This window comes from Anolis sagrei, chromosome 2 (genome assembly GCF_037176765.1).
Source record: "Anolis sagrei isolate rAnoSag1 chromosome 2, rAnoSag1.mat, whole genome shotgun sequence".
Classification (NCBI taxonomy): Eukaryota; Metazoa; Chordata; class Lepidosauria; order Squamata; family Dactyloidae; genus Anolis; species Anolis sagrei.
In genome coordinates this window covers 195,529,510-195,671,366 of record NC_090022.1, presented here as the reverse complement: position 1 = coordinate 195,671,366, position 141,857 = coordinate 195,529,510, and the positions used below count along the sequence as shown (strand labels likewise).

At 40.7% G+C, this 141,857-nt stretch overlaps 6 protein-coding genes across 6 annotated transcripts; 2 read left to right on the top strand and 4 right to left on the bottom strand.

The window, feature by feature from the left end:
• Positions 1 to 26,417: 26,417 nt before the first annotated feature.
• LOC137096208 (M1-specific T cell receptor beta chain-like) lies at positions 26,418 to 96,125 on the bottom strand. Its single transcript, XM_067464845.1, has 9 exons — positions 95,957 to 96,125; positions 95,177 to 95,543; positions 81,619 to 81,761; positions 55,042 to 55,200; positions 44,337 to 44,486; positions 34,219 to 34,554; positions 31,640 to 31,669; positions 28,948 to 29,054; positions 26,418 to 26,564 (listed from the first exon to the last, which is right to left on the bottom strand). Exons 1-9 carry the CDS (start codon positions 95,997 to 95,999, stop codon positions 26,553 to 26,555), a joined length of 1,347 nt encoding a protein of 448 aa, XP_067320946.1. The 5' UTR covers positions 96,000 to 96,125; the 3' UTR covers positions 26,418 to 26,552.
• On the bottom strand, positions 61,447 to 65,764 carry LOC132767571 (anionic trypsin-like). Its single transcript, XM_060762679.2, has 5 exons — positions 65,669 to 65,764; positions 65,124 to 65,283; positions 63,874 to 64,127; positions 63,108 to 63,244; positions 61,447 to 61,704 (listed from the first exon to the last, which is right to left on the bottom strand). The coding sequence occupies exons 1-5, from the start codon at positions 65,706 to 65,708 to the stop codon at positions 61,555 to 61,557; spliced, it is 741 nt and encodes a 246-aa protein (XP_060618662.2). The 5' UTR covers positions 65,709 to 65,764; the 3' UTR covers positions 61,447 to 61,554.
• On the bottom strand, positions 70,426 to 78,316 carry LOC137096121 (cationic trypsin-3-like). Its single transcript, XM_067464320.1, has 5 exons — positions 78,257 to 78,316; positions 75,949 to 76,105; positions 74,401 to 74,654; positions 72,717 to 72,853; positions 70,426 to 70,624 (listed from the first exon to the last, which is right to left on the bottom strand). Exons 1-5 carry the CDS (start codon positions 78,294 to 78,296, stop codon positions 70,475 to 70,477), a joined length of 738 nt encoding a protein of 245 aa, XP_067320421.1. The 5' UTR covers positions 78,297 to 78,316; the 3' UTR covers positions 70,426 to 70,474.
• A 3,134-nt stretch (positions 96,126 to 99,259) lies between the features above and the next one.
• LOC132767572 (uncharacterized) lies at positions 99,260 to 118,252 on the bottom strand. The gene is made up of 6 exons (XM_067464844.1): positions 118,115 to 118,252; positions 116,992 to 117,303; positions 108,124 to 108,333; positions 100,194 to 100,236; positions 99,831 to 99,907; positions 99,260 to 99,742 (listed from the first exon to the last, which is right to left on the bottom strand). The coding sequence occupies exons 1-6, from the start codon at positions 118,221 to 118,223 to the stop codon at positions 99,300 to 99,302; spliced, it is 1,194 nt and encodes a 397-aa protein (XP_067320945.1). The 5' UTR covers positions 118,224 to 118,252; the 3' UTR covers positions 99,260 to 99,299.
• LOC132767570 (trypsin-like) lies at positions 110,912 to 114,289 on the top strand. The gene is made up of 5 exons (XM_060762678.2): positions 110,912 to 110,970; positions 112,200 to 112,365; positions 112,702 to 112,955; positions 113,292 to 113,428; positions 114,057 to 114,289. The coding sequence occupies exons 1-5, from the start codon at positions 110,931 to 110,933 to the stop codon at positions 114,204 to 114,206; spliced, it is 747 nt and encodes a 248-aa protein (XP_060618661.1). The 5' UTR covers positions 110,912 to 110,930; the 3' UTR covers positions 114,207 to 114,289.
• A 1,561-nt stretch (positions 118,253 to 119,813) lies between the features above and the next one.
• Positions 119,814 to 132,754, top strand: LOC132765444 (trypsin-like). Its single transcript, XM_067464319.1, has 6 exons — positions 119,814 to 119,928; positions 121,808 to 121,969; positions 126,019 to 126,214; positions 126,574 to 126,806; positions 129,659 to 129,795; positions 131,704 to 132,754. The coding sequence occupies exons 2-6, from the start codon at positions 121,894 to 121,896 to the stop codon at positions 131,851 to 131,853; spliced, it is 792 nt and encodes a 263-aa protein (XP_067320420.1). The 5' UTR covers positions 119,814 to 119,928; positions 121,808 to 121,893; the 3' UTR covers positions 131,854 to 132,754.
• The last annotated feature ends 9,103 nt before the right edge of the window (positions 132,755 to 141,857 follow it).

Sequence of the window (141,857 nt, the reverse complement as noted above, 5' to 3'; positions counted from 1 at the left end):
CAGGCCAAGATCCCATGTGATTGAGTCCTCCCCCTCTCTCTGTCTTTCTCTCTATCTCTTTCAATCTCATAAAATTTTACAAGGCCTTTTGTGTTACTCTAAAAGCATCCTATCATGCAGAAAGGTAAACAGTTAAAACCTGTGGTTGTTCTTGATGAGGTGGAGACACAGGGGCTCTACCATTTCCTCGCTCTTCCCTTTTCTACTGATATCACCAAAATACCCTTTGTTGTTTTTAATCTGTCTGGTCCCTCCAGATATTTGGGCCTCCAACTCCCAGAATACCCTGGCCAGCTTGTTCAATTGCCAGACATTCTGGGAGCTGTAGTCCAAAACACCTTGGGAGGGGGCACAGGTCATATATCAGTTGGAAATGACTTGAAGATGCACAGAAACACAACAAAATGGGTGTGTATGAAGCTTCTTAGTCCCAGTTGTTTTCATTTGAAAAGAATTGTGGTTTCTCAATAGGGTTATTTATTTATTTACCATATTTATATACCACCCCTCTCAGCCCACAGCGACTCAGAGCGGTTAACAATTGGCAACAATGTGATGCCTCAACAATTATAACAAGTAGAACAATCATAAAATATTGTTAAAAATACTGTTAAAAACATTAGCATACAATATAAGAATATAAAAAAACGTACAAAGCCTTAAATACATTATTGTGAGCATCTGAGAAGACTGAGAGGGGATAGAGAAGGCTGAGAGGGGATATGATAGCCATGTATAAATATGTGAGAGGAAGCCACAGGGAGGAGGGAGCAAGCTTGTTTTCTGCTTCCCTGGAGACTAGGACGCGGAACAATGGCTTCAAACTACAAGAGAGGAGATTCCATCTGAACATGAGGAAGAACTTCCTGACTGTGAGAGCCGTTCAGCAGTGGAACTCTCTGCCCCGGAGTGTGGAGGAGGCTCCTTCTTTGGAAGCTTTTAAACAGAGGCTGGATGGTCATCTGTCAGGGGTGATTTGAATGCAATATTCCTGCTTCTTGGCAGGGGGTTGGACTGGATGGCCCATGAGGTCTCTTCCAACTCTTTGATTCTATGATTCTATGATTCTATGATCTCCATGTCAAGTCATTATTCAATTGCGTTGTCAAGTGATTCCATGATTTTGTATAACTATGCCATATTTGGGAAGGCCTGCTCAAAAAGCCAGGTTTTCACCTTTCTTCGAAAAGTCAGGAGGGAGGGGGACGATCTCATATCCCTAGGCAGGGCGTTTCACAGTCGAGGGGCCACCACTGAGAAGGCCCTGTCTCTCATCCCTGCCAAACACATCTGCAAGGAAGGTGGGACTGAGAGCAGGGCCTCCCCAGAAGATCTTAACATCCTAGATGGTTCATAAGGGGAGATACGTTCAGATAGTTAAGAAATAGAAATAGTTTAGGGTTGCCAGGTCTCAGGGTCTGGCCTCTCCTTTTCGTGTCTTAGGGTGGTGGTTCTCAACCTGTGATTCCCCAGATTTTTTGGCCTTCAACTACCAGAAATCCAACAGCTGGTAAATTGGCTGGGATTTCTGAAATTTGTAGGCCAAAACACCTGGGGACCCACAGGTTGAGAACCACTGTCTTAGGGCATGGTGGAAGCATCTCAGGACAAAAGCACTGCTTTGCAATGCCTTGATACTTAATGCATCATTTTTCACAACATCACCAGGACTGGCTTCTTGTGACAACCAAAGGAATCATTCCTCATGTCTCAGTTTTTGGCCCTGAAATCTCAGATCTCACACTGACTGACAGTTATCTTCAATCCACCCACTCCACAGTTAGAACTCTCTTGAGCATCCTGACACATTGCTCAATTATTCTTACTCTCCCAGCATTTACTCTTGCATGCTTCTTCCTTGTCTTATCACATATATCATTCCTGAAATAGAATAATAGTGAGTATTAAGCCTTGAGATAAAGAGGCAGGGGTGGGAGGAATTTTGGCTCTGTGCATCTAAGAGAGACTCCTGCAAACAGAATCCATGCCAGGCTTTCCTCACTGGCGGGAACGTCTGCAGGATCAGTGGGAAACTCTAAGGCTATTCCGTCCCTTCTGGGCAAAGATCTGCAGGCCAGCTGGGTGTGTTCATTAACAGCGGCTGGCACTATGCATACCTGAATGCCCAGTCGCAGCAGATTAATACAAAAGCTCCAAGAGTCAGAAGACTCATAGCAGGATTGCTCCAACTGCAAAAGAGGGGGAAACCCTATGTAAACACTGCAGTCCTGGCTCAGAAACAGAAACCTACGGTTCAGGGATGGAATAGGGGGGAGGGCGCGGAATGAATGTGCCTCTGTGAGATTTACAAAAGCTTTCAAACCTCAGAGAGACAAATATATTAATCCACAAATTCTCTGGTTTCCCATGCCTTTGCCTTCAGTCCCTAACTAATCCAACCCCCCACTATTTATCGAAGTATAGGACAAACATCCACTTTTAACTTGCTTCCCAAATCTTTCCAGGCTGCTGTGCCTTTATTCTCACTCTGGCTCTGCTAGGTCTGGAATGCCAGCCACGTCCTGAACACCCATCGCTATACATTACGGTTGTCTCTTGCTGGAAAGGAGGTCCCACTCCTTTCATACACTGATCTTTCACATACCCTCACTTCTCTGCCTATTTTTGGTGTGTCAGAAGGGGAAAAGGACAAACAATGTAAAAATACAGTATTGCAGGGAAGTGGAAAATGCCGCAGAAGCAGGACCATCACCTTTGGTGGCAGTCCCTGTGTGCCAAGTTTGGTTCAATTCCATCGTTGGTGGAGTTCAGAATGCTCTTCGATTGTAGGTGAACTATAAATCCCAGCAACTACAACTCCCAAATGACAAAATCAATAGCCCCACCCCAACCCCACCAGTATTCAAATTTGAACGTAATGGGTATTGTGCCAAATTTGGTCCAGTGAATAAAAATACATCTTGCATATCAGATATTTACATTACGATTTGTAACAGTAGCAAAATTGCAGTTATGAAGTAGCAACAAAAATAATTTTATAGTGGGGGGGGGGGTTACATGAAGAACTATATAAGGGGTCACGGCATTAGGAAGGTTGAGAATCACTGTTCTAGATTATAACACAGGTTCTGGGTTACATGTTCTTTATCCAAAATGCTTGGGACCAGAAATATTTTGGGATTTATTTTGGGTTTTGATAACATAAACTTACTATAGAAGCATATGCCTATCAGCCAGAGGCCAGGTAAATAGCAGCTGCCCTAATAATCCCATTGTGAGCGTGCCTGAATAGCAAAACAGAAATAAATGAGAGGGCAGGTAATCTGCCTCATCAGCTACCCCTGCAGATTTAAATAAAAACCCCATAAATGTATACATTTGGCCACTAAAATGGAAATCGCAAGCAAGGTGGAGTCAGGTAAAAGAAACAAATCTTCCCTGGATGTATTTTGGAATATGCTTCAATGTGGTCTGAAGGAGAATTGTAATGTTTTTGTTTAGTTGTGCAAGGTTTACCAGATCTAGTTGATTCATTTCACATAGGTATTTTGTTAATTCTGGGTAAAATGTCTGCTGGAACATGTTAAATTGCTTTATCTCCCCATGGCAAAAGGAACCTATCCCTATTTTTAATGCCTCTGGTAAAAACAAATCTGTCAAAGTAAAGTCTAGGAACATATCTATGTCATTTACTATGATATATCTGTGTTATTACTGTTTTATATTTAAGGAAAAAGCATCACTATGCATTTGCAGGTGAATAAACTTACCTTCCTGCTAGAAAAAAAACTTAACCACTTGATCCCCATTGTTAGAGACATGTAAGTAGATTTTTTCCTTAGTAAACTGACAACATTAATCCAGGGAAGTATAATCCAAAACATACTATAAAAAACAGTAATTGAAAAAAAAGTATCCACACATGGTGGCAAGGTTAGAAATTTAGAGATTAAATCACATGAGTAATGCAGAGTAATGTACATGTGGCCTATAAACTTAACTGCTTTATAATTTGCTTTTACACTGGGTTTTAAAAGCATAAAATGAAAACAAAAGAGAACTAAGAAGAGGAATATCATTTGTAAAATACTTGTATTGAAAAATTCAACAAGGGAAACCCCACAAAGAAATCCATGCTCTCATCCATTAAACAAAGAGTCACAAGGCATCGTAAACAATGAAAGACATTTAATGCTAGAATGAATCAAATCCAGGTTCTTGTGCAAATATATACTCACCTTTGAACTACAAGTAATTGCAGCAGCCTTGAGAAATTTTAGGATACTAACTTAAGTGTACAACATTGGCTGTAGAGAATGAGTGACAATCCTAAAGCAATCCAGAACATGCATGAGTACTCTTAGATGTCAGCATCAATATCGTTCACACAAATATCTTTTTTCCCATGTGTTGTTTCTTTGCTATGACCACATAAAATATACATTGCTTTTTCTTGTGTTACTGTAGTGAGAATTTGCAAATTTCTGAAGTTATTCTGATCTTTTGTACATCTTTGTTTCCATATACATTGTGACAGGGATTTGTTGTTATGGACTGTCTTTAAGTCATTTCCAACTTTTGGTGACCTTAAGGCAAATCTATCACAGGATTTTTTTGGTGCTGAGAGTGTGTGACTTGCCTAAGGTCACCCACTGGGTTTCCATGGTCTACCAAGAATTTGACCTTGGTCTACTGGTTCATAGCCAAATCCTCAGCCGATCCATCCACCTCATCAGACAGGGCTTGGGAAGTGTCCTAGAATGCTTCTCCGCTAGTTCATCAACAGATGGACACACCGCACATCCCATGACATTGCTGGAGTTCCAGTGGAGGCTTTGCCCACAAATGGAGTGGAAGCATCATATGACACTTCCCTCCCAACACAGGAGCCTGCCTGTGTTTTCCTGGCTCCAATAGAGCCAGCACGGATCCTCACCATGAGTGTGATGCTTTCCACGTATGATGGGGAAGCGTCACTGTGAGGGAGCAGTACACAGGACGCCGCTGCCTTTCTTTTCTTTGGCAAAGCAGGACGCTTTGCCTGGCCTTTGTGATAAGGTGATAAGTATATGCTGGACCTTACTACAAAGCAGGAACTCATACACACTATAAAGTATGACATTATTATTATTCCTCTTTAATAGCCATGTTTTTGTCCTACATGGCTATAGACTTTAGGAAGGGACATTTAGAATTGTCAGATAGAGCTCCTCTGGGGCTGATCTATACTGCTCCGTATCCCAAGATCTGATCCCAGATTATCCTCTTATCTCAGATTATCTGGCAGTGTAGACTCATATATGTGATCAGATCCTGGGAAATCTGTGATCAGATCCTGGGAAATAGGACAGTGTAGATGCAGCCTGGGACCTCTGAGCAGACTACAAATTCCTGGTTTCCATGGGATGGAACCATGGCAATTAAAGTGGAATAATAGCAATATAGTTGTGTAGTGTGTATGGATCCCAGATTTTGCTTGCGATTCTTATTGTTTTGGACCACAGTTTTCGGAATTCTCCAGTCAACATGGCCATGCTGCCTAGAAAAGGTTTAGTATGGGAGACTAGGCCCTGAAAATCCTTTCCAAATTTTCAATAAACTGCAGTTGTCTATTTTCTCTGGTCACAATTGGCTGCTGTACGTGTACAGAACTTTGGGCTTGAGGGGCCTTTGGTTTGATCTATCATTGCTCTCCTTATGTTCAACATGGCATAGGGCATTCAACCACTGAACTGGCAACTAGAAAAAAGGAAGAAGAAGAATACTGGTCTTTAGACTGCCATTTTTAGCTTTAGTACTAGATGGTTTATTTTATTTTATTTGCTTTATTTCTATACCGCATTTTTCAGCCTAATTCGGCGACTCAATGTGGTTTCATTAGGATGTGCTTTAATTCTGATTAGTCTGTAAACCAGCTGTGGATGCTTTGCTCTGAAAAGTTTATGCTGGAGATGGGCAACATTTAAACAGAAACAGTTGGCATTCCATATCCATGGATTTTGCATCCATGAATTCAACCATCCACTGCTTTGAAATGTCTCTTTTTTAAAACCCCAAATAATAATAATACTCTTTATGTATACCCTGCCACAATCTCGCCGAAGTGATTCTGGGCAGCTCACAAAAGCACTCCAAGTGCCACACATAGAATAAACACATAAGCATATAAACAATGACAACATTCATTGCAAATGCAAAGATAATTCTGTGATTTTCTATAAGGGACACCATAATTCTGTGATTTTCTATAAGGGACACCATGGTGTATAATGGGATTTGAGCATACACAGATTTCAGTATCTATGGCATGTATGGACAAACTCAGACCAAGAGGCTGGCTCTTTTCTCAGGCCCTCCTTTCTCACCATCCCATCCTTCCTTTTGTTCTTCCTTCTTTTTTTCCTTCCCCCTTCCTTTTCTTCTTTCCTGCCTTCCTTCCTTTTTATCATTCCTTCTCTCTTTCCTTATTCCTTACCTTCCTCCTTTCCTTCCCTCTTTCTCCTTCCATCCTTCACTTCCAATATTTCATACTTCCTTCCTTCCCTCTTTCCTGCCTCTCTCCCTCTTTCTCTTTCACTTTCTCTTTCCTTCCTTCCTTCTCTTCATCCCTTCCTTCCTTCCTCCTTGCCTTCCTTCCATCCTTCCCTTCTACCGTTTCATCCTTTCCTCCTTCTTTCTTTTTTGTCTTTCCTTCCTTCCCTCTTTCCTCCCTCCTTCCTTCTCTCCCTCTTTCTCCTTCCATCCTTCCATCCTTCTTTTCCTTCCTTTTGTCCTTCCTTCCTTCTCTCTTTCCTTCCTCCTTCCTTCCATCATCCTAGTAGGGAGTGCTAGCATGCAGCCCCCAAGTTAGGCCACTTCCACACAGCTGAATAAAACCCGACATTTTCTGGAATATATGGCAGTGTGGACTCAAATAACCAAATTCAAAGCAGAAATTGTGGAATTTTCTGTCTTGATATTCTGGGTTATATGGCTGTGTGGAAGGGCCCTTAGAAGGTTTGCCCATGCCTGATCTATGGGAGATTTTGGAATCGAACCCCAGTAGAGATCAAAGGTCCACTGTACATACATTTGCTTTAATCCATGGAAGGAAAGAATGAGGACTGGGTTGAGCATTTTAAGGAAACTGTTTAGTTCACCTCTCCTTCAGCTGCAAAACTAGAACCTCTTTTACTAGGAAAATCTATGTGGAATGTAATTACCTTTCTTGAATATATGTAAGGATTTTATGATGAAGCTGATCAGAAGCAATTCACAGACTGGATGATTTTTGACCTTGTGCTATATTAGAGGATTCAATGCCAAAACAGTTTCTAAGGAGGGAAATTAAACACATTCAAAGATTAATTATGTTTTTAATTTTTTTAATGTAAAAGGTTCACAGAGAAGGTAAAATGAATAAAAAAGTGTCATCTAGTTGGAAAACAGAAGCAAGCTTTGCAAGCGGAAATATAATGTCTCATTTAATGCCTAACATATTATAACAAGGTGGAATATCAATTTGCAGAAGAAGCTCTGCTGTATACTGTACTCGCTTACCTGAAATACTCAGACAGTTTTATGTATACAACGAGTAAAACAAAATACTAAAATGCCATAATACAGAGGGATGGCTGAATAAGGAAAAAGTCCCTGTGGTGGAGTCTCCAATGTGATTCTGACTGTGGCATTCAGCTCTTTTCCATAGACCCCCTCTCCAGAGAAAACCTTTTCAAGCTATGGTGTGTTCAACATGCTAATGTTAATGTACAGTTTGTTATCACTGTAATCGCTTTGATGTATCCTGTGCAATCCTGGGATTTGATGAAGTGCCCAGAATTTCCACCCAGAGAGGTTGACAAATATTGTTCTTGTTAAAAGCAGGCAACTTGACTTCAATGGATGGCTACCTCATGAATGAGAGACCTCCAAGGCTGCATCCACACATTAGAATTAATGTAGTCTCACATCAGTTTAATAACCATGGCTCAATGCTAAGGAATCCTTGGTAGTTTTATAAGGTTTTTAGCTTTCTCTGCTGGTGCCACAGCAACTACAAATCCCAGGATTCCATAGCATTGAATCACAGCAGTTAAAGTGGTGACAAACTAGATTAATTCTACAGTGTAGATACTCAAGCCACTCTATCATTAATAGTACTGCTTAGATCATGCAACCTTCTGGCAACCATTGCCTTCTTAATTAAGCCTATCTATCTGGAAAGTGGTCTTCCTCTTACCTAGCACCATTGTCTTTTCTAATGATCCGTGTCTTCCCATCACAATATGGCCAGAGTATGACAGTCCCAGTTTAGTCATAGAATCATAGAATCATTGAGTTGGAAGAGACCTCATGGGCCATCCATTCCAACCCCTGCCAAGAAGCAGGAAAATCACATTTAAAGCACCCCCAACAGATAGCCATCCATCCTCTGTTTAAAAGCCTCCAAAGAAGGAGCCTCCACCACATTCTGAGGCAGAGGGTCCTACTTGGCTTTTAGAGAGATCGAGAGAATGTGACATACCTCACCAGGCTCCAAATCCAAAGCTTCCCTAGGATGGAGCCACGGTGTTTAAAATACAGTGTAGCTACATTTCAAGTCAGAGCTTGAATTGTACAGCCTTGCACATGTTATTGGAGTATAATTTCCAACAGCCTTATCCAGCATAATCAATGGTAGAGAAAGCTGGAAGTTCCAGTCCAATAACATATGGAGGGTGTCATGATTTCCATGTCTGCTTGATAGGCTTAGGCTGTTGAGTTTTGCAATCCAAGAACTGGAGGATTCTCTTTGCTCAATCAGATCCAATTATTAGTGCAACTTGAGTAAAGTCTAGAGAGCTAGTGTGGTGCAGTGATAGGATGTTGGACTAGGATACTGCGACATCAGGGTCTGAATCCCCACTTGGCCATGGTTACCCGCTGGGAAGGCAATATGCCATATCTCCTCTGAATAAGGACTTCATCCTATGGCAGGGGGAATAATCTTATTACCATAGCATTTTATTCTATTCTGTTTATAAGAAAAATGGATAAGTCATTCATCCTCATTACATGCAACCTACTTTTGTCTGTTTCTACAGTAATCCTCTATGTCCCTGCCCATATCTTTCTTCTTCTTTTAATAAAAAAACTTCAGAATCACAGAAGTCCAAAATCTAGGTCTAAAATATATCACCAGTTCATTACAGCAAACTGGTAATATTCAAACTTATTGCACAGTCCACTGGAATCACAGATTGTGGCAACTCCACCGGTTCCTGAAGAGGGATATGGGAAACCCGCTGCCCCACATTGCCTGACTCACTAATAACCCCATCCCATGAGGGGAAGCATCAGCCACCCAGGTTCCCCCTATTGTTGTTGGTGCAACATGGTAAGCTTCCCGTGTTGCCACCACGGCATATGCCAGGTTTGCTGTAGTTTAGCCATGGAGCCCCATCGGAAGTACTATTACATCATGGGATGGGAGCCAACAAGCTCTGTGGATAAACTATCACTGAACTGGTGTATGCTGCCAAGAAAAAAAGCTCTATTTGATGAGGTTGTAAGTGCAAGAGGATTAATGACCCCCAAAAAAGGAGCATCGAGGCACATTCTGAGACCATCCACAGTCATTGCAAAAATCTAACCAGGGACTCCGACAGTTCCCATCCCAAGTTAAAATAAATGTCCTTAGTCTACTCTGCACAAATCAGGAGCTCTGTAGATTAGGCATCCTCAAACTGTGGCCCTCCAGCTGTTTGGGCCTTCAACTCCCAGAATTCCTGACAATTGAACAAGCTCGTTAGGAGTTGGAAGCCCAAACAGCTGGAGGGCCACAGTTTGAGGATGCCTGCTGTAGATAATTGCTCCCCAACTTCAAAACCTCTGTTTCTACACACTTCAAAAACAGTTTAAAGATGGAGTCCCACAGAAGTCGTTTTCGGTCATATAATGGGCTCCATCTTTAAACTGTTTTTGAAGTGTGTAGAACCCGGGAAGGGGGGGGGGACCCTGCATCTGTCCTAAGTGTTACCAAAATAACATTGTTATCTTGAATTAAACATAGCACCATCTATCTGCTTCTTATATTATTCTTACACTATTTTCTTTTTTCAAAAACTGTTCAACAGTCTTAACAGAAAGATAGAAGAGTAGAACACATTATATTAAAAACCCACTAGTGAAATAATCCAACACAATCACAATTCAGAGTAAGAAAAACACAGTTGGTATTGACTTGAAGCATTACAGCAAGAGTAAAGCAAATGAATAAAAATGTTAACTCACCATGTTTTCATTGATACAAAACCTCTTCTGTAGTCTGCACTCTCAATTGGTTTTAGGTCAGGATACATACAGTACTCCAGATGTTATTGAGCCATAGGCTGCAGCGTTTCACAGATGAAAACTGGGACCTATGTTGCCAAACAACAATAAAGTGTAGTCAATATGCCAGATTTGAATCAGAAGGAAAAACTGGGAAGATGCTACAGCAGTTTGCTTTTGCCAGAGCCCATTAGGAAGAGCAGATGCACACCCTTCTTCTCTCCTGGGATCTCATTGAGTTAACAGTGCAAGCTACTTTTGAACTTTGAACTCAGTTAGCAGCAACTGAAGTAAGCTGAGGGGAAAAGCAGGAGGAGGAAAGAGAAACAGGGACATTTTAAGCACAGCTGACAGAGTGGGGTAGCAGAAAATGTCGAAACTGCCCCTGTTGCACTGTTGTTTCTATGCAGCCTTCATCAGCATCAGCAATAGTGATGACTGTTAGGAGTTAGAGTCTGGCAACATCACGAGTGCTGCATGATTCCTGACTCTGCTTTAGGGCATAGTTTTAAATAAAACAACCTCTTCAAAAAAAAAAAAGAAAAGAATTTATCAGAGGCAATTACCCCAAGATCAGGACTGTCCCAAGTGGATAATTAGACAATTAACTCTGGAGCTGTCAGTTGGCCAGGAAAAAAAATTGCCTGGTTTCTTTTTGTGCTTTTAATGACAGCTCAGTGTGCAGAAATCATGAGCCAAAGCTTTTCATGTGGGGAGAGAAATTCAACCACTGGCTAACATCTGCGCACTTGCTTGATAAAGTGACATTTGCAGCAGAGGGTCCAGCAGGTAGCATCCAACTCAGAGCATGTGTATAAGACAGTGCTGGGTCGGCACTGGAGTCCAGGGGACCACCGTGCCCTATTTTGGGCTCCTCCAGAATCCAGAAGGCCACAGTGTGTCTTTGTGACCACATTTATGTCCACAGGAAGAGGCAACACATCACTTCTAGTCATCTTTTAGGCCATTTGGTGGGATGTATCTGTTCTGAGGTGTCGAGCACCTTGAAAATACATTTTTCAGCCAGGCTCAGGGGATTGGGATCCTATGAATGTTTTACTTCTACTAAAAATATAGTCTTTCCAGCAAAATGTATAGTGCCAGATTCTTTCTGTCCATGGACTGGACACTTTCCATTCTTGTCAAAGGATATAGCTTTGTAGATGCTGAAAGGGTCTGTGGATGCATCTGTACAGTAGAGTTAATACATCTTGCCATGGCTTAATACTATGGAATCACGAGAGTAATAGTTTTTATAAGCCTCCTCTGCCAAAGAATTCTGATGCATCCCCAAACTACAACTCCCATGATTCAGTAGAATTGACCCATAGCCGTCAAAGTGGCACCAAACTGCATTAAATCTACAATGTAGACTAGATACACCCTGAGAACCTGAGATGTACCCCTGCCCATCCTTATGTGTCTTTTCCTTCATGCAGAAACTTACCAGATGTCACCATGGCTTCTCACATTTGACAGTGCTTAGCATGCTGTAAATAATAATTCCATGTCACCTCATATGACATGTGTCAGTGGCATCCCTTGCCATGTCCTCAAGAAATTGGGATTAATTGCTCAATAAACAAGTTCTGTTTGACATATTAAAACGGCCCATCATGTTATCCTTTAATTCATATTGATGTGACATCATTGCATTGCAGTGCCCTGAAGAATTTTGAATGTATCACTCACTCTTATGGTATCAGGAGCAATTTGGGGACATTTGAGTCAATACTGTATTTAATTTGGACCTTTCCCTCACAGCAAAAATATCGCAACTCTATTTCCATCACCCTGAGCTGAGTAAAAATTAAATTAAGTAGCTCATTGGCATTGTCAATAACACTAAAACCAATCATTAGGAACATTACTACCCCCTCAAAGAATCCAGGAAGGAAGTCTCTACTTGCTACCAGGTAACCCCTCCTTCCTAGTTTTAAAAAGCTATTCACCTACAATAGTAGGCACAACTGGGATAGGAAGGCATAGACAAGACCTTGCCACAAACCGAGATGTCAGGTTTATCAAGACAGCATTGTCTAATAATGTTACCCTTCACATCACAATTATTTTCAGTTGTTCACCATCTAATGTAATATATGCCATACTTGTCAGCAAAACCCTCACCACCCAGCCCCCTCTGTATTGGAAAACAAGGCTATGCAGGGGATAAATAGCCACAAACTGGATATTAGAAATGCATTGCCCCAAAGTCAGTTGCAGAACACATCAGTCTTCCTGGACATTCTATTTTGGACCTCTAAGCAGCAGTCCTTGAACCAAAACATGACAAATTTGCTACCGAGCACAATTCAAAGTGCTGACTTTGCCTATAAAGCCCTAAACTATTCTGGCCCAGCTTACCTGTCCGAACGTATCTCCTCCTAGGAACCATCTAGGAGCTTATGATCGTCTGGGGAGGCCCTGCTCTCGGTCCCGCCTGCTTCGCAAGTGTGATTGGCAGAAACAAAGGACAGGGACTTCTCAGTGGCGGCTCCCCAGCTATGGAACTCCATCCCCAGAGATATTAGATGGGCCTCCTCCCTCCTGAGTTTCCAAAAAAAAAAGTAAAGACCTGGCTCTTTGAGCAAGCTTTTAAGAAAGCAGCGGAATAGATAACATGGAACTATGAACAATGAACATGGCCAGACGATGTTACTGGATAATGTTTTTAACAAGATGACACCAATGATTATATGCTTTAACAGTTTTTATTTGTTATTTATCGTGTCAGGCAACCAAACAGTTGTATTACATTTTCAACAGAACAAACAAACATACAAAAACACAGAGTTTGCAAGCTTGGTAGTTGATCAAATGTCCTTTGACCAGTATCTGGCCACTTGGAGTGCTTCTGGTGTTGCTGCAAGAAGGTCCTCCATTGTGCATGTAGCAGGGCTCAGGTTGCATTGCAGCAGGTGGTCAGTAGTTTGCTCTTCTCCACACTCGCATGTCATGGATTCCACTTTGTAGCCCCATTTCTGAAGGTTGCCTCTGTATCTCGTGGTGCCAGAGCGCAGTCAGTTCAGCACCTTCCAATTCACCCAGTCTTCTGTGTGCCCAGGGGGGAGTCTCTCATTTGGTATCAGCCATTGATGGAGGTTCTGGGTTTGAACCTGCCACTTTTGGACTCTTGCTTGCTCGGGTGTTCCATCAAGTGTCTCTGTAGATCTTAGAAAACTATTTCTTGATTTAAGTCGTTGACTTAAGTGCTGGCTGATACCCAAACAGGGGATGAGCTGGAGATGTCACTGTCAATAAAGCCATGGTCACTGCCAGTAGTTTCTGTGTTTACATTTTGCACCGGCTTCATAGTCTACAATCCTAGCACACTCATGTGCACTGTGTATATATATAGCTCTTGGTAACAGTTCGACATCTGATGAAGAGGACTGTAGTCCCAGAAAGCTCATGATACGGTAAATGTAGTAGGCTTCAAGTCATAAGAGCTTAACATATATAGCTCCTTAGAAATTAAAAAAGTCATAAAATGCGCATGAGAATTGAGTATTTTTCTGCAACCTCAGGCACATTCACCAGGGGTCACTGTAAGAGAGGAAAATGAATGCAGTGAAGAGGAAATGACAGGTGCCACTGACAAGGAGGGGGGATTTTAAACTCAGCTGCAATAACTCAAAGAGAAGATTTCTTGGGAAGCATGTGGTGCATTACAGCTTTGGTTTGGTTTGCAGTAGGTATCTCAGGTGTGTAAATTATCAACTTTTTTCTATCTACACACATTTTATTCCTATTTGTATGAGTCTGAACTATAGTATTTTAGCTACTGTTTATTTAATTTAATTTATTTATATCCTACCTTTTTCTCAAAGCAAGATTCAGGTTGATTTACTATGCAATAAATTGTGAGTGTTTTGGGGGCATCCAGTGGAGTGTGTATAGTATATAAACCAAGCCAGGAATTAGGGTTTTAAATGTATTTGATAGTAAAACAAACCAGTTCTCTCCCAGTCATTGCAGTATGTGGGTAATAATATAGAGTAGCTTGTAGTGCAAGCTACAGGTGTTCATATTTTGTCTTCTACACATTATTGAAGCATGGTAATCCTATCTCCTTTATTACGAGACTCACCAGATTATGGATCTACCTTATAAGATGCCTGTAGAATAACTGAAATAATGTGTGCACATTACTTGGATGCTAGCTTTCCTGGAACTCCCTTCCTGGCAATATTAGATCAGCCTCCTCCTTCCTGTCCTTCAAAAGGATGGTAAAGACCTGGCTGTGGGACCAAGCCTTTGGGGCAGTACAATGAGGCAAAATTGTGTCCTGAGATGGTTTTTAAGGAACTTTTAATGTGGATATAAGTGATTTTAATGTTTGTATATATTTATGGTTTTATGTCCCAGTATTGAATGTTTGCCGTATATATGTTGTGCTCCTCCCTGAGTCCCCTGCCGGGTGAGAAGGGTGGAATGTAAATGTTTCAAATAAATAGTTGCCCATGAGTGGTACCCAAAATGACAGGTGATAATATATAAAATTCTGTTGTATTTGTCCCTTAAAATAAGTGTGGAGATTTTGTGTCAGTACCGCAGTGGTGCAGTGGGTTAAAGTGCTGAACTGCTGAGCTTGTTGACTGAAAGGTTGCAGGTTCTAATCCGGGGAGCGGTGTGAGCTCCCACTGTCAGCCCCAGCTTCTGCCAACCTAGCAGGTCAAAAACATGCAAATGTGAGTAGATAAATAAGTACTGCTCTGGCGGGAAAGTAAAGGCACTCATTGCAGTCATGCTGGCCATATGACCTTGGAGGTATCTACAGACAACGCCAGCTCTTCGGCTTAGAAATGGAGATGAGCACCACACCCCAGAGTCGGACACAACTGGACTTAATGTCAGGGGAAAACCTTTACCTTACCCACATATCAACTACCACTAAACAAGTTCTACATTAATTTAGGACCAAGACCAGGGTAGAGGCATTCAGACATTACTCCTTGCCACATGGGTTTAGATTTGGGAAAGGGTTTTTTTTTTTTTTGGTGGCAGGGACAGAAGTGACAACCAGCTCGCTAGAGGAAAAGCTCAGCAAACCACCACCACCACCACATATGAACAGATTGGTAAACAAAGGCGATCAATGAGAAAGAGTTCACCTGGCTTTCTTATATCAGTGTTGTGTGGGTGCAGTCAGACTGAAAATTCAAGACAAAGTGGAGACAGATGGTTCTTTCTAAGAATGTCAGCATGGAATGTGATGTACCTGCTAACTCCTTTGCCTTGCTCCTGTCAAACAGGGTTTAAAAGAATCAACAAAGCCTGCAAAACCTCTTTGACATACAGAGTGCCTCGGGTGAAATTAAAGTTATGGTCTACCTCAGAGGTGCACAATATAGCCCACCAGACGTTTTGGGCCCCATCTACATTGACATATAATCCAGTTTCTGAATCCAGATTATCTGCTTTGAGCTGGATTGTATTTATTTATTTATTTACAACATTTATATCCTACCCTTCTCATCCCGAATGGGACTCAGAGTGGCTTAGAAGTTATATGTACATACAATATATTATATTATTAGCATTGCACAATATTAATAATATATTACTATATTGTACTATACCACCATACTGCAATATTATTAGTAATATTACATGTAATATAAATATTATGTATTTTATGGCAGTGCAGACTCACATAATCCAGTTCAAAGCAGATAATCTGGATTCAGAAACTGGATTATATAGATCCAGCCTTGGACTTTATCTCCTAGAATTTTGGATCACTGGACGCTGTCTGGTGCTTCTGGGAATTGGAGTCCCAAACACCTGGAGGGCCACAGTTTGTGCACTATTGGTCTATCTAGTCTAGTGTCCTGTCCCTAGGTACCTGCAGGACAGTCCCAAAGAGGGCAAGGAGGCAAGAGCTGCTTTCCCAGTATCTAGTAATCAAAGGTATGCTGTCCCTGAACAGCGATAATAGAATCATGGAATCACAGAGTTAGAAGAGACCTTGTGGGCCATCCAATCCAACCCTCTGCCAAGAAGCAGGAAAATTGCTTTCAAAGCACCCTCGACAGATGGCCATTCAGCCTCTGTTTAAAAGTCTCCAAAAAAGGAGCCTCCACCACACTCCATGGCAGAGAGTTCCACTGCTGAACAGCTCTCACATTTGGGAAGTCATTCAGCTATCTTGGCTGCTCTGATTATCATTATCAATAGCATCTGTTGTCTATTTCTAGTCCGGAAAAAGGGGATAATCCCCTTGGCTAGAACACTTGTCAATGTATCAGATTATACTTGGACATTGTGGGAGATATTCCAAATTGGCTTTTAGGCTCTGTGGGTGTACTTTTCTTTCTTCTTTGATGATCAGCAAAAAGTCTATGATCAAAGCTGATTTTAAAAATAGCCACCACATATAAGAGAGACTTAGTTGTAGCAAATTATAATTTAGTTATAGTGAATTATAATTAAGGAGACAATCCTTCCCCCACTAAAGTCAATTGCAAAACTTCAGTTGCTGCTTCTAGAGGTCGGTTGCACTCTCCAAGCACAGGATTTGTTATGCATTCTTCAATAAGCATTACTGCTTGGAAAGCTCTTTAATTATGTGAGGGAAATAAAGTAGGATATTCTAATTCAGAGGAGCCCCCGGTGGCACAATGGGTGAAACTGCTGAGCTACTGAACTTGTTGATCGAAAAGTTGCAGGTTCGAATCCAGGGAGCGGCATGAGCTCCGGCTGTCAGCCCAAGCTTCTGTCAACCTAGCAGTTCTAAAACATGCAAATGTGAGTAGATCAATAGGTACCACTCCGGCTGGAAGGTAACGACGCTCCATGCAGTCATGCCGGCCACATGACCTTGGAGGTGTCTACAGACAACACCAGCTCTTCGGCTTAGAAATGGAGATGAGCATCAACACCCAGAGTCTGACACAACTGGACTTAATGTCAGGGAAAAAACCTTTACCTTTATCTTTATTCTAATGCAGAATGGCAAGCAATTAATTGTTAAATCCAAAATGAAAGATCTGTAAGTGATCAATCATTAACATTATATATTACTATGTGAAAATGTTAATTTGTTTCTTCAGCACTGATGAGGGGCAGGAGTGTTGTATTTTCCTTTTCCTTTTTCATGGATCCAGCTCTACCCCAGGATGGCACCAAATTTGCACTTAAAGTGTCATTTGGAACAAATTTGGACTCCCCATGTGAAATACTGGATACATTTTGAGCAAGGGAAGCCACAAGGTTTCTAAAAATATATATAGAAAGGTTTTCACTGGTTTTCTCAAATCTTGTAAAACTATTGTGATGGAATCTATCCCAAAGGGAGCTAACATGTAGTCTCTGATATATTTTTTTTGATGAGTTACAGGCAATGGTCAGTCTCCAGCTATCCACCAGAGCCCACAGTCAGTGGTGCAGGACATTGGCAGCACCACTTCTCTGGATTGTTCTCTGGAAGGATATTCCAACCCCAACCTCTACTGGTACAGGCTAATCCCAGGAGGAGCAATCGAACTCCTTTCCTATTCAATAAGCAAGGGATCCGCAACAGATGCTGGACTGACCCACATCAAAGGGATACGGCCCACTGATGGCAGCTTCAACCTGGAAATTGACAGCCTCACTACCAGCGACACTGGGACCTATTACTGCGCCTGGAGTCACACACTGTACCAAGGGAGTGCAGCACCCTAACAAAAACCTTCCCTCTCTTTCTCCTTGAAAGTGAAGGAGCCCCACTTGCCTGCTGAGAGGCACCAAGCAGACCACAGGCCCAGGGTGCCTCCTTTGTGGCCTCAGTTGCCTTTCTTTCCAGTAAACACAAAGGGAACAGAAGCCACACGGGAGACTTCCTGGATGTATCAGGCAATACAGCTGAACCTCAGTGTGCACTTTTGTCCTCTCAGACTATCTGCAAGAGCCACTGTTTGGAACACCTTTATAGGTGTCCACAATCAAACTGCCATAAAACTGTGCAAGCTTGTAAGAATGTGTCCTCTTGCATACTCTAACAAAACCTTTTCCTTAATGTGTTTATTCTGACATTTTAAGCTGTCCTTCAGGAATGTAGGTACGAGAGCAGTGTACAAATATAATTTGTTATTTATTATGTACTTGTATTCTGCCCTTCTCACCCTGCAGGGGACTCAGGGTGGATTACAATGTACACATACATGGCAAACATTCAGTGCCATAGACACACAACATATATAGACAGACACACAGAGGCTATTTAACATTCCTGCTTCGTGAGGGTATTCTGGCCACCAGAGGAACTGTTGCTTCACCATCCATTTGTGACACTGATGAAGTACTTCCTCATTATTTTGCATGCTTGCTGGAGATTTTATGGCATCATAAATTAGTACCCGTATAAGTAGTACCTAAATGTCCTTATTGACAGATACAACTGTCTTTCGGTCTGCAAAGATCAACAGCAAGCTAGCAATGGTCGGAAGCTCACTCTGATCCGGGCTGGCTTCGAACTCATGACCTTTTGGTCAGTAGTGATCTTACTGCAACTGACTCCCAGTCAGCTGCGCCATAATCCATGTGCCTTTAAGTCATTTCTGACCCAACGGTGACTCCTGGCATAATTTATTCAAAAGAGCTTTGCCTTTGCCTTCCTCTGAGGTTGTGAGTGTGTGATTGGCCCAAGGCACACAGTGGGTTTCGTGACAGAGTAGGGATTTGAATCCTGGTGTCCCAGTGCTCAAACCACTACACCAGGAGTTCTCAAACTTTTTAAACAGAGGGCCAGGTCACAGTCCCTCAAATTGTTGGAGGGCTGGATTATAATTTGAAAAAAATATGAATGAATTCCTATGCACACTGCACATATCTTATTTGTAGTGCAAAAACACTTTAAACAATACAATAATTGAAATGAAGAACAATTTTAACAAATATAAGCATATTAGTATTTCAGCGGAAAGTGTAGGCCTGCTTTTGGCTGGTGAGATAGGATTGTTGTTGTTGTTGTGTGCTTTCAAGTCATTTCAGACTTAGGCAGGACCTTAGCAAGGGCCGGGTAAATGACCTTGGAGGGCCGTATCCGGCCCTTGGACCGTAGTTTGAGGACCCCTGCACTACACCATTCTGGCTCTCTCCCACAAAATAACGCTATGTAACAAAATTCGAAAAATGTTCTTTTCTTGCTTTTGAAGTGTTATTTCCTGTTTAATTGTGCAGTATTTACTTTGAAAGTAGTAGCTATACTCCAGAAACTTCATTTTTGTGGCTGCCACAAACTATGTGGAATTGGTTGAGACTATCGACCTCAACAAACAAGGGTAAACCTGTGGCTGCAAGATGGGAGGTTTCCCATTTTCTAAAACCAATCTCTGCATTGGATAGAAAGTGTTCAAGAGGGGGCTATAGGAGAGACATACACAAATGAATTTACAATGCATGCATGAAGAAGGGTGCATATTATCAGCATAAGTGATGTGCAATTTCTCAAGTCGCTCCTGACCCGGAAAAAAAAATCAGCATTGAATCTGGAGAGAAAAATTAGTCTGAGGAAGTGGCGGAGAAACATCGGGAATATTCTAGCACATTTTCAGAAGGAACTCCCTCCAGAGGTTTGGTACTAATCTTCTGGCAAGAAAATCTGGAAGGGAAATACTAATTCAACATAAATCGCAGGGTGAGAGAGATACACACGCTGAAAAGGCCTTTTCAGTATACAAATTGCTTTATTACTCAATCAAGAACCACTAGATGGCCCCCTGTCCCTTTTAGATGGAACAACACACCTTTGTACAGATTGCTGGGAGATCACTTTAACTTCAGCAGCAATATTTCAAAAGTTTATTGTTGCTGTTTTTGTTATGTGCCTTCAAGTCATTCCCAATATAATGACCCTACTGTGAAGCTATCAGGCTTTTCTGAGGCAGAGGGCCCTTCCAGACAGGCACTTAATCCGTGGGATTAAAAACCCTGGTACCTTAAGAAGAGTCCTCACACAGAGCCACATGTCCCAGCAAATGGTCCCATGGCATCCAGAAAGGTTTGGTTAATGGGGATTGAAGGGAACTGCAAAAGGTATGGGACATTTGCTGAGATGTGCTGCACCTCATAAACACTGATTCGGATATAACAAAGTGCACACAAGCAGATTTTCTGTCATCGTCTCTCCTCACCCTCCTGGTGCTCCTAAGTTTGCTCTCTTGAACCCTGATTCCTTTTGGGGTCACTTGCCTGCCATCCTGATGCCCACTGTGTGCATTCAAGCTCTGTTTAATTTCAGAAAAAAATGAGAACAAAGGAATGGTTGGAGAGAGTTTTAATGGGAATTGCTTTCCTCTAATGCTTCAATTTGGCTCCATCTGTTTACATCCCACATCAGCTGTTTCAGGATTATAAAATGAGGATATGTGCTACACCAACGTATTGCAAAGAACTCTCTTGGTGTTTTGATTGCAGGGTTATACAGTGCTCCGTAGTGTGCATTTTTTGACCAAACATGGAATTTAAGTGAACCCTTTTATCTTGCATTTCTCATGCCATCTTGTGATCTAGCACACATTTTCTGTGTGCATCATCTAGGCATCTTTTGTCCCACTTTCTTCCAGAATTTAAGGCCTGTGTAGAAGGGGCTGGAAAATGTCTAAATTGCCCAGGAATGTCCCATGTATTTCCATGGCTAAGCGAGGTCACCAGCGTTGTAGTTCAAACCACTATGCTCAGAAGTAGAAGTAGAAAATTAACCCTCAAGTATCATGGCATTTCTAAACTGAAATTCAGTACCAAACAGGGAAGACAGCAGTCTTCCTTTCTTATATGAAGTTGGCTGAACCTGATGCGAAGTTCCAGGTTTAGGTCTTACCTCAGGGAAGTGGACAACTAAAATTAAGTAATTGTTAACACACACACACACACACACACACACCTGCAACTTGAAATATTTCTTGCATGAGGACAAACCTGGATTGTAGCTACCCACCAGTAAGGATGCCGCCTCCCCCCATGAAATTTTCCTTCAGTCTTTACATTACTAGCATTGCATAGAATGAGACATTGAAAAAATGTCTTCTGCTTGCTTTGTTTAAATCCCCTTGGTCACTTTTCTTGCCTCTTTTCCTATGTGCCTTCAAGTCATTTTCTTGGAAATGAGTTTGAAGGTACATATCAGCAACATTTCTTTTTTTATACATAGAATATTTTATTGAGGGATGTGGTGGGGCCTCTCCACCTATTTCTACTTTATAAACATCTTAGACTTTGAATAAATTTTTGATTAGGGTCCAATCTATCTTTCCTGATATAGGTCTCTGTCTATTTCTTAGAGATTGTGTTAGACTGTCCATATTCATGATATCCAACATTTTGAGTGTCCAGTCTTCCAATGTTGGGATTTCTTTCAACTCCCAGTTTTTGGTATATATTAATCTGGCAGTGGTAGCCATGTGGAAGAATAAAGTATCCTCCTTCTTGTCTATGTCAACATCCGTTATACCCAGAAGGTAGTATTCAGGCTTCATCTCCATTTTCAGCCCCGGGATCTTCTGTGTTGTTTCATGGATCCTCATCCAGAATTTGCTGGCCTCCTTATGTGACCACCATAGGTGGAAGAATATTCTTATATTTGTTTTGCACTTCCAGCATTTGTCAGATAAAGTCTTATAACATTTTGACAATTTGTTTGGTGTGATGTACCACTGATACATCATCTTAATTGAGTTTTCACATAGATCGTACGAATTTGTGTATTTTATTTTGTCATTCCATATTTTTCTCCAATCTGTATATCTTACATTATGTCCAATATTTGCTGCCCACTTGTTCATACAGTCTTTTATTTGGTCCTTCTCGGTTGACCATGTTAAGAGAGCTTTATATATTTTGGTGATCACTTTCTTTCCTATAATCATTATCTTATCCCATAATTTGTCTCCTTCCTTGAATCCTAGTTTCTTGTCCTTATTAAAGGCTTCATTCAGCTGTCTGTATTGGAACCATGAAAAGTTTCCATATAATTTTCTGATTTCTTCCTGGGTTTTCAGTATGTAGCAGTTATTTTGTTTCAAGATCTCCTTGTATCTGGGCCACTTTTCCACCCTAGCTCTCTTCTCTGGATCACTTCGAGGGGGATACCCAAAAGGGGGGGGGGGGTCTTTTGATAAAATTTGGATTTATATTTCTCCCAGATCTTTATCGAAGAAGATCTTGTGAAATGGTTGCTGAAACCTTTCTCAATTTTCCTCTTCTCATACCATATGTATGTCTTCCAGCGCTGCAGAGATCAAATCCTTCTTTAACGCTGCTAAGTTTGGACCATTCTCTTATCCACAACAATCTGCATGCCTCGTGGTATAGTTGTAAGTCTGGGAGTCCGAGGCCCCCTCTCTTTCTGTCATCTATTGGGTTAACAAATTTTATACAGGATTTCTTCCCTGCCCATAAAAATTTAGATATTTCTGTATTCCAATTCTTGAATGTTTTGAATTCCTGGTGATTGGTATAGATTGAAATAGAAATAATAATTGCCAATGTTGATTTCTAAATACTCAACTGACATCTAAAATTACTTTGATGCTACAAGTCTAGAGAAGGAAGAAAAATTCATTAGGGAGGACATAATTCCTATTTTAGAGCACACCCCTTCCATCCCACTTACTATAGAGCTAACAATACATTTGGGCTTATAGTGAAGATTATTGACAAATCAGATTTGGAATGCTCTAAAGTGCTGTAGATGTGGCTGCTTGTCAGAATCCATATCTTTAGGAAGCTACTTACCTATTCTGACATATCGAAGCATGGAGTTGAAAGAGACCACAAGAGGCCGTCTTAATCTAACCTGCTGCCATGCAGGACTACACAATGAAAGCACTCCCAACATATGGCCATAGAGGTGGGCAACTTGATGAGCCCCATAATTTGCCCTTTGCAGCACTGTTCATAATAGGGGAAGCTGGAAAGCCAACACAATCAAGATTGCTTAGCCTTTCTGTGCCATTGTATACATTTGTTGGAGCTCCCAGTGGCGCAATGGGTTAAACCCCTGTGCCAGCAGGACACAAGGGTCCGACAGGTCGCAGCATCGAATCCGGGGAGAAGCGGATGAGCTCCCTCTATCAGCTCCAGCTCCTCATGCGGGGACATGAGAGAAGCCTCCCACAAGGATGATAAAAACATCAAATCATCTGGGCATCCCCTGGGCAACGTCCTTGCAGACGGCCAATTCTCTCACACCAGAAGTGACTTGCAGTTTCTCAAGTCACTCCTGACACGACAAAAACAAACAAACATTTGTTTTCTTGGACTTCTTTTCAACTCCACAGTCTATGATCTGGTCTCCTACAGCATTTTTCTTTCTGAAAGCAGGCTGAAAGAACAGATTGAAATGGATCTCAATACACTGTATAAAGCAAGAATAGCTGGGATTTCACAGCAACAATCTTCTTGAGCCACTTGTATTTAGCCAATTGTTTTTTCTAAGCCTTGAGACCTACATAAATAGGGTTTCTTAAAGTTATTTCACAAGCACTGTGTTCAAGGTATCTAGGACTGGCCTCTTTGCCTAGAAGGTATTAATCACTTTTTACAGAAAGGAGAACTTCAGGATGTTCAGTCAATAATTTGTTTTCTAACGACATCTAAAAGTTTGATGCATTCCCCTTGCCCTTGACTTGGTGAGTCAATCCCCTCCAAACTACCCTAGATGTTATATGTCACACGCAAAAAAGCAAAGGGTGAAGAAACTGACCAGCACACACCAAGCATTTGCTTCATATCCTCAAGACTGCAACTTGAATTCACCCAGCAAAATGGATGGGCAATAAATAACTGTGTTGCAATGGCTGCAGATTTTCTACCATCCAGATTACTGAGAATATGGGCTCTTGTGAACCATTTGTAAACAAGTCACTGTAGCCCATCCTGGCTACTTATTTCTCTGGGGACCAACCAGGAAAACAACAGCAGAGCACTTGGAAAAGCAGCACTGAATTGTGGTCTAAAGACAGAAGTATGGAGATTATGTAAGTTTATTATGACTACTGTCACAAACTAGGGCAACTCCTAGTTGCACTTTCCCAATGCATTTTTCTTTAGATATTTCATTACTATTCACCCCTTCTTTAGCAAAGGGCCCCATTCAGTGATAAAGGGTTATTTTGGAGTTATCTTATTGATTTTTTGTTGACTCAAGTTCTTGTTCCACTTCGTTTCTCAAAACAGGGCAACAATGACGTACAACAATCCTCCCCCCACCCAACAAACTTTCCGTCTGAAAGGTGGTACACTGGCCACAACCGGTGCACCTGTGACATTGAGCAAAGGCTTTGAGCTGAGACTATGTGATAGCATCAGGCCCTGAAACCACAGCTGGAGGTGAGATATGTACACACGGTGCTATTTCTAGACAAGCAAGAAGGGTGAGCGAACCTCAAAGCACCACACCGTAATGAAATGCACACTGTGGTAACCACTGCTCAGAGAAACGGTTGCACAAATGTCAAACCACATCCTGTTATGTTCCAAAGGCCCTTCTTGCTTCTTTGCTTAATGGTTGAGAGAGGGTGACTTGCCCAAAGTCACCCAGTACATTCATATAGCTGAGTGGGGATTTGAACACTGCATATGGCCCTTCCACGCTGCCCTGTGTCCCAGAATATGAAGGTAGAAAATCCCACATTATGTGAGTGTGGATTCAGATAACCCAGTTCAAAGTAGAGATTGTGGGAATTTCTACCTTGAAATTCTGGGATATAGGGCTGTATTGAAGGGCCCCCAGTCTGATATCCAGCCCACTATACCATTCCAGCTCAGTGCACAGCACCAGGAATGCTTTTGGCAAGGAGGAGCATCCATTCTCCACTCTGCCATTTGAGATTGTAGAGTCAGGCACAGCCATGTTAGAGAAAAGAATCAGGGCTCAGATATTTGAAATTGGCATCTTTCTCCATCCTAGTGATGAAAACCTGCATATGATACATATAATACTAAAATACAAACATAACTCGCTTTTCATGAAAGATGTTTCCTTTAGAAGATTAGGGACCCTTCTACACTGCCATATAATCCATATTAACAAAGCAGATAATCCTCATTATCTGCTTTGAACTGGATTATTATCATTATCTGCTTTTGAACCAGCCTGAGTCTACACTGCCATATAATCCAGTTCAAAGTCGATGATCTGGTTTTTACATGGCAGTATAGAAGGGGCATAGGATGCTCAGGCTTTTGCTCAAGAAAGTAAGTCTTATTTAACCGCAAACTGGTCTTCAGTAGTAGCAAGGAGTAAAACAATCTCCCTTGACTACCTTTATGCAAAGATAAGTATCTTATAAAAAGTGATTCCGGCCATGAAAGCCGTCGACAATAATCTTATAAAAACATTGTTAATATTGCTTTACCTTTTTTTGTGTAACACATAGTAAAGTGTAAAATTAAAACACAGGATACTCTACAAAAATGTTCTGTCACTTTATTAAAATAGGCCATGGCAAAGAATCAGGTAAAAATACAAGATGTACCAGTGAAAGCTATACATGTTTACAAGATGTAGTCCTATGGAACTCACTGGATTTTGTAGGATACACTTCTAAGCTGTCCAGCCCTCCTTTGGAAAATCAAAGTTTCAATATTAGGCTGATTTAAGGGAAAGTAATCCCACTGAATGCAAATGTTCCTAGAGCTCTGTCCACCCCACCGCCCAATGCATGCACTTTCTGGAGTGGGTGTCCAGATGTCCTTTTGGGACTGGCCCGGGAGAACACCGGCACACTCTACCCCCCCCCCTCCCAAAAAGCCCTAAGAAAAGCCCTTTTAAAAAGAAAAGTACTTACCCAGCCTCCATTGAAGAGCTGCCACAGCTTTTCAATGGAGGCCGGGTAAGTACTTTTCTTTTTAAAAGAGATTTTTATGGCTTTTGGGGAGAGGGTTAGAATTCCCTCTCCCCAAAAGCCCTACAACCATGGGAATACTGTCTGGATTGCAATATTCTGCAGTCCAGACATCAGAAGTAGAGGGTTTATCCTGTGTCTTCCAAGAAGGCACGGAATAAACCCACCATCACATTAATTCACCACAAACTAGGGTTTTAAAATGGCAAGTTTAAATATACTCATTGCCCAAAAAATGGTAATTAAAACTTGGGAGGTGGGGGAGAGAGCAGAAAACTCTACAAAATGTGCTGTGGTCTTGCTACAATATGACAATTATGACAAATTATTACTAACTCAAAGCAGGTATTTTTATTTCAAAGCAAGAGAGCCAAGATGCTGCTGTAAATGCCACAAGGCAAGAATGTATATTTTTATCTTCCTTCCTGGAATTCATTCAATTCAGGTAAGATGTTCTCTTGCAAAGGTCTTCTAGGGCACCACCTGTCAAAAAACAAGAAAGAAATTGCAATAGACTGTCAATTCTGGGCTAAAGATGCCTCATCTGAAAACTATCTTCCCACAGAAAACCTCCTGCAAAAGGATGCAAAAGATGGAGCTTCTATGCCTTTATTAGTTGAAAAATGGAGCAAATCTTAGCAAATAGGGTTTCCAAGGATTAGGGCTGTCTTGGACTTCAGCTCTTAGAAATTGCAGCCAATTTGCCCAATAGTCAGAAATTCTGGGAGTGAAGTCCAAATCCGGAAGACGAACATTTGGGAAACACACACACAATGCAACTCAGCTAAAAACAGAGATACTTTGCATTAAAGAGTACACAGAAACAACTAATGGGTCAAGGGAAAGTGATGTAGTCCTTCCAAACTAACAACTTTCCCCCTAGGAAATTAGTTAATTCCAGAACTGACAAGAAAACTAAAGAGTTTTTCTGACACTTTTCTTGCATAGCAACTTTGCACATGGAAACCAACAAACAAACTTTTTATAGTATTGAACCTTGTTTTTTTTTTTTTTTGGTTTGGGTCTTTTGTTTTGTTTTGTTTTGTTTTTGGTATCAGAAGTAACTTGAGAAACTGCAAGTCACTTCTGGTATGAGAATTGGCTGGGTGCAAGGACGTTGCCCAGGAGATGCCCAGATATTTTTCCATCCTTTGGGAGGTTTCTCTAATGTCTCTGCATGAGAAGCTGGAGCTGACAGATGGGAGCTCTCCAGATTCAAACCGCCGACCTTTCAATCAGTAGTCCTGCTGGCACAAGGGTTTAATCCTTTGGCCAACACAATGTATGGTATGGTAATGCCTGGTAAGATGACCAAATTGAGAAAAATAAAAAGAAGTCAATTTCCACTTTGAAATGATGGGTAGAAGAGGGGCTTATAGCCTGCACGGCTTGGAAGAAGCCACGCTTGTTGAAAAGTCTGAATCTCCATAAAAAAGGAGATCTCCTTCTCCTTTTCCACACTTGGCCACCTTATCACCACTGAGTTGATGGCTCCAGATGAGGGACTGAGGTTGATTTTAGGAAAAGCTGGTATGGTTCATTTTCCCACACAGGCTACTTCACTCATTCAAAAAGTAGTTGAGTGTTGTTAAAGCAAATTACATACATAGGTGAACTGGGCTTTAATTTATTATATTAGGTGCATGGATTTTGTGAAGTAAGAACAAATATAGAATGGTATAGATGGGGTAAGCAAGGGAATATGTATGAGCAATGAATGCCTTACTGCATATATTGTCTAGTTCTGACTTTACTTTCTCTGTCTGGAAAAAAGTACAATGGGGAAGAAAGCAGCTGTGTAACCTTTTTGCAGTTAAGTAAACACTGGAAAAGTGTAATCAATTTTGTAGTAGAGCCAAGTCTTGCAGCGAGGTCAAAGCTCCAGGACTTCTTGCTTAGCCAAGTTAGGCCGGATCGACACTGCTATATAATCCAGTATCTGTCTGCCTTGAACTGGATTATATTAATATAAACTGACATATAATCCAGTTCAAAGCATATAATCTGGGATCAGAAACTGGATTATATGGCAGTGTAGATGAGGCCTCATATAAGATTATCTGCCACTACTCTTAGGGCTAGGAATGGATTTTCCCCCACCAATGATTCATTGTGAGCGTTTTCTGGTCTCATACGGAGAGAAAGCTTGGTATTGAATGAACAACCAACCGAAAATTCTTAAACAATATGTTTGTTGACTTGTTACCTTTACATTCCACTTCTTCTCCAAAGAGCTGGTATAGAACTGCTAAGCAATCTATACCCACCATGGCTCCTTCTACACCGGCACATAAAATCCAGATTATTGTCTTTGAACTGGATTACATGGCAGTGTGGACTCATATAAACCAGTTCAAAGCAGATGATGTGGATTTTCTGCTTTGATTATCTGGATTATATGGCAGCGTAGAAGGAAACTGAGTAATTTCTCTCATATAATCCAGTTCAAAGCAGATAATCTGGATTTTATATGGCAATGTAGATAAGGACTAAGGCACTGCATTACCATATAATCCAGTTTCCAATTCTGATATATGGCAATGTAGACAATTATAATCCAGTTCAAATCAGATAATCTGGGATTAGATATTGGATTATATAGCAGTGTAGATCCAGCCTAAGTATGCTATAGCTATAAATCAGAGATGAGCAAGTGTGACCATCCAGATGTTATTGGATCGCAACTCCCATCATTCCTAACACCCATAGCTAATGTTGCATAGTGCTGGGGTTTACAATTTGACACCATCTGGAGATGCCCACCCCTTTAAAAATGGGAGGTCCATGACAACATGGCACATACACTGCAGTTTCATAAGACATCAGTTGACTCAGGACATTTAAAAAATCCAGCACTAACCAGTACCTTTTTCCGTAGTTTCAGCCCCATCACAAATGCCCCATACAAGGTACTCTTGAAAATGAGAATAATGTATACTAGCTTCCCAAGGTTGGCTCTTCTGAGATATGTCTCTGCAAAGGAAAGTTCAGAAATGCATTCAGACAATCACAAGGCAAGATACATTTTGGAGGAAGGGGAAAAGGCATAGCTTCCTCCCTCTTCTTCTGTTGTTTCTATAACCATTTTAGCTATAACATGAGTAAGTGAGTAAAAAGGATGTTTTAAACAAAGCTGAAAACAGGCATATGAAATAAATACTTTTGTATTGCTACCTATTGTTCAGTTTTTACAATATCACACCTAGAATAGCTTACACATGTGTACAAAGAGGGGTGTTTTTATCAACCAACTTCATCTGGTCTTTGTTTGATAATATATGATTACTATCATCCTTTCATCATGCTTAAGTGATCCCAGGATGGGGGTTCCTCATTTAGCCAGTAGGACTATAAACACAACAGGGTGCTTTAATTAAACACATCCACATTTGTCGTATCTACAGTTCTCTGGGGTTTATGTCTCTTTAACAATAGGGTTTCTTTTTTAATGGAGGCGTACAAACACATCTAGACAAAACCCCTTGGTGTCTAACATAAAGCTTGAGGCATGAAAAATTGTCCATGGCTTGCTCCGGTTGATTTCTCATTTGAAATGCACAAATGGGATATTTGGTTAGGTATAAAAATTACACAGAGCATCAAGCCACCAACATAAAGAATAATTGGGCTGTGTGAGCTATGAGACACATACACAAGACATTCATATATTTCAATATGGCGCTTTACCCATATGAGTTATACCTATGATTTCACCTACCTGCATCTGACACAATATGTCTTTTTAAAGGATTTTCCAGGTCCTTCAGGCAAATGTAAGGTATATTTCCACTAGAAATTACCCCAGACTTGCATTGGAGAACCCAGCAAATTCCTAGAGAAGTTGGACTTTTCTTGGCCCTGCAGGCCAACTGCATGGTAACTACTGGCACAAGTCATTCATTTCAATTAGACTATCTATTACACTACTAGCCGTCCCCTGCCACGCGTTGCTGTGGCCCAGTCTGGTGATCTGGACAATAAAGTAATGAGAAAGTGTTGATTTCTAATATATGTGATGTTTTTATGCTTGTGAGTAAACAGTATTTCTTGCTGTTTCTTTGTCAGTGCTGACGTGGAGATTGTCTGGTTAGCTTACTCTGGAACATGCAACATATAATTTTTCTTCTTTAGGAGTCCCTTTCAAATCTATGATACTATATCTCTCTGTGTGTGAATCATATATATCTATCTTTATCTATGGCTGGATGGCTCTTTGTCAGGAGGGCTTTGATTATGTTTTCTTGCCCCGGTGAAGGGAGTTGGACTGGATGGCCTTAAGTATTTTCTGTTGCTCATGGGGGTTCTGTGTGCGAAGTTTGCCCAATTCTGTTGTTGGTGGGGTTCAGAATGCTCTTTGATTGTAGGTGAACTATACATCCCAGTAACTACAACTCCCAAATGTCAGGGTCTATTTCCCCTAAACTGTGTTCATATTTGGGCATTTGGAATATTCATGCCAAGTTTGGTCCAGATCCATCATTGTTTGAGTCCAAAGTGCTCTCGGGATGTAGGTGAACTACAACTCCCAAATTCAATGCTGACCAAACCCGTCTACTGTTTTCTGTTGGTCTTGGAAATCCCGTATGCCAAATTTGGTTCAATTCCATTGTTAGTGGAGTTCAGAATGCCCTTTGATTGTAAGTGAACTATAAATCCCAGCAACTACAACTTCCAAATGACAAAATCAATTTTTTGAGTGATAGTCACTCATTGGGTTGTTAGGCATATTCTGCCCAAATTTGGTGTCAATTCATCCAGTGGTTTTTGAGTTCTGTTAATCCCACAAATGGACATTACATTTTTATTTATATAGATGTAATCATATTTGGGGGGAAAATTCTGTTTCTGGTTTGAAAGTGTTATTCCTGTTTAAAGTGCAGCACTTTTGAAAGTAGTTGTTATACTCCAGAAACTTAATTTTTGGTGGCTGCCACAAACTATGTTAAATTGGTTGAGATTTGATGAGATATTCATTGAAAAACTATAGCAAAATGTGGTGAAGGATGTCCCACAAAAACAAAGTTTTTGCAGTTTAATAAACTTTTTGTATGTTTTTAGGATAGAACCAATTCAGAAATGACATTTATAACCCAGGAACAAAAATAGTGTTACATAGTGTTATCTGAGGTTTCCTGTTTTCATCACAAATTCAAGACTCCTTGTGGATATGGGGTCACATAAACTCAGAGGCTAAAAAACTGTCAAGATCCAATGAAGCAGCAGGACCTACAGGTGTGACTCTGCAGACCAAGCATATGGGGGAGGCAGCTGGCTCCAGGATTGGGGAAGCAGGCTGAGTATCTAACCAGAACTTCTGAGACTGTGCCTACACTGTCATATAATCCAGTTCAAAGCAGGTAATCTGGATTCAGAAACTAGATTATATGACATTGTAGATGCGGCCAGAGGATTATTGTGCTGCTTGGGAACTGTGATAATCTGTTTATATAAGGAGGTCACCCCACATATGCCTGTCTAAAGCAAGTCTACTCTCACTAAAGTCAACTGCACCTGTATAAACCCCACAGGCTAAAAAGAATAAGGTGATTTTGGCTTACCTTTCGCTTCAGCACTGCCGCCATCACATTCTAAAAGAAGGAAGGGAAAACAAACATTAGGTTATTAAAGGTGCCAGATTCCATCAGATTTTGGAAGCAAAATATGGTCAGCCCTGGTTGATACTAGGATTGGAGTCAACCAACAAATAATCAGTGCAAAAAGCTCTGCTTCAGAGGAAGGAACTGGCAAAAACACCTCTTACCTAAGAAAATCCCATGAAATTCAAATATTTATAGATAGCAGGTGCAGTGTTTAAAATGGACAAAATAATAATTTAGTGAGAAGCATAGTAAGGACAGCAAAATGCACATTGCAAAACCTTGAAAAACAGGAAGAGACCTTTTCTCAAAGATTGGTGTCACAAGAGCTTTAATGAGTAAAATGATTGCAATCTTTCCGACACATCTGTATGAGCCAAATGCACTTCAGAAATCCATAGAGAAGTGGCAATTTGTTATCCATTTTTGGAACAAGAAGAATACAACAGAAGTTCTTAAACAAATGATATCGGCATAAGCAGTTCAACACAATAGACTACATTACTCAGAGAAAAAAGTGGATTAGAAGTAAGAAATTGCTTCATTGTCAATTATGTCTATGTATATTCAGAAGAGAAGGTTGAGAAAAGACATGATCACCATGTTTAAATATTTGAAAATATGTCATAAGGAAGATGGCACAAACTTGTTTTCTACTGTCCTGAAGATTAGGATTCGGAGCAATGAATTCAAATTAAAGGAAAGGAATTCTACCTGAACATTATGGTCTTCTTGACCATCAGAGCCATTCCACAGTGGAACTCGCTGCCTCAGTGGTAGAGGCTCCTTTTTTTGGATGCTTTTAAATTTAGGCTGGATGTCCATCTGTCAAGAGTACGTTAATTGTGCTTTTCCAGCATGACAGGGAGTTGGATTAGATGGCCCTTGGCAGGCCCGTAGCCAGGATTTCGTTTCGGGGGGGGGGGGGGGGGGGGGGCTAAAAAAATTTTCAGTGGGGGTTTTGGGGGGGCTGAGTTTCGGGGGGGGGGGCTGAATCTGAGTGAAAGAGGGTCTACCCTAGCAAACCTTTTGTATCATTACCCCAATACCCCCATGCATATGGGATATATTGAGTATGGTGATCAGATCATGATATGAATAAACATAACAGTTTAAATAATGCACCAATAAGGCCTTTTTGCGAACCACCATGAAAATTTCGGGGGGGGGGGGGCTGAAGCCCCCCGAGGGCCCCCCCCCCTGGCTACATGCCTGGCCCTTGGGATCTCTTCCTACTCTATATTCTATGATTCTATTGAACAGATGCAATTCATAAAAAACATTAACATTTTAATTTTGTCGATTATCAGAGTTGCTTACTAGCAGCTCTTTAGGAATGCAGCAAATCTACAAAAATGGACCCAAGTGATGGTTTTCAGCTTCCTGGGAGTTTGAACTTCCAATAATAGGACAAAACTGAGTGATCCCTGGCCCTAGGAGGTAGATGTAGGACCTTATCACACATCCATCCATCCTTGTGTCGTCATCCCCCCAACCAGGTGCTGTTTTTTTAGCACTATTGCCCCGCGCACTGCTCTATCACAAGGTTCCCCCATCACATGGGTGAAGTGTTGCCCAACTGGGGAAGAAGTGTGCTGGCTCCATTGGAGCCAATACAACATAGGAACCCCCCTGTGTTGACTAGGAAATATCATAAGACACTTCCACAATGGCTGGGTGCGGTGCTTCCAAGTTGAGGGACATTGTGTGATGGGCTTCATATCCATCCATCCCACAACTGGCTGACAAGTGTCCTAGGATGCTTAAACTGGTAACTGTGATGAGGTCTGCAGTCTGTGGAGCCCTCTTAAATGGTCCTGATCTCCCGGCTTCATACCCCCTGTTACTGCTGGGCATTTCTCATTCACACACACTCATACTACTCCTTGAATTGCAATGCCAAACCCAACTGCACAACTGTGTGTTATGAATTAAAATTATGCTCAAAGCACAAACTGCTTTTTGTGGAAGGTGCCCAGTTGTGTGAAAGGTTTACCATGCGGAATTGCAGCCTTCAGACAAAGGGGAAGGAATCATTGCCATCTGCCTCCAAACCTAGGGCTTAAAGCAGTAGTGGGTATCTTGAAATCTTCCAGGTGTTGGAACAATTACCATAACTAGCATGGAAGTTGTAGCCCAAGCTGCCTACTCTATTTTTTCCAGTGTGAATTGATTTTATACTATGACATCATCTCCACTTCCCCTTGACAAAGATATGCATATTACAGTGGAAGTACACAGCCATTATATATAAATTAAAGATGCCATAAGTATATTCATACATGGCCAAAAATTTGTGAAGTGCCTTTGGAAGTCCAATATCACCCTTCCTACCAACAATTTAAAATCTGACAAAAATTGTGTTTTGAAAAAATATCTGGGTTAGAAAACATGGTTGAAAATACTGTAGGTAGGCAATACCTGGTGGAATTTTGTTAAGCACTATTTTCATTGACTGGGATGTGGAAACAAGGGGGAGAATCTGGATTACATAGCAGTATAGAAGGGGCTTGAGAGCTCTGATGTTATATACTCCTTACCTCTTCCAGATATTTCATCGCTGTAGTCAGACTTTCCAATCTCGTTATAGAATTCAACATTACACTTGAATTTATTATTTGAATTCCGCCACTCTTTGCTAGTGATCCTGATACGACTGACCAGGGAGTATTCTTTCTTGGTCTTGTCATACTCAGGTGCCTCTGTCTTTACTCCATCAGTTCTCAATTCATCATTCAGATACCATGTAAGATTGACATGATCTGGGAAGAAATTGGTAGCCAAACACACAATTGTGGCCTTCTGCTTTTCGTTGACTTCCTCTTCAGAGGGGGCAAATATGGTCACATTTGGAGAGGAGGTCTTTTGTCCCTTTTCTGGATGAGAAAGGGAAAAAAACATAAAACCAGAAATAGTCAACTAGACACCCTCAAAATTGAATTAGTTTGGACAAGATTAGCTTGCCAGTCATTGGCATACACACTCTGGTTAGGGCAGGGATTCCCTACAGTTATCAGCAGGAAGGATGGGGGGAATTTAACTTTGTTTGTTTTTAAAATAGAATTTCCCCAAATTTACAAACTGCAAATATGTTTGAAATAGAAATAACACAAGTGAATCATTTTTTAAAAAAATATATGATTGCAGAAGAAACAAAACCTGATAGATTTGTCCATCAGTGCTTAACACTTACCTGTCATGCAATGTATCTACATTTCACCATTACAGTAATGTGAAACTGCTTTGACTGTCATGACGTCATTCTACAGAATCCTGGGAATTGTAGTTTGAATTACATAGGATTCATCTACAATTACAGAAAAATCCAGTAGGACCTGAATAGTGCAAAACTGTTAACATGTTCCTCCTCTGACCTGTGGCAGTGGTGAGTCCAAGTGGTCCAGTTGAGCTGAAACCATTTCAGCCTAGCTGCATCATCATCCTGACCTGATCTGTTGTTTTTGTCACCGTGGCAGCTTGGTGATGAGAATATACAGTCCCAATCGATCCCCTTTTCTGTACACCACTGAATGCAGAGAAAACAGGATGGCGATACCAGCTTGTGGGAGCAGCAGACTGGCTTGCTTTGGAAACTGTCTGCTATCCACACTTATCCCAAAATATAGGAGGTGCTCTGGAGTTGTGGTGAAACTCTGGAGCATACCTTCACTTTGCTTAGCATAGGGTTAAACCTGCTCAGCCTGGTTTATTTTGTGTTAAGGACCAGAAGTTCCTGGACATCCAGGTTTGACTTCTAGTCCACATTAGGGTAAATAGCAGAGGTAGACAAGCCATGAAATTCTGTTGCTATAATTCAGAAAAGTGGGCTAAAACTCTTTAACAGGGATGCCAGGTCCCTTCTACATTTCCATATATTGCAGTTTCAGAATGCAGTTTAACTGCATTGAATGGAATTACACTGCAGTTGAGGATCATATAAACCTGATCAATGCAGTTAAACTGTATTCTGAAACTGCATTATATCACAAATACAGTGTATGCTGTATTTGGGATAAAGAAGCACAACTAGTAGCTAAAGGTGCAACTATACTGACTTATTAATGCACTTTGACACCATTTTAACGGCCATGGCTCAATGCTATGGAATCCTGGGATTTGGTAAGGCACCAGCATTATTTGGCAGAGAAGGAACTTTGTAAAATAACTCCCACTGAGCCATGACAATCACAGTGGTGTCCATTGATTTTACAGTGCTGATGCACTCAAAGCCCCCTTCTACACTGCCATATAAAATCCACATTATCTGCTTTGAACTGGGCATGGCAGTGTAGACACATATAATTCACTTCAAAGCAGGTAATGTGGATTATCTGCTTTGATAATCTGGATTTTATGGCATTGTAGAAGGGGCCTAAATGGAAAGTAAAGCTTAGTTTTGACTAATTTGTTTTTGTTCTATAAGCATGATATCAAGTGATCATGTTTTGTAGGAGTTATTTTCCATAAAGAACAAACAGATAAGCATATCATCTTGGTTTCTGTGGAATCTTTATGTCTGTCCTTTGTGGGAGGACAGGCATTCATTAATAACTCAAAATGGAATCTGGCAGATTTTTTTTCTCCCTTTTCGGATTGTAACAGCTGTTTTCTCAAGAACCTGAAAAAGACCTTGTGCTGATATTGACTTGTTGCCAACACCTTGTTGTTAACAACATGCATTACATAGTTGTCAGTTTTTAATTTTGTTGTTTTTGTGTCACAGTGAAAAAAATACACCTTGTAATTGTGATAAATTCATAACCTATCATTTGCCACATGTACTGTCAAATGGCATGAACTGATGTCTGGATGGGCCAGTACAGGTCTTTCTTTTCCTTTAATGGCAATGAAACACTTCATAATGAAGTATGCTATCACAGGCTATAGTCAGCAACAACATATCATGCAATGTGTGTATGTGTGTTTGTGTATAGACACTCATGTAACGCAGCCTATTTAGATTGTATTACCTTTGTGCAAGAAGAAGAGTATGGCAGGATCACATTGGTGATTCCTTTGCCGCAGAGCCTATGCCCAGGAGCTTGTATGGAAAAGCTGGTTACGATGTGGAAGTTATGATTGAGAAGCTGGATGGTAGCGAGCTTGCCTCCTCACAGACATCATGCCGCCTGAGCCAGAGTTCTAGTCATTCTATGGATTTATTAATATCTATCAATCCTTAGACTGGATCCACACTGCCCTCTATCCCAGGATCTGTTCTCAAATGATCTGTTTATATCAGATTATCTGGCAGTGTAGACTCATATAATCCAGTTCAAATCAAATAATATGGGATTAAATCTTGGGATACAGAGCAGTGTGGATCCAGCCTTTAGCATAAGTTCAGTGATTCAGTTATTCATTTATTAAAATCTGAAAATGAAATGGACAGATTTGCTAATCCTTGCCTGGGTCACTTGGGCAACTGCCAACCTTGGCCTCCCTCTTGCCCTTGCATATGGGTTTATGTGACAATAGCATATCTTATGGAATATTAAACCAACAGCTCTCTTAGGGCCCTTCCACACAGGCCCTATATCCCAGGATCTGATCTCAAGTTTTCTGCTTTAAACTGGATTATATGAATCTGCACTGCCAGACAATCTGGGATAAACAGAAAACCTGGGATCACATCCTGGGGTATAGGGCCTGTCTGGAAGGGCCCTTAGTCATACTTTGCTTGGTCCTAATATGTAGAAATGCATTTGACCATCTTTAGGAAGACAGCTTTTTATGCGTACTAACCAACTAACCAAACACATATATTTGTGTTATTTCAGACTACTGGTTGTTTGTGATTGTTGTTTTTATATTGTGTTCTCACTTGTCTGTTTGTTTTTGTTTTTGTTTTATGTTTGCTATTTTATTAATTTTTATTTGTTATTTTAACTATGTTGATGGAGCCCCCGGTGGCGCAGTGGGTTAAACCCCTGTGCTGGCAGGACCGAAGACCGACAGGTCGCAGGTTCGAATTCGGGGAGAGCGTGGATGAACTCCCTCTACCAGCTTTAGCTCCTTATGAGGGGACATGAGAGAAGCCTCCTACAAGGATGATAAAACATCAAAACATCTGGGCATCCCATGGGCAACGTCCTAGCAGACAGCCAATTCTCTCACACCAGAAGCAACTTGCAGTTTCTCAAGTCGTCCTGACATGACCAAAAAAACTATGTTGATCGGGCTTATCCCCATGTAAGCCGCCCTGAGTCCCTTCAGGAGATGGAGGCGGGGTATAAAAATAAAGTTATTATTATTATTATTATTATTATTATTATTATTATTATTAAATGATTGAATGGGTTGATCACAAAGCAACATGGTCTTCACCCTCTCTTCCCAGTGGGTTTGTTGCTTTGTCCCCATTGAGGCCAATTTTGATTTCAATTTAGTTTGTTTAGCCAAGAGACCACCTCAATTCATTTTCCAGCTTTACTTGCAAAAAGATTGTTATAATATTTATTGGTTCTGCTTTCTTCCAACTTTATGTTTCACTTCTGACAATGGACAGCAGTCTGAGTTTCCAATCATCCTTTTATCTTCAAAAGAAAAAAAAGCATTTTTTTTTTAAAAAAAGTCTTTGTATGTAAGGATAGAGGGACAATGTGGTTTAGTAGTTTGAATGTTGAATTATGAATCTAATGACCAGCATTCAAATACCTTCTCAGCCATGAAAAACTACCGGGCAATGCCAGGCAAGTCACACATTTTCAGCTACAATGGTGATATAGCAAACAAAAACCCATATAAATTGTTTGCAATGGTAAGACAGACCAAGAATCCACCTCCATTGTTTTAATAGTTCCACTATTTAGTTTTACGGTGCATGTGCGCTGTAGAATGCATACAGTTTGATGCATGCTATGGAATCCTGGGAGTTGTAGTTGGGTGACACACTAGTACTGTTTGGCAGAGAAGGCTAAAGACCTTGCAAAACTACAATTCCTAGAATCCCATAAGATTAAGTCGTGGAAATTTGTGGCGTCAAACTACATTCATTCTATGGCAGATGCACCCATTATGTTGCTCTTCATCGCACTAGAAAATGAATCCACTTTAAATCCAGTTTCTGCCTCCTGCAGAATTCTGGGGGTTTATAGTTTAGTGAGGCTGTTAAAGGTTCCTCCCTAAACTACAAACCCCAAAATTCTGCAGGAGGCAGAAACCAGATTAAAAGTGGATTCATTCTCTAGTGTGATGAGGGTAGTACAACTAAAGCAAAAGAACTTTTAATTACTCTTCAGTACTTTTAAAGATACTAAAATGATTGAGTAGAGTTATACATGGAACTTTATAGTTATACACCTTTCCTGCCCTTGCTTCTGGTCAAATAGGACTTTCAGATATTTTCAAAAACTAAACAACTCAAGATCTTTTTCTCAACCTACTTTCTAAAGCACTCATAATCTCAAGTTTGGTCCTCTGCATGATTACTCAGAAATCCAATGTAACTATTTCGTCCAACCTATGAACTTGCCCTCTCACCACCCAAATACACTAAACAAAGTATAGAATTTTTTTTCCCAGTAAAGATCCTACCTCGGACAGTGAGCCGGGTTCCAGGTCCAAAATAAAGCTGGTAGCTACCAGAGCACAGAGATACAAAACAATACAAAAATGTGTTTCCCCCTAATCTGATCAGAAAACTAATTTGTAATTTTGCCATGTACACTCGGTTTGGAAGGTATCCCAATTATACTCACTGTGGGTTTGACTTGGAAGAGATTTTGGAAATCAGGAATCACATCGAATTAGAATGCATGAAAATAAATAACCCTAAGGCAGAAAATGTAAGATGAATTGTGGTTTGGCTATAGGTTTCAGCAGTATTTCTATGGATCCCCATAGACCAGTGAGCAGGTAAGGGAGTATCACTTCAGCCCAAGGCTAGGGAAAGTTAATTTCCTTATAATACCTCACAATCTCTGAGGATTATTGCCACAAATGCAGGCAAAACATCAGGAGAGAATGCTTCTAGAACATGGCCATACAACCCGAAAAACCTACAACAACCTATTAATTTGAAAGACTGAAGCAAGAGTGATAAATTTCCTCTGTCTATTTTGTTTTCCTTTCTCTCTCTTAAGGAACCCACCCCATTCCATGATTTCGTTTTTGCAGACTTCATCTATTCCTTACCCAGTACAGTCAGTCGTGTCCCTTCTCCAAAGCTCAGAGGATTTACAGAGCACAGCCTAACATCCCTATAGGGAAACCAGTCCTAGTAAGGACCCAAAGCACCCTTTAATAATCCAGATTATATGGCAATGTAGATGGGGTCTCAGTTACCCCACGAACTGAGGTCCTCATTTGGAAGGTCTATACCAGTGGTTCTCAACCTTCCTAATGCCACAACCCCTTAATACCATTCTTCATCTTGTGGTGACCCTCAACCATAACATTATTTTCATTAGGTTCTTGTGGGTTTTTTCGGGCTATAGAGCCATGTTCTAGAGGCATTGCTCCTGACGTTTCGCCTGCATCTATGGCAAGCATCCTCGGAGGTGTGAGGTAATAGATCTGATGAGGTTTTCTTTTGCCAGTTTCAGGGAGGTCTTGTAGCAATTTGCCAGATCTTCTTTATGACTATCAGTAATATGTCCTCGTGCTATAGGGCCCACAGTATGAATGACATATTTGGCAGGCAGGTCATAACCACAAGTGATTTTGGCTTGCCCAGTTTCACAGCCACTTAGGTTGCGACATTCAGCAACCAGGCAGGGTCCAGCTGCTCTATGTATACAGCCGTCAACTTGCATGAAAGAAGAGAGTGGAACTGTTTTCCAGCTCCTCCTGAAGATTGCCAGGGTTTTCATTATTTTCATTATTTTATTTTCATTGCTACTTCATAATTGTAATTTTGCTACTGTTGTGAATTGTAACGTCAGTATCTGATATGCAGGATGCATTTTCATTCACTGGACCAAATTTGGCACAAATACCCAATATGCCCAAATTTGAATACTGGTGGGGTTGAGGGTGGGGGGATTGATTTTGTCATTTGGGAGTTGTAGCTCCTGAGATTTATAGTTAGCCTACAATCAAAGAGCATTCTGAAGTCCACCAATGATGGAATTTAACTAAATGTGGCACACAGAACTCCCATGACCAACAGAATACTGGAAGGGTTTGGTGGGCATTGACCTTGAGTTTTGGAGTTGTAGTTCACCTACATCCAGATAGCACTGTGTACTTAAACAATGATGGATCTGGGCCAAACTTTGCGTGAATACTCAATATGCCCAAATGTGAACACCGGTGGAGTTTAGGGAAAATAGACCTTGATATTTGAGGGTTGTAGTTGCTGGGATTTATAGTTCACCTACAATCAAAGAGTATTCTGAACCCTACCAACAATATAATTGGGCCAAATTTGTCACACAGAACCCCCATGACAAACAGAAAATACTGTGTCTGATGGTCTTTTGTGAGCCCTTTGACACCTCCTCGTGACACCCCCCCCCCCCAGGGGCCCCGACCCCCAGATTGAGAAATGCTGGTCTATATACTTTTAAGCCTCTTTCTAGGTTATACTTAGCTCTATTTTTAAAAACTATTAGTTACACATTTTCTACCTACTTCCCTAGTGTGTACCATAAATTGGACTTTCTTCATCATAAATATTGCAGTGTAAAATATTGCACTCCACAACAGATTAAAATGAACCTATCATGAACCTATTCTCAGAAAAAAAATATTCAAAGGGAATGTTTGCCTTTGTCTTCCTCTGAGGTTGCAAGAGTATGACTTGTCTCAGGTTAACCATGGGTTGTCATGGGAAAGTGGGCATTAGAACATTGGTCTCCAGAGTCTTGGTGCAACCCTCAGACCACCACATCACACTATCTCTATACTACAGTTCTCCCTTACAGAATTATTGATATAAGATAGCTTATTGATATAAGATAGCTTAATCCCATATGGAAAACATAGCCCTTGAAGTGTCCTATAAATGTTCCACAGAGCCAGGATTCATTTAAACACATTTAAACACAGTTTCCACCAGTCTTACCTAAGACAGTCAGTCGTGTTCCTTGACCAAAATGTAGTCTCTCGCCAGAAAGCACAGTGTGACTTCTTTGTAAGAAAACATGCTATACAAAACAGGGGGAGCCCTGTTTCTCGTATTCCCACTTCACCATACAAGCTGCATGTTTTGAAAGTCTTCTATTACAAATACATTGTCTTCATCTATCCCATTTCTGAAACTTGGATTCCCAAGTGCAATACTCAGATGATTACTAATTTATGCAGAATTATTGTTAATTTAACCAGAATAGTGTTGCGATGTGAGAGTTGAATTCCAACTTTAGAGATCAGGTTTGAATTCCATGCTTAGTCAATGAAACCCATTGGGTGATCTTGAGCGAGTTACACATGTTTAGCCCTAGATAGGATGGTTACAAGTCAGAAATGACTTGAAGGCTCACAACAACAACAACAACAACAACAACAGTTGAACTAATGGAATGCTGTATGTACTGTATAAATACGTTAAATGAATTCTTCATGGGGACAAAGTTCCCATACATCTTACCTAGTACAGTAAGCCATGTTCCTTGTCCAAAGAATAATGCATTCGCATTACACAGTGTCTCTGCCCTGTAAATGATCCTGCTCTAGGAAAAGCTTTCAGACTGCTTTCATGCAATGGTTCTTTCCCGACCCTCATTCTTTCCCACTTTCATCTGTATAAGTATTTCTCAACATCACCTTCAGCCTATAAAACTCCTGTTAACCCAGTGGATCCCTCAAACTCAATTTTACATAAATAACATGCTCAGAAGTCATAAATGCAATATGTCTTACCTAGTACTGTAAGCCGTGTTCCATGCCCAAAATTAAGCTTATCAGCGGTACACAGCATTATGCCCTTGTAAGTTAACCTGATCTATAAAAAGTTTTATGACTATACCAGAAGAGTGCTGGTCCTTCCCTTTTAGCATCTTTCTTTCTTTCTTTTTTCTTTCTTTTTTCTTTCTTTGGTTCCCCTTGACTTTAAGTCTAGTCATGGCCAACTCTGGGGGGTGGTGCTCATCTCCATTTTGAACGCAAAGAGCCGGCGTTGTCTGTAGACACCTCATAGATCATGTGGCTGGCATGACTCATGGAGCACCGTTACCGTCCCACAGAAGCGGTACCTATTTCTCTACTCACTTTTGCATGTTTTTGAACTGCTAGGTTGGCAGAAGCTGGGCCTAACAATGGGAGCTCACCCCATCCATGGATTCGAACCACCGACCTTCCGATCAGCAAGTTCTGCAGTTTAGTAGTTTAACCCACTGTGCCACCTCGGCCCTTTTTTTCTTTCTAGCTTACACAAAACCAGTTTTGTCCCACCTTTCGTAGTCATAATGGATTATCACCACCACCACCATTGTTCGTTTATCTATTAAAATATTTCCATGCTGCCTTGCATAAAAAGATCTCAGGATGGCTTGTCGGCAAAATCAATACTAACAAATTAGAATAATATAAAAGGATAAAGCACAATTTAAAGTAATTGTAAACATCTTAAACACATCAGTAAACAAAAGCAATTTCAAAACATCAAGCCATTTTAAAAGCCTTGTGCATAGCATTTGAAATAAAGAAATGAGGCATTTGACCATTTGAAAAAAACCACCATTTGTCCCCATACTACACGTTAGACTATTTATGGCACCTTAAGGAGAAATAAATGTTATATGGCATAAACTTTTTTTCTGAATGGCAGTTCACCTTATCAGATGCTTGCCTGGAACATTACTATTATTCTTTCCCCTGTTCTAGAAAGAGCTCAAAGAGAATATGTAACAAGATGTTTCCATTTGATCCCCATCACAACCCTGCATAGTAGGCTGTGGCCATTGACGTAATTTTTAGGACTGACTGGTGATTCCAGTCCTAGGTTCTCTAGGCATGGGGAGGTTCAACTGTTTAGGAGACATTATTTCCCTCTCATCCTTTTAGCCAGCTTCTGCTTACCTAAAACAGATAGTCGCGTTCCTTGTCCAAAGCTCAGTGGAGAGTTGTAGCACAGTGTGAAACCGTGTTAGCAAAGGGAATATGCATTTCCTCAAAGACTGCAAGAGAGCTAACACCACCTCTGGATGCTACCAGGAACCTGTTCCCATTTTTCTCTCTCAGCCTTAGCAAATGGGCAGCAAATTATTGTTGGGCTTCAGTATAAAATTATTTCCTGATTAAAATGCCTTATTTGACTAGGATCATTCTGGATTTTGGAATCAAATTTTTTGCTTGTTAAAAATGAAAAAGCTTGTCATTTCCCTGCTATATAACCCACGTCTGGGTTATACCAACCCATTTTTTTCTGTGTCAGGAGTGATTTGAGAAACTACAAGTCACTTCTGGTGTGAGAGAATTGGCTGTCTGCAAGGACGTTGCCTAGGGGGATGCCTGGATGTTTTGATGTTTTACCATCCTTTGTGGGAGGCTTCTCTCACATCCCTATATGGATAGGTGGAGTTGACAGAGGGAGCTCATCCACGCTCTCCCGGATTCGAACTTCCGACCTGTCGGTCCTCAGTCCTGCCAGCACAAGGGTTTAGCTCACTGCACCACCGGGGGCTCCTTATACTAACCCATGTTAATATAAAAAAGGATGTGCAATTTACCCGTTTTCCTAGTGGAGGTTCCCTAGAAATATATGTTTTCTTACCCAAAACAGTCAGCCTGGTCCCTCCTGCAAAGTAGAGCTGTCCAGTGTTTGCACAGCCAGCTAATTCATGAAATAAACCTCCCTTGGGCCCTCCGCAAGGAAGTGCATGGTTTCCTTCTCTGCTGATTAGAGTGAAAAAGCCATTCCATCAAAGACACCCCTCTTCTCTGCTACTCCATAACTTATTCTGTGCTGATAAGACATGAAAAGGATCTGGGTTTGCTGTTGGAAGGCAGAGGTATTGGTTTCCTCCTCATCTGCCACACAAGCTTAGTTACGATGTGCACTTCATTTCTAATGCATCTGTTTCCTGCCAACATTTATCTCTCTTCGCTTTAATTCCTTGAGGCAGCAAGCAAAGATATGAGCTGAAGTTCTTCCATCAACATGCTCCCTCAGCATGGAATCTGCTACTGCATAAAATCTTAGGGGTGGATGGTTCACACATGTCTCTCTGTCTTGACTGTGACATCCAGTGATGAAGTCTGAAAGGACCTTTGCAGATCTAACACTGGGGGGTCGAATTGTTACAACATTTCATCTCATCTGAAACACATTTGTTATCACATCACATGCAGTGTTTGCCAGTGGAGTCAAAACACATATTCAGGGCCAAAGTCAATGTGAAGTAGCATCTCTGAGAATTGAGGTTACCGCTGATTCTGGATGAGACCTTCAGTAGCTGATGGTTTCACCACTGTAAATACAGTGTGATCCATTTGATGAAATATACTGAACCTATGAAAGACTTATGCTACAAACCTGGTCCTCCCAGTTAGTTTCAAAGCTGCTATAGAATTCCTTTGTATCTTTTCTGTTGATGCAAACCCCCATGGCTACAGCTTGGAATCTATATAAATAAAAATGTAGTGTTCGTTTGTGGTATTAACATAAATCAAAAACCACTGGGAAAATTGACATCAAATTTGGATAAAAGGCACCTATCAGGCCAACAAGTGATGATGCCCCATAAAAACACTGAAAAACACAGCAGATGGGACTTCAGAAACCAAAAAAGCAAAAAGATGCTATAGCACACGCACAAAAACGACTCCCCCTGGCAAACAAAACACACAATAGCATATCCACACTCTCTTCCAGACTACAGCTCCCAGCATCCCCTAGACCAGGCCCTTGAGGAGAAGAGGGTGATCCAAATGTACTGCTTCCAAGCTGTAAGCTTTCTTCTCCTTGGATTTCTTTGAGAGCATCCCAATCCCTGCATATTTCCAATTTCCTATTCCTGGGCAGCAACTCCCAGCAATCCTCCAGATAGATATAGATAGGTAGGTAGGTAGATTGATCAGGAGGACTGCTGGGAGTTGCAGTCCAAGAATAGGTAGAGAAGGAAGAAAGGGGAGAAAGAGGAAGGAAAGAAAGGGAAGAGGAAGAGAAGGAAGGAAGGAGAGAATGAAAGAAAAAGGGAAGGAAGGAAAGAAAGAAAGGAGGAGAGAAAGAGGAAGGGAAGGTTGGCCACAGCAATGTGTGGTGGGTACAGCTAGTACTAGAATAAATGTGATGGGAATCAAATAATCATCTGGATCAGTATGCGAGGAATCACAATGACACATGCATTGAATCACTTCTTGGCTTAGAGATATTCCTATGTATTCTTTGCTGGTCTGCTAGACCCAAAGTGGTTCATTTCACTTGTAACTGGCATTTTAAAATATTCTCCTCAGAAAAAGCATCTGTGTAGTTTTAAAGATATTCAGTAGCATTTGACTAACTATATATTTCTGGGGATGCGGCAAGAGCTTCACAACACATTCCACAACACCAATCAGCAAAACCCCTAGTGGATTTGGTGGTTTCTTTTCAAGCAAAGCATATAGAGCCCAAATACGTTTTGATAATGCATAACTGTAAAGTAAGAAAGACTGGTGGTGATTTGCAGAGCCAAAATTAATTTCTGTCATTAGTTCCACTAGCATTGCTAGATCCCCATCAAAATTAACCAATTTCAACACTGCCTAGAAAATTAACCGTAGGTTTATCTTACCAAGTACTGTGAGACGGGTACCCTTTCCAAAGTGAGCTTCAGAATAGGAACACAGTGACAGAACAGGCAGCTAAAAAGTAACAGCATTTTCTCAAGTCAGTGCTTCCCTACTGTTTCCTGATTCTCCCTTCACTACTGTGTGTCCACGTTAAAATCAGGAATTGGCAGCTTGTGGGCCAAATGCATCTCTCCTTGATATTCCTGTGTATCCCCCATAATTAATAAGACATAAAAGAGAAAGATATGGGAAAGGGAGACCTGGCTGGCAACTAACTGACAAGGTCTCCATGGAATAGAGGGCGGAAAGTTTGGCACAAATGTTTTCTGATCTTATAGGATGAAATGATAGATTCTGTGTCGAAATTTGCTCATAGTTGAGGCTTATCAATGTTTGATTTTGGCTCTAAATTAAGATAGGCCTTCCGGTTTATTCTCAGGCTAGATCTTGGAATGCTATACATTAAACTCTCTGCGTTTTATTTATTTGAGAAGGCAAAATCATATTAACTTCTTACAAGCTATAGTTGTAGGCTTTGGACCATCACTTATCATTCTCATATCCCATTTGTTTCAATATGGGAAAAAAGGCATAATAAAATGTGCCCTGTACAAGCAAAATCAAAATGATCGTAGGGGAACTTACCTAGAACTGTCAGCCTGCTTCCTCGGCCAAAGTACTGTTGGGTGTTTGACACAGTGTCAAACAGAGTTACAATAATAAATTTCTGGAGGCAGTTATCTGGTTAAGCCAAAGTGATTTAGAAGCTTATGAGTCAGCTATCTCATTCCAAAGGAGAAAACATCAACAAAGTTTTTTAGAAAACAACGAGACGTCTTATCTTTAGGTGGAGAAAAACTATGGAGTGAATCAGAGGTGCCTGTCACTTCAGTAGGTACTTCAAGATGATTTCTCTCTCTTCCTAACTGCAAAACTTCATGACTTAGCACTCTTGATCTCATATAATTTCAGCTGAGCTCCTTTCTGTTTTCCCAAGATAAGGAGTCTATTGGGGAAGACATCAAGCAAACCTTCCACACATTCCAGAGGGAAAGTTATGCCAATCCAAAGTAGCTAAAACAGATAAGACCCTTGTGATGCTTTAAGGATAAGTAGATTTATGTTGGCACAATGTTTTGTGGATGAAAAGCCCCCACTTCATCAGAGAGGTGAGGGATTACTTTTCACTTGAGCGATAGTACTGAGAAAGTGTGTGGGGGGGGGGGGAGGCCAAAGTAGAGTGATGTGTATGAAGGGAAGCAGACAGATGGTGTGGTGTGTGATCTGTTTCAGGCCCCACCAGCCTGGCCTAAAATATTTGGCTGCTTTGGTAATGCAGCCCATGGCACCTACCAACCTATATTAAGGCGGAGGGTAAATAAGGAAATTTTCATTATTTTGTTATGGAAAGTTTTAAAAATCTCACCTCTTCTGTTGCTCTCTGCCAGGAGGATGAGGAGGAAGAGAAGGGAGATGGGTAACAATAACTTTTTAAAACTAACCATTTGCTTGACCTACAAAATCGACTACCCAAGGTATTCACCTCTCTCTTTGTCAGCCTTAGGCCCTATTCTTTACAAAAGCACATACCTTTTTTCATCGTATGTCTAATGAAGTGGAATCTCACCCATCAACTGAGCCATGAAATTTAGTTATTTCTACATAGTTGCTTATTTGGCTTATTTGTAAACAAAGTCCTTCGACAAATTTTGTTTTACACTTCTCTTAGCTAATATTGCAGATATTTTAGGAAGTATATTGTTGTTTCATTATTGCATTTTTATATTGTATGTATTTATATGTATGCAAGCATCATGTGGTCTAAGCAACTGCTCACCATCTAATATACTCTTTAAGCTGAATAGAAATTACACAAAGCTTTTTAAAGAATTTTAATTAAAAGAATACATGGGATTGGAAAATAATCTTATAGGTGCCTAGGAATGAAGGCATTTGTGTAACTTGAAGGTACTAGAGAATGAAACAGAGGGATTTAGCAATGTAGTAATGATTTAGGAATAGGAGATGTTCAGACCCAGAAAGTAAGGCAACCAGAATTTAATTACGTGGTTTTTTCAAAAGAATGGTCAGGTTGCTTACCTATAACTGTAGTTCTTCAAGTGGTCATCTGTACCCTCTCACAAATGGGTCTTGCACCTGCTCATATCCATTCACGAAGTTTCCACAGCTGAACAGCGTTTGACCATAATCTCACCCCTTGAGCACCAATATTAATGGTACCAAGAGCTACTTCCCTCCATCCTGATGTTCATCATGAGCAGACCTCCAGAAAAAGAGGGTAGGTTTGTGTGAGGGCACAGATGATCACTCAAAAGGTAGTTACAGGTAAGTAACCTGTCCTCCTTCTTCGTGGTCTCTGTGTCTGAAACAATTGGGGGGTGAACTAGATTACTAGTCAAGGTGGAGAAAATCAACTGAGGACAGAAGATAGCATTGCCGTTCCAAATGATACATCAGCCAAACTTTGCTATTTCTTCAGTAGTACTAGATGAAGGTTGTCCATGTAGCCACCCCACATATCTCTGGCAAGGAGATACTCTGTAGTCAGTCACATGTGGCACACAGTGACTGCATGGTAGAGTGGGACTTGAGGCCCTATGGCTTAGGTGTCTTGACCAGATGGTATGCGAAATTGATTTCAACAGGTCATTTGGAGAGCCTCTGTGATTTCCTTCATAGAAATAGTCAAGGGAGTTCCTGAAATGTAGTGATAAAGTGAAAGTAGCAAGCTAAGGCCCATTGAACATTCAGGCAATTGAACGCATTTTTCAAATGGGGTGAAGGGTCCCCATCGAAGGCCAGTTACACAATAACTTGCTTAAGGTGGAATGAGGAGACTTTTTAGGGAGAAACAGCATGTCATAATATCACCTTGCCCCAATGAAAAATCATAGGGTTGGTCTGACCACAGGTTACAGAATTCACAAGCCCTCCTAACAAAGGCGATAGCCACTAGAAAAATAATCTCCAATGTAAGTAGCCAAAGACACATAGTAGCCACCAGCTGAAAGGGCTTCCATGTTGGTTAAGACAGAATGAGTGAGAGAGACCAAGGTGGAGCATAGTCCTTAAGGCAGGATAAGCAGTGTACAAACCTCCTAATAGTCATACGCCTGAATAGTGTTGAAGCAGGATGGTTGGTTGGTATGTCATCATGGCTGACAGTTAGACATGCAAGAAAGAAAGTGAGAAACCTGCCTCCTTCAAATACAGTAGAGAAATCATCACTGGCTTTCCATAAGTTAGCACCATTAGAAAACCTAATAGGAGCAAACACATCACCATTTAAAGGTGTGGGATGGTTGAGAAGAGGGCTTATGTGAAATCTATAAAATAGAGCAAATCTCTAACAATTCTGAAGTCACCAGGCTGCCAGATGAAGTAACCTGAGTTCTGGATATCTCAATCTGCCCCATGTCTGAATGAGTAAAGTGGGTGAAAATTGGTTGCATAACACATTAAGATCTGTAAGGTGGGGAACATGGAAAGGAAAGCAGAGAAGTAGAAGTGTCAGCCAAAGATGACTAGGCATATTTTTTCTTTGTTAGCTAGAATACAGTAGTATTCTAGAGTTCAAGGCCAAATCAATTCAGCATATGTCCAGAGATTATCAGGTGGGGACATTTGTGTAGTATCCTCCACTATGGAATTGAATGATGATAACAAGGGAGGAAGCAAAGGTGAGGAGCCAAAAATATTTTTTTTATCTTCTGATATCATGCAGCCAATGCTGCATTCTAGCAAAAATGGATGTTGGACCAGTGGGTTCTGAAACCAGGGCTGCTGCAATCATGGGAGGCTCATGAAGGATGAAAGTTTCCTTCAATTTCTGGGCTTACATACGAATCAAATAGTGTTGTAGGTAAAGCCCCTTAGGGTTAAGATAAGGTAGCTTATGGAAAATCTCTGTTGTTCAATGAACTGAAAAAGTTGGCTGAGAAACAATACAATATGATCCATTTATCCATGAACTTGATATCAATGGTTTCACTTAGCAATGCTCCAAAAATTTCATCCCTACCATGGAAGTGTTTGTGGGCCTCTCTAGGTCCTCCAGTGCTGATCAAAGCGTGTCATAGAATAGCATTGGCGAACAAAGATCAAAGTGCTTTTGGATCTTTTGGACCATCCACATTGCAAAACTACAGTATATCAGTTTGACACCACTTTGACTGCTATAGTTCCATCCCATGGAATACTGGGTTTGTAGTTTATTGGACTACAGGGAGCTCTGACAAAAATGCATAAACAGCCCACAAGGCTAGACATCTCAGAATTCTGTAGCATTGAGCCATGACAGTTAATGTTGTTGTTTATTCGTTCAGTCACTTCTGACTCATCATGACCTCATGGCCTTCACCATCCCCAGCACCTTCAAGGTCAAGTCAGTCACTTCAAAGATACCATCCATCCATCTTGCCCTTGGTCGGCCCCTTTTCCTTTTTCCTTTCATTTCCTCCAGCATCATTGTCTTCTCAAAGCTTTCCTGTCTTCTCATGATGTGGCCAAAGTACTTCATCTTTGCCTCTACTATCCTTCCTGAAGCATATCTCCTGAAGTATGGACTGGTTGGATCTTCTCGCAGTCCAAGGCACTCTCAGAATTTATCTCCAACACCACATTTCATAAGCGCCTAGCTTCCTCCACTTAGCCTTCCTTATGATCCAGCTCTCGCATCCAATGGGGAACACCATTGCTTTAACTTTGTGGATCTTTGTTGCCAGTGTGATGTCTCTACTCTTAATTATTTTATCGAGACTGGCCATTGCTCTCAAGAAGTAAACATCTTCTGATTTCCTGGCAGCAGTTTGCATCTGCAGTAATTTTCGTGCCTAGAAATACAAAGTCTGTCACTGCCTCCACATTTTCTCCCTCTTATTTGCCAGTTATCAATCAGTTAATATGGTGTCACAATGCTCTAATTCTGCAGTGCTGATACAGCCTAGGTTTCCCACACTTATTTTTGGCCCAACTACAAGGCTATTAAACTTATAGTTGAGAAAGTGGAGGTTCTCTATTTCCAGAAAAATTATAATTTTCAAGCAACCCAGAGGAGAAGCAATGCCTATTAAATGAATTGTTGAGAATTACTTACCTAGAACTGTAGGTCAAACTCCTTCTCAAAATGTAAGATATTGTTGAAATACAATGACACCAGGCTGGGTAACAGTAGCTACAGATTCTTCTTCAAAATGTTCCAAGAGTATGGGTATCTCTCCAGGGCATGGTTCCCCCAAAAGGAGATACCTAGAGTAGGGTAGATTCCTGTAAGAGATAAGAAATGTTATTGGTAAGAGTGGATTTAGGTGTCAACCGATCACAAAATGCTCACTTTAAAACTTACCACATGGAGATAACTTACGTGTCATTCTCAGCAGGCAACATATTGGGTATAGTGAAGGTTTTTGGTTATATCCATAAGAAGATGATACAATCTTAAGTCAATGCTGTCCTGCCATGAGCAATCTATTCAAAAAGATCCATCAAATGAATCCAGGACTGGCTTTCTACACCAGTGACTATCAACACACATCTAGACTTTACAACCTTTTGAAGAAGGGGGGTCACAGTGGTAATGCTACTGCCATGTTCTGTTGGTAAGTAGGTTGAAAAATAAAGAGTAATAGATGGATGAAAGAGAAAGCACAAAGAGAGAAAATTCTTGGGACATCTACATTTTTTCTGTTCTTTTGAAAGTCCTATGGATTGGGAAAGAGGGCAATAAATTGTAGATATAAAAACAAATATATAAATTTTGCAGTCAAAGGTTAAATATAAAAATAATAGAGGGTTCTAGGCCTGAATATGTAGTGGCAACCATCTGTAGCAAAATCCTGCCAAGATCCCATTAACTTAGTTAAAGGAGGGTTTTTGTAAAGACCTCTCGGAGAAATGTATCATTGTGCCCCCTTGTCCCCACAATGATTTAGTCTCATACAGAAACGAGTCTCCATCCTGAGCTCCACCACCAACAGCTAAACTAAGGTTTCCACCAAGTCCAGGAAGAGTGGGAGAACAGACAGAGCCATCAAAGATATGGAAGCAGGTGCTGAAGCTCCACAGTGGCTTCTCTACCAAGGAAGCCACAACCACCAACATTTCCTCTTCTTCTTCTCAACTTACATATTACTGGCTCAAACTGATATCTCTATCTTAAAAAGGACTTCTAAGGGTGAGGAAAGAAGATACATTTAGCTGTTTTCCGGTTCAGAGGAAAGAACATTTAATTAGCTAAAGTGACATTTCAAAATACATGAGAACAAATAAAACTTTGCCCACCCACCTCTAAAAGGTAATGAGATAGTTAAAAATGCAAACACTAAAGTGAAAAATCACCAGTTCAAACCTTACTCAACTCCAAGATTATAATAATGGACCATATTGCATAAAATTGCCACCACTACCATCCAACCTGAAAGGATTACAGTAGAAATATATGCAACAGATGTTGAATACTTATATGTATAACATGAAATGCTAAATATTAAACAGCTAGAGATGCCTATCTATTTGGAAGGAAAATGTTTGTTCTCCTCTCTCTCTCTCTCTCTCTCTCTCTCTCTCTCTCTCTCTATTGTTTTGGATAGCCTTTCCAGGTGATAAAAAGGTCTAACTATTGCCTCTCAAGAAACCTCTTTTATTTGTGATGACATTGTATTTCCTGCCATCAAACCAATCAGCTTATCTAGATCATGAAGGGAGGAGCCACAGCTGTGGGAATCTTCCTTCCTGACCCACTCATGAAGCCACTTACACAAGCAATTATTACCATTGAGAATTACATATTTATTTCATATCAAAAGCATTGTATACATTAGTATAAAACTGATAAAAATAGAAGGAGCACAAGTGGCTAAACATATTTTGACCAAAACCAGGCAACAGCAATGGCATTATCTGTAGCCTCCAACAATTCTTCCTCTGTACTTGAGGCAGGGCATAGTGGACAAGCATACAGATTTGGAGATGTCTATTCTGCTCTACAGTCACACAAGGTGTGGGATTCTTTTAGGTAGTGCCATTTTGCCAGGTTGTCTTTTTATCTGCCCACTCCACTTCTGAGTCTGTTCAGGGACTTCCAAGTTCAGGGACTTCCAAGTTGCCCATTCTTTTAAATGTAAACAGAATTGCATATGAATTTAGCCTGTATTTGTGCTATTCAAAGTGATGGTCCATGGATTGGTGTTGGTCTGTGAGCCTTTGGCTTTCAGTCCACAGAGAGAACCATTTAGTAGTTGTTACACTGTAATGACCTCATCAGACGGGGCTGAATTCTGCAGCATACACTGGTTCCCCTTCCCTTTTGCCACCGAGCCCACCAGCTCCCATCCCATGACACACAGCTACATCTAGCAGGGATCTATGGTAAAAGGGAAGGGGATTCCCATGTTGCATTGGGATTAATGTGGGGGAGCTGGGCAGCAGGCGCTTCTCCCCATGGGATGTGGCCCAGGGTAAGTCAGGCGATATGGGGCATGGGGAGATGGATTCCCCCCACCATCACCAGGCACCGCCAGATTCAACACAATCCATGGCCATTGCAGTGGCACATATGATGAGATCCTACATTGCAGCATCACTCACAATATTCCGCACAATTAGATATCCTGCTGGAGGTGAATGGGAACTACAGTCCGACAATATGTGCAGTGTTGCACTCCACTCACCCATGGCTTAATGTGTGCATTTTTCTTTTGGTAGTACAATTCCTTTCCTTAATAAATAGACATCACAAATAGACATCATGTGTTTTTACAGTAGTAACAGAGATTGTTTGGGACCTTTCTTGTTTATATTTCTCTCCTAGACCATTTTTTTCTTTTCCCATTATTTTTCTTTAGGGGAGAAACAGTTCTGTCAGCTTTCAACATAGCCATAAAAGCTAGAAACTAGAGAAAAGTCAGCTGGAGCAGGTACTGCTTGTCCAGACTCTGTGATAGTATCATGGAGCATACCTGGCACTTCCCGTACACTATTCTTAAGATGTTTGTCAGTCTTTCTGCAGTGCTTTGAGTGCCCCTGTGTAGGAGATGCCCACTATTCTTTTAAGTAATCCCACGCTGTTGTGACTTCTCTTTAACCATGACACTTGACTGCCGCCTTTCTGTCCTATATACAGTAAGGCTTACATCCTTATTTTCATATTTTGTTTTTGATTCTAAATAGATATGTGCCATAGGCAATGGACCAATATAAATATGATTTATATAATATGCCATTATGTATTCACATGCTGTTTCAAATAAGACTGTGAAAAAGGCGCAAAGAGTATGTACAAGCTGAGATTTGTTAGGTCCCCCCCCCCCCCCATTTTTTTAAGCATCTGGAGACATGTCTTTCATTTTGTCTGTCAGTTCCATTAGATACTCCCCAGTTCCTGCTTCTTTTCTTTAGAAATGACATTAATTGAATAATTTATTATGTTCAACAGATCAGAAAAAATTGACATTACTTCAGTCTCCTTGTCCTATATACAGCAGGTCATATATCCCGGTTTATGTGGGGAACACCTGGGGGTTTGCAGCACTGTGCTATAGATCCACAATAGTATATGGCAGAATCCTCAGTTGTCAGCTTGCTTATTTGCAAAATGCAGTCTTTCTCTTGGTAATGTTGTATGACAAATCCTTTGTCTTTGAATTTATCTTCAAAGGTTGGTGTCAGAGACCCTCTGACCAGCATACCAATAAATTCCATTTGCCGTCCTGCTGCCTTCTGCTGATACCAATAGATCCAGCCGTAGTCTGTGTCATTCTGATAGCACCCCAAGGCGACTTTTTCTCCAATTTTCCTTGACATCCACACGGGCATTTGAAAGAGCAGCCCTTCTCCACTGCGAGGAACTAACAAGGATAAAGAACAAATAAAGTGAGGGGTCTTGCAAATTATGTGTGTTGTTGGGCTTGGCCTCATGTAAGCTGCCCGAGTCCTCTTGGGGAGATGGTGGCGGGGTATAAATAAATTATTATTATTATTATTATTATTATTATTATTATTATTATTATTGCCTCATAGGCTGGAAGAAATTGTGGTAGCTACTCAAAATGCAAGAAAACAAAATTTCTCTCTGCATATGAACACCCATTGCTTGCTCTCTCTGATTCTGTTTCCTACATTGGGAGGTTGGCGGTGAAATGAGATTTTAAAGAGATAGCTGCCTGTGATATATATTTATTCCACCTTTGCCCCTGATAGACAGATTTTGTGGGTCTTTGCGATTCTCAACTGTTTTCCAAACCCTTTTTAACCAGACAGTGGTAAAATCCAAATTATTTGTTTACATCAAGGGAAGCAATGTCTCTATCAAACTGCTACCAAATGCAATCCTTTGCTACCCACCCACCATCCCTGCCACCCTAGCTCTCTTACACAGATAAATAAAGAGCCATAAAAGGACCAGGTGGAGATGATATGCCATTTGATCTGTTTGAAGTATTCAGTTCAAGTGAGGAAGGAGATGAGCTGGTTGATAGAGCTCAAGAAGGAAATTGTGTCAGATAATTTACATTTCCTATCCCACCCTTCTGAGATCTTCATGATTTGAGTATCACCTCCTTGAACGACATTCACCTGCTGGGAAAATAAGAATGCTTTGTGCTGAAATAAATAGGACTAGTAGCTGGCATTGGAAGTCATGTTACAACCTAAGCTGTATTCTAGTTTACGAAGGAAAAAGTTTTCAGTATCACAATAAACACAATAAAAATGTCATACCACACAATGTTGTTTAGCAAAATGTATTCTAATTGCATTCGATCACATCCTAAAACACTAAAAACGTAACTATGGGACCAGGTCTTCAGATAGTAACTGTAGTGCAATAAATGAATACAGAATTTGTGCAACGGCAGCTGGAATGTCTCCAGATTACAATCTTGTAGTTTTTAATAATTGGTGTAATGTTGTAATTCTTTGGTTTTAATATAAATGTTTGTTTTAATTGTATGTTGTTTTTATGGCATTGAATTATTGCCAACATGTAAGGTCGATCTGGGTCCCTCTTGGTGTGAGAAGGGAAGGGTACAAATATAATAAATAAATACATACATACATACATACATGATGTAGTGAAATCTACCTTTGAGGCGACCAGGCCGAGGCCTGTGTGACAGTGGCTGTCATCTTGGGAGGCAGGCAGAAGCAGGAGGAGGAGTCAAGCCGACTCCTGATTGGGTAGAGCAATTAGGGGAGGAGTCGGTTGAGAGAGGGAAAAAGGCTGTCAGCTCTTGACAAGAGAGAGGAGTGTCTTGACATCAGACACAGAAGGATAGAATTTTTAGGAGAGGAAGCTAGATAGAGTTCTGACAGGGAAAAAAAGTTTTAAAAGTGAGCCTTTAGGTTAGGGAATAAGGTTGAGACAAAGGCTAGGGTTATACTGTGTTGAGAGGACCAGTAAAAGAGAGTTTTGTCTTATTAAACTTAGGAGAAGTTTAAGATATCTTATTGCCCTGTGTGTGAGACAGACAGGAGTCTGTTCGCTAAGAGATACTGTTTCTAAGGATAGAACAGTGTGTTTAAGGAAACTCACAGTTTTAAAAGCTTTATGGTCAGTAGAACTAACTGTTTAATCCAACTAAGTCTCTGCAACTGAATTACGCTTCTGTACCGCTCATTCTATGAGTAGATGTTTGTTCAAAGCTCAATAAACTTTTTCTAGTTCACTTTTAGCTGGTGTAAGCCTCAGTCTGTCAATCTCCTCAGAACCAAGTCAAGTCTGTCAAGCACTGTTAGAGTCCAGTCAACCAGTGAAGCAGTTACAGAAGAACTAAGGGCAAACACACCCTTACCTACAACACATTCACACCTTTGGTTCCTCAGACCAATAAAGCTGAGGTGGTGGCGGCTAATACTACCAATAACATCGGTCATTTATAATACTTTATCATCACTTGCTTTGGTGGCAGAGGTGGGATTCTTTGTTCCCCCCTGCCTCAGGTATCTCTAAATTTTACTACACTGGTGGCAGAGGTGGGATTGTTTGACCACCCTGCCCAAGCTGTGGCGCTTTAATTTTCGCTATACTGGTGGCAGCGGTGGGATTCTTTGTTCCCCCCTGCCCAGATATCTTTGAATTACGTTATACATACATAAAACATCAAAGCAAGTTGAGACTCTACAAGAGGGGGTAAATCTGAGGTTGTTTTACGATTTAGATTATAAAATTTCTATCAAACCACGTACATTTTTAAAAAGTGTTTATAACCCTCAGTTTGTATGTGTAATTTTATTTCTTCCTAGTATTCAGATGACTTTGGTTCATTGGCAGCTATCATTCCTATAACGGCGCTCCATGCAGTCATGCAGGCCACATGACCTTGGAAGTGTCTACGGACAATGGTGGCTCTTCAGCTTAGAAATGGAGATGAGCACCAACCCCCAGAGTCAGACACGACTGGACTTAATGTCAGGGGAAAACCTTTACCTTTACTTATCACTCCTCTAAGCATCACAACGGAACAAGAAAGTCAAGTTATCACAGCAAAGGCCATTTTCCTTTGCTGGGTGTTTATGTGTAGAGTTTGGGAATTGGCAAGAATTGGTAGGAACTTCAGAAGATTAATAACACAAATCCTGATACACAGGCAATGCTGCATGTTAAGAATAAATTAACCTCTAAGGGCAACATGTAATGTTGTCCAATTATATTTCCTGTATGTTTGAACTATATGAAATTTTAAACATTTTTTTAAGATGGGAAAATATGTTTAAAAGGGAGAACAGCAAATCAGTTAGAACTTAAAGAGATAGAGATCTTGGTAGACATCTTGCAGGATTGTAATTACAGGGGACAAAATGACAACATTGTCCCATGAAGTATAAATTAACTTCCCCATCCCAATGAACTGTTCGCTGGTTCCCTAATTTCTAGTATAGCAGTAATCTGAGAATTCAGTTGCTGTTTTGGAATACAATTTAAGCATCCGTGATATGTGATTTCAGCTTCCAAAAGAACCGCAGGCTCAGAGCCCAGTGTGTCAAGCTTTTCAGAAGTCCAGATGAGACAGAGGAGATGAAGGCAAAATCAGAGGTTTTGTTCTCAATGGCCAAAGAGGATGTCGGTGGAAACAGCGCTCCAAAAAACTGATATATCTCAATACAAACACACAGAAATGTTTATAGCACTGTGGCAGCAGTTTGAAACAAAGGACTTCTGATGCGCTGAGTGTCAATTGGTCCAGAAGGCAGCAGGCTAGAACCTACAGGCTGGTTGGCTAGGATACACTGTTTGACATTGGTGGTGATTTGTCTCTGGGGCCCCTTCCACGCAGCTGAATAAAATCCCACATTTTCTGCTTTGAACTGGGATATATGGCAGTGTGGACTCAGATATCCCAATTCAAAGCAGATATTGTGGGATTTTCTGCCTTGATATTCTGGGCTGTATGGAAGGGGCCTGGGTTTGGAGGGAAATTTAATAATCTGTCAATGTAATATTTGAATGCTTGTGTTTGTTTATTGATCCACCCAGGAGAAGGATGCAGACAGAAAGGAATGTGGTGTGGCAAGAAAAAATGGGCTGAAGTGGGTCTTAATATTCCAAATCTGCTTAATACAATGGGTGACTGTCCAGAGAGACCAAGCGGCGCTTAGAATGCTGTTCTTATCCATGGGAGCTCAGAGGTAGAATTCCAGTTTGGTGACATGAACAGGAAAGTGTTCACAGGAATAAATCAGATCACATCTGGGAGGAACAGCAAACACACCTCTAGGCTCTTGCAGAAGTCCATGGTTGTGTCTCCCCTCCCCACCTTGAGTCTCCTGGTGTATTGTGAAGGGGTTGTGATTATGGAGGGATTATTTCCTGAACTCCAGGGTGTGTTGGGCAACATTCCAGGGCAATTCATGAAAGGGTACTACAACAACAACAGCAGCTCACTGTATGTCCCAATGGAGCCCCATCTCATAATTCACAATTTTGGGGACTAATTTTTAATAACATCTGGATGAAAGGGGCGCACACATTTACCAAGAAAGGAAGAACACAGCAAATATAAGAGTTCTAATTTATTTGCTTCCATTTGTATTTTAACCTATTGTTGTTCCCTGCCTTGATCCATAGGGAGAGGTGGGTAAGAAAATAACAACAATAACAACAACAATAATGGTACAAATACCCTCTACAATGCATTTGGAAGCAAAAAATATTTTTGAAAACATATTTTTTGACCCTCAAGAGGCCTACCGTCTCTTGGGGAAATACCCTCCATACCCCTTAGAGTGCATTTTAGGATATTTGGAACCAGGGACTTCTGAGGTGCCGGTCACACTTTGGTCACCCTGGATTCACAATGAATGCTTAATGGCCTGGAGCCAGGAGTGTCAATAACAGCCCTTTCTCCATTCCCTTCAATCGTTTAAAAAAAACCTTTAAAAAAAGTATGTATGTGTGTAGAGAGGATTTGAGTGTATGCCATGTTTTACATTTTAAAAAGGAAACGGTCTACTTGAAATGTAGAAGAGAGGAGCAAGATGAGAGCACTGTACTATTTCTGTCAATTGCTCCATAGAAGCCGAAGTATAGCTCTTCACTGTGTTGTGAATAAGTCAGGATACACGGGGGGAAATGGATTTTAGTCTTTGGGTGCATCTACTCTGTAGAATGAAAGGAGTTGAACTGCCCTGGCTCAATGCTATGGCATCATGAGACTTGTAGTTTTACAAGTCTTTAGCCTTCTCTGCCAAAAACTGCCAGTTCCTCATGAAATTTAACTTACCAAGATTCCATAACATTGTGTCAGGGCAGTTAAAGTGGTGTCAAACTGCATTCACTCTACAATGTAAATGCACCAACACACCATAGGAATGTGGTTGCTCTTCAGAAAAAAATTCTTAAAGCTTCCAGTAGAGGGAAACCTGTACCTTGAATAAGTGTGAAGCATTTTTTTTAAAATCTTCTCAAAATCCACAGACAAAAGGGGAAAGGGATTTCATAGGGGTGTGGGTAGGTGTGTTTTTTGCCACCTGTCAACTTATGGTGGTCCCTTAAATTTTATGGTGCTTCCTTAGGTAAAGAATACTCGGAGGTAGTTTTGCAAGTTCCTTCCTTTGAAATATAACAAGCGACACCTGGCATTTGTTGTTAGTTCACCATCTAAGTACTAACCAGGCTACCTTGTTTAGCTTCCAAGATCAGATAGGATCTGGTGCCTTTAGGTATTTAGGCCTACTTCATCAGCAGCAGATAATAGTTCTTTCTCCCACCTTGAACATTCCACAGATATATAAACACCATTTGCTTAGTTTCCAACAGATCTCTCAACCTCTGAGGATGCCTGCCATATATGTGGATGAAACATCGGGAGATAATGTTTCTGGAACATGGCCAGACAGCCTGGAAAACTCACAGCAACCCATCAGAACATTGTCGGAGAAATATTGCATCCATCTCCATGAATCTCAAATGCAGAAGCAAACTAACAGCATAATTTAACTGGAGCACAAAACAAAAGCTTTCAGAACCAGAAGCCTTGCCCCAGGTTTCCCCATTACTGACACTGAATACAGAATTATGGGATTTGAATTTGTTTTGCAAAGCAGTAATATTGTGCTTTAGGATTTTTTTTTCTTGGCTACAGCCAGAATCATTTCCATAATATTTGCAGAAAACTGAGTTTGAGCAATGCACATTCTAAGCAAGTGGGAAACAATAGGAAAGAGAAATAAGAAATAATGGTGTCTTAGGACTTCTTCAGACAGGTGGTAAGGAAGCAGGGAAAAGCATTGGGAGGAATGGAGACCTGTTTTACCTCGTTTCCCCCCAGCAAGGTCTGACTTTGGGAATGGACAGCCATTTCATGTCCTTTCCCCGTCTTCTTCCCGCTCCCCCCCCCCCCCCCCCCCCGCTTTCTTGAATCAAGTGGAATCTTCTCTCCATTTTAACATGCTGGCAAGCCAGATTCCCACGAATGGCCACTGGATGAAGCCATGTGTCATGGGATTGCCTCCATGGAACTCTGTTTTGCCAGTGTGTTAAAATAGAGAGAAAATGGGAAAATTTCCATGTGATTAAGTCCTAAGGCTCCAATGTGGTTATGTTGTTTAGTCCATCTAATCGGACAACTTAAACAAAAAGACAAAGACAAGTGGGGTATTTTTGTAATCTGTATCTATCTATTTTCTTTATTTTCTATATCAAGATCAATTTCGCGAGAAGCAAAGTACACCAGCATGTTGAAACAAGAGGTGAAACAGTTGTTTTAATTGGCATTCATGGTTTCTTGGATCCAGGTAACATAGTTGCAGACCTTGGTGTAGACACCAGGGTAGCCAGGCAAAGCACATCCTATTCCCCAAGAAACAATGCCCTGGAGAACTCCGTCACATACCACTGGGCCACCAGAATCTCCCTGCAAGATAAGAAAGAGGGTTGGAATTAGAAGAGAGGTCCAACATGTAAGCTGATCCATCTAGCTGGAGAATTTATCTTTTGCAAAGTTTGCCATTTTGGGAAAAGTTCATAGGTAGAAATGCTCTGTTCTCACAGACTACATAATGCATGCAATTCATGGACATGCCCTATGATACTGCTCCTGCATTCTCAATAAATCTATATTTCTTTTGGGAACTGTATCCCTATCGACATGTATTATTTATTTATTTATTTAAAGCATTTATATTCCACCCTTCTCACTCCAAGGGGGACTCGGGGCGGAACACAACATATATACAGCAAACATTCAATGCCGGAAAATAAACTGTAAGTATACACAAACATTAAAATAAGTTATCTCTACTTAAAATCGATTGTATGAACAGGCCTTAATGTGAGACAGGACACATAACAGCTGTGATACATTAGAAAGTGATCATGAGTTTCCAGGAGGCCATGCTGCGTTAGTCACCACCCAAGAATCATAGAACCATAGAGGTGGACAAAACCACTGGGGCCATCCCCATACCATGCAGGAAAATACAATCAAGGCATTATCAAAGAATGATCATCCAGCCTCTGCTTTAAAGCCTCCAGAGGATGCTCCACCTCACTTAAAGGCAGCATATTTTACTACCAAACAGTTCTTTAGATAGAATATCTTTTCCTGCAATTTGAATCCATTGCTCCATGTCCTACTCTCAGCAGAAAACAAACTTGCTCCTTCTTCAATGTGACATCCTTTCAAATGTTTAAACATAGCTATTATATTCCCTCTCGGTCTTCTTTTTTCCAGGCTGAACATTCTCAGAACCCAAACCTGTTCCTCAGAAGGCTTGGTTTCCAAACCTTTGATCATTTTTGGTCAGCCTTCTCTGGACACATTCCAGTTTGTCAATATCCTTTTTAAATTGTGGTGCCCAGAACTGGACACAGCGTTATTCCAGGTGAAGTGTGACAAAAGCAGAATAGAGGGGGACTATTGTTTTGCCATTACTTGCTTGCAGTTTCTCAAGTTGCTCCTGACACGACCAAAAAACCTATATGTAGCCTTCCTACCATTTCCTTGCTTTTCCTTTTGCTATGGACATATTGGAAAAAGCCCCTTTTATTGTTTTTAACCTCTCTAGCAAGCCTGAGCTCATGCTCATCAACAAGCCCTTCCCTCACGAACCACCAAACCAGATATTTTAAAACAATAATTATACATTTTGCATTCTTCTTGTGTTTCCATGATGTTTCCAATGATGGATGTTTCCATGATGCATGTAAGGTATGTTATAAATAAGAGTCTGCAACCCAGTGTTTCCTAAAAACTGGCATCTGTTTTCAACTTAATAATGAATTGTTTTCAAGCAATTCAAAGGCATATTATCTTACCTGGCAAGAGTCTTGGCCACCTGCTAAGGATCCAACACAGATCATATTGTCAGTTATTTGTCCTGGGTAAGCATTTCTGCATTCTTCATCAGATATGATTGGAACGTCCAGGCACTGCAGAAGGTCAGGGTAATTTACTGAAAGGAGAAAGAGAGATGGCTCAGAATTTGGATTATCTGCTTTTATTGTCTGGATTATATGGCAGTGTAGAAGGGGGCTGGGTTTTATATGGCAGTGTAGAAAAGGCCTAATTCAACCTTGTGAATCAGTTGAGGGCAGGTATTGAAGCCAAAATGATGGATTTTGATATGAGCTGTAGATCAGTTGAGGATCACTTCACAGAGAAGGGAAAGAAACAGCAATATACAATGTTAATGGTTCTTAACTTCTTTGGATAGTAACTTGGAATAGTAACTTTTTAAAAGCAACTTTATGAGCTCTGAGAAACGTGGGATATAAATAGAATAAGTAAAAACACCCATAACTAAGAATATATGTAAGCGATCCATTACTACTCAGTAATTACTTCCTCTGCATATTAAGGAGCAGGTTTTCAGATTCGAAGGTACTAGACTTGAGAAGCAGCATCTCTCTTTCTAGAAATAAAAACTGTCTCACAATTAAGATAATGGCAAATGAAATGGACTTCTCAATCATGGATACGGTGGCCATCGCAGTATCCAAACCACCATGCCTGAATTATATGTTTCTCAAACTACATGCTTGGGGAGGAAAGTCTGGTTGGCCAATTCTTCTTCATACTCACCCCCATCGCTGAGTGTGTTGCCCCATCCAGAGATCAGGCAGCTAGTCCCAGTAGCTGCACATTCACCTCCCAAACTAATGGGTGCAATGCGTGTGGACAGTTCAGCACGGTCTGCCAGCTTGATCAGCATAATGTCATTATCCAGGAGCCAAGAGTTGTATTGGGGATGGCGAATGACTTTTTCAGAATCGACAAACTGCTCCCCACCTTCCAGCTCCATAATGTTGTGCTCTCCGAGCCTCACTTGGATGCGGCTGCAAAATTAACCATTGTATATTGTACTGAGCATATTATTAGGCACTCCTTAATCACTGGATAAACAAACTAATGAAATGTACCAGTGTCCTATGTCGCAGGGGGACACATCTACAATGTTAACTTTGCAACCGTTCATACAGGATTTTGTAACTTGGTCCCTTCCACACAGCCATGTAACCCAAAATATCAGGGCAGATAATCCACAATATCTGCTTTCAACTGGGTTATCTGATTCCACAGTGCCATATAACCCAGTTCAAAGCAGATAATGTGGGATTTTATACAGCTGTGTGGAAGGAGCCTAGATCTAATCAACTTTCAGATTGGCATCTTGACAAGATAAATAGAATTACTTTGTATGTGTTCTACAGCAGGAGCTTTCCACTTTTTCTACTTAGGCCCCATCATGAGACCAAAGTTGAAAAAGATTACCACGTATTTCATTTTACTCATGCCTCTTCTCCATACTTTATCCCTTCCTCTCTCTATTTTTTTTTATTAAACTCTTATTTTTCTAACTTCCCATCTTCAGAAACATTGGCATACATCAGTTCAGCCCTAGTTGACCCACAGAGCCTGCTGGTTTACATCTCATGATACAAAGGGACTTCCTGCGGAGCTCTGTGGTTGAACTAGCTTGGAAATGGTGTATACCTCCACCACAGCAACACAAAGGCTTCCTCTGTTGACACTTAACCCTGTGGGGTCAGCTTAAAGGTAAGCTGGGCAATGTGGGGAATGGGACTATGGGTTTCCCACGCCTCCAGAAATGGTCACCACATTCACCACAATGTGTGGTGATTCCTGCGGCCCATGTGAAGAAGTTGAGAAATAATAATAGAAGCAATCATAATAGTGTATGTGCGATCCATTTTAAGTCAGAGTGTTCTTCTTGGGGTCCCTGTGTGATGACATTGTGAGATCTTGCCTGATCCCATCTCCTGGGAATCTCGCAAATGTAGAAAGAGCAACAACAGCTGGTATGCACTTACGATTTGTAGCAATGAGCAGCTGAAAGCACCCATCGGTCACTGATGAGGGAACCACCACAGAAGTGGTACCCAGCATTCAGTGACACCTGGTAGGGGACAGAGTTTCTCTGACAAGTGTATCCGCCAACAATCTTATCATCATCATCAAAAGGGGCAGCAACTGATAAAGAAAGCAAAGAATGAAGGTGGTAAAATTTCTTGGATGCTGCAAAATGCTTATTCACAACATGATGCAACCTTAATGCCAACATGCCAGTTAGGGAGCTGGAGGAAGGTGTCCCATAACCTCATCTTTTTAGACTGCATATAATCAGGATATTGTTCTTATGACCTAATTCCCAATGAGTAAACATTTGTCCAGGATTGGCTTGAAGAATGGATCTGCTGCAAGATGTTTCCAATACAAATAAGTATTATACAAATGTAATTTTCCTTATCTATAGTCTAAAATCATTACTCCTGCCATCTCAGAACTCTCCACTGTATTCTGCCTCACTGTCACATAATACATTAGACCAAATGCATTTTTTAAAAAAAAATCTTACCTGCTGCTCCCAGAAAAGCAAAGATCAAGAGGAGTTTCATGATGCTGGTTGGTAACTTTGCAAATGTGAATAGGACTTACTGGGTAAATCCCTCCAAATTTATACTGAATTCTGAATGTTATCTCCTCAACCCAAGGTCCCACCAGCTTCTCACTTCCCAGGATCTTGCATAAACTTTCTTAAAATAATGTTTGTCAAGTACATAAGGTGATAACATGCCTCTAGGTACCTTGAAACCAAACTGAAATATTTCTGAGAATGGAAAGAATAAACACAATCGATTCAGGCAATTCTGATAGTTCTGATAGTACGTTGAGTCCTCCCCTGAACCCACTTTCCATTAGAAACTTAACAGGTGTCTACTTTCTAAGACTGGACCTATATTGCCATGTAATCCAGTATCTGATACCAGATTATCCACTTTGAACTGGATTATATGAGTTCACACAGACATATAATAAAGCTCAAAGCAGATAATCTGGGATCAGATACTGGATTATAAAGCAATGTAGACAGGGCCTTAGATCTGTTCCAGAACTGATTTACATGGGAGGAGGGTTCTAAGGCAGGGTCTACTCTGCTATATAATCCAGATTATCAAAGCAGACAATCTGCATTATGTTTTAAACTGGATTATATGACTCCACACTGCCATATAATCCAGTTAGAAGCAGATAATCTGGATTTTATATGGTAGTGTAGATGCAACCTGAATCCTTCCAGCCAGAAAACGCTAGTCCAGATGGTTCCAAATGATGTACTGCATACACAACACCATTTGTTTAAATTCACAGATGACCACTAAAAGAATGACACAAATAAACAATCTATCCATATCCCCCCTACACACACAACTGTATAATAACATCAGTGTATTAATGAATACTTTGACACTTTGAGGCCCCTTCCACACAGCTGAATAAAATCTCACATTATCTGCTTTGAACTGGAATATGTGGCAGTATGGACTCGGATAACCCAGTTCAAAGATATTGTGGGATTTTCTGCCTTGATATTCTGGGTTATATGGCTGTGTGGAAGGGCCCTGAGTCTCCTTTGGCAAGGGAAAAGGTGGTGTATAAATAGTAATAATTCATTTTCTTCAAATTTCGTCAGATTTCAGTAAACAGAAAAAGTTCATCCTTGGGATACAAATATCAATTGCATAATTTATGGAACAAAAATATGTAAATAAGCACTTTTTCCTTGTTTCATGTTATGCTGTTGTGGATGCATCCATATTAAAGTAGGTGGCTTCAGCCCTTCTACATGTCCATAAAATTTGGATTATTAAATCAGATAATCCAGATTATCAAAGCAGATAATCCACATTATCCAAGTGACCCAGGCAGGGATTAGCAAATCTGTCCATTTTACTTGCTTTCATTTTTGGATTTTAATAAATGATTAACTGAATAACTGAACTTATGCTGAAGGCTGGATCCACACTGCCCTGTATCCCAAAATCTAATCCCATATTATTTGATTTGAACTGGATTATATGAGTCTACACTGCCAGATAATCTTGGATAAACAGATAATCTGGGATCAGATCCTGGGATACAGGGGAGTGTAGATCTCACCCTAGCCAGTTCTGAAAAAGGGGGAAAATTAAAGTATTTGTTTCATTTTTAAAAATGCAGCTGAATGGCAACCACATTCGGTCCCTTGTTTAACACATGCTATTGTTTTAAAAGCATATCAAAACAAATAAAGGTAAGCCACGTGACACATGTCATGCCTAGGGGTATATCTACACCAGGGCTGTAACCAAAGGAGGAGGGGTAGGGGTTCAACTCACCTGCCCCATTTTCAGGTTTCAAAATACCCTGTTTTAGCAGGTTAACCAAATCCCCATGCTAAGTCTATGTGAAGAAAAAATTACTATATATACTCGAGTATAAACCTAGTTTTTCAGCCCCTTTTTTAGGCTAAAACAGTCCCCTCAGCTTATACTTGGGTGAGGGTTCTGGTGGGAAGGTGTGAGCATCCGCTGTCAGCCCCAGCTTCTGCTAACCTAGCAGCTCAAAAACATGCATATGTGAGTAGATCAACAGGTATCGCTCCGGCGGGAAGGTAACGGAGCTCCATGCCACAGGAGGAGCCATTTTCTACATTGTTTGAGAGGACTTGGCAGATCCTACTTGGTGTTGGAGGAAAATTCTGAGAGTGCCTTGGACCGCGAGAAGATCCAAACAGTCCATACTTCAGGAAATAAAGCCCGACTGCTCATTGGAGGGAAGGATAGTAGACGCAAAGATGAAGTACTTTGACCATATCATGAGAAGACAGGAAAGCTTAGAGAGGACAATGATGTTGGGGAAATGGAAGGAAAAAGGAAGAGGGGCCGACCAAGGGCAAGATGGATGGATGGTATCCTTGAAGTGACTGGATTGACTCTGAAGGTCCTGGGGGTGGTGACGGCCGACAGGGAGCTCTGGAGTGGGCTGGTCCATGAGGTCCTGAAGAGTCGGAAACGACTGAATAAACAACAACAACTTCTGCAGGCTCATAGTCTAACCCCCTGAAAGGCACAGTCACACTCTCTCAGTCATAGAGTAAGATACATGCACTCAGATTAAATGTAAGTCTTCATTATATTACTTAAATTCATTATGGTGATTATCCTGGCAGTGTCTTTTAGGGCTGTGCTTTTGTCTTATGTCAAGCCTCATCCATTTGTGGTATTGTAATCCCAAAAAAACTCCATAAGAAAAACTTAAATTTAAATGCACTTTATGATATAATAACTGTGATAATTTGTGCTTGCTTTAAAAGTTTATACTTTAATTTCTCCTAAACTATCAGGTAATTTTTGAATAATTAGCTACCAGATTAAAGGTATTCTATATAGGTTGTTGTAGGTTTTTTCAGGCTATACAGCCATGTTCTAGAGCAGTGGTTCTCAACCTGGGGTCCCCAGATGTTTTTGGCCTACAACTCCCAAAAATCCCAGCCAGTTTACCAGCTGTTAGGGTTTCTGGGAGTTGTAGGCCAAAACACCTGGGGACCCACAGGTTGAGAACCACTGTTCTAGAGGCATTCTCTCCTAACGTTTCTCCTGCATCTATGGCAAGCATCCTCAGAGGTAGTGAGGTCTGTTAGCACAGCACCTGATGAACCAACCTGGACACAGCATATTATTTGAGAACACAGAAATGCTGGACCACTCTAACAACTACCATGTCAGACTACACAGAGAAGCCATTGAAATCCACAAGCATATGGGCAATTTCAACAGAAAGGAGGAAACTATGAAAATGAACAAAATGTGGCTACCAGTATTTTAAAAAACTCTAAAATTACAACAGCAAAACAACAGAGAGAAAACAATCAGGGACATCTAATCACCTCTCAACAAAAGATTGCCCCAGGCACTGCCAGGCCATCAAATGCTTATCAAGGTGGTCATTTGAAACATTCACATCTAGCTCAAGCAGACAAGAGTTCTTTGCCCCACCCTGGTCATTCCACAGATATATAAACCCATTTTCCTAGTTCTAACTGACCTCACTACCTCTGAGAATGCTTGCCATAGATGCAGGCGAAACGTCAGGAGAGAATGCCTCTAGAACATGGCCATATAGCCCGAAAAAACCTACAACAACCCAGTGATTCCGGCCATGAAAGCCTTTGACAATGTATTTTATATAGTTTCTAAAAATTTGATAATGTGTATGGGTCATTGATCTTTATTTATAGAAATGCCAATCAAAAGTGTGTTTGTGAATGTGTGTTTGTATGTGTATATATACACACATACATATAGATCGTTTTCAACTCTTAAAACGTTTGAAAACGTAGGCAAAGAGCAAAATGGGGCAAGAAAGACTGACTGGACTTGCATTCTTGAGTGTCTACTGAAGTTTATCAATGGAACCTAATTTCTGTCAAAGTGTACTAACATAGTTTCCCAGTGTTTCCAACAGACGTTGTGGTATTCTTTTGTAACAATTAACAGTCATTTTGAGTTATTTTAAAACTTGAAACTTGAATGAGCCATACACATTCTAAGCAAGTGGAAAACAACTGGAAATAGAAAGAAGAAACTATGGTGTTTTAGGACTTCTTCAGACGGGTGGTAGGGAAGCAGGAGAGAGCATTGGGAAAAGTGGAGACCCGTCTTACCCCTGTTTTCTCCCAGCAAGGTCTGTCTTTGGGGATGGAGAGCTGTCCCATGTCCTTTTCCTTTCTTCTTCCCACTTCCCCTTGCTTTCTCTCCATTTTAGCATGCTGGCAGGAACCTCTGGTGGTGCAGTGGGTTAAACCCTTGTGCCAGCAGGACTGCGACAGGTCGCAGGTTCGAATCTGGGGAGAGTGCAGATGAGCTCCCTCTATCAGCTCCAGCTCCTCGTGCGGGGATATGAGAGAAGCCTCCCACAGAGATGGTAAAACATCAATACATCCGGGCGTCCCCTGGGCAATGTCCTTGCAGACGGCCAATTCTCTCACACCAGAAGCGACTTGCAGTTTCTCAAGTCTCTACTGACATAAAAAAGCATCCTGGCAAGATGGATTCCCATGAGTGACCAATGGTCATGTGTCATGGGATGGCCTCCATGGAGCTCCATTTTCCCAGTGTGTTAAAATGGAGAATAAACAGGGGAAAACATCCATGTGATGAAGTCCTAAGGCTCCAATGTGGCTGTGTTGTTGAGTCCATCTAATCGGAATGCTTTTTAAAAGACAAAGACAAGCGGGGTATTTTGGTAATTTATATCTATTTCGTTTATTTTCTTTATCAAGATCAATTTCACGAGAAGCAAAGTACATCAACATGTTGAAACAAGAGGTGAAACAGTTGTTTTAATTGGCATTCATGGTTTTGAGGATCCAGTCGACATAGTTGCAGACCTTGGTGTAGACACCAGGGTAACCAGGCAAACCACATCCTATTCTCCATGAACTAATGCCCTGGACCACTCCATCACATGCCAGTGAGCCACCAGCATTTCCCTGCAAGATAAAAAGGTGGGATGGAATTAGAAGACGGCGCCACTTGTAAGCTGATCCATCTCACTGGAGAATTTATCTTTTGCAAATTTTGCCATTTTGGGGAAAGTTCATAGGTAGAATTACTCTGTTCTCACAGCCTATTGCACTGATCCTGCTTTCTCAATAAATCTGTATTGAGAATGTCTAGTCCCAATGGTCCACAATTAATGCCACAGCACTGCACTTTCATCCCATTCATTAGTTAAAATTTGCACTATCCTATTCCCTGCTCCTGTTTACAGTTGGCTATGTTTTATGACAGTTCTCATCATAGGTTATTGGGCACTGTTTTGAGCTTAAACTTTGTTTTATATGCTATTGGTTTTATCTTGTATTGTATTGTGTGTTTATTTTATGTGTTGTTTTAGGCCCATTGTGCCATATGTAAGCTGCCCCAAGTCCCTTTGGGGAGATGGAGGCCGGGTACCAAAATAAAGTTGTTATTATTTGAAACACAACAAGATTAGTACACAGCAAACAAGATCACTATGCTGGTTGTTGTATTGGATCACATGTCGGACACTTCCCAAGTGTCTAGGACTATTATTATTATTATCATCATCATTATTATCATTCTTATTATTCTTTTGGGAACTGGATTTATTTATATATTTTTATTTATTTATTTATTTTATTTCTATACCGCTCTTCTCAGCCCTTAGGCGACTCAGAGCGGTTAACAACAACAGTTTCAATATACACAATACAAAATCATTGGACATTTAAAAGCAATAGCATAACAATTAATTAAACATCAAACATCAATACATCAATATAACAAATCCGTCAGGTCTCATCAATAGAATCAGAATCCAGTCTCATTATCCATTATTCCATGTTCCAATAATCGATTACACTGCCTAGTCGAATGCCTGTTCAAATAGCCAGGTCTTCACTTTCCTCTGGAATGCCAATAGGGAGGGGGTTGATCTGATATCTGCAGGAAGGGCGTTCCACAGCTGAGGGGCCACCACTGAGAAGGCCCTGTCCCTCATCCCCGCCAGGCATGCTTGTGAAGCCGGCGGGACCGAGAGCAGGGCCTCCCCAGACGATCTTAATGTCCTAACTGGTTCATAGGAGGAGATCCCTATCGACATGTATGAACAGGCATTAATGTAAAGGTAGAACAGATAACAGCTGTGATACATTACAAAGTGAGCATGGATTTCCAGGAGTCCATGTTAGTTACCATCCAAGAATCATAGAACCATAGAGTTGGACAAACCACAAGGGCTATTCAATCCAATCCAATGCCATACAGGAACATACAATCAAAACCCTCTCTCTTTTTTCTTTTCTTTTCATTTTTCCATTTTATTTCACACGTGCTCTTGTCCGGCTAACACTATGTGTTTATGATAAAGTATAATCCTGTCACCAGAGTCATGTATTACTGATGCTCCAAGAGATGAGGCATCTGATTTCAAGTAGTGGCATACACACTACAGTGTATCACAATGAAAGCACTCTCAATAGATGATATTTGAGCCTCTGCCTTAAAGCCTCCAGAGAAGGAGACTCCGCCTTGCTCCAAGGCAGTATACGTATTTTGCTACTGAACAGCTCTTTGGGTGGAATATCTTTTTCTACAATTAGAATCCATTGCTCCATGGCGTACTCTCAGCAAAAAACAACCCCCCTGCCGCCCTTGAATGTGACACCCTTTCAAATGATTAAATTCTATCTCAGCCTTCTCTTTTCCAGGCTAAACATTCCCAGCACCCCAACCTGTTCCTCAAAAGGTTTGGTTTCCAAACCTTTGATCATTTTTGCTCTCTAGCAAGCCTAAGCTCATGCTCACCAACAAGCCCTCCCCTCACTAGCCACCAAACTTCACCCAGGTTTTAAAAAAAACCATCATTATACATTTTGCAATCTTCTTGTGTTTCCATGATGTTTCCAATGACAGATATTTCCACGATGCATGTAAAATATGTTATAAATACGAGTCTGCAACCCAATGTTTCCTAAAAACTGGCATCTGTTTTCAAATTAATCTGAGAACTTTGCTTAGTGAATTATTTTCAAGCAATTTGAAGACAGATCATCTTACCTCGCAGGCGTCATGGCCACCCGCTACGGCTCCAACACAGAGCATATTGTTAGTGATTTCTCTTGGGTAAGCAGTTCGGCATGCTGTATCATGTAGGACTGGAGCTTGAAGGCACTGCAGAACCTCATGGTAATTTACTGAAAGGAGAAAGGGATGCAGCTCAGAAATTCAACTATTTTATGGTACTTCCAGAATAAAAAAAAACCAGCTCATGTTTCATGACAGGATTTAATTTGTATCAAGGATTCGTATGACACTGTGATTATGCTGAGACAAGACACTGAAGGTTGATAGTTAAAGCCTCCATTTAGCATTTAAACGCATGACATGTCCTTGGACCATTCACTTTTTCTCAGCCTGCTTCCTCCACACGCTTCTTGTGTAGATGAAGTAAGAAGGGTGAGGATAATTAATATATGCTTCCCTGAAGTCATTGGGGGAAAGTCCAGAATTTGGCTGTAAAAATTATTAATAACCTATTATTCATAATTAACTATTTTCCCCACAGCATATAATCAATTCCTTATAATCTTGATATATAAGTATACCTATACTTTACAATATATAAAGTCACTTATTTGCAGGATAATTGGAACATTTTGATTAATTTTATAGTGAACATTTTGATTAATTTTATAGTGAATATAATGGCCCCATTAAATGTGGAGGTAGAGGTAGCAGTCTCACAAGATTCAAGTTCTGGTTTGCACTGGAGCCCCATGCGTTGTTACAGTGTTGATGAGAAAGTGGTAGATGAAAGGAAACCTATGTTTTGTACCAAATAGACTTGTAAACTATCAGGTATTTTAAAAAGCAATCATTTATTACTTTGTTGAAGCAGGAACAGAAATCTTTACGTATTAGGCTCCTTCTACACTGCCACATAATTCAGATTATCAAAGCAGATAATCCACATTGTCTGCTTTGAACTGCCTTATATGAGTCTACACCACCATATAATCTATTTCAAAGCAGATAATCGGGAGCCCCATCTACACTGCCATATAAAATCCAAATTATCTGATTTGAACTGGATTATATGATAGCATAGGCTCATGTAATCCAATTCAAATGTGAATTATCTGCTTTGATTATCTGGATTATATGGCAGTGTAAAGGGACCTGGATTTTATATGGCAGTGTAGAAAAGGCCTAATTCAACCTTGTGAATAAATTGAAGGTAGGTATTGGAGTCGAAACGACAGATTTTGATATGACGTGTAGATCAGTTGAGGAGCATTCCACAGAGAAGGGAAAGGAATGGCAATATGCAGTATTAATGGTAATTAATTACTTTGGATAGCAACTTGGAATAGTAACTTTTTAAAGGCAACTTTCTGAGCTCTGAGAAATGTGGGATATAAATAGAATAAGCAAAAAAAACAGTAAGACTCCTAACTAAGAATATATGAAAGTGATCCATTACAACTCAGTAATTACTTTCTCTACATATTAAGGAGCAGGTTTTCAGATTCGAAGGTACTAGACTTGAGAAGCAGCATTTCTCTTTCCAGAAATAAAAACTGTCTCACCATTAAGATAATGGGAAATGAAATTGACTTCTCAATCATGGATACTATGGCCATAGCATTGAAGATGCAAACCATCATGCCTGAATTATAACTTTCTCAAATGACATGCGTGGCCAGAAAAGTCTGCTTGGCCGACTCTTCTTCATACTCACCCCCATCGCTAAGCTTGTTGCTCCATCTAGAGATCAGGCAGTTAGTCCCGGAAGCTGCACATCCATCTCCTAAACCAATGGGCGCAATGCGTGAGGACAGTTTAGCAGGGTCTCGCAGCTTGATCAGCATAATGTTGTTATCCAGGAACTGCGTCTTGTATTTGGGATGGCGAATGACTTTTTCAGAAAGAACTAACTGCTCCCACGCTTTCACCCCCATAAGATTGTACTCTCCAAGCCTCACTTGGATGCGGCTGCAAAATTAACCATCATATATTGTACTGAGCATATATAAACAAACCAGTGAAATGAGCCAATATCCTATGTAGCAGAGGGGTACATCTAAAATGTTAACTTTGCAACTGTTCGTACTGGATTTTGTAACTTGATCTAATCAAGCTTTCAGGTTAGCAGCTTGATAAGCTAAATACAATTGTTTTTATATGTTCTACAGCAGAGGCCTTCCACTTTTTCTACTTAAGCCCAATAATAATAATAATAATAATAATAATAATAATAATAATCTTTATTTATACCCCGCCACAATCTCCCCAATGGGGACTCGGAGCGGCTTACATGGGGCCAAGCCCAGACAACATATTACATCAAAATAAAACCAAAACATAAACAACAAGCTACATCATCAAAATTACATAAAAACATATGAATACAATAACAAAATAACACTACAAATAAACACAGTCGCAGTAACAGTGGGTGGGCCACATGTACAGAATAAAATGTTAAAAAACTCTAATGAGATAAAATTAAACTAATCTTCCCATTTGGGGGCGTGTACCCCAGTGACAGAAGCGTTGAGGGGAGCAATAGTGTCATGTTGTGCACCTACTCGCCAAAGGTGCAACAGAAGAGCCAGGTTTTAAGGTTCTTTTTGAACGTTTCTAGTGTAGGGGCTTTCCTGATCATGAGACCCATTTTTTAAAAAAATTACCATGCATTTCATTTTTCTTTTGCCTCCTTTATCCCTTCCTCTCTCTGTTTTTTTATTGAACTGTTATTTTTTATCTTCACATCTTCAGAAACATTACTGACCTCATCAGAAGGGGCTTACTTTATCGGCATATGATGGTTCAGGCACAGTTGACCCCAGAGCCTGTCGGCTTACATCTCACGACACAAAGGAACTTCCAGCGGAGCTCTGTGGCTCAACTAGCATTGAAATGGTGTATACTGCCGCTGCGGCAACACAAAGGTTTCTTGTGTTGCGCCAGAAGGTATGGGGAGAAGCCATGCAGTTTACACTTACTCCTGTGTGATTGGCTTAAATGTAAACTGGGCAATGCAGGGCATGGGGCGACAAGTTCCCCACGCTCCCAGCCGGCAGTCACCAGATTCACCACATTGCATAGCGATTCCGGCGGCCCATGTGAAGAGGTCAAAAAGTAATAATAAAAACAATAATAATCGTGTATGTGCTGTACATTTTAAGTCAAATGTTCTTCATGGAGTCCCTGTGAGATGACATTGTAAGATCTTGCATGAACCTCGCAAATGCATGAAGAGCAATAACAGTTGGCATGCACTTACGGTTTATAGCAATTAGCGGCTGAAAGAACCCATCGCTCGTGGATGAGGGAACCACCACAGAAGTGGTACCCAGCATTCAGTGACGCCTGGTAGGGGACAGAGTTGTTCTTGCAAGGGTTTCCGCCAACAATGTTATCATTATCAAAAGGGGCAGCAACTGATAAACAAGGAAAGCAAAGAATAAAGGTGGTAAAATTTCTTGGACACTACAAAAGGCTTATTCACAACATAACACAACCTTAATGCCAACATGCCAGTTAGGAAAGTGGAGGAAGTTGTCCCATAACCTCACGTTTTTCAGACTGCATATAATTAAGATATTGATCTTATTTCTATTTCTGTATTAATAAGAAGGCTTTTAAGGGTGAAGTAATCAAATGAACATTCACATTTTAAACCCCAAGTATTTTTTTATTTTCCTATAACAATTTTAAATGATTTGAATTAATTTTCGAAATATGTGAAATATATCAGAACAAAGCCGAGGAGTAATTGTGGACTGATCCATTGTAAGGGAGGTGTAGTTCACAATAATTCATACTAGAAATAAAAAAAAACATATTTTTTCTTATAGTTCTACATATTGAAACCTAATTCCCAATATGTAAACATTTGTGACCTGTACTACTTCAGGGAGCACACACTTCTCTAACTGCAATGCTTCTACTGCCTTCCGATACCTTACAGGCTACATCTACACTGCCATATAATCCAGTTTCTGAATCCATATTATCTGCATTTGAAGTGGATTATTTGAGTCTACATTGTTACATAAATTCAAAGCAGATAATTTGGGATCAGAAACTGGATTATATGGCAGTGTAGATGGGGCATCTAACTCCCTTCCTGGAGAGGCTAGACTAGAACCTACCTTACTATCAAGCAAAGTCAGTCAAAGAGCTAGCAATTCTAGAAAGAATTTATTCCTCCCATGTCATAGAATCATAGAATCAAAGAGTTGGAAGAGACCTCATGGGCCATCCAGTCCAACCCCCTGCCAAGAAGCATTCAAATCACCCCTGACAGATGGCCATCCAGCCTCTGTTTAAAAGCTTCCAAAGAAGGAGCCTCCACCACACTCCGGAGCAGAGAGTTCCACTGCTGAACGGCTCTCACAGTCAGGAAGTTCTTCCTTATGTTCAGATGGAATCTCCTTTCTTGTAGTTTGAAGCCATTGTTCCTTGTCCTAATCTCCATGGAAGCAGAAAACAAGCTTGCTCCCTCCTCCCTGTGGCTTCCCCTCACATATTTATACATGGCTATCATATCTTCTCTCAGCCTTCTCTTCTTCAGGCTAAACATGCCCAGCTCCTTAAGCCGCTCCTCATAGGGCTTGTTCTCCAGACCCTTGATCATTTTAGTCGCCCTCCTCTGGACACATTCCAGCTTGTCAATACCTCTCTGGAATTGTGGTGCCCAGAATTGGACACAATATTCCAGGTGTGGTCTAACCAAAGCAGAATAGAGGGGTAGCATTACTTCCCTAGATCTAGACACTATGCTCCTATCAATGCAGGCCAAAATCCCATTGGCTTTTTTTGCCGCCACATCACATTGTTGGCTCATGTTTAACTTGTTGTCCACGAGGACTCCAAGATCTTTTTCACACGTACTGCTCTTGAGCCAGGCATTGTCCCCCATTCTGTATCTTTGCATCTCGTTTTTTCTGCCTAAGTGGAGTATCTTGCATTTGTCACTGTTGAACTTCATTTTGTTAGTTTTGGCCCATCTCTCTAATTTGTCAAGATCGTTTTGCATCCTGCCCCTGTCCTCTGGAGTATTGGCTATCCCTCCCAATTTGGTGTCGTCTGCAAACTTGATGATCCTGCCTTCTAGTCCTTCATCTAAGTCATTAATAAAGATGTTGAACAGGACCGGGCCCAGGATGGAACCCTGCGGCACTCCACTTGTCACTTCTTTCTGGGATGAAGAGGAAGCATTGGTGAGCACCCTCTGGGTTCGTCCATTTAACCAATTACAGATCCACCTCATCGTAGTTTTGCCTAGCCCACATTGGACTAGTTTGTTTGCCAGAAGGTATTTTCTGCCCTGCTATTCTAGTTTTTACCTCTGGTATTTAGGGTCCAATTGCGGTGTGCTATCTATACTTAGTCCAGGATATTCTAAGAAATGTGGCTTGGATTGAAGAATGGATCTGCTGCAAGATGTTTTCAATACAAAGAATTCTGGTGTAGTTTTCCTTATCTATAGTCTAAAATCATTATTCCTGCCATCTCGGAACTCTTTACAGTATTCCACCTCACTGTCACATAATACATTAGATTAAATGCAATTTAAAAAATCTTACCTGCTGCTCCCAGAAAAGCAAAGATAAAGAGGAGTTTCATGATCCTGGTTGGTAACTTTGCAATTGTGAACATGACTTGCTTAGAAATCCCTCCAAATTTATACTGAATTCTTGATGTTATCTCCTCAGCCCAAGGTCCCACCAGCTTCTCACTTCGAACCCAGTTTGAAGCAGGTATTGCAGGATTTTTTGCCTTGATATTCTGGATTATATGGGTTCAAATTTCTTCAGGTTTCAATAAACAGGAAAACCTCATTCTTGGGAAACAAATATCAACTGAATAACTTGTGAAACAAAAAGATGTAAATAAGCACATTTTCCTTGTTTCTTGTTATACTCTTGTGGATGTATCCATGTTAAAGTAGGTGGCCGAGGGGTGTGTTTTATACCAGAGGTCAGCAGCTTCAGCACCCTTCTACGTGTCCACATTATCTCATGTGAACTGGATTATATGAGTCTATACTGCCAGATAATCTGGGATAAACAGTTTATCTGGGATCAGATCCCGGGATACAGGGCAGTGTAGATCATACCCTAGTCAGTTCTGAAAAATGGAAAAAATTAAAGTATTCATTTTATTTTATAAAATGTAGCTGAATGGCAAGCAAATTCAGTCCCTTGTTTAATACATCCACCCCTGTGTCCCACCTCGTAATCTAAGATCATCCGGGGAGGCCCTGCTCTCGCTCCCGTCAACAGCACAAATGCATCTGGTGGGGACGAGAGACAGGGCCTTCTCGGCTGTGTCCCCCCACCCCCGCCCCCGCCGCCGCCTATGGAACACACTCCCAAATGAGGTAAGATCCGCTCCCTTCCTCCTGGCTTTTAGAAAAAAATTTAAATCATGGTTCTGGGACCAGGCCTTCGAAGAGTTGATGTATGTAGCATTTTAGAGGGACATTGACTGGAATGGCAATTTGACTGACGAGACTGTTTTATTGTTCTAATGCTTGTTGATGTATTATTTTCATTGTGATTTATGTTTTATTGTGGTTTTGCTATTGTAATTGTTTGTATTGGAATTGTATCAGTGCCCAACATAAGGCACTGAATCTTGCCATTATTTTTGTGTAAACCAGTTTGAGTCCCCCCAGGGGTGAGAAAGGCAGTATATAAATATATATATATATATTGTCATTCTTTTAAATGACAATTAGATTCAGGAAGCCAATAGTAAGACCTTTGTTAAAGAATTGGATTGGATCCCACTCGACTGTGTAATTATCAGCCAGTTTCAAATCTCCCCTTGCTGTGCAAGGTTCTAGAGAAGGTGTTGGCCTCAAAACTCCAAAATTTCTTGGTTGTAACCAATTATCTGGATCCATTTCAATCTGGTTTCAGGCCTGGCTTTGGGACAGAGATGGCATTGATTGCCTTATTGGGTGATCTACAAAGTGAGTCTGGACAGGGGGAGTGTGTCCCTTCTACTTCTCCTAGACACTTCAATGGCTTTTGATGCCATCAATCATGGTATTCTTCCTGAAGGATTGTACCCAGATGGTGGGGCTGGGGTACTCTGACTCCCCGGCCAGTGGCCTGTGTGGTGGTCTTTAAAGGTTCAGTTCTATCCCCCATGCTGTTCAACATTTACATGAAACTGCTGGGAGAGATCATCCAGAGTTTTGGAGTTCGGTGTTGAATTTAGACTGATGATACCCAACTCTATTATTCCTTTCCACCAAAAGCCAAGGATGCCATCCTTCCCCTAAACTGGTGCCTGTCATCAGTGATGGACTAGATGAGGGCTAAGTTGAAGGAAAATCCAGACAAAACAGAAGTACTACTAATCAGTCAGAAGGCGGATCAGGGTTTGGGATTATTGCTTGTGTTGGATGGGGTCCCACTCCCCCTGAAAACACAGGTTGCAGTCTGGGGGTGATTCTGGATTCATCGCTGACCCTGGAACCCCAGATGTCAGCAGTGGCCAGGAGCACCTTTAGTTAAAACTTGTGTGGCAGCTGAGCCCATACGTTGAGATGCCAGACCTGACCATGGTAGTCCACGCCTTGGTAACTTCCCATTTGTACTACTGCCAACACTCTCTATATGGGACCATCTTTGAAGATAGTTCAGAAGCTGCACCTGGTGCAGAGATCGGTAGCCAGGTTACTAACTGGAGCACTGTAACATGAGAGGATGACTTCCATGATGCGGCAAATCTACTAGCTGCTGATCTGCTTCTGGGCTAAATACAAAGTACTGGTCGTTACCTCAGCAGTTCAGGCCCAGACTATTTGCAGAACCGCATCTCCGTTTATAGATCACAGCTCGAGCACTGTGATCTGTGGAGGAGGCCCTGCTCCCAGTCCCACCCCTGTCTCAAGCACGATTGGTGGGAACAAGAGAGGGGCCCTTCTGCACAGATCACAGTGCTTGAGCTGGTTTGTAAACGGATTGCTGCCCACCTCTGGAACTTCCTCCCAAAAGAACTAAAAACTGCCCCCTCTCTCCTCCTCTTTCAAAAAGTTGCTAAAACACATCATTGCACTCAGCATATGGAGAGGAATAAGACTAATACGTCTCAACATATATAATTGCCTAGATATATTAAATCCTGTCTAGATACTGGAATTGACCCCAGCCTGTCAGTTGTTGGAAACCGTCTTACCTCTTTATAAAGTTTCAGTTGTTTTAAGTGTTTTATTCTGTGTAAATTTATATTACGTGATTATGTCTGCTAGGGTTATCAAGTTTTATTTTCTGGTTAACTTTTATTTGGTATTAAATTTATAGTTAAGTTGTTTTATATTGTTTGATGTGTCCTGTTTTGATGTAATTTGTGACTGTCTCTTTGCTGGCATTAAATGTTTGCCATATGTGTTGGAGAGATAGGGTATTCTAAAAAAAATTAAATTATTATATTATAGCATGCATTCCCAAGTTAAGCAGTGTTTCTAGATGAGCAGGTAGAATACCTGTTAAGCACGTTTTTTTATGTGACTTCAGGTATTTCTATGTAGTTTCTTCCTCAATTCTTCCAACCTTTCTGTACACACAGGTTAACTATTAATCAGCATTCCTATAGCTGTTTTCTCAAACAGTTCCTTAGAAACAAACATTTCTAAGAAAAACATTCTTGAAGCTCTCCGAGCCCCCTTAATATAATCCAATTCAAATCAGATAATCTAGATTTTTTTATAGCAAGCATGTTTTCTCCATGACCTGGAAGGTATTCTTGCACACCTTTCCTGATTTCTCTAAACTAGCTTGCACTAGATATGGTTAGGAACCTTTCCTACATATAATGCCATATAATGTCCATATTAGCAAGAAATCTATTATGTCCCTCATTTAAAATGCTCACTGTGTCTGCACAGAAATAATGATAACACAAAGAGGTTTTTGTAGGAAGGTGAAGTTACTTTGAAGTGCTGTGTCTAAGCTGCTTGCACAGAAATAAACAGCAGAATCCCCTGGCTCCACAGGATTTATTTTCAGGTTGCACGTCTCCTTCTGGGTCTTCTCAGGAATGAAGCGGTCGAGCTTTTTGCCAGTGTCTTCCATTCTTTCATAATAGAAATGAAAAAGGAGCTGTAAATCCTGTCCTCTGTCCTGCCTGTACCAGGACATAGCATTATGCCCATACGTTTGATTGCATTTGAGCACAGCAGTTTCGCCTTTTTGCACCACGAGACTCAGCGGGGATTGAGTGATTCTCGAATGTGTGCATTCTGAAAAGAAAAGAAAATTAATCAAGATCTGTAACTTGGATCTGAATTTTAACAGAGCAATCTAGTACATACCAACCAGAAGAAAATCCCAATGAGTTTATGCTCAGATAAGTGAAGCAAATGAAAGAGACAGCATAGTAGTGTAGTTTGAGCATTCAAATAGGACACCAGGAGACACAGGTTCAAGTTTGCACTCACCCATGGAAACCCATGGGTGACCTTGAGTGAGCCTCAGAGGATGCCTCATCTACACTGTTTCTGAATCCAGTTTCTGAATCCAGATTATCCTCCTTGAACTGGATTATATGGTAAAGTAGACTCATATAATCCAGTTCAAGGCAGATCAGCCAGAAACTGAATTATATGGCAGTGTAGATCCAACCATTGTCAAGGGCAAACCCCCTCTGACCAAACATTGCCAATAGGTTTGCCTTAGGATCACCATAAGTAATGACTTGAAGGCACGTAACAACAGTAACAGCAGCAGCAACAACAGCAGCAAAGCAAAAGGAGAATATGGAGCTAAACACCTGCCTGCTTGCAAGAAAAGAATAGTCATACACCAACCAATCCTCATCTTTGCTTCTCTGGGTGGTATACAGGTTTTTGACATGGTTTCAATGTGGTTACGGTACACACTTCCTTTTTTGGTAACAGTCTGGTTCTTCCCATGTGACATCAAAAATGCCGATATATTATTCAAGACAGAGCATACTAGTTCACCCCCTTAGAAACAACACAGGAGTATTCAGAAACATTGAGGGCGAAATATAGTTCTCAAAATTATGCAGGGACCACAAGATACTCCCCGTACAGCTGGTTCCAAACAGGATGTTTTGTGGATGATGATGTTTAGGAATTTGGCTTACTCACAAGCAAAATGGAAAAATGTCATATATTAAAGAGTAATAAGTTACAGCTAGCAGGTAGAAGTGCCATGTGCTGGTGGTACAATTACTTATTCACTTCTCTTAGTCCCCGTGTTTCACAAAAATTACACATTTAACTTTCACTTTTTATTGATAATTTTTATTCGGAAAAGTTAACACTAAACCCACAAACAGACAAAAAAGCAAGAATATAAACCATAAGACAAAATACATAAACAGTAAATATACAAAGACAAAGATCTACCCAGAGGAAAAGTGTTCCTGCCATACATCAAGGGAACCACTGACCGCATAGGGAAGCTGATGAGAAAACACAACATACAAACTATCTACAGACCCACCAAGAAAATCCAACAAATGCTACATTCAGCAAAGGACAAGAGGGATCCTCTCACTTCTCCAGGAGTCTACCGTATACCATGCCGCTGTGGACAAGTCTACATAGGGACCACCAAATGCAGCGCCCAAACACGAATCAAGGAACATGAAAGGCACTGCAGACTACTTCAACCAAAGAAGTCAGCCATAGCAGAGCACCTGATGAACCAAACTGGACACAGCATATTATTTGAGAACACAGAAATGCTGGGCCACTCTCACAACCACCATGTCAGACTACATAGAGAAGCCATTGAAATCCACAAGCATGTGGACAATTTCAACAGAAACGAGGAAACCATGAAAATGAACAAAATCTGGCTACCAGTATTAAAAAACTCTAAAATTACAACAGCAAAACAGCAGAGAGGAAACAATCTGGGACATCTAATCACCTCTCAACAAAAGATTGCTCCAGGCACAAACAAGCCACAACAAACAACAGCCAGGCCATCAAATGCTAATCAAGGTGGTCAGTTGAAACATTCACACCTAGCTCCAGCAGACAAGAGTCCTTTGTCCCACCCTGGTCATTCCGCAGATATATAAACCCTTTTTCCTAGTTCCAACAGACCTCACTACCTCTGAGGATGCTTGCCATAGATGCAGGCGAAACGTCAGGAGAGAATACCTCTAAAACATGGCCATATAGCCCGAAAAAACCTACAACAACCTAGTAAATATACAATTTTTGTAATATGAAAACATACTACTACTGCATCCACTAGAAGTCCTCACCACTAAACATGATCTACACACAAATCTATACTACCGAATCTAAAGGTTTTACACTCTCTTCCTGGGAATTTTATTTCCTCAATTTTCCACACCGAATCAAAGAAAAAACCTATTAATATATCCTTTCTCCATGAAATGACACTCTTTTAATTAAAAAAACCCATAATAATTTGTTGAAGAAAGATAATAAACAAGTCCCAGTCTTTTTTGAAATTGGTTAGAGATCAAGATCACAAGTTTGTCCATTTTTACTAATTCACACATCTTCTTGTGTCAGAGCAGTTGCTTCTTTTTATCTTCGAGCCTAGATCAGTGGTTCTCAGCCTGTGGGCCCCCAGATGTTTTGGTCCTCAACCCCCAGAAATCCTAACAGCTGGTAAACTGGCAGGGATTTCTGGAAGGCCAAAACACCTGGGGACCCACAAGTTGAGAACCATTGGCCTAGATGATTCTTGCTTCCATAGTCATATATAGCATTAGTCTTTCACATTTTCTATCAAGTTGATCATCTAGCACCCCTAGCAATGGAAATTCTATCTCCTATTGAATACGAGGTATTATGAATCACAAATAGGAAAAAAATGTTTGTGGACAGCCAAGGGCCAGCTAGTTGGCATCTGCAAAGAAACACAGGGCTAATGTGCTAGGCATATATTAACTTGGAATTTGCCAGAGTTGTTTTTTTGGGGGAATTACCAATGTTAAAACTACAGGTGATCTCTTCCCTCTCTTCATATTCTTGCTTTCTTGTTATCCAAGGATACAATCGTTGTTTTTACAAATAATTTTGTTTTTAAAGGGTAAACATTTGGTTCAGACAACAGGGTTATTCATCTGCCAAATAAATGTGATGTAGTGTGCCAGATATTTTATTTTATTTTGATAGAAACTTATCTTTATTTGTTTTTCTAGTTCAATCTGCTGCAGCTGTCCCTGATACTGCAGACATGCTTGAAGAACATATGCTAAATTTGTGTGGAAACATCAGCGTATTCAACTTTGCACAATGCTCACTTTCATCTGATATTCTACAGGAGGCTGGTTTTTCTATAGAATTAGTTTTTTTGATCTGATGTGATAAGGTGGCCAGAGTTCGGAAATGATTCAATGACATTGTGAAGATCTTGATCTAAGTTTGAAGATCTTGAATTCAAATGAACAGATTTTCTGCTTATTACCTTTGCAATTGATATCAAATTAGGATGGGTAGGATCAGAGGTCAAGAATAGAATTCAAAATTACCATAACAGATTAGAGAGCTGGGCTAAAAATAACCAAATTAATTCCAATGGGAAGAAATATAATGTACCACATCTCTGTATGTATAAGTAAAGTGTGTCTGTCTGTCTATATCACAAAGGCTTCACGCCCTCTGTGGTGTCACTGGATTGGCTCTTGCCCTATGTGAAATCACTGGGAAAGAAAGCTGATGTGTGTATGAGGGGAAGGGCGGTAGGAAAGAAAGAGCCACAAGGAAAGGGGTAAAGTTATGAGTGGAGAGTAGGAAAGAAAGAAGGAATGAAAGCAGAGGGACAGTGGTCTCTCCAACACTCAGACAGTGCTGGATATATACCATATTTTCCGGCGTACTAGACAACTGGGTGCATAAGACAACCCCCCCCCCCCATCACCACCACCACCACCACCACCAATATTTCAATTAAAAAAAATCAATTTTAATATACTTAGACTACCCCTCTTGCCAGTCCCTTCTGGTGTTGCTTGCCTCCTGCTGCTAGGCTTTAGCCGGCTCAAGGGGCTCCTCCACTCCATGCCCGCCTCAGCAATCAGTGCAGCAGCGGAGGAGGAGGAGGCAAAGTGGCCGTCTGGCTAGTATATCGCCTCCTCCACCACTGCACTGACAGCCAAGGCGGGCATGGAGTGGAAGAGCCCCTCGGGGAGCAGCTTCTGTTGCTTCAGGCGTCCTGCTTCAGCGCAGGGCAGTTGCCCGCCTCCTTCACTTGTTAGGAACCTCCATCTTGTTTTGGATCAAAACAGGAACTGATTTTTTTATATCTGGCATACTAGATGACCCCTAAGTTCAGCGAGGATTTTCCAGGGTTAAAAAGTCATCTAATATGCCAGAAAGTTTAGACATAAACATTGAAATGCATAGATATAGAAGGCGTGACACGTGGCTCGACAACATTACATTACATGTGCAAGGGATCTAGAAGTCTTACATAGATTGCAAGATGAAAGTGAATCAACCATATGATGCAAGAGCTACATCTAGGGAAGTAGATGCAGGAGTACAGTGTCTATTTCTAGGGAACTTTATTCTAGGCCTCACCTAGTGTTCTGGGCATCACAACTTTAAAAAAGATATTGCCAAGCTGAGGTATGTGTAGAGGAGAGTGACCAAAATGGTAAAAGCTCTGGGGACCATGTCCTGTAAGAAGCAGCTTAGGGAGCTGGATATGATTAGCTTGCAGATAGGAAATCACACAATAGAATACTCCTTGGTGCAAATAAATTTTACAGAGGACAGGTTGCCTAGCCTTATCCTTGGTCTCCATTAGGCAATGAAAGACTCAGCAATTTGAATACTATTTTCAGTTTGCAGTGTTATACTTCATAGAAAGGCTGTCAAGTGTATCAACTGTGATTGAAGGAAGTGCTCTGGAAATGCCCTATGCTCTCTTCAGAACAACGTATGGAGCTATCTGATGTCAACCAACTCGTGCAGATACACATGATGACTTTTATTCAGTGTCTGTTTTCCTCCCACTTTCTATCACTGGTGTGTCATTTATATAGGAAACTTGATGCCAAATGATGAGGAATTCCTTAAAGGATCTTGGGTAAGAACTACTCAGCAAGGTTCTTGCATACTTGCTATTTCACCCACCACTTTCAGGATCATGGGCAGAGAAATACTATAAATAAATGACATGTGTAATACCTCCTTTCCTCCTTCCTGTCAAAAGGATATACAGACAGGAGAGTTATTGTACACTGAGGAGGATTCTTGCCACTACTGTGTAAGCTGCTAGCACAAAAATATGTAGCTGAATCCTCCATCTCAACAGAGGATATGCTTAAGTCAAATTCTTTATCTTGCAGTCGCTGAGCACTGAATCTCCCATCATTGGTTTCTTTTTGCTCAGAATCAGGAATATTTGCTCTGGAGAAATACAGAAGCTGAAGGCCCTTCCCCTGCAGCTGCTGGTACCAATACATGGCATCATGGTTGTTGCTTTGCTTGCATTGAAAGTGAACTGGTTCTCCCTTCTCCACAATGAAACTTGGTGGCTGCTGGATCTCTCCATCAGTGTGTCCTATGGAGAAGGAAGAGAATGCACTCAAAGAAATTGCTTAGAAGATGATCATGTACATCTTTCTAACTCTCCAGTTGTCTGCACTGCAAATCAGTACAAGTTGAATGCTGCTGTGCTAACTGATACACTTTCTGCATACAAAGAGAGAATATAGGGTTAGCTGTTCATAACAGAAAGGGGATGAATATTAACCTCTGGATAGTTAGATCCACTCTTTTAATCTGACATAATGAACTCTCAACCAGTAAACTGCATTTAGCCTCTAGAACAAAATCTACATGGTTTGTCAAAAACATTGCAGGTAGAACTCATCAAATTTCAGAAATGTAAAAGCAACCTCTCCTTTAGGTTTTTAGCCAGGATAAGACAAAGAGGGGCATCCTGATAATTTTTCCTGCAGCTTCCTTCTTTTCTGCTGTACTAGGAGGGTGCTCCATTTAAGAGGCATATAGCCTTTTCTTTTTTCACTTCTGCCCACTTAATCTCTCTCTCTCTTCCTCCTGTTTCTGGATCCATTGTAGGCAATTAGAATAGCGTTTTAATTATAAAGAAAAGATGCTTCTACTTCTCTGTGAAGGCTTCCTGTCTCAGTCAAACACTCACCTGCAACCAGGAGAGAAATAGCTGCACACCACGCTATCTGCGCTTCCATCTCTGACAGTTTGCTTCTCAACGACTTTGGTTTTATTTTATTTCATGAGCAATTGTAATGCCCTTAAAGCAGTGAAGAGACAGCCCCCTCCCCCCCCCATCAAAGGCGTAATGGCTCAAAGGCTCCCCTTGGTGGACAGAAAATTCATCCTGCACTGTGAAGTATACAGCCAAGAGATCAGAAGACATTTACTTCTTGGGAGGAGAACAACAGCCAATCTCGCTAAAATAGTGAAGAGTTGAGACATCGCACTGGCAACTGAGATCTGCATAGTCAAAGCAATGGTATTCCCCATAGTAACCTATGGATGTGGGAGCTGGACCATAAGGAAGGCTGAGTGAAGGAAGATAGGCACTTTTGAACTGTGGTGTTGGAGGGCACCACAGTTCAAAAGTGCTTTAGACAGCAAGAAGATCCAACTAGTCCATACTCCAGGAAATTAAACCTGACTGCTCATTGGAGAAGTACTTTGACCACAACATGAGAAGACAGGGAAGCTTAGAGAAGATAGTGATGCTAGGGGAAATTGAAGGAAAAAGGAAGAGGGGCCGACCAAGGGCAAGATGGATAGATAGTATCCTTGAAGTGACTGGCTTGACCTTGAAGGAGCTGGGGGTGGTGATGGCTGACAGGGAGCTCTGGCGTGGGCTGGTCCATGAGGTCACAAAGAGTCAGAAGTGACTGAACGAATGAACAACAACAATGGAAACGCAAGAAGATAAAGTATAATAGCCCTTATCCAGCTTTATTTTTAATGGATTGTTACTCAAGATATATTGGGACCTAATGACCCAGATCAGTTTCTCTTGCCAAGAAGGAACATGGGGCAACAGCTATCATGCCTCTAAGTGTTAGGGAGGTTTATAAGCAGAGGCTAGATAGCCACAGCCATGAGTGTGTTGATTGTATGTTCCTGTATGTCAGAATAGGGCTGGACTGAATGGCCCTTGAGGTCTCTTCCAACTTTATGTTTCTATGATTCTAAGTTTTCCTCACAAACACTGTTATTATGAAGAAGCAGGGGGTGGCCACAGCCAACAGGGAGCTCTGGTGTGGGCTGGTCCATGAGGTCACAAGGAGTCAGAAACAACTAAATGAATGAACAACAACAATAAGTAATAACTCACACCTCATAGATGGGAAGACTTGACAGAAAGGTGGGCCGATAACCTGAGCCTTTTTAGCACAATCAAGAGCCATATAGTGCCATCTGAGAAGCCTGCTCTAGTTTTAGAAATACAACAAGAGTTTTCCAAACAGTGTGTTGTGATACATTAGTGTGTTGGCTGCAGTGTGTAGGTGTGTCAAATGAATATAACAAGAAACCTCTAAGTCTATCTGAAATAATAAATCATATCTTTTTAAAATATAAATGGAAGTTTTTCATGAGATACGTTGTGTCCCCATATCTTGCATTATTACAATTTATGCATATGTTTGTATCTCTTACAAGGGGTTGGTTTAACCTCCGGTTTTCTAGCGAAACCAAATTACTGTGTCTCAAAATGATGCATGTCTAAAAAGGGTGTCACCAACATGAACTGTTTGGGGCCCTTTCACACAGCCCTATACCCAGAATATCAAGGCAAAAAATCCCACAATTACTGCTTTGAATTGGGTTATCTGAATCCACACTGCCATATATTCCAGTTCAAAGCAGATAATGTGGGATTTTACTCAGCTGTGTGGAAGGGGTCTAACTTAGGGGCTGCATGCTAGCACTCCTTGCTAGGAGGACTGGCTGCCCAATGATGGAAGGGAAGGAGGAGGAAGGAAAGAGAGAAGGAAGGAGAAAAGGGAGAAAGGGAAGAATGGAAGGAAAGCTCTCTTCTAAAAGCTAGAATCCAAATTCCAATTAGGGAGACACCTGAAGACCATTGTAGGAGATAAGCTTTGACCAATGAGGCAGAGGAGATGTAATGTCCGAACGTATCTCCTGTTATGAACCATTGCAAAGCTTAAGATCGACGGAGGAGGCCCTGCTCTCGATCCCATCACTCTCACAAATGTGGTTGGTGAGGACAAGGGACAGGGCCTTCTCGGCAGTGGGCCCCCATCTGTGGAATTCCCTCCCTAAGGACGTCAGGATGGCCACCTCCCTTCTGTCCTTTAGAAGACAATTAAAGACTTGGCTTTGGGACCAGGCATTCATCTAGTGGACAGCGATAAATGGAAAGAAAATTTAGGACATATGTGACATTGGATTTACCCGACTTGGTTTTGGTTTTAACTGGCATGTTAATTTATTGTTTAATGAACTTGGTAATGAATCTGTATAATGTTTTTAAATGATTTTTACTGTTTTAATTGTATCCCTTGTTGTTTATATGCTGACAGCATCACATTATGCTTATGTGAGGCCGCCCTGAGTCCCTATTTGTGGGGAGAAGGGTGAGATAGAAATGCATGAAATAATAATAATAATAATAATAATAATAATAATAATAATAATGGGTCTTGTAATTTGGTTACACTGACTTAATGTCACTGAAGTTCAATCCTTCCCCATGAAGATAATGTATCCTAGTTTTGAGGAGGCCATTACATTAATTTGTACAAAAGTCTTCAATATTTTTCAGAATAAAATTTAAGGAAAGAAGGTGGTTACATTTGTGATTCATTTAAATACTTTCTTATTGCAATAATTGATCAGGTAGTGTAGTAATGCTTACTTTCTATGCATTTGGGAACAGCTCTTATTCTTCAGTACTCAGCAAGGAAATCCCAGATTTTGTCTCATATTTATGTAAGAACAGTGCTAGTTGTGAAAAGAGTGGGGCTTGCAGGAAGAACATGGCAGTATGGATAGATCCTGAAAACCGGATTTAGTGCAAATGCCAGAGGTCACTCATCCTTGAAGCATAGAATTCAGTGCAAATATTTCTGGAACTACGAATGTATGATAAATTAAGACTCCTGGCCCACATATTCCAGCTTCAAATCAGATGAGCCTTCATTGTATAAAACGTCAACACACATATGCATGCACATCAGTAGAGGACAAAGCATCTGCGTGCAATCAAGTGCTTTGTTTCGGCTTGAAGGAGATGTGGACATTCAAACACTACGATTTTTTTTCTATATAAGTCTGCTGTCTTTATACAAGATTGATTGTTTCCCGGGGATTTGAGACAGAACTTTTATGATCCTCTTGAATAACTATAAGGGATAACCTCCATCCAATGGATCCATGGCATACTTCTTCACAAAGCCCAAGAAGCTGAACAATCTGTTTCAGTCATACAACTTTTTGATGACCTTAACTTATGAGGATGGCACTGAAAAGCTGCAGGAATATATTTTTAATCTGTGACGGATAGCCCTCTCATAAAGTCAACTTCCACATTACGTCTGTGATTATTTATACCTACAAGCGCAATCATTTTGGACAGTGAGTTTTCACAGCCTGTGTATGTCTGTTTTTACTCCTCTTGTGGTGGACTCTTTATGTTTCATGTCTATGTTGGGTAGCAACTGACCCAGAAGAAGGTTTGAAGTTACGGGTACACAGACACAATGAAAATATCCATCTAGTGTGCAACCACTGGCAAATTCTATGTTGGGCATCAATATAATATAAACAATAAAACTGCCACTATCATCTGGGACACTATATATATTTCTGATAAGAAAACTATTGTATATCTGGAAAAGCTGCAGAAAAGGTCAACTATTGCATATACCAGTGGTCCACAAGAACTAAAATATCATCTGCAGCCTCACCATTACTACACCGTTGCAATGAGGGTGACTGGTCACATGAAACCCTCATAGTGTCGAGACTTACTAAATATGGTTTTCAGTCGGCGAGTTGATGGCAACTACTGGCTTGCATATGTTCTGTATCAGAAACTAGAACTGAGGTGGTCTAGCCAATGAAATATTCTGAATCACCACCTCAAATAACCAAACCGAATCTAAAGTTGACCAAAAGCTTATTTGTAATGCTTTCAGTACTAATATTGGAGAGTGATCCCTGGTCAAAGTGGTCCCTGGTCAAGTAGTCTCTGGTAAAAAAAAAAAAAGGTTGAGAACCATGGGTGTATACTTATATAAATTTGGAAATTCTAGTAAAAAGATTTCTAAAAACATATGTATTCACAGACCAATCAAAGTACTATACCCTATCTCTTATCGAAAAAGAATCCATCCCTCTATGATTAAAATGGTGAAAGGTGAAAGCTTAATCCTTTCCAGAATGTAAAAGAACTGACTTCTTCTCTTCCCACCTCTATTTTGTCTTATGTCTGTTATAACAGGGCGTGTTTTTTATTTAATTTTAGTTGTTAAGTCATAATTTGTGTTTATATGTTAGGTTATTTAAATTTTGTTAATATGGATGTATTGTTGTTGTATTCAGGCATTGAATTTTTGCCTTTTATGTTTGGAATCTACCCTGAGTCCCTCTGGGGAGATAGAGCGGAATATAAATAAAGATGATGATGATGATGATGATTATTATTATTATTATTATTACTTCTGACCTTTTTGAATGCCTGGGTGGAAAAACTGCAGTGATACTCATTGGTACTTCCTCTCAAAGGAGCACCAAGAGAGTAGAAAGGACTGCTGCGTTTTTGACCACTCCACTCAGAGAACGAATGGTTCTTTTAAAAAAATATGAGTTAATACTGTACCTTAACTTTTATAATAACCATCCCCTTCTCTGAATAGTTGTAAAAGATGCTTCTGAATGCCTAGGTGGGAATTGGTGGTGCTGGTTGCCAGGACGGCTTGCCACATGAAGCAGTGCTGGTGCCTTTCCCTCTCCACAGAATGACCTTTGAATTATCCATGGTTCATATCTAAATCCATAATTTTGGTCCCAAAATCTGCTCTAAGCTCATACATGAAATGGACTTATATACTAGTATCCATGGTCATAGGGTCCAAGAATAGAACAATTTTGGGCCTCTTTTACTGAAGGAAAAAAAAGCGTGATAGAGAAACTTTAGAGAGGCATACAGAATTATGCATCTCGGCTAATACTAGAACTGGAGATCAGCCGCTGAAACTTAACATTGTGAGATTTAAAATGAATAGAAGGAAATACATCTCACACAGTGATATCCAAACTGTGGAATATGCTATAACAATATATAACAATGGCTATCAATTTAGCTTATAAAAAGATAAATACATGCAGGGTTGAGTCATCAGTGGCTCCTAGGTTGGCTATATATCATGTCAAATATCTGCAGTAGTGAGCCTTTAATGTAGATCAGTTACAGAGGATTGTGAGATAAATGTTGTGCAATGTCAACATTTGTTTCCATTTAATGTTCATTTCCCAGTTTGAAATTCTTTACTATCTCTTTTCTTTCTATTCTCAACATCCTAATACATTTATTACACTCAATAAACATGATCACATCACCATCCACTACTAACCCTCAGTTGGGCATCAAGAAAGTTTCTACATCTGAAGCTTGGAGGCTATAAATTGCTCATGTTTTCATTTGAGACTGCGACCTTGTATCTTCTAATGCATCTCCATAGCTTATTCTCTTAGAATAGTGGAGAGGTGGATAAGACCTTTGCATTCTTTCAATAGGGTGTGACATATGTTCCCCTCTATTTAATCTATTAGTGGTATCTATTTCTTTTTCTTAATGCAATTTTTAAATTTTTTTTTCACTGCTTTCAGGTGGAGATTTTATCACATGAAGGTCACAATCCAGCACTTATTATTTATTTCGTATCAAAAGCATTGCATAAATTAGTATAAAATCGATAAAAATAGAAGGAGCACAGGCAACTAGATATATTTTGACCAAACACTGGCAACAGCAATGGCATTGTCTGTAGCCTCCAACAATTCTTCCTCTGTACATGAAGTAGGGCATAGTGGACAAGCATACAGATGGAGTTGTGTGTTCTGCTCCACAGTCACACAAGATGTGGGATTCTTTTAGATAGTGCCATTTTGCCAGGTTGTCTTTTGATCTGCCCACTCCACCTCTGAGTCTGTTCAGGGATTTCCAAGTTGCCCGTTCTTGGTTTGAATCATCATGACACTGTGCAGGCATGTAGCCGGGGGGGGGGGGGGGGTGCTCGGGGGGCTTCAGCCCCCCCCCCCCTGAAATTCTCATGGTGGTTCGCGAAAAGGCCTTACTGGTGCATTATTTAAACTGTTATGTTTATTCATATCATGATCTGATAACCATACTCAATATATCCCATATGCATGGGGGTACTGGGGTAATGATACAAAAGGTTTGCTAGGCTAGACCCCCTTTCACTCAGACTCAGCCCCCCCCCCGAAACTCAGCCCCCCCCCAAACCCCCCTGAAAAAAATTCAGCCCCCCCCCCCCCCCCCGAAACGAAATCCTGGCTACGGGCCTGACACTGTGCACAATTTGTCAGTCTGCCACCTCCACACGATAAACCAGTCATTCTCTATTGATGGGAAAGGCTGTCAGTTGCTTTAGTTCAAGCCACATTGCTATTGTATACTTGGTATGATGGGCCGATTCTGCTTGTATGTCGACATATCAGCACAAAAGTGAAATAAGGGGATAGGACTCTCCCTGTCTCCCACTATGACCCCCATCCCTTGCAGTAATTCATTGATTTGGACTTTAAAAAATACTATGCTCTCGTGCTATGGAATTATAGTATGATGGCCTAGTTAAAAGGCTGAAGGAACTTTGGCCATGAAACCACAGACCAGCAAATTGGCAAATGCAGAGAGGTGTGATAGCAAGGTTTTTTTTTGTTTGTTTGTTTTTGTCGTGTCAGGAGCAAGTTGAGAAACTGCAAGTCGCTTCTGGTGTGAGAGAATTGGCCGTCTGCAAGGTCGTTGCCCAGGGGACGCCCAGATGATTTGATGTTTTTATCATCCTTGTGGGAGTCTTCTCTCATGTCCCTGTATGAGGAGCTGGAGCTGATAGAGCGAGCTCATCCGCCTCTCCCCGGATTCGAACCTGCGACCTGTTGGTCTTCAGTCCTGCCGGCACAGGGGTTTAACCCACTGCACCACCGGGGGCTCCATAGCAAGGGTGACCATCCCAGTATCTTGCATGATCAGTGATCACAAAACTGTTGTGGGATGGTGACTTCATATGATAAAATTTATTCTCAAATTGCTATTTTCCTCTTTCTTCTTCATCTTCTTCAATGTATTGATTTTTTCATTGTTTGTAAAAAGATATCTTCAAGTACTCAACATTGTGTGTCAGTGCTGAGCTTCGTAAGAAAAGTTCTGACGTTCCTGTATTTGAAGAAGGAAGATGTTGACATTAAATTCTCACTTTAACAGCTACCTGGTCATTTCCTGTACAGTAAGAATGGCAGTTGAGGTGCATACGCTTTTGGTTTTGCAACTGTACACCTGAAATGAAGGAGTTTTTGTAGGAAAAGAGGGTTACTTTGAAGTGCTGTGTTTAGACTGCTAGCACAGAAATACACCGCTGAATCCTGTCTCTCAGCCAAGAAAATATTTAGGTTGAAGTGTTTTGTCTGAGGGCGCTTGGCCACAAACCGATTAGAAACTATGCCTTTTTCTATTAGGTTCTCAAAATAGAAGTGATAGAGGAACTGCAGGTGTAATCCTGCATCTTGCCGGTACCAGAACATGCGTTCATGCTCTTCCGTTTGGGTGCACTTCAGGCTGGTGTTTTGACCTTCCTGCAGCACTACGCTTGGTGTTTGACTGACTCCTGCAATTAAATATCCTAGGAAAGAAAGAAATGCAATTATTTTTAACAAGAACAATGGGGAGGGCTTTCCTTGGTTGTACAGAATCCACACTGAATCGGATTATATGGTAGTGTGGACTCAGATAATCCAGTTCAAAGCAGATATTGTGGATTATCTACCTCAATATTCTGGGTTATATGGCTATGTGGAAGGGCCCATAAAAGAGTGGCAAAATTAATAATGGGAACCTCCTCTCTGCTTGATTCTAGTTTGGTCCTCATAATCCAAGCCAAAGAGAAAGCTTCATCCCTCCCTCCAGCTCAATTTGTAATTCACTAAAACATATTGGAAGATGGGCATGTTTATATTCCGTGTTGGTTCCCCACATTCTGAGGCATGTCTGATCTTCATTGAGAATGATAAAGAGAATCTGTTATTAAAGCCTTACCTACTTTCAAGAGGCAAATAGTCAGAAAGCAGCAGGTCCTCATTGTTGCTTCTCTGAGATGTAGCAAGGCTCTTGACTTGCCCTTTCATACAGCTGCACTGGACATGCCCTCTCCAAACTCCAATTTGAATGATGCCAGTGACTTTGCAGAAAGGTCAGGAGAGGCAGCACAATGTAATCAAAGTTTTACAAGCTGTTTTGAGCAAAACAAAATGTGAAACGTGGGGCAGGACCATAGATGATTAGGAGGGGAAGAGCTATGACTGCACAGGGAAGTGATGCAGGGCTGAACTATTGGGCGAGGATTTCGATAATACTTACTAAACACTGCTTCCTTTCTTTTGAGCAAAGATCTTGAACTGGGTCCAAGATCTTGAACTGGGTGAACCATCAATTGTTTATTTTGACTCTCAGGGCCCTTCCACACAGCCATATAACTCAGAATATCAAGGCAGAAAATCTCACAATGTCTGTTTTGAATTGGATTATCTGAGTCCACACTGCCATATATCCCAGTTAAAAGCAGATATTGTGGGATTTTATTGAGCTGTGTGGAAGGGGCCTCAGAGAGGAGGGAATAATAATACGATATATGCAGTTGTCTTTTCTTTTCAGTTTTTTTTTGGGGGGGGGGAGTAAATCCATGTGTTTTTCATTCTTGTATGTACAAAAAGGAAATCCAACTCCCACCCCACCTGCAAAACTCTTCATATCTGCAAGACATTTTCTATTGATCCTCAGAGAGTTTTTTGTTTTCTATTTTTCAAGAAAGGTTTTAGTGCAACTTGCATAAGTAGCAGAAAGTTAATGGCTAAAGTAACCAACATAGCTACCTTGTTGCATACACTTTTAAGGATTAGAAACATAATATGAGTTGTGTTGTTGAAGGCTTTCATGTCCGGAATCACTGAGTTCCTGAGATTTTTCCTGTAGGTATGGCCATGTTCCAAAAGCATTCTCTCCTGACGTTTTGCCCACATCTATGGCAGGCATCCTCAGAGGTTGTGAGGTTTGTTGGAAACTAGGCAAGAAACCACATAGGGAAGCTGATGAAGAAACACAACCAGCAAACTATCTAAAGACCACTAAGAAAATCCAACAAATGTTACATTCAGCAAAGGACAAGAGGGATCCTCTCCCCTCTTCAGGAGTCTACCATATACCATGCAGCTGTGGACAAGTCTAAATAGAGACCACTAAACACAGCATTGCCTAAATACAAATCAAGGAACATGAAAGGCACTGCAGACCAAGTCAACCAGAGAACTGAACCAACCTGGACACAGAATATTGTTTGTGGAATGTCCAGGATGGGAGAAAGAACTCTTGTCTGCTTGAGGCAAGTGTGAATGTTGCAATTGGTCACCTTGATTAGCACTGAATGGTCTTGCAACTTCAAAGCCTGGCTGCTTCCTGTCTGGAGGAATCCTTTGTTTGGGATATATTAATTCAACCAGAGAAATAAGTCATATGAACCAACCTGAACACAACATATTATTTGAGAACACAGAAATTCTGGACCACTCTAACAATCACCATGTCAGACTACACAGACAAGCCATTGAAATCCACAAGCATGTGGACAATTTCAACAAAAAGGAAGAAACCATGAAAATGAACAGAATCTTGCTACCAGTATTAAAAATTCTAAAATCAGTAAAAAATAAAATTAAAAAAAGAGCAACACCCAAAAAACAGGGGAATTCCAGACAGGAAACAATCAGGGCTAGGTAACACCTCCCAATAAAGGATTCCCCTGGGCAAGAAGCAGCTGGGCTTTGAGGCTGCAAGGCCATTAAATGCTAATCAAGATGGCCAATTACAACATTCACACTTGCCTCAAGCAGACAAGAGTTCTTTCTCCCACCCTGGACATTCCACGGACATATAAACCTCACTTGTCTAGTTTCCAACCGACCTCACAACCTCTGAGGATGCTTGCCATAGATGTGGGCAAAATGTCAGGAGAGAATGCTTCTGGAACATGGCCATACAGCCCAGAAAACTCACAGCAATCCAATAATATGAGTTGCTTGCATGTTTTGATTCACAGGGGAGAAAAAGTATTTCTTCAAAACATGTGCACATCGCAACATCAACAGAAGTATCCATAGCCATATTTTCACACTATAGACAAGATAACTCATGTGCCTTGGTTATGTATGCCTCTTCTACAAGGAGATATATTTCTCTGGGTCTCTACTTGTCATCTAGGTTGTATTCTCTTTCTCTTTTTCTCTCTCTCTTCCTTCCATTTATTGTGAAACTAGCTGTCCCCTGCCACGCATTGCTGTGGCCAGTCTGGTGATCTGGGAAATAAAGTAATGAGAAAGAACAACAACAACAACATGTAATTTCTTTATGCTTGTGAATAAACAGTATTTCTTGCTGTTTCTTTGTCAGTGTTGATGTGGAGATTGTCTGATTTGCCTACTCTGGAACATGCAACATATAATTGCCCTTCTTTAGGGGTCCCTTTCAAATCTATGATACTATATCTGTGTGTGTGTGAAACATATATATCTATATCTATGGCTGGGTGGCTCTTGATTACGTTTTCTTGCCCTGGTGAAGGGAGCTGGACTGGATGACATTAAGTATGGGGGTTCTGTGTGGGAAGTTTGCCCCAATTCTGTCGTTGATGGGGTTCAGCATGCTCTTTGATTGTAGGTGAATTACAAATCCCAGTAACTACAACTCCCAAATGTCAAGGTCTATTTCCCCCCAACTCCATCTGTGTTCATAATTGGGCATATGGAATATTCGTGCCACGTTTGGTGCAGATCCATCATTGTTTCAGTCCACAGTGCTCTCTGGATGTAGGTGAACTGGTAGGCCTTAAGTATGGGGATGCTGTGTGGGGAAACTCCCAAACTCAAGGTCAATGCCCACCAAACCCTTCTAGTGTTTTCTGTTGGTCATGGGAAGCCTGTGTGCCAGTTTGGTTCAATTCCATCATTGGTGGTGTTCAGAATGCTCTTTGATTGTAAGTAAACTATAAATCCCAGCAACTAGAACTCCCAAATGACAAAATCAATTTTTGAGAGATGGTCACTCCTTGGGATAGTAGGTGTCTTGTGGCCAAATTGGCAGCGATTCGTCCAGTGGTTTTTGAGTTAGGTTAATCCCACAAATGAACATGACACTTTTATTTATTTAGATGTACAGCAGGCAGGAGGAACAAGAAGGAACAAGCGAAACTCAGGCACCAGCACCCTCCCTCAAACTCAACCTATACTCACCTCTTGTATTTCTAAAGAGAGAGATAGCTCAAGTGCAGGGAATGAATAACCACATCAACAACAAAAAAAGAAGGAATTGTGAACTTTTCCTCACTTGTCACCTATTCTTCTTCCAGTACTGCACCAGTTTCACACATTGGTAAGTTTAAGGGTGAAATATGAGATAGGGCACATGTAACAGTTCTTCCACAAGCACCAGACGCATCAGTAAAATGTTTTTGTAGGAAGAAAGGGTTACTTTGAAGTGCTGTGTCTAAGCTGCTTGCACAGAAATACACAGCTGAATCTCCTGGCTGTGCGGAGGCAATGTTCAGGTTGCAGCGCTCATTCTGGGGTTGATCAGCTGTGAACCGGTCTGGAACGGTGCCCTGTGCTTGCAGTTGTTTGCTATAGAAGCTATAGAGGAGCTGCAGTCCCTTCCCTCCATCCTGCCGGTACCAGTACATGCTGTTATGCCCATAGCTTTGACTGCATGTCAGGGTGGCTGAGTCGCCTTCAGGTAGCACCAGGCTCCATGGTTGTTTGATCGCGGCATTTGAGCTTCCTGGAAAGGAAAGAACAGAGAGGGAAACGGATTTGTACAGCAGGGTCTCAGATGAGCTGTGCATAAGGGGATTTAATCAAGGATATACCTATTTCCAAAATGCCAGCAGCCAGACACCATACAATCCACATCTTTACCTTGAGCTGTCTGGCTGGCTTTTCAGATCTACATTACGCCCCACCTCCTGCTCTGATCCTGTCACATTGTCTCCAAGGATGACATCAGAAAGGTATGGGGGGGGGGGGGGTCATTACTGTTTACAATATTTTACTGTAATAATTCACTGAAATCTTTAATAATGTACCATATATTCCGGCATATAAGACGACTGGGCGTTTAAGATGACCTCCAACTTTTCCAGTTAAAATATAGAGTTTGGGATATACTCGCCGTATAAATATGATAATTTTCCTATTACTGTACCCCCTTTTCTGCCTCTCATATCTCGCACCTGCGCACCTGCACTACTTCACTGTAGTTTTCAGGAGTGAGATCTGACAGGCAGAGGAGGAGGTATGGTAATAGGATAAAAGGGCGGGCCAGACAGGTAAAAGAGGTATGATTTTCTGGGCCCAGAGCCACTCTATCTCTTTTTTCCATACCCCAGGTGCAACGGATGCCTGCAGCTTGCTCTGCCCTTTACTTACACCTTCCCAGTGAAGCGCCCCTTAACCTCACTATCGGAACTGCATTAAGTCCACGAATCCTGATGAATGTCGCCCTTAATGCTTTCATACAGTCACTGCATATGGCAGGGAAGCGACCACTGCCATTTTTGAGCTCCCCCCACAATATGCAGCAACCACAGATTCTCCAATCTGGTTTGGAAGTTTCAGCACCTGCTCTATAAGACGACTCCCGGTGCATAAGACTACACCCGCATATAAGACGACTCCCATGCATAAGGCAACTCCAGCGTATAAGACGACTCCCATGTATAAGACTACTCTCGCATATAAGATGACTCCTGCGTATAAGACGACGCCCGTGTATAAAACAACCCCTGACTTTTGAGAAGATTTTCTTGGGTTAAAAAGTAGTCTTATACACCAGAATATACAGTAACTGGAAGCTGAGGCAAGGCATACTTGTTCTTCTCTGATTAGTCTTCCATCCCAATTCTATATATGTGCCATCTACTGACCAGTGAGTCTACTGAGCCAAAAGGAGTAGGGAAATATTTTATTATATATTATATTATATTTTTCTACATTTCTGGTTCAGATTTTAGTGGCTAAGATCCTGCATCTAGCTTTGCCAACTCAGGGAGATCCAGGTTAGCCACCATTCTTTTCCTCCTTGGCTGCAACCAAATACGAATTGCCACTTTGTTTTGCCTCACTATTCAGTAAATAGCCACAATGGTCACCCTCATACTTGACAACTGCTGGTGGGCTTGTTTGAGTGTTGTTGTACAAGGAACTGGTGGATAACTCTTTATTCAACATCCTAAAACAGTCAGGTTGTGGAGGTTGGAAGAGACACCAAGATCGCATCTAATCTAGCCCCCTGTCATGAAGGAATACCAAGTTAAACCAATCCCAAGAGCAGGGCATATCATCTCTGTTTAAAGGCCTACATATAAGGAGAATCTACTGTGTGTGACAATCTCTATTCCATTGTTAAAGGACTCAACAATGGAAGAATATCTTAAATATTTAGTGGAATCTGTTTTCTGGTCATTCAGATCCATTCGTTTCTGTTCTACCGTCTGGAAAAGGAGGAAAAAACTTTCTCCTTTCTTTATATTGCATTATTTCAGATATTTAATGTGATTATAATATCCCGTCTCAATCATCTCAAAGACAAACATACCCTGCTTCAGTTTGCCATATGGTTTAGTTTCTAGATACTTTGTATCTTGTCATAGAATCATAGAGTTGTAAGATACCCCAACTCCCACACAATATACTCTTAACAGATGGCCACCCAACCTCTGTGTAAGACCTCCAGAAAAGAAGACTTCACCACACTCTGAGGTAACGTATTTCTAACAGCTCTTCATGCCAGGAAGTTTTTACTAATGTTAGATGGGATTTTTTTTCCTATAGTTTGAATACATTGTTCCATGTCCTAGTCTCTAAAGCAGTGGTTCTTAACCTGTGAGTCACAGACTAACAAAAATCTGGTCCGTGAGCCTCCTTCCTCTTTATTTTATTTTATTTCTGCTCCTTTTGCACCACCTGCCACTACTTCCCTGTCACTGACCATGGCATATGTTCTGTATCACAAACTGGAGCTGATGTGGTCTCTCCAATGCAATTTTCTGAATCAGCACCCCAACCAAATCTAAAGTTGATAAAAAAAACTGATTCGTAACCCTTTTGATACTAATGTTGGAGAGTGGTCCCTCGTCAAAGTGGTCCCTGGTCAAGTAGTATCTATTCAAGTGGTCCCTGGTCAAAGTGGACCCTGGTCAAAAAAAGGTTGGGAACCACTTTTCTAAAGCAATAGAAAACAAACTTGCTTCATCCCATATGACATACTTTCAGATATTTAAACATTGCTGTCATGTCACCTCTTGATGTTCTATTTGTCAGGCTAATCATACCCAGCTCCCTAAGCCATTCCTCAGACATCTTACCATTTTGGCCGCCCTTCTCTGAACTCATCCAGGTTGTCAATAACCTTGAATTGTTGTGCCCAGAATTGGGCACAGTATTCCAGATGAGATCTGACCAAAACAGATTACCATTGTCCTATTGCTTCCCTTAATAGACACTATAATCCTATTTATGCAGCCCACATTCACAATAGCTTTTTAAAAATTGTCATATTCCACTGTTGAACCTTGTTCATCTTGTGGTCTATTAAGACTCCTTGTTTTCGTTCACTGCTGTCAAGCCAAGTATCATGCAACCTCTTCTTTCCCTTTTTGAAGATGGTGACATTTGTCTTCTCACCCTTTACTTATATCCACATATCCATTACAAAGGTACTGCTATTAAGCCAGGTTTCTCTCATCCTATATTTATATATTTCATTTCTCCTACGTAATGTAGAACCTTCTATTTTTCTGTTAAGCCTGCTTTCTTATTTTGGCCCAGCTGTCCAATCTACTGAGGTGAATTTGAATCCTGATCCTGACCTCCAGAGAACCAGCTGCCACATAGAATCACCTGTACATTTGAAAAGCATGCCCTCTACTTCATAATCCAAGTCATTGGTAAAGACATTAAACACACCAAGCCCAGGACAGTACCCTGTGGCATCCCACTTCTGTCCAGATAGTAATTGACAAAGATTCTTTGATCTTTGTAAGACAACTACATACTCACCAAAGAGTAGCATTGTTTAGCCAATGTTTTACCAGTGTGCCTGTATGACCAACAGGATTTCAATCTATGTTATTTCCATGAATAAACATTATTATGTAAACAATTTATTTTTGGCCTGGCCTTCAAGAAACGAATGTTATTACATGTTAGTCTGTTGACTGAAAATGACCTTCCACTGTACGCAGCAGTGATAAGCAAAAGAAGTTGAGCCACCTGTAGAGCTACCTTTAGTTTCCTCTAAAAGAGGAAGGTGGGATAAAATAAATACAGGTTGTGTATTGTAAAAAAATCATGTTTGAGGCACATCTATAATCTAAGCAAGCAACCAAGCAACAAAGAAATAAATATGTGTAACAGTCCCTATTGCACATCATGCAATCCCCATTGCCAATCTGCCATCTTCCCATGATGAATCCATCAGGAACAACAGCCCCTGATCATGCCACAGTCCCACAGAAAAAAAGGGACCGAAACAATTACTGTCCTATTTTGTACAGTGAGTCTGGGTGCTTCTGTACTGGCATCTGCCATGCTCACCACACTCCTTTAAGAAAAAAATAATCAGGCACTTCCTATTGCCTGTAAAAAAAAAAACCAGGGGAAACAGCCAGGGACGGCTCGTCCATTACGCAAAGTAAGCGGTCGCAGTACACTTTTTTTTGCCAGAGGAGTGCCCCCTCGGCTCACAACAGCCCTAGCAGTCCGGGGGAAGCCTCGGCAACCCATTACGTAAAGTAAGCATTTGCAGTATAGTTGATTTTGCCCAGGGGCACTCTTGAGGCGCTCTTGGGGGAAAATAGACCTTGACATATGCGGGTTGTAGTTACTGGTATGTAGAGTTCACCTACAATCAAAGAGCATTCTGAACTCCACCAATGATGGAACTGAACCAAATATGGCACACAGAACTCCCACGACGAACAGAAAATATATATCAATGATTGATTGGGGGGGGGGGCAAAATATTGTTTACTTACCGTTGAAAATTACCTAGGGCCGCCTCTGGAAACAGCACAGCAGGGAGGCAGAGTTATGTCACCCACCCAGAAGAAATCAAATGATGCCAACAGCTATATAAAGTTGCCCGTCACCATGACGGTAAGTTGCCACTATCCCATATCACAGGACAAGCTCAGGACAGCAGCAAGCATGCGGTAATGTCTTCTCACTCCTGGAGGGACTCAAAGCACTTCACAACATAATCAATGGCAAAATTCAATGCCTCACATGTATGTAAACATCACATACCAATAAGGACACACGTAACACAAGGTAATACAAAATTACTGTATTATACAAACATTTTGGTTTTAAATTGAAAGCATTGTTTCTTCCCCTTCTTTCCCAGCTTCTTTGGTGTCCCCTGTGCCTTTGTTCCTCTAGATCAGGCATGGGCCAACTTTGGCTCTCCAGGTGTTTTGGACTCTAATTCCCACAATTCCCATCAGCCTACTATTAAAAGCAGAAGTAGGGATGAGAAAACAGTCAAATGTATATTGGATTGCCCAACCCAATGTTCAGAAATGACTCGATTAGCTTTTTTGAGGTCATTCATCAACAAGATGTTGGACTAGGTAGAGTTTTGGACTGATAGAAAGGTTGACAACTTTACAAACTGCTAATGGTAACCTAAGCATTGAAAGAAGAAACTACTATGAAAATGCCAAATGCTGTGACAGTATCCTACTCTCCTATTGCACTGGGAGTTTTGAAGGCCCTATTGGATGCTCCAGTGAAAGAAACATCTATTCTGGAAGCTTTGCCTTTTCACCTCTGTCCCTTTATTCACTCTCTCTTCCTTCGTTTTCTGGACCCGTTTTAGGTAAATGGAAGAGATTTAAATTCTAAAGAAAATATAGCAATACTGTGAAGATTTCCTGTTTTGACTAAATACCTGCAACCATGAGAAAAACAGCTGCAAACCGCTGTGCTTTCATCTCTAACAGTTTGCTTCTCAACTACCTTTGTTTTCTTTCATTTTGTGAGCAACTGTTACATGCTTATAGAAAGCTTGCTCTCAACTCAAAAATATAATGGCTCAGGGGCTCTCCCTGGTGGACATAAAGGTCATCCTTGACTGTGAAGAATATATTTAAATCTATATAAATAAAAATGAAATGTTCATTTGTGGGATTAACATAACTCAAAAACCACTGGACGAATTGACACCAAATTTGGACACAATACACCTATCAGTCCAATGATTTACCATCACTCATAAAAACACTGAAAAACACAGTGGAAGAGACTTTAAAAGACAAAAACAAAAAAATTACAATTACAATGCATGCGCAAAACCATATATACATATACATACATGCACGTACACACATATATATATACACACACACACATACACACATGCAAACACACATGTACACAAATATATACACACACAAAACATATATACACAGACTGGGCCACAACAACGTGTGGCAGGGAACGGCTAGTATATCATAATAACCTGCACTTTATGAATGGTGTGTGTGTGTGTGTTTGTGTGTTCCCTGGTCTGTTGTTGAAGAATTTGAAAGAGAAACTCTTGGAACTGCGGTTATGGAAGTTATGCCACCAGCACTGACGAGATGATCCTTCACCATCAGCTTCACTGGACCAGCCACATTGTTCAAATGCCTGATCACCTTCTCCCAAGGCAGTTGCTTTACTTGCAACTCAAGAACAAAAAATGGATTGTCAGTAGACAGCAAAAGAGATTTAAATATGGGCTTTAAATATGTGGCATAAACACTGAGAACTAGGAAACCTTGACCTTCAAGCATCTAATTGGAGGTCAGCTGTTACCAACAGTGCTATAGATTTTGAAGAGGCATGACTAGAGGGCAAAGGGGAGACACATGCCAAGAGGAAGGCGTGACAAGCAAACACTTATCGGGACCCCCTTCTCTATGAAAATCAATGTCCTCTTTGTAAAAGATAATGCCAATACAGAATAGATCTCTTCAGTCACTTAAGGCCCCATCACCAAGACTCTGCTTCTGGAAGACAAACATACTGGGCCATGAAGGATCAGCTATGATGATTATATTCACAGAGAGACAATCCTTGAACCAAAAGGTGTCATCTTGGTTATATTACAGTTGTGTTTTTAAGAACCAAGTCTAATTTTCAGTTTAATAAGGGTCTCAATTATACAGAGAGCATGAGTATATTTAATTTCTCCTATGTAATGCAGAACCTTCTATTTTTCTGTTAAACCTGCTTTCTTATTTTGGCCCAGATGTCCAATCTACTGAGGTGATTTTGAATCCTGATCCTGACCTCTGGAGAATCAGCTGCCATATGGAATCACCTGTAAATTTGAAAAGCATGCCCTCTACTCCATCATCCAAATCATTGGTGATGATGTTAAACAACACCAAGCCTAGGACAGTACCCTGCGGCGTCCTACTTCTGTCCAGGATGTAACAAATAATAATTGGCAAAGATTCTTTGATAGATAGGATCAAATACAATTCTCACCAATATTGTCAAGATAATCCATTCAGATCTACATATGGTTGGGGCTATTCGGGTCTCTCTGGTGATAGAGTTTCGAAGTCGGAGAGCTACCACTAAGACCCCTTCTATACTGCCATATAAAATTCTTATTATCTGCTTTGAACTCGATTATATGGCAGTGTAGATGAATATAATCCAGTTCAAAAGAGATAATGTGGAATATTTGCTTTGATAATCTGGATTATATGGCACTGTGGATAGGACCTAAGAAGACCCTGACCCTTGTTCCTACAAATGAGCCCAAAAAGCTGGTGGGACCGAGAGAAAGACCTCTTCAGATGATTGTGGAACTTTAAGGGGTCCATAAAGAGAAACGTGGTCCCTTAAATAACTTGTCCTGCAGCGCTCAGCTCCTACAAATCAATAGTTGAATGTTGAGTCAGTAGATAGAGCAATTCCATTGGTTCAATAGCTCAATGTAGTTGGAACTAACAAAATAATTCATGCCTGTGTTGTTTTGTTCCTCTGTTATTTCTGATCATTGATCAGAGATAACAGCCAAGGATAGAAGATAAGAGCAGAGCTGGAAGAGGAAGAGATAGAGCTTGCAAGTGAAGACTGACATGGGTTCCCCTTTCTGAGCCTTCCTATGATGCAATTTATGAAAAATACGATTCATGACCAGTTAGCAACTTCCAATTTGATAATATTAGGCTTTATACAATAAGAAGTGCAATGCACCTGCTTGCATGTCTGAACAAGACACAGTTCTGCATGGGGGTGCAATTAAGATCTGTGATCAAATGACTGGGGGATTCTGGGAGTTACATTCCAAAAATTAATGTTTCAGAATATCCTCTTGATTTGGAGATTTGGGGAAAGAATTCCAAACCCGCAGCTGACTGATAGAAGAGATTTCATTGAAGTAATACCGTATTTACAATTCTAAGGCTTTAATTAGTATATGTGTATTATTTGTGTAGTGTGGCAATGGTTATTAACTCTTTCCTTATAGGCATTTTTTCTGACTACAGCTGCCCACCCTGTCATGGCCACCCAACCCTTTTTTCTGTTGATGCGACATGGGAGCTGTAGTCCAAAGCTTCAGATCTAAAGAGAGTTAACTCTTTTCTCCTAGATCTTCTGTGTGGGTTTTCTTCATTGTCACTGAAACCAAGCACAGAGCAAAGGTAGCCAAAATTGAGAATATTTTGTTTAATTTGCAGGTCAAGCTGCCTGGATCTTGGAAGCCACGTTTGTGGGACATGTTAACTGTAGCCTTGGTGGCTTGGACTTCACCTGAATGTAGCCAAAATTGAACTTTGTTTTGGATGTTAAGCAGAAAGATTGAGCTTCATGGTTTATTTAATCCAAATCTGATGGGGGAATATTGATAAGACAGGAGCAGCTACAGCTGCTGTATTTCTCACCCTCTTTGGAAATATTATCCAGGAAATGGTTGGGTTTTAAGCAGTTGTGGCTCGGATGGGGTGGAGGCAGGGTTACTCCAACATTCATGTGCAGCTGTGAGGCAAGAAGTGCTCGCTGTGCCTTTACTAGCTGCACAGAAATACACTGCTGATTCTGCAGCCTGTTTTGCAGGGACAGATAGGGATGCATGTGTCACATTCGGCCTCTCTATACTGTAGGTGGTCATAGTCATCTCTGGGGTATTCCCATGGACAGAGTAGCCAACTAGCTGCAGTGTCCTGTCTGCACTGTTGCTGTCCTGTCGATACCAAAGGATAGTCAAGTAGGTGCTCTCATCGTGATTGCAGTCGATACTTGTCTTGATTCCCACCTGGATGATTTTGTACTGTTCTTTTTGTGTCACAGTCACTGCACGGCAAACATCTGTAAAGAAATAAGACATGAATAAAGATCCTTGGGAAGGAAGCCTACTCAGATTACTGTTAAACATCAGATATGCCAGTGAGATTATCACTCCCTCCCTCTGTTCAACAACATATGGATTTTATACCTAACGTTTGAATTTCCTTGATCAGAGTGAGGTCCGCAATATGTTGTAAACTGGTTGGACGAGAAGAGCTTAAAATCTCATCACTTTACCCTACATTTTCCAATTCAGCCCTCTATTACATTTTCCGCAGAAGTTCTACCCACCCACTCATCCCTTAGCATTCCCAATCCCATAAAATATATGTAGTAAAGGCATCCCACCTGTAAATGAGATTCTTACCTGCCAACAGTTGCAGACATGCCAAGATGCTCACCAACTCCCACCACATGGCTTCTGTGGCAAGAGAAATGAAGAAGATACACAACGCACCCACATCTTGAAGGAAAGCCACTCACAAAGAAGGCGTCTAACTTGAACACCTCATTGGTGGGAGGAGCAGACTCTGAGATGTTCAAATTGATGAGGCAGAGCTGTTGAGGGACTGCAGAGAAGAAGGAACTCATCTCTGTCGATATTGCATCATTATTTTAGAATATTGTCATAGTTATTATGTGCTCTTGCTTAAACTATCATAAACTCTCATCATAACCAAGCTCTCATAGGACTCTTCCACACAGCCATATAATCCAGAATATCAAGGCAGATTATTCCACAATACCTGCTTTAAATTGGGTTACCTGAGTCCACACTGCCATACATTCCGGTTCAAAGCAGATAATGTGGGATTTTATTCAACTGTGTGGAAGGGCCCTTAGTTGTTCAGTGGATTTACAAAAATGAAGAGAAGTGGGCACACCACTCAAGAGTGTTTTTAATAAATAAAGTATACATTGTATTGTTGAAGGTTTTCTTGGCCGGAATCACTGGGTTGTTGTGTGTTTTCCGGGCTGTATGGCCATGTGCCAGAAGGATTCTTTCCTGACGTCTTGCCTGCATCTATGGCAAGCATCCTCAGAGGTTGTGAAGTCTCAACCTCTGTGGATGCCTGCCATAGATGCAGGCGAAACATCAGGAGAAAATGCCTCTGGCACATGGCCATACAGCCTGGAAACACTCATAACAACCCAAAGCATAAATCACATTCCTACTGCATTTCACTTTTCATTACAAGTAAAATTCATTGGCAGCTCTATGCAGAATCTTGGGCAAAACACTGTTCTTCTTAATTTCAATATTTGGGAGAGCCACAGGAACAAACTGATTTATTTTGCTCCACAAACCTTTTCCATAGGCCACTGCTTCTCAACCTTCCTAATACCACGACCACTTAATACAGTTCCTCATGTTGTGGTGACCCCAACCATAATATTATTTTTGTTGCTACTTCATAACTGTAATTTTGCTACTGTTATGAATCACAATGTAAATATCTGATATGTTTTCATTCACTGGACCAGATTTGGCACAAATTCCCGATACGCGAAAATTTGAATACCGGTTGAGTTGAGGGGTGGTTGATTTTGTCATTTGAGAGTTACAGTTGCTGGTATTTATAGTTAACCTACGATCAAAGAGCATTCTGAACTCCACCACCAGCGATGGAATTGAACCAAACTTGGCACATAGAACTCCCATGACCAAGAGAAACTACTGGAAGGGTTTGGTGGGCATTGACCTTGAGTTTTGGAATTGTAGTTCACCCACATCCAGAGAGCACTGTGGTTTCAAACAATGATGAATCTGGATCAAACTTGTACGAATACTCAATATGCCCAAATGTGAACACTGGTGGAGTTTGGGGGAAATAGAACTTGACATTTGGGAGTGGTAGTTGCTGGGATTTATCAAAGAGCATTCCGAACCCCACCCAATTCTGAACCCCACCCAATCTGAACGACAGAATTGGGCCAAACTTCCCACACAGAATAGAAAATACTGTGTTTCTTGATGGGCGTTGGCAACCCCTCTGACACCCCCTCATGATCCCCCCAGGTGTCCCAACCTCCAGGTTGAGAAACACTACAATAAGCAGACTTCTTCATGCTGCCTACTAGAAGGGGAGGGGGTATAACAGAGAGAGAACAGAGTTCTGTCCCAAACAGAGGATTCGTTCATTTATATTTACTTGGCTTCAATTGTAAAGGGCGATGAAGACTGAGAATGTAGATTCAGCCAGAAAGGTCTTTGATGCAAAGAAGCTCTTAGCAAGGAATTAAAAGGAACCTAAGGTAAGATTCCGTCATGTTTAAGGAAGAAAGGCCCCAATATTTGTAACTGAAAGATAAGATCCAGTTAAAATTTAGATCACATTTTTCAAGTTCACACCATTATAATTTGCAAAAATAGAGAAAGAAGGGAATTAAAAATAGCCGGAATCATAACAAAAGATTAATTTGTGTATTTTGTGATTAGTGCATGATGTGGTGTGTTTCTTTTCCACCTGTTGTTGATACAGGCCCAAGTAATGATTTTCAGGTTTTCCATTGTGTGTTTTTCTCTTGTGTACAATCCTTGGGATGGAGATAAAGGTCTCTCCCAGGGGATAAATATAGACAATTCATTCTGGTTTTCCACTTAGGCAGACAAAACCATGAAGTCCATTTTGCTCGTAGCCTTCCTGGGAGTGGCTCGTAAGTCTGTATATCTTCTTATAGTTCCTCTATGGACAACAAGGTGTTGTGGCAACTCCAACTATGGAACCCATGCTTGTCTTATGACTGAGAGGAAAGCCTTTCCGATGGCCTCCATATATGCAAGTGTGCTATATAGACTGAGGAACCTGAGCTGTTTGCAACAATGCTCAGCTGAAGTCTTTGGTATAGCTGAATTCTTGAAACTAGGCAGGACAGGTTTTCTTCTTTGTTTTTCATCAATAACTACTGAAAATCCTCTTGATAATCAATTTAAGTAGTTATGGGGTTCCAGGACAGTTTCCCACAAATTAGCATTGAGCTGGACCATTACATTTGATACGGTCCCTATTACGCAGTGCCATTTTGCCTCCCCAATCCCAACAATTCTTCTGTCCCTTTTAATTGACAGGTAAAAACTGCCAATCACTCCCTATCCCACTACATTCCTATTACTTATCTTAGGGTCCTTCCACACAGCCATATAACCCAGAATATCAAGGCAGAAAATCCCACAATATCTGCTTTGAACTGGGTTATTTGAGTCCATACTGCCATATATTCTAGTTCAAAGCAGATAACATGGGATTTTATTCAGCTGTGTGGAAGGGTCCTTATTGTGATGAACTCTCCTTCCACTTCTATGCCAACTTGATGTGCAGGTGTGCTGGGTAGGGAGTAGTGCAGGAAGGTGGCAATATGATGTTGTGTGAAAATCTGGTCACAGGGCCGCAGACTGGCAAGCCGGTATAATTGCATTTCTGAAGACAGATGTGGTGTCAAAGGTATTCACCTTGGTTGTAACTATCTATGATCTCCAGCAATGCTCCTGTTGTGGGATAGTGGGTTGGTGTGATAAAGTCCTCTGTAATCAAGCCCAATATCCCCAGTAAGCATGGCTAGCAGTCATGCTGGTTGGGAGACCCTTAGAATTGTGTGCCTTAAAATGACTTTTCTGAGCTCTCATGCAGCCTTATTTAAGGGACAATATGCTCCAGGGAATGCAGTAAACCCCGCTGAGATGAATTTGATTCCAGGTGGCATGTTATATTTTAAAATAAAATCATAAAAATTACTACCAGGTATCTATGCTCATAGTGTAATTATGCTATTCTTCACAGTGCATTAAACTTAAACTGTGTGGTGGCATGTATTCAGAAATCAGCTACCAGCTCAGCATATGCCTCCCAGGAACCCCAATGATGGAATTCTTTGTGGTTTGCCCCTAGTTGCCTTCCCCATCGATGATGCCGATGATGATAAGATTGTGGGAGGATACACCTGCCAGAAAAATTCAGTCCCTTATCAAGTCTCACTAAATTCTGGATACCACTTCTGTGGGGGTGCCCTCATCAACAACCAGTGGGTTGTGTCAGCTGCTCACTGCTACCAATCGTAAGCAATATGTTTTTGTCATTCTGCCTGTGACAGCACTATTGTTTTTAAATGATAGCGAACTTGGGCATGAAACTTGCAATTGAAACCACCTTCTGCAGTTTCCATCCTATGCTAAAGAAGATGTTTTAATTGTTTGACGATATAAGTTTCGTTTCCAAAAGTATATTGTAAGCTAATTTTCAGTAGAAAAGTGCCCAAGCCACTTTGAGCAACAGGATGCTCCCAAGAGCAGCAGTATTAGTGCTCTCTATGGCTTTGGGATGATGTGTGCCAAAAGTGTTTAGCTAATAGTGAGGCTGTTTCATGGCGTTCTTGTTCCATCTCTCAACCCAGACGAATCCAAGTGAGACTTGGGGAACACAGTTTGTCCTTAAATGATGGCTCTGAGCAGTACATAAATTCAGCAAAAATCATCCGTCATCCCAACTACAACTCACGACTCTTGGACAACGACATCATGCTGATCAAGCTGTCCACACCAGCCACACTCAACAGCCGAGTCACATCTGTCTCTCTACCCAGCAGCTGTGTCTCAACTGGGGCACAGTGTCTCATTTCTGGTTGGGGTAACACCCTCAGCAGTGGCAGTAAGTCCTCCTTGTGTTTTTGTCAACATGCGATACTTGCCAGCAGGTACAATAGCAATGTTGCTAAGGAAATGTTAGCATTATAAACTGATAGTCATGATCTTAAGGTGCTATTATGCATTCAAAATAAGGAATAGAAAGATAAATAAATATGCAAAGGTACATTTGTGCTTATCACATGTGATCTCAAAATAACTCCTCCAAATATTTCTCCTCCCCACTTCTGTTAGAACATTTGTATATCTGGAAATGTATAGTTATGCCATTAACTCAAATGAAAGCAATAAGCTTCCAATTTTCAGAATGAATGCATCTCTTTTGTCTCTTTTGTTGTAGCTTACTATCCTGACACACTGCAGTGCCTGAAGGCTCCTGTATTGTCTTCAACGCAATGCAGAAATGCTTATCCAGGGCAAATAACAAACAATATGATATGTATCGGATTTTTGGAAGGTGGCAAAGATGCTTGCCAGGTAAATCTTCCTCCCCATTTCCCCAAACATGAACAGTGTTTGCCAGCCTCTCTTGACTTGTGTGTTCCTCCTCATTCATAAGTTTTATTATCTCGTCCTATATTGTTGGACCACACGTCTCAGTTTCCATCTGTGACACATTGCAAAGTACGTGAGATGTAGGTTTCATTACAATTGTTATTGGTAACGAGCTCATTAAAAATAGTCAGAAGTGGCCCTGAGTTTGGAGGACCTGAGCAGGTCTGTTAAAAGTAGATCTTTTATAGATCTCTTACTCATATGGTCTTGAGAAGTTGGTTGATTTGATAGCTCATGACATCTAAAGAGTAGTAGATAGCATTACAAGAGTGTTCTTTGATGCTTTATATAGCAATTACAGTTTTCTGTGTTCATTCTTTGCAGAAAAAAACCTAACTTCTTCACTATAGAGTATTGTACTGTATATATTTTAGTGTGACTAGAGAAAAGATCCATGGTATACATCAGGATGCAGTCCATTGATTACATGCAGCCACCACTAGTCCTATCTAATTTTGGGTGGTAGAGGAGATCCGTTTTTGAATGCAAATAATCTTCTCTTTCTGACACTATCACTTACATAATGTGCTTCCTTCACATTTCTTTATAGGGTGACTCTGGTGGTCCTGTAGTCTGCAATGGGCAGCTCCAGGGTGTTGTCTCCTGGGGCATTGGGTGCGCTCAGAGGGGCTATCCTGGAGTCTATACCAGGGTCTGCAACTATGTCTCATGGATTCAAAACACTGTACGTTCCAACTGATTACAGCTTCTCTGTTAGTTTGGATTCAGAACTATGATGCATGTAAAGTAGAGTCATGAAAATTAAAGTATGATTCATGCAAAGTGGTCTCTGGTGATTATTTATGCTTTCTCTCCTTTGCTGGTGGGGGCGGTCTTTGTCCCTGAACAAGGTCACATTTCTACTCATTTTATTTATTCTTGTGATCAATGGCTAACACTTTGTTGCTTAAGAGTGTCAGCTGATATATCTCCTATGTCACCAGTCACCATTAACACCAACTGCAGAACATAAGGCATTGTAAAACCGATGCTTCATCCTCTATTTTTCCATAAATTCATATATAATTTGCCTACATGAGTGCAGCTTAAACATTTGTTCTATACAACATTAGAGTAACTAGCCCCTCCACCAGCAGAGGAGGTGATTGTTCATGCTGCATTAGAGCAGGAATTCAGTAAACTGTCAACAGGAGTTCAAAGTTCAGCCACTGACTTTGTGCATTCATGCTCATTAATATCTTGAGTGTGTAAAAAAAAAAAGCATAATACATGGCATACAACAAGTAGTATCTCTATCTTGTTGGTGTTCTGTACCTTTGAATCATTTCCAACAATTGCAACCCTCAGGCAAATGTGCCATAGGGTTTTCTTGGTTGGTTTTATTGCCCCAGAGGCTGAAAGAATGTGACCTGCCCAAGTCTTCTATGGTCAGATGGAGATTTGAATCCAGGTTTCCAAAGTCATAATCCAATGCTTGAACCATTAAATCATGCTGGTTCTCACTACTCATTCCCAAGACACACTGGGTGTTTTTTGGAGGCTGATTCAGTTGCAAGTCTTTTTGTGTGACAAAAGCAAGAAAAGAACAATCTAGTGATATCCACATGCCCTCTTAATGTACATGCCCTATGAAGCCCTGTTAACTCTTCTGCTGGTGATGCTAGGAATCTTGACAAAATAATCAGGGTCAATGGAAATGTTGCAATGTTTGGATTTAAGCTCCAACATAATATCTCCCACCAATCCTAGCCAATGCCAAGGAATCTTGGGAGGAACACTATGGCAACCATTTAGAAGGCCTCGAATTCTACATTCCTGCTGTTGATAAGCAAAGAAGACATGTATTGTCAAAGGTTTTCATGGTCAAACTAACTGGAGTGTTGTGTGGTTTCTGGGCTGTATGGTCGTGTTATTGCAGTATTTTCTCCTGATGTTTTGCCTGCATCTGTGGCTGGCATCTTCAGAGCATCTTCAGCTTATAAAGCCCTAAATGGACCCGGCCCAGTTTACCTGTCTGAACATAGCTTCCTCTAAAAATCAGCCAGGATATTAAGATCATCCAGGGAGGCCCTGCTCTCGGTCCCACCCCCTTTGCAGTCACGACTGGTGGGAACGAGAGACAGGGCCTTCTCCATGGTGGCCCCCAGCTGTGGAACTGCCTCCCCAATGACATTAGATTTGCCCCCTCCCTCCTGACCTTTCCCAAAAAACTCAAATCCTGGCTGTGAGATCAAGCATTTGAGCAGTAGATGGATCAACTGGGAAAAGAATGTTTTTTTTAGTGGACCGCAATTGTATGGATCTGGATTATGATTTTTAACTGGTGAACTGTTTTTAAATTGAATGTTTATAACTGTTTTAACTATGTCAATTGTAATTATGATTTTTAATTGTATTGTGTTGGCATCTAATGGTTGCCTGTTGTAAGCCGCCCAGAGTCCGTCTTCGGAGGTGAGAAGGACAGGATATAAGTGCTTGAAATAAAAATGCTTGAAATAAACAAACAAACAAACATACATACATACAAATACTTTGAAAATGCCAGTCACAGATGAAGCCTAAACATCATCTGGATTGTGGGACCACAAGTGGTGTGGGAATAATTGTATCACAAGGATTCCAACACTCAATAGCTGAAGTGCAGCAGTATGACAACCAACTTATGAAGATTATTATTGTCACTGAAAAATGGCGATATCACATCTTTTCACCATACACTTCTCAAACCGGGTGTACTGAATAGGTTAAGGACAATTTCTGGATACTACTGCATGACAAGACCACAGATGTACCAAACTCTGTTTAATGTTATAAAGATCTCAATAAAGGAATCGTTTCAGATAGTTGTAATTGCTTTTCAACTCTGTTTCCCATTAACCATCTGTGTGTCTGTGACTCCATTTTTGATAGCCCAATCAGCTGTTTGGGGCTTTTAAAATGTGCACGTGCACTGGAGCAGTCCACACAGGGGGAAGGGAAGGAAATCATATGTTTTGCATGACTTCAGAGATACACAGTCATGCAAAGGTGCACATTTTTTTTTGGCAGAATTGGGTTTTAAGCGCACCTTTTAAAAGTATTTTTTTCAGATGTTAACCCAATTTCCCCTGCACTTTTGCTAAACATCATTTGGCCATCACCCCCTTTTAGTCCGGTTACTTCCAGTTTTTTAGGTATGTGTAGAAGGGCCCAGAGAATCATAGCATCCTAAAGTTGGAAGAGACCCCAAGAGTTATCCAATCCAGCTCTAGTCTGCTGTGCAGGAAGGTACAATCAATGCACTCATGGCTGGTAGTTATCCAGCCTCTGCTTATAAACTTTTACCACACTCAGAGACATAATAGCTGTGCCCCATGTTCCTTCCTGGCAAGAGACACTGATTTGGATCTTTAGGTACCAAAAATATCTTGGGCAACAATTCAGTTGTAAAAACAATAACAACCACAGAGCTGGATAACAGATATTTTACTTTATCTTCTTGTGTTCCCACGTGAAGAGGTTTATGCTCAACTTCCTCATTGGTTATCTCACTGTGTATTCTCTCTTGGCACAGAAGTAGGTGCCAGTATCTTCCAACTGAGCATTCTCCAATGACAAAGGCAATTCATAATCCTTCACTCCAGTGGTCTTGAAGCGGTTTTTAAATTCCTTATCTACATCATCTTTTCCTCCAGAACCTTCAATTGAAAAAATCACCAATTGAAGCTGCATATCTTTTCCTCTTTCTTGCTTATACCAGAACATGTAAGTATATTGGGATTGCTTTTGGGAACAGTTCAGAGTCACAGATTTCCCTTTCTCGATTACCGTGTCTAGGGATTGTTCAAGTGCAGAACCTGTAAGGAAATACAAAAGTATAACACTGAATCGGAAGATTTGGAAACCCAGGCCACTTCTATACTGCCATATAATCAGACTATCAAAGTAGATAATCCACATTATCTTCTTTGAACTGGATTATATGAGTGTACACTGCCATATAATCCAGTTCAAAGCAGGTAATCTGGATTTTATATGGCAGTGTAGAAGGAAGCTAAGGGAGTTGTTATAACTTGAAAAACATTATTCATTTTTAAATGGTGATGATTCATCTAACATTGGAAAGTATATCCCTAAAGACTGCATTTTTATAAACAGGGGACTAGTTACATTGAACTCACATTTTCATTATTTTATATAGGACTATACTATTAAATGTTCTATTTCTAACACAATACTGCAACCAATTTATAAGGTTGGAATAAAAAGAAATACAGGAAAGTGTCCAAAATTAAGAAAATATATTATTTTGTTCTTTCATAGTTCCAGCATTTATTTTGAAGCCAAGTTCTATGTTTTGGAAACCAAGCATCTGCAAGCTTGCAGAAGTCTTTGTGACCCACAATGGAGTCCTGTACCAAATAAATATGAGTTACGTTATCATTACTACCACAGTTTTACCTTTCAGCCTTTTGTTGATTTTCCCCCAGAACCAGCTTTAGCTAATGCAAGTGATACTTGAATTGCACAGCCTTAAATTTCTTTAACTATGATTAAATGAAATGCAACAACAAATTCAAGATGACCCACCATATTTCAATTTGGGGCTTAAAATGCATCCCAAGTTTGAAAAGACGACAGAATTAACTATTGTGGCAAATGACTTACCTGGTGAGAACAATAAAACAGCCAGCAAATGAAAGACTATTGGAGGAATGGGGCATTTCATCAGCCATTTGCCTGCCTGGGCCAACTGCAGAAACAGAAACAGGAGCATTTTTAACACATGAGAAAGAGCTCATATAACAAAATACTAATGTCAGAACAGGAAGTTGTGTGGAGGGCAAGCATCATATATATGTGGGGCAAAGTCACAGCCTTCAGGAAGAGGATGTGTTTAGAAGCAATACCATAATGATATGCAACGAAGTCTCATTCAGGCTGGATCTAGACAGCCCTATATCCCTATATCCCAAAATCTCATCCCAGATTATCTGCATTGAACTGTATATATTGCCAGATATGTAAAAGGTAAGATAAAGATTTTCCCCTGTCATTAAGGGGTTGGTGCTCATCTTCATTTCTAAGCCAAAGAGCCGCCGTTGTCCGTAGACACCTCCAAGGTCATGTGGCCAGCATGACTGCATGGCACACTTTTACCTTCCCACCAGAGTGGTACCTATTGATCTACTCACATTTACATGTTTTCAAACTGCTAGGTTGACAGAACCTGGGGCTGACAGCGGGAGCTCACGCCACTCCCCGGATTCAAACCTGTGGTACCTTTCGGTCAACAAATTAAGCAGGTCAGTGCTTTAACCCACTGCACCATTGGGGGCTCCATATATATATATATATATATATATATAGGCTATATCTATGCCAAAAAAGGCGTATTGGATTAGAAAAATTGAATTAGAAGCAAGCTGTACCTTTAAAAACAGGAAATGATTTCAATCCACTATGTATTGCAAACTTGCACTGAATCTCTACACTGTCTTATATCACAGGATCAGATCCCAGATTATCTGGTTTGAACTGAATTATATGAGTCTACAGTGCCATATAATCTTGAACAAGCAGATAATCTTGCATCAGCTCCTGGAATATAGGGCAGTGTTGATCGAGCCCTAGATTGCGTTATTTCTATCACAATTTACAAGTATTTGAACGTTTAAAGAATCTCATATCATAAAGAAAGTGAGAAATTCTTAAAATTGTCAGGATAGAAGAGATTTTGATTTGAGCCCTTTTCTAATGTAAAGTGGTCAGAATATAAGTCAAATTCTGCAGCATATCACATGTTTCCTGAAGTCTCCCATAAGGATAGTAAACTACAACTTGGTTGATTAATCTTCTAGGATTAGATGGTTAGAGACCAAACTTTCGTCTCCTGCATCCATAATGCTTACTTGACCCAAAAGTAAACATAAATATGCACAGGAAAAAGAAGCTGGATATCCCAAAAGTAAGCCCCCTTCTACAGTGCCATATAAAATCCAGATACTCTGCTTTGAACTGGAATATACAACAGTGTAGACTTATATAATCCAGTACAAAGCAGATAATATGGATTATCTACTTTGATAATCTGGATTATTTGACAGTGTGGAAGGGATTTAACACACTTCTCATTTTTAAGTCTGATTGACGTATTAATTTGGTATTTTTGAATTTATATCCTGCCTGTCATCTCAATAGGATTCTCAGCACTGATAATGATACATTTAAAAGAAACACTTTTCTATGCTTGTAAAATTTAAGGCATTAAACAGGCTGGAAACTGGCTATTAAAAAAGGAGAAGCTTGCAGAGCCAAGAGCAGGTCTTATCTTTTGCAGATAAGAATTATTCTGCAGAAGATTAAAACAGGAAGGCAACATTTCAGTGAAAGCCAAGAAGAGAGAAGCAAAGCTCTGTTAAATGTAGTCAGATTCTCAAGAAAAACAAAGAAATATGTGAAAGAAAATCCTCTTTGCTCAGGTAAAGATCTTCTATTTCTGCTTTTACACTTTAGGTCAGTGGTTCTTAACCTGTGTGCTGTGGACCACCAGTGAGCTGCAAGGATGAAAATCTGGTCCATGAGCCTCCTTTCTCTTTATTCATTTATTTTATTTATTTTATTTCCTCTCCTTTCGCACCGCCTGCCACTCCTTCCTTGTCGCTGACCATGGCATATGTTCTATATCAGAAACTAGAGCTGATGTGGTCTATCCAATGCAGTTTTCTGAATCAGCACCCCAAACTGAATCTAAAGTTGAACAAAAACTGATTCGTAACCCTTTTGGTACTAACGTTGGAGAGTGGTCCCTGGTCAAGCGGTCCCTGGTCAAGTGGTTCCTGGTCAAAATAAGGTTGGGAACCACTGCTTTAGGTTATATCTGTTGTACATGTGATTAAGTCCCAGCAATTTCACCAAGACCTATGAGTGTCTAGTGTAGACTTCATCCAATCCAGGAATTTCACATAGTAGGAAGAATTTTGGTTGGGCTGTTCTTTATAGAGATTTACACATATTTACAAATTTTTGAATAAAACCATAGGATAGAATTTTTTAAAGTTCAGTTTTAGGTGAAAAAAAACTTGACTGATCCATCCACCCAGTTAGTGGGATTTCTGCTGTAGAATATGAGTGTCTCCTGATGTCCAGCCATGTTGTGGTTGCCACCTCTTTTTATTGGTAGTTTACAGGCCCATGTCATGTTGGGAATAGCTGTACCTGTTGAGTTTGGCTGGTTGAGTAGGGGAAGGATTTTGTTCTGGGTTTCTTTGCTTTCTGAACTCAAGGACATTTGCTTCTGAGCAATTCTTTGCAAAAAATCATCCTAATTTCATTTTTATTCCATTAATTCTCATATGTCTGATAATTTATTTATTTTGTTTGTGGTTTCTGCCCCACATCTATTGGTATTAACTTTTCTTTTTATTATTTTATTTAATCTAGTATTATTAACTTGTAAGTTTGTAAACAGATGCTTAGTACGTATGGTTGCCTTTGAAGACTGTTCGGAAGCTTCAAATAGTCCAATGGGCGGCAGCCAGATTTCTGTACCGGAGCGGGATACAGGGAACACACAACTCCTCTGTTGCATCAGGTCCAGTGGCTGCCAGTCTGCTACCAAGCACAATTAAAAGTGCTGGCTTTAGCCTATAAAGCCCTCAACAGTTCCGTCCCAGTTTACCTGTCCGAATGTATCTCCTTCTGTGAGCCAGCTAGGAGGTTAAGATCGTATGGGGAGGCCTTGCTCTCAGTCCCACCTCCTTCACAGGTGTGGTTGGTGGGGATGAGAGACAGGACCTTCTTAGTGGTAGCCCCTTGGCTTTGGAACTTCCCAGCAAAATTAGACCAGTCCCCTCCCTCCTGACCTTCAGAAAAAGGTTAAAGACGAGGACGTGGGATCAAGCATTCAGGATTCAGTAATCCATTAGAGACTATTTGTTGTTGTTTATTTGTTCGGAGAACTATGGAATAGTGCAATGACAATTTGGAATGGCCATGGACTATGATTTCGGATAACGTGATTTTAAATAGTGTTTTAAGGTTTGATATGTTTGTTCTTAATTATAATTTTAATATATCTGTTTATTTTACTATATATGTATGTTTACATGGCATTGAATCATTGCCTACACATGTAAGCCGCCTTGAGTCCCCTGCTGCGTTGAGAAATGTGGGGTATAAATAGGGTAAATAAATAAATACATTTATCAGTGCCATGCACCTTATCATTATAAGATGTCTCAAGATGGAGTAACTAGCCACTAACATGGTAGTTGCATTGTACTGAATAGCGTGTCTCTCTAGGTGTTTATTAATAGAATGGATTGCCAGTAAAACTCAGTCCTAATATTTGCCTTACAGATCCAACCTGGAAGTAATCGGATTTCAGATATTTAGATGACCGCATTGCATGCAAAGAGGCTTGGAGAAGAATCTAAAATCAGAATATGAATTGGAAACTTGTGAGCTATCTTTTGACCACTGTGCTTATTAAGCTAATCTTGTCACTGTTTATTTACTACTGTGAGTATCATAGGGATTTTTTCAATGCAATTTTCTAACTTTAAGGACAATAGCTTAATAATTCAATTCCTAAATTTCATTCATGACAGTTTCTGTGGTGAAGGCAAATGGAAAGGCTTTGTTTACCTTTTTCTCATTACAGCACTAAAAATAGTTACTCAGAATTTATTACATTAAATCAAAAAAGTAGGTATTACTCAGAAAGATTGAGGAAGACTTACAATTTGAAGGTAGCATAACAAATCAGGATCAAAATATGGCACAGTTAAACTACACAAAACCCATGGAGAATAGATTACCTTTTTGGCCATATGACATAGCGAAAATTAGATTTAGAAATTAAAATTAGAAAATGTTAGATTTGATGATGCAGCAGATTTAACTGCAAACTTGAAAAACACTGCTTATCATGCTATAGTGTGTGTCATTGCCAATACTGACCCCTCTAGACTACCATCATCGCCTCCATGTCTTTTGTTCAGTTTACAAATGCTAATCTATGGAAAAGGGGAGGCTTCATAGTGGTACTCATCGATTCTGTCCAGAATTTGAGGATTGGCTCACTATTAGACACCATTAGACCCATGTTCAGTATTTTTGCTGAAAAGCTTACAAGTATTACGTTATTTAACATTGAACTATGAATACTATTCCACGAATTGCTCTAGATTGAGAGGCCTTGTCATAAGATATAATAGTATAGTGGTAGAGTCATTCTGTAGATGAGGTGACTGAGTCCTTCTTGTTTATAAAGCTATTCCCTTCCAACTCTATTGCATGCCTGTAAAACATGGACCATCTACAAAAGACCATCATCACTGAAGTGATGATCCTCCGCCATCATCTTTGCTGGATCTGCCACGTTTTCTGAATGTCCAATAACCCTCTCCTAACTCAAGAAACTCAACTTTCCAAACTCTGTGTCGCCACAAGTTAGTGTATTGGTTGCAGTGTGTAAGTGTGTCTTACAAACCTAACATTAAACCATTGAGTCTATGTAAAATAAGCAATAAAATATATAATTTTTATTTTGAAAAGTTTTCATGTTTAGAAAGCTCTGTCCTAAGTCCTCAAACATGACCTTTTGGTCAGCTTCAGTCAGATGTTGATCATGGCTATAACTTGATGTCACGACAACTAAGGTAGTTGTTTTGCATTTACTTTATACACATCTTTTCTATTTTTTTGAAATGTACTAGAATAATCCAGTTACAGAATAAATAATAATAATAATAATAATAATAATAATAATAATAATAATAATAAATGAACTGCAAGGTACACTTGGTAGGGAGTAGTGCAGAAATAAGCAATAAATACTATACTTTAAATACATAAATGAAAGGTTTTCATGAAATACATTATGTCCCAATACACTTTGTTATTACAGTTTATGTATTTGTCCATATCCCTTATAAAGGAATAGTTGAAGTTTTGGTTTCCTAGTAAGACTTACTTAATTACTATGTCACAAAATGATGCATGTGTAAAACATGTGTCACCAATATAAAATGATTACGTTGTCAGCATCTGTCAGACATTGATCATGGGTATATGATGTCACAATAACAAAACAACATGGGTATAACATGATGTCACAAACAACAAGGTAGTTGTTTTGCATTTATTTACTATTTTTTGAAATACATAAATTGTGCAGTTGCAGAAATAATAATAATAATAATAATAATAATAATAATAATAATAATAAATGAATTGCAAGGCACACTTGGTAGGAATCAGGCATGTAGCCGGGGGGGGGGGGGCTTGGGGGCTTCAGCCCCCCCCCCCCCCCCCCAAATTCTGATGGTGGTCCTAGAGAAGGCCTTACTGGTACATTATTTAAACTGTTATGTTTATTCATATCATGATCTGATCACCATATGGGGTAACGATACAAAAGGTTTGCTAGGGTAGACCCTCTTCACTCAGACTCAGCCCCCTCCCCCGAAACAAACTCAGCCCCCCCCCCCTAAACAAAATCCTGGCTACGGGCCTGGTAGGAATAATGTAGGAAAGTAGTGTCATGAGGGTGTGTGGAAATCTAATTGCAAATCACAGTTTGCTGAACGAGTGCAATTACACTTTTGAAGCGAGATGTGATATCAAAAGGTGCTTGTTGTTGTTTATTTGTTCAGTCGCTTATGACTCTTTGTGACCAGCTCACACCAGAGCTCCCTGTCGACCGTCACCATCCCCAGCTCCTTCAAAGTTAAGCCAGTCACTTCAAGGATATCATCCATCTTCCCTTGGTCTGCCTTTTTCCTTCCATTTTCCCCAGCATCATTGTCTTCTCCAAGTTTTCCTGTCTTATCATTATATGGCCACGTACTTCATCTTTACCTCTAATATCCTTCCCTCTAGTATGAACTGGTTGGATCTTCTTGTGGTCCAAGGCATTCTCAGAATTTTCCTCCAGCACCAGAGTTCAAAAGCATCTATCTTCCTTCGCTCAGCCTTCCTTATGGTCCAGCTCTCACATCCATAGGTTACTACAGGGAATACCATTGCTTTAACTATGCAGATCTTCATTGCCAATGTGATGTCTCTACTCTTCACTATTTTATCGAGATTGGTCATTACTCTCTTCCTAAGTAAACAACTTCTGATTTCCTGGCTGCAGTCTGCATCTGCAGTAATTTTCATGCCTAGAAATACAAAGTCTGTCACTGCCCCCACGTTTTCTCCCTCAATTTTGGTATTATCTTTAGCAGTGCCACTGATGTGAAACAGTAGATTGTGTTATAAAGTCCTCAATAATCTAACCCAGTATCCTCAGCAAGCATGGCTAACAGTCATGTTAGTTGAGAGAATCTGTGAGTTGAAGCCCTTAAAATGACTTTTCTAGGCTCTCCCGCAGCCTAATTTAGGGGACAGAATGCTCCAGGGAATGCAGTGAACATCATTGAGACGAAGTTTGTTTGAAGTGGTATGTAACATTTAAAAATAAATAAATAAATAAATAAATAAATAAATAAATAAATTTATTTACTTCTATACCACTATTCTCAGCCCGGAGGCGACTCACAGCAGTTCACAACACACAGGAAACAGCAAAGTTCAATACATCAATATAAAAACAGTTAACAACCTAATCAATACACAGTTAGTACACAAATTACTATAATAACCAATCACTAGCATGTCATCACTAAAAACACGATCCAGATTCGTCATCCATTGATCCATTCCTATGTCATTACCAGTCATTGCACTAATTATTCGAACGCCTGCTGAAATAACCAGGTCTTTACTTTTTTGTGGAATACCATTAGAGATGGTGCTAATCTAATGTCTGTGGGAAGGGCGTTTCACAACCAGGAAGCCACCACCGAGAAGGCCCTATCTCTCGTCCCCGCCAGCCGTGCTTGTGAAGCTGGCGGGATCGAGAGCAGGGCCTCCCCGGAAGATCTCAAAGTACTGGTGGGTTCATAGGCCGAGATGCGGTCGGAAAGGTAGCTTGGGCCGGAACCGTTTAGGGCTTTAAAGGTCAACGCCAGCACTTTAAATTGAGCCCGGTAGCAAATCGGTAGCCAGTGGAGTTGGTGCAACAGGGGGGTTGTATGCTCCCTGCATTCTGCTCCTGTTAGAATCATGGCTGCCAAGCGTTGGACTAGTTGAAGCCTCTGATCCATCTTCAGAGGCAACCCCACGTAGAGAGCGTTGCAGTTGTCTAGGCGGGATGTAACGAGAGCGTGGACTACTGTGGCCAAGTCAGACTTTCCAAGATATGGGCGCAGCTGGCGCACAAGTTTTAACTGTGCAAATGCTCCCCTGGTCACCGCCGAAACCTGGGGTTCCAGGCTCAGCGAAAATAAAACCATAAAAATTACAACCAAAATAGTATCCAATTCAAGCTCCAGCTATCTCTGCTCATAGCTAACTGTGAAGCATTTGTGACATACATGAATAAGACTTTTAAATTGGCATTCTGCATGATGCATTAAATTTAAGATGGATGGTGGCATCTTGTATTCAGGAACCAGCTACCAACTCAGTACATGCCTCCTAGAAAGCCAATGAAGAAATTATCTGTGGTTTTCCCCTAGTTCCCTTCCCCATCTTTTGTCAGCACTCATGCCACTTCAAGCAACAGGATGCTACTGATTATAAGATTGTGGGTGAATACACCTGCCAGAAAATTTCAGTCTTCTATCAAGCCTCAAGAAATAAGATACACCACTCGTGTGGGGGTGCCCTCATCACCAGCCAATGGGTTGTGTCAGCTGCTCACTGCTACGGATCGTAAGTTAAAATACATTTATCATTTCGCCTGTGACAGTATTATTGGTTTTAACTAACCTAGGCATGAAACCCTGCTTTCCACACTCGATATTGAAATCATCATCACCATCTGCAGTATCCATCCTGCACTAAAGAATACGTTTTGGTTGTTCAAGTATATGGGTTTGTTTCCAAAATAGTATTATAAGCTAATCTTCAATGAAACTAACATTTGTCAGTGCTCAAGCCACTTCGAGCAATAGGATGCTCCCAAGAGCAGCAGTGATGATGTTGCAATGGCTTTGAGCTTGCAGGTGTCAAAAGTATTTGACTAGCAGTGAAGCTGTTTCATGGTGTTCTTGTTCCCTCTCTCAACCTAGACAAATCCAAGTGAGACTTGAGGGAAAGGATGGCTCTGAGTGGTACATAAACGCAACCAAAATCATCCGTCACCCCAGCTACAACTCAAAACCCATTGACAACGACATCATGCTGATCAAGCTGTCCACACCAGCCACCCTCAACAGCCGAGTGCAACCTGTCTCCCTACCTACTAGCTGTGTCACAGCTGGAACACAGTGTCTCATCTATAGTGGGAGCCTCATCAATGGCGGTAAGTTCTCTTTGTATTTTTTCTCATATTTTTATTGTTATTATTATTTAACATATACATTTTAGACAACACCGAGCAGCAATCGGACTGTTCAAAATCAGAGAGAGTAACAAGTATACATGTTTTTACCACTAATGAAAGATTGAAGTAGAATGCATGGAAATACTGAACACTACACCTATAACGCTAAGTTAAATAAAAGTGAGATATTACTTCCAGTTAGTATACTAACTCTGTCTTTCTTTTTTAAAATAATAATTCTAAATTTTACTTTGAATATGGTAAAAAATAAAAAATGCAGATGTTTCTTGTGGCCTGTCCACACCAACCGCAGAAAGCGCATGCTTTCTGGGGTGGGTATCCAGACATTCTCTTGGGACTAGACCAAGAGAACATCTGGAGGCCCTATCCCCAAGCCCCCAGACCCCTTAGAAAAGTAATAGAAACTTACCATCCTCCATTACAAGCCATGGCTGGCTCTTCCGGCGCCAGGAAAGTGGCGGGGGGGGGGAGCAATTTTCCTTCCCTCCCCCCCCCCCCCCCCCCCACGCTCCACTGGTACATCATTTCAGTGCTCTGGGAGAGCCAGCGGTGGCTTGTAATGGAGGATGGGTAATTTTTATTACTTTTCTTAGGAATCTGGAGGCTTGAGGGGAGGGGTTGGTATTCCCACAGTTTACCAGGCTTATTTAGCCTGGTAAACTGTGGGAATGATGTCTGGACTATAATCCAGAGACCAGAAATAGTGGGTCTATCCCGCGCCTTTCAAGAAGGCGCAGAATATATCCACTATCAAATTAATTCGCTACAAACTAGGGTTTTCCTGGTTTATAGCAAATTAATTCAGGACTGTCCAGAATGTGGTCTGGACAGCCCCTCCTTTAAGTGTAGATACTGCAATAAAGGTCCTGTCTGGATAGGCCCACAGATTATCTGGCAGTGCGGACTCATATAATTTAAAAGCAGAAAACCTAGGATTGTATCCTGGGCTATACGGCCTGTCTGGAAGGCCCCATAGAGTTTTCATCCCTCTCCAAATAAATCTTGTTAGTTCAGCATTCCTGTTTGTAAATTCTTTTTCCTTGAAGTCAATTGTGATATTCTGGAACAAGAAGCACAGTCTGGGAAGAATGTTCATTTTTATTGTATCTATCCATCCTAGGAGGGAGATCTCCAAATTCAATTGAGGTTTTTTTCATGGTTATTTTTTGTATAGATCATTGTTATTCATTGTTATATTTATTAAACATTATAAATAGGAACAGTAATGGAAAAATGTTGGCGAGGGTGCCAAGAAATTGGAACCTACATACATACATATGTGGTGGGATTGCAAATATGTAAAAGATTTTGGGGAATTGGTAATAAAAGAAATAGAAAATATTATGGATATAAAAATTAGAAGGAATCCAGTAAAATATTACTTTTAATTTATAAAGAGGATGGGAAAGATAAGAGGGAAAAATAATAGACATGCTATTAACAGCAGCTAGATTATTAATTGAAAAATATTGAAAAGGGGAAATGAAAATACCAATTAATGAATGGTATAAAGAAGTCTGGAAAATGGCACTGAGCAGTAAGCTAACATCAAACTTAAAAGTAAAAAAAGGGATCATGTAAATAAAAAGATTTTGAAAGTATTTGGAGAAAAATTCTAGAAAAAGTATTGGAAAAAGAAGACACGAATGAAGAATTGAACTTTTGGTGGGACTTTAGAAGAAGAGATGGCTCTGGAGAAGGGGAGCACAGGGGTGAATGTAAATAAAAGAGGAGGAGATGTATAGTATATGTCTATATATCTGTATTTTATATAAATATATATATATATATACACACACACACATACACACACACACACACACATATATATATATGACTCATGGATATGTCAAAGACCATTCTGTAGAGAGGAAAGAACACCAAATCAGAGGGCAGCCACCTCTGACTGCCACTGCTGCCATTTCTTGCCCTGGCATTCAAAAAGGCAAAAAGGGTGTCACCATGGAGAAGGGGTAGGGGACGTTATTAGCTTAACCAAGGATGGGCCAAGCTCTTTCCTTTCACCACTCTACTTAGAGAAGGGGGTGATTCCTTTTTAGCTAAGACTTAAGATACAGTACCCACACTGAGCCATGAATAAGTTGACATAGGTTTTTGGAGCTGATTTTTTGACTAAAACTTTTAGAATTATACATAACTGTATAGGGTTTATACAACTTTTACAATACGAAGCAGCTTACAAGTACACCTGTTTCTCAAGATGCCACACTTCCTTACAGGAAGTGACACACATGCACATGCATAGCTACTCAATAACAGGACAAAGTTGTTGTAAAAGAAAAGGAAAGAAAAGGTGCTTTGAGTTTGGGAGTTATGGTCCACTGCCAATCTGGAGGAATAAGAAAGGATATATTATCAGATAGACAGGCTCAAAACTACTACAGAGGAGAAAGGCAGAAGAAACCACCATTCATAGAGGACTTAGCTCAATCCTGCAAGTAAAGAATGCAACAGAATCCTAAGAGCTACTATGAGAAATGTAAAAGGGAGACGGAATAGAAAGATAAATATGAAAGGATACCTTAGTACTTATTGCACAGGCTCTCAAAATTACCCCTACAAATGTTTCTCTTTTTCTCTCAAGATGACATAGACATTTGCTTCTGTCGGGGATGCTTTGAATGCAATTTTCCTACTTCTTGGGAGGGAGTTGGCCTGGATGGCCCATGAGGTCTCTTCCAACTCTATGATATATCTAGCAATATAGTATAGTTGTGGCATTAATTCAAATGAAAACAAAACCCTTCTAATTTTCAGGATGAATGCCATCTTTTTTGTCTCTTTTCTAGCTAACTATCACGACACACTGGAGTGCCTGAAGGCTCCTGTAGTGTCTTCTACTGAATGCAAGAACACTTATTCAGGAAGTATCACAAGCAATATGATATGTCTGAAATTTTTGGGAGATGGCAGAAGCCCTGGCAGGGTAAATCTTCTGCAAATATGGACAATGTTTGCAGCCTCTCTTGTCTTATGAGTCCCCCCTTGGGGGTTGAGAAGGGTGGGGTAGAAATGCGCGAAATAAATTATGTGTTCTTCCTTGTTAATAGGTTTTACCATCTCATCCTCCCTCTGATATTGCTGGACTACACAAGTCCCAATTTTCATTTGTGACATGCAGAATGTATAATTCAATAAAATTATTATTGGTATGAGTTCATTGAAAAAGCTAAAAGAGGCTCTGAGTTTGCAAGACCTGAACAGGTTTGCAAAACAGGATCTTTTGTGGATCTCTTAAGGCCCTTCCAGATGGGCCCAAAACGCAGGACCTTTCTCACTTTTACCTGAGACGTCCGAACAATGCCTCAGACCAGTGGTTCTCAACCTGGGGTCCCCAGATGTCTTTGGCTTACAGCTCCCAGAAATCCCAGCCAGTTTACCAGCTGTTAGGATTTCTGGGAGTTGAAGGCCAAAAGCATCTGGGGACCCCAGGTTGAGAACCACTGCCTCAGACAAAAGCAAATTAATGTGGAGAAAACTGGGTTTTCCCAGTTTATTCCACATTAATTAAACACCTGGAAAGATCTGGACCTTAAGCTAGGGTTTGGAAGGATCTTTCCAGGTGTAGGCCATAAGGGGATTGACTCCTGGGAGTGCTTCTGCAGTCCCAGGGATCAATCCCCACAAACATCCCTACACCCATCCCTGTCTGGATGATGTTTTTTAGTGGACTGCAATTGATTGATGTGGATAATGATTTGAACCAGAAAACTGTTTTAATGGATATTTATAACTGTTTTAATTTATGCTAATTGTATTTTATGCTATGACTCTATATTGTATTGACATTGAATAGTGCCTGTTGGTAGCCATCCTGAGTCCCTCTTCAGAGGTTGAGAAAGATGGGATAGAAATGTTCCAAATAAATAGATAGATAGATAGATAAATAAATAAATAAATAAATAAATAAATAAATGATATATCAAAATTGAATAATTCCTGAAGAATAAATTATTATTTTTAATTACTGCAAAAGTTTCCTGTGTTTTAGGTACATGTAGAAGAGCCCTTATTCATATGGCCTTGCAAGTTGGTTGATTTGGCGGCTCATGACATCTAAAGCATAACAGATAACATTACAAGAGTGTTCTTTGTTGCTTTACATAGCAATCAAAGTTTTCTGTGATCTTTCTTTGCTTAAAATAGCTAACTTCTTTGCTATAGATTATTGTGTATATTTTAGTGTGACTAGAGAAAATGTCCCTGGTATACATCAGGGTGCAGCCCATGGACTACATGCTGCCACCACTAGTCCTATCCAGGCATGTAGCGAGGGGGTGGTTTTAGGGGTTCAACCCCCCCCCCCCCCGAAATGTTTCAGATTTTTTTAAAAACCTGGTTTACTCATGAATTTTAACTGGCTAACCAAATCCTCATGCTAAGACTATGAGATGCAAAAAATTAAGAGTTCCTCCAGAACTGCAAGCACTATCTCAAGCAAATATTGACAATTTATTCACACTGTCATTACTTGCAGCAATAGCCGATGTAGCAAAGCAACCAAGTTGGGGGGGGGGGTGTTGAATGCTATCATTAAGGAGGCCAGACTTGGTGGAGGTGGTTGACAGGGGCGGAGCTGCAGGTTATTGAAGGCTGCTCTGCCCCCTGCTGTGCTCTTTGCTTCAGCGTGAGCTAGGAGGCAGGTTTCAACCCCTTCCCCGTGAAATTTTCAACCCTCCCCCGAAAATTTCAACTCCTCCCGAAAACATTTTCTGGCTACGGCCCTGGCCTATCTAATGTTGGGTAGTGGGGGAGATCGATTTTTGAATGCAAATAATCTTCTCTTTCTGACTGTATCACTTACATAATGTGCTTCCTTCACATTTCTTTACAGGGTGATAGTGGTTATCCTGTAGTCTGCAATGGGAAGCTCCAGGGCCTTCTCTCCTGGGGCACTTTTCACTCTAATAAGGATCATCTTGAAGTCTATACCAAGGTTTGCAACTACATCCCATGGATTAACAGCACCATAGAGTCCAACTGATCACAGCTTCCCAGTTAGTTTGAAATCAAGGCTTTGATTCATGCAAAGTACGATTCATGTAAAGCGGATCTGGTGGTTATTTATGCTTTCTCTATTTTGCTGGTGGAGGCTGTCTTTTTCCCTGAAGAAGCTCATACCTTCTATTCAATGTTATTTATTCCAGTGATCAACTGCTAAAACAGCAGGAAACAAAAATGTTTCAAGGCCAATGTTTCACCCTTCATTTTCCCACAGAACTCCATTTCATTTGCCTACTTGAATGCAGCTGAAGTTATTTAAGAGGAAGTTGTTTAAAACCCCTCAACCAGCAGAGGGAGTTATTATTTTCGGACAGCTCAAGAGAAAATGCTTGATGACTTTAAATGAGTACTAAATGTGTTCAGCATAAACAAAAAAGAAAAAAACCACCCAGCTTAAACTCAGCAGAATATGAAGTCCTTATAGATTTGACACCTCACAGCAAACTAAAATTCGTGTTTCAAAACCAATGTTCACCAAAATTCTGACTGCATTTACAAGGTGAATTTAAAATCTTGTCTGAGAAAGCAAAATTAGTATTGCTGCCTTTCTCAACTACATATCTGTGAAACTGGATTCTCCACCTTTACAGGCACCACAACAAAGCACAGAAACCGCTTAAATAGAGAACCAAACATTCACCTGCTATGATCATGAATTGAACTTAAAATAAGAAAACTGCGCAAAAAAATACAACCATTATTTTATATTATGTCTTAATTTAGGCCTACTGTTGCATTGCAGTGCACTCTAGTTCTGTTGTAACGCATATGGTTTGATTTGTTGAACTTTGGAAGAATTTTTATGTATGGCCATGTGTATTGGTGGTAGTTGAGAATAAATTGAAATATTATGGTAAATTTCAAAGTTTTTACAATACAATTTCATTGCATGGACATTGTGCAATTGTTTAGATATTGCTTTACTTTGCACTCCCTTACTATCTATCCCCTCTTCCTCCCTCTGCAACACTACTCCTTGGAGCACCCAGTAGCGTAATGGGTTAAACCTTTGTGCCAGCAGGACTGCTGACCGAGAGGTCAGCAGCTCAAATCTGGGGAGAGTAGGTTGAGCTCCCTCTGTCATCTCCAGCTCCCCATGCAGGGACATGAGAGAAGCCTCCCACAAGGATGGTAAAACGTCAAAAAGAAATCCGGGCATCCACTGGGCAACATCCTTGCAGATGGCCAATTCTCTCACACCAGAAGTGACTTGCAATCTCTCAAGTCGCTCCTGACATGAAAAAAAAAACCTACTCCTCAAAACCAATAACATCTTATACATAGGGTTGGCCTAAGGGGCTCCACCATAGAAATTAATTTTAAAAAGGGTTCCAGGAATCAAAAAAAGTTGGAAACCATTGGTCTACATTATTGGTGTTGTGTGACTTTGTTTGATCTCCAAAAATGGTGACCCTCAGGCAAATATACCATGGGGGTTTCTTGGGGAGATTTGTTCATAGAGGGGTTAGACTTGGCCTTCTCTAGAAACTGAGGGAGTAGAATTTGTTCACGGTGATCCAGTGAGTTTCTATGTCTGAGCGGGGATAAGAACTCAGCTCCCCAGAGTCATAATCAATGTTTGAACCAGTCAGTGATGACGAATTGTGGTAGGTAAAGTCTGGCAGCCATCTAATGGCTTACATATTCTACATGCAAGAAGAGATGCTCATTCAATTGAGAATGGATCAGTTATAAGGAATAACACGGACAGAAAGAAGAGTGGGAGGGACCTTTGTAAAGCTTGGGGTTCAATCCATTGGGGAACATTCCCATAGAAGCCTTAACTAAAGCACAAACAGCTGTGTGCAATGGCTTCATCTGCTTATGACCCAGAGACCACTAGTCACCCAATGGAAAGTGTGGGGGAGTTGGGGAAGGGTCAGTTTTTATCTCTGCACCCCCTGCTGGCTGCACTGGCCAAGAGTAATGAGATGTCACTTCGGAAATGTCTTTCATATCAGGGAGCACATCTGCAGTGACTATTGTCTCAAAGCAGTTGGGGAGGGGGGACAAACTAGTTCTTTAGCATCTACCCAAATCGGCTTTGTGCAAACACAGAACAGAAACACGTTAGCAATAGCCATAGATTACTCCAAATTCTTCCTGGAAATCTAGAGCAAACTGTGACTTTGGGCCCATGTAAGCAGCCGCAATTGTTTACATAGCCATCCTCATTTCCCCAGTATAGGGTGACACTCATCATCCCACTTCTTGGGTGCGGCATGGCTAATATCCATTGCTCGTTTGCTGGAGTGACGTTGGCCAAGGGATGTTGGTGTAAGGGAAATCTCCCCCTCCCCACTTCACCTCATTTTGGATAAGAGCAGAAGGGGACAATAAAGGTGACCATCCAGCCAACTTCAGTGTCATTGGATACTCAGAAACCCTGCTCGGTTCTGTAGCAGCTAGACACTAGCAGTCAATTCAAAACTCTGGATCAACCTGGGACAAAGTACATGTAGATGTGCCCAGGATTTAGCCGAGGAAAGCTTTCAGATCAACATGGAAAGTGGCCACACTGGGAAGGAAGAAGACTGAAAAAACACCCTCCAGTGTCTTCTTCCAGTGGGAGTTTTCTTTGGAACAGTGTTTCTCTAACTGTACTCCTCCATATGTTTTAGACTTCCACAATACCTAACAGCTGGTAAACTTGCTGGGATTTCTGGGAGCTGAAGTCTAAAGGACCTGGAGGAGCAGAGGTTAAGAAAAACTGTTCTGAAAGGACACACATCCAGTTCCAGCAAGAGCAATTTGGATTTAAGCCTTATTTTTTTTTACATATGACCTAATAATAATAATAATAATAATAATAATAATAATAATAATAAATGCCATCAAAGCCAAAATTGAAAAGTTGATGACAGATCCCAAGTGTAGAGTCTGCAAGGAAGCAGATGAAACAATAGATCACATCCTCAGCTGCTGCAAGAAGATTGTGCAGGCAGACTACAAGCAGTGGCATAACACCATTACTCAGATTATTCATTGAAATCTGTGTCACAAATACCATCTGCCTGTGACAAAAAACTGGCAGGATCACAAACCTGAAAATGTTAAAGAAAATGAACATGTCAAACTACTTTGGGACTTCCAAATTCAGACTGACAGAGTTTTGGAGCACAATAATCCTGACCTCACGATTGTGTTAAAAAACCAAATATGGATCATCAATGATGCAATCCCAGGTGACAGCAGGATTGAAGAGAAACAACTAGAAAAGCTGACACGATATGAGGATTTAAAGATTGAACTGCAAAGTCTCTGGCACAAGCCAATAAAGGTGGTACCAGTAGTGATCAGCACACTGGGTGCAGTGCCTAAAGACCTTGGCCTGCACTTAAACACAATTGATGCTGACAAAAATACCATATGTCAGCTGCAAAAGGCCACCTTATTGGGATCTGCATGCATTATTTTTCTGAGACAAGATGAGTTTTATTGTATTGCAAATGCCAGGAGACACAAAATTGACATTTTTGTAGGGATATTATGTTGCTGGGATGTTTATACAGCATTGCCCCCTACTGGAAATGATCAGTAAAAGAGTCTGATCAGAGTATAGGTATCAAAACAATTAACATTATCCAAACATTTTAACATTTTGGCATTATCCAAAATGTCCTTTGACCAGAAGCTGGTCACTTAGAGTGCCTCTGGTGTCACTATGAGAAGGTCCTCCATTGTGCATGTGGCAGGGTTCAGGCTGCATTGTAGTAAGTGTTCTATGGTTTGCTCTTCTCCACACTCGCATGTCGTGGACTTCACTTTGTAGCCCCATTTTTTAAGATTGGCTCTGTATCTCTTGGTGCCAGAGCTCAGTCTGTTCAGGTCCTTCCAAGTTGCCCAGTCTTCTGTGTGCCCAGGGGGGAGTTTCTCATCCAGTAGCAGCCACTATTTGAGGTTCTGGGTTCTAGCCTGCCACTTTTGGACTCTTGCTTGCTGAGGTGTTCCTGCAAATATCTCTGTAGATCTTAGGAAGCTATTTCTTGATTTAAGACATTGGTTTGTCGGCTGATACCGGACCAGGGGATGGGCCGGAGATATCAATACCTTGGTCCTTTCATTACAGGTTGCTACTTCCCGACGGATGTCAGGTAGTGCTAAACAGTATAATTTCTCCAGTATAATTGGCTAGAATAAATGAATACAAAGTGCTATAGGCTATATTTCAGAGGAAGAATTGGGCAAACCACCTCTGAGCATTTCTTGCCTTAGAAAACCCTGTGAGATGTGTAAGTTGACAAATAATGGAAGACATATACACACACATACAAATCTCATACACACAAAGGAATGCAGTCAGTGTTTTCTTTGTTAAGTCCCAAAATATTCTAGCTGGTGCTGTGTACGAGCCAATCATACTTGCATCCTGCTGTGAAAAGATTTATGCTTGGCTTCCTCAGCAGTTGCCTCTCTGTGTAATCTTGCTTTGCACAGAAGTAGGTGCCGGTGTCTCCCACCTGGGCATTCTTCAAAGACAGGGGCAATTTATATTTTGCCATGCCGGTGCTACTGAAACGGTCTTGAAATTCCTTCTTAGTTACCGGATTTCCCTTAGAACCTTCTGATGTTAAAAGAATCAGCTGAAGGCGAGCATCCTTGACCCTTTCTTGCTTGTACCAGGACATGTACACATGATTGGTTCCCACCTGTGAACAGGTGAGACTGACTGGCTGTCCCTCCCAGGCCACCACATCTGGAGATTGATTAAGAGCAAATCCTGGAAGAAGAAGGAGAAGGAGAAGAAGAACTGAGTAGTTGAAGACTTCATTGACTGAATTAAAAGCAATGATTAGAAATTTAATCCATTTTCTGCAAAACCTGCTGCCCAAGGCATGTTTTTATCACAATCTGTAGAAAAGTCAGAAGAACAAGGTACAAAGATATGGTACAAATGAAGCTGGACAAAAACATTTTACAATTTACTTCTTCCTCAGTTTCCTATCTCTGTCTAGACATTTAAGTGTTTATTAAATTGATAGTTTAATTAAATCAGGTAAACTGATTCTTTGTGAACTAAAGCTGGGTTACTATATATCACTCAGGCCCCTTCCAGACTGACCCTATAGCCCAGGATCTGATCCCAGGTTTTATGCTTTAAACTGGATTATATGAGTCCGCACTGTCATATAATCTGGGGTAAACAAAAAACCTGGGACCAGATCCTGGGATATAGGGCTTGTCTGGAAGGTCTAAGACAACTGCCACATCCTTTTAAAGGCTTTCACTGATCTTTTACAGTTTTGCAGGAACTGAATTGATACAAGACATACATGATATAAAAATTCTGTACACAATCTTTATATCATATACACAATCTTTATATCATGTAAACAACACCTCTATTGGTGCTATTTCTACTCCTTTGGGAATTGTTACATCTACATACATGTATAAAAAGAAATCAATAGTGTTGTATATCAGGCCAAGTCCCAAGGTTGATATAAGTGATGGGAGCAAATCACTTACCAGATGAAAAATATAAAATGGCAAGCAAATAGGAACTTCTTGTCATCTCTGTAGAAAACAAAAAGTTGTCACTGTGGACTTTAACCCAATTGGCCCAACTGCAGATAGAGCAACATCTCTGACTTGCATCAAGAAGCAAATGCAACCCAATAGAGATGTTGAGAACAGGAAGTTACAAGGGGAAGAAACAGGAAATTAGAGAGAAACCACACATGCCAACAACTTAAAAGTACAATCAACCGGGAAGATAATTGTTCTTTGAAGATACACAGACACACATATATAGACAGTAATTTGGTGAAGCACCAGAACTCTTTAATAGAGAAGGTTAAACTACAACTATGCTTCCCATAACTCTATAACATTGTGACATAGCAGTTGAAATATTGACAAATTGCATTAATTCTACAGTGCAGATGCAACCAAAGGCAAAGGCAACTCATAATATTAATTCATGTTGGGTTGTTGTGGGTTTTTCAGGCTGTGTGGCCATGTTCCAGAAGCATTCTCTTCTGACATTTCACCTGCATCTATGGCAGCCATCCTCAGAGGTTGTGAGGTCTGTTGGAAACTAGGAAAATGGCCATACTGCCCGAAAAACCTACAACAACCCAGTGATTCTGCCATGAAAGCCTTTGACAATACATTAATTCATTTTGAAATAAATGGTATGCACCTCGGAGTAGGTCAGATTCACTGATGGCTCTTCTCTGGTCATAAACAGAACTTAGAAAAGAATAAATAAATGAAGAGATGGGTACACTGGAAAACACACATCAGTGCCACAAATGTTAGCCATGTTTCTGGTATATTCGACCTGCTAATTCCAAATATGGTACCAGTTTTTCCCATATGAGCTCTAGACTTCATCTGGTCACCCACAGAAGATAGCCATATCTAAGAAACTAGACCTGACGCAGGGAATTAGGGATACCCAGAGAGATGTTATCTCAGCTAAAATAATCAATTTTTTAAAAAAATAAATTCATTCTTCTCCCACTTTTGCGGGAGTTTTGTTCCCCTAGCTCCAGTTAGTGCAGAGGGCTGCCTGTACTCCCAAAAGATGCAGGTGTTCCAAGTTATGAATATTTGTTTATGGGTAAACATGGGAAGCAAAAGCAAGTTGGTTTCAGATGATGACTAGATTTTGTTTCCATTTGGTCACTATTTCCTTTCCACCTAGTCAGGCATGTAGCCAGGGTGGGGGGGCTTGAGGGGCTTCAGCCCCCCCCCCCCCCCCGAAATTCTCAGGGTGGTCCATGAGAAGGCCTTACTGGTACATTATTTAAACTGTTACGTTTATTCATATCATGATCTGATCACCATGTACAATATATCCCATATGCATGAGGGTATTGGGATAATGATACAAAAGGTTTGCTAAGGTAGATCCTCTCTTGCTGAGACTCAGCCCCCCCACCCCACCCCAAAATCAAAATCCTGGCTACGGGCCTGCACCTGGTCTATTACAAAACATTGTTTAAGATACCCCAGTCCCTGTACATTTGCAGTAAGTGGGGTGTGTACCTCTAGGCAGATGAATCACAGTCTGTATATTCTAAACTTTTGGAAAGAGCACACTGAACAGAGGACACTTAATCTGTCTTTAGGAAAGGATTTCAATGGCTTATATCATCACTTTAATCTTGGATTTCCTTAGATAAGAGTCTTGTAATACTGTATTAACAGATTAATTTGGCACTCTAATTTGTTTTTGCAATCTTCATCAACACCTCTTTTGCAATTTTAATTTAATTTGTTGGCTCATGTTTAATTTGTTGTTTATTTTGCCTTATTGTAATTCTTAGGCTTCACCTCATGTTAGCTGAGTTCCTTCGGGGAGATGGTGTCGGGTTATAAATAAAGATGATGATGATGATCCACGAGGTCTCCAAAATCTTTTTCGCATGTACTGCTGTCAAGCCAGTCCTCCCCCATTCTGTATCTTTGTATTTCATTTTTTTCTGCCTAAGTGGAGTGTCTTGCATTTGTCACTGTTGAACTTCATTTTGTTCGTTTTGGCACTGTTAAGATCGTTTGGAATTGTGCACCTGTCTTCTGAGGCATTGGCTATTCCTCCCAATTTGATGTCGTCTGCAAACTTGATGATCATGCCTTCTAACCTTTCAACTAAGGCATTAATAAAGATGTTGAACAGGACCGGGTTGGGGGTGCTTTGAATATGATTTTCCTGCTTCTTGGCAGGGGATTGGACTGGATGGCCCATGAGGTCTCTTCCAACTTTGTGATTCTATGATTCTATGATAGCTTCATTAACCTGTGTTTGCTATGTTCTTTGGCAGAACAAAGAACAGCAAACCAACAAATAAACCATGCATACCCACACCCCGAGAATGATAGGCTGTGCTTTACATCTCCGTCCTTAACATCTAAGTATAGGGTTCTTGATATCTATATAGCAAGCTTGGATCTTCAGGAGTCTTTTCTATAGCCCTGATTATCTATTTCGTTCTGTTTCAGGGGCAGAAAACATCTCCTGCATAAGTACACAAGTTATTGATGTGGGGCCTGCTTTTGATATGATGTTGAAAAGGGATCGTGTTTAAGGATTATACCTGGGACGGCTTAAGAAAAGATAAGAATAAAGCAGTTTCCTGAAAAGAGGAAATATTGAACAAGATTGAATATCTCCATTTTGGCGCTTGAAGAACCTCTGAGGAAAAGGAGACAACAAGGAGTGATCAAAATACGTGAAAGAAGATAAAATGAATAAAAAGACATCTGTAGATGACTTGGCAACTGACACAGGATGGATTGTGAAGACAAACAGTGAAGCTTAAGTCTGCATGGGTGACAAAGGGTGCATTGAGAAGCCACACCACTAAGGATGAAGGGACATGTGTATTGATGATGCCAACCAGGAGGAAGTGGTTGTGGTTGTGAGAAATGGGCTACATTTGTCAGGTTGTTGTGTATCTGAATAATGTGCCAGGAACTGATATAAAGAGAGGCGGGCAGACAGAGGAACACAAACAAGGAGAGGGATAGTATCTATTGGCTTCAAGCAGCCCAAGTTCTCAGGCAAATGCAAACTAAAATGAATGTGCAATCCAATATACATATATTTATTGCATACATTAGGAGCCCTCGGTGGTGCAATGGGTTAAAGCTTGTGCCAGCAGAACTGCTGACTGAAAGGTCAGCAGTTTGAATCCAGGGAGTGGGGTGAGCTCCTGACAGTCAGCTCCAGCTTCTCATGTGGGACATGAGAGAAGCCTCCCACAGGATGGTAAAACATACGGGCGTCCCCTGGGCAACGTCCTTGCAGACGACCAATTCTCTCACACCAGAAGCAATTTGCAGTTTCTCAAGTCGCTCTTGACACACACAAAAATGCATACATTAAGAACCCTAACTTTAGTTAAATACTCTCATCTCAAATAGATTTTCAGGAATAGATTGAGCCATGTGTCTGTCCGCAGAGAAAGAGGTGGGATATAAATAAAATTATAAGTGAATACATTAATAAGCGTGTGCTACTCTAATCTACAGGACTGATGTATATTTCACTTGAATTGGATCGTGCTTCTAGTAGTTACAAATCACTGTCCCAAACTGACTGTTCCAGTAGGGGGCAGTGCTGAATAATTGCAAAAAGTCAATGTGATGAGAAAATAATATAATGTTCCTATGGAAATAGTTAGTTTTAGTTTATTATTAATTTTATTGGTTATTTATGAAATCTGTGAATAACCAAATGTGCAAAAGAAAATCTCACAAATGAGGAGGGCCAACTGTACTTCTTTTGTCTTGTTCGTCAAATGAACAGGCTTAATCCTTGTTTAGGAGAAAAAACTAAACAACTTTGCTTTCTTTCTCTCTTTCTTCTTATGAAATCACCAAACAGCAAAATTATAGTAAATATAAATCTACATGCTTTAGAAACATATCCCTTAACAATTTAATGCAGATTTTTCACCACCAAATACTTTCATAAGAGAAACTTCTTGTTTGAAGAACATACTTGAAATCTGGGCTGTTGTAGGTTTTTCGGGCCATGTTTTAGAAGCATGTTTCACCTGTATCTATGGCAGGCATCCTCAGAGGTTGTGAGGTCTGTTGGAAACTAGGAAAATTGGGTTTATATATCTGTGGAATGTCCAGGGTGGGAGAAAGAACTCTTATCTGTTGGACCTGGGTTTCAATTGGCCACCTTGATTAGCATTTAATGGTCTGACAGTTTTTAGGTGTGCCTTGTTACTGCCTGAGGGAATCCTTTGTTTACTGGTGATTAGGTGTTCCTGGTTGTTTCTTGTCTGGAGTTCCCCGTGTTTGGGTTTTGTTCCAACAGACCTCACAACCTCTGAGGATGCCTGCCACAGATGCAGGTGAAATGTCAGGAGAGAATGATTCTAGAACAGGGGTCCTCAAACTTTGTAAACAGAGGTCACAGTCCAGGCCCGTAGCCAGGATTTCGTTTTGGGGGGGGCTAAAAAAATTTCAGGGGGGGTTTCGGGGGGGCTGAGTCTGAGTGAAAGAGGGTCTAGCCTAGCA

Bases quoted from the DNA above. Each gene is read 5' to 3' on its own strand.
- LOC132767570 (XM_060762678.2), top strand. From the start codon at position 110,931: ATGAAGTCCATTTTGCTCGTAGCCTTCCTGGGAGTGGCTC. The intron at 112,366-112,701 runs GTAAGCAATATG...CTCTCAACCCAG, and splicing joins GCTGCTCACTGCTACCAATC to ACGAATCCAAGTGAGACTTG. The intron at 113,429-114,056 runs GTAAATCTTCCT...ATTTCTTTATAG, and splicing joins GTGGCAAAGATGCTTGCCAG to GGTGACTCTGGTGGTCCTGT.
- LOC132767571 (XM_060762679.2), bottom strand. From the start codon at position 65,708: ATGAAACTCCTCTTGATCTTTGCTTTTCTGGGAGCAGCAG. The intron at 64,128-65,123 runs GTAAGTGCATAC...TTAATTTTGCAG, and splicing joins GCTGCTCATTGCTACAAATC to CCGCATCCAAGTGAGGCTCG. The intron at 61,705-63,107 runs GTAAGATAATAT...CTTATCTTGCAG, and splicing joins GTGGCCAAGACTCTTGCCAG to GGAGATTCTGGTGGCCCAGT.
- LOC137096208 (XM_067464845.1), bottom strand. From the start codon at position 95,999: ATGAGGACCTGCTGCTTTCTGACTATTTGCCTCTTGAAAGTAG. The intron at 44,487-55,041 runs GTATGCTGGTCA...AGGGGTGTCTTT, and splicing joins ACGGCAAATGGAATTTATTG to GATGGAATGGCTTTTTCACT. The intron at 34,555-44,336 runs GTAAGAAAACAT...TTTCTCATCCAG, and splicing joins GACCAGGCTGACTGTTTTGG to AAAAGGGACAAAAGACCTCC.
- LOC132767572 (XM_067464844.1), bottom strand. From the start codon at position 118,223: ATGCTCCTGTTTCTGTTTCTGCAGTTGGCCCAGGCAGGCAAATGGCTG. The intron at 99,908-100,193 runs GTGCGAGATATG...GGCGTAATGTAG, and splicing joins GAAGTAGTGCAGGTGCGCAG to ATCTGAAAAGCCAGCCAGAC. The intron at 99,743-99,830 runs GTATATCCTTGA...TTTCCTTTCCAG, and splicing joins TGCTGGCATTTTGGAAATAG to GAAGCTCAAATGCCGCGATC.
- LOC137096121 (XM_067464320.1), bottom strand. From the start codon at position 78,296: ATGAAACTCCTCTTTATCTTTGCTTTTCTGGGAGCAGCAG. The intron at 72,854-74,400 runs GTGAGTATGAAG...TTCTCCTTTCAG, and splicing joins CAACAAGCTTAGCGATGGGG to TAAATTACCATGAGGTTCTG. The intron at 70,625-72,716 runs GTAAGATGATCT...TTTATCTTGCAG, and splicing joins GTGGCCATGACGCCTGCGAG to GGAAATGCTGGTGGCTCACT.
- LOC132765444 (XM_067464319.1), top strand. From the start codon at position 121,894: ATGAATTGGAAACTTGTGAGCTATCTTTTGACCACTGTGCTTATTAAG. The intron at 126,807-129,658 runs GTAAGTTCTCTT...TCTCTTTTCTAG, and splicing joins TGGGAGCCTCATCAATGGCG to CTAACTATCACGACACACTG. The intron at 129,796-131,703 runs GTAAATCTTCTG...ATTTCTTTACAG, and splicing joins ATGGCAGAAGCCCTGGCAGG to GGTGATAGTGGTTATCCTGT.